Raw genomic sequence first — 144,179 nt, 5'->3', positions numbered from 1 at the left:
TTAACAGTGGCTGTATTTGGGTCAGAATTTTTGTTTTCTTCTTTTTGTCTCTTTATACTCTCTAAAGTTCCTACCATGAATGTGTATTTCTTTTGCTATAAGAAACCAAAAAAGAAAAACCCCTCTTACCCATGATTTCACATCCAGATCAAATGCTATTTCTTCCATTCATTAGGCTTTTCGTCGTCACTCCAGTCGAAGGAGACTTTACTCTTGTTGAAACACCTGTTTCTTTTATTTCGTATCATAGTTATATGTAACTTTCCTTTTCTCTTCAGGAAATTCTTCTTTTCCTCATTGGTTCCTTGGGGACAGGGCTGTATTTTATTGTTCTTTAGGGCATGTAGAACTTTTAGCATAGTACCAGCCACACCCCACACCGTGGCACTGTTGAACACATGTTCCACAAAGTTAATTTGTACAATCGGATGCTCACCTAGGTCGCTTCCAGTTGGCATCCAGTGCTTGGTCATCATCACCCAGGACTCCCCAGGACTCCCTGTGGGTAAGCTGAGAGATGGCTCAGCTCTCCTTATAAAGCAAGACACATTTCAAAGAGCATGCCTATTTTACTTGGAAATTAAATCTTTGTCTTCTAAAGAGGTGATTCTTTAAAACGTTCCTTCCGGTAGTCATCTGAAAATGGAAGTTAAATGGGGAAAGTGTTTGTTTTTCCATTTTCAGTTGATTCAATTTCTCACTCAGTGATTGTTGTCTTTACACCCTCCTTGGCATCTTTGACGAAGGAGAACTGGGGCCTTGCAGCACATCTGGGTTCCACTCACTTCTTCGTTTTGATCTCAAAACCTAGCTACCCATCATGTATATATTTTCCTTTAACAAAAGCAAATCTGGAAAGTCCACATATTATGAGAAGTGGATTTATGTTACTTTGCAGGTTAGAGACACCAAGTGCCTTTAAGAGTATAAATGGTTCGCTCTTGTATACATTGGTATTTTCGCCATGGTTTTGCTTAGGGTGATGTTCAGCCCTTTGGCCTTTTGTGCTTGGCTGGCTCAACTTACAGAGTTTAGGATGTCTGGAGACAGTTCTTCTTTAAAAAACTCTCCCACTGCCCTTAGTTAAACATTTCATTAAATGGCGATTTGAAGCATTTCAGTTGGTCCTCAGTCAAAATAAGAAAAATATTTTAGGAAGAGTTTTCAAAATACTTAAAATGGGCACTTAGTGGTGCGCACAGTTTTTCAAATACTTGGGTTACTTGGGGTTTCTTGTTAGTAAGATAACAATCTTCTAAAGCAAAAAGCTTATGTTGTGTAATAGGACCTTTTAAAAACTATTTATGTATTTTAGCTTCAGGCTTTTGTACAACCCTTGGGTGGGCATTTGAAGACACCAAAAGATACCCGCAGGGGGTTTGTGGATTAAGTAATAAGTGGTAAACCTCCAACTGAGGCTTTGCATTTATCATTATCATCTCAGTACAGAAAATGTTCAGACTGGTAATGATTCTGGGCTACCTGCTGCTAATTCTGGGGGATTTCAGCCTCAATGTAATATTTAATAAAATATTACCGCTAGACTTCAGCGAGACTGTACCAATAAGAACTGCCTTCAGAAGAGAGAGCTATTGAGTAAGAGAATGCACACCCTAGAAATGATAAAATAAAAACAGAAGTCATAAAGTAGAGATAAAATTTTACCCACACTAATAAAAAACACAGTACATGGGGAAAAAAAGAAAGAAAGAAAGAAAGAAAAGCAAGGAAAAAACATACAACCAATCTATTTAAAACCCAGAACTTAAATAGATAAAGGGAGTACATAAATGAAAGCACATTGCAAACACAGCAAGAAACGAACGGGAGAAGTATATTAAAAACATAGAGCAAACCAGAATTCAATAAACGGGGCTGAAACACTGGCTCAGCCACATAGCGGACTAGGTTCTTGGGTCCTAGAATGGTGTGACTTTTCACTGTCAAATTTCTCAGATGGGCTTCACTGACTGTACTCTCTTGTTCTGCTAACATCAGTTGTCTTTACATGATGTGTATTTTATGGCTTTTATTTGGATTCCATACATATGGGAAGTTCAGAGTAATTGTTACACCGAGGTCTTTGCCCTTATATTATCCCGGAGTCTGCTCCCCTTGCTGGTTAGTATAATTCAAAGTGCTGACCCTAGCTCATAAATCCCATTGTGAAGACTCATCACTGCCTGAGAAACTGCTCTTCTGGGCTGGATATTTCAGCAGGAAGTTTTTTTTGGTTTCAGTTGTGTGCTGGCATTGTTCATGTATCTTATGCTGACAATATTTAGTGCTTAATATTGTTTTTAAAGGAAAGTCTCCTTCTCCTAATTCCAATACACCCTCACTTAATTAACATTTAGTGCTTCAACTAAGACACATATCTTTAAAATTTTTATGCTCTGATAGCTGTACATTAGTAGGGCTGTTTCTACCACTAACAATGGTCTAAAGTGCTTACTTAGGAAATGCATTAACCCTTATAGGTCATCAAGATATCAATTAGAGCATCATTTTTGCTAGTGAACTAAAAGCTGTGCTCTTGACCTTTAAATCTCTGCAGAGTCCTAAACGGCTGATGATGTCTCAACAATGGACAATTATTAAATTAATGTATTATTTCTTTTCATTCCAAAGTTGATCAGTAAAATAAAAAACCCACAGGTCAGCCAATAACCATTTTGTCAGTAGTTTGAATTTGTAAGTCTTACATTTTGTGGAATAGAAGCAAATACCTCCCCTTACACTTTTAAGTACTAATTACAGTTTATAGTCTTAATAAAATAAAAAAACTAAACTTTTATAGTACCAGTGTGAACAGAAATAAGAAAAATCAATCATTCTTCCTGGGTGATAGATATTTAATAACTTTGGTCTGCATTTGACCTTCAGATACACAGCTATCTGATCTTTCTCAAAAAGAGAATATATTTTTCTGTCTCTCATGGGCTTCAGGAAAATGTAAGGTATTATTATTTTAAGAATATCTCTTAAAATAATTTTTTAGATAAGTATGAGCTGTTCCATAGAATGTATGACAATCTTTGGTGAGTTTCTTGTATAAATTTGAGGAGAAAATTTAACTCTCTGAGTGTAGATGGAATATATATCACACTTTTTTTCTTGTTTCTATAAAGAATAAATATTTTTTGAGACACTAGTTTGTGCATAGGCCTTTCCTAGATGTTTGAGGATGCAGAATGAGGAAGATGCTGATTTGGAGGTTAAGGTATAAGGTAAAATATTAACACCATACACTGAGTACAAATGAAAATTTAAGTAAAAGTAGAAAGGTATCATATTAAGTAGAAGATGTCAGCAAAGGCAAAGATTTTTCTTGATGGATAGACATCATTTCAACAGATTCTAGAGCAGGGCCGGGAGAGGTACACACCAGACAGAAGAGTTTAAGCAGTGAACAGGATGTATGGACAGAAGAATAGATGATAGAGGATAGCTAGCCACATATAGAGTTAACAATATTCTTATTGCGGTATATAGTTTTATATTTTTTATGATCACCAAGTTATCCATGAAAATATTTATAACTTATATAACTTATATATAAGTTATATATAACTTATATTTATATAACTTGCTCAAAGTAATAAAGTTATGATTTGAACCCAGTTCTGAAAGACTCAAGAAATAAAGCATGATTTTTTCCATTATGCTGCCTCTATTGGACTTCAATTTCTTTTTGGCAGTATTTTATCACACCAAATATTATTCTTCTAAACAAACAAAAAAATACAAATACAGTAAAAAAAAGAGGATCAAGTAATGTTGCTCTCTCTTTGTTGTCTTTTTAAGTTACAGCATTTGCTCCTTTTCTTTCTTTCTTTCCCTCTTCTTTCCCTCCCTCCCTCCCTTCCTTCCTTCCTTCCTTCCCTCCCTTTTCCTCTACCTTTTATTAAGCAGCTATTACATTCCAGGAACTGCATACATGTAGGAGGAGAAGGAGATGGTAAAGTAAATATTGGACTGATCTGTAGCTTATTTCCGAGCTTAGAAGCTTAGTAGGAAAAATTACCCCACCCCAAAAAAATTTAGTTTCCTTTATCACTCTTTTGTATATCTTAGATAATCTTAGGCTTAAACCTTTCTGTTTTAGTATTATGTCTGTTTATTGTGTGATCCTCTTGTCCTAATGCAACGTACATTCTATAAAACCAAGTTCATCACAGCTCTTTCCGAGGCTACTTTGTTTCTTTGTTTTCATTGAATATACCTTGTTCTTAATTGGGATCATTATTATTATGAAGTTTCAGAAGAAAGGGTACATTTGTTCTTTTCTCTGTATTCAAAAATCTCTATTTAAAATATCTGATGGAATATTATATTTTCTCATTTTCATGCCTTCTACTTCAGCAACCAGTTATCTTTTTTCAAAATTTATTCAGAAATAAACCAAGTTTAGCAGTTCCCTCATACTGTTTTATTCATCTCCTGAGAAATAAAAATTTCAGCCAAGTAGATAAAATATGGACCACAATACATACATGTTGTCACATTTAATAACTAAAGGTGAATTTCTAGTTTTTGTCACCATTAGCTTGTCAATATTAGTTGGGTGGGGGACCAGCTAAGGTCCTGAACTGGAAGCCAGAAGATGGACTTTAATTCCATCACTTATTGTTTTAAGTATTTGGTGGAAGGCACCTGACATTTTAAGGCACTTTTTAACCTTTAAAGTCTCTCATGGTTATTCTGAAGCTCAAATGACACATACTACTCTAAAAATGAAAAATCACTGTATCTGTGCTATGTGTTACTGTCTTAAGTTTTCACGCTAAGGATTATGAACAAATATCAACAAAACCACAAAATGGTTTTCTTAACAAATTTCATTGGCTGCAGTAAGATCACATGGCCATAGCCTTGCAATTATATGACAACACCTGGATTAGAAAAAAAAAGTGACTGGTCTCAGCCACATCAAACTACTCATGCCAGTGCACTGAGGCTATGGCTACATTACTCGCTCATCTTAAACATTCCTGGGAAAGGTGAGAGAGCAGGGGTCTCAATCCTTCTTTTAGGGAGAGGAAGACCACAGCAAGGGGCTGGTGACTCAGAGTCAGGCTGCAGGTGATAACCCAGTAACACGGTCCCCAGGCCCTGGTCCTGGTGCCAAGGAGATGAGATGGGGCGGTGGGCGGTGAGATGCGGGGAGCCGGATGTGGAGCCACAAAGGCCTGAACTCAGCCCAATACAATACAACAAAAATCAGTCCCATTTCTGTATAAGAGCAGTGAACAGTCAGAAATGGAAAGAAAAAGAAAAAAACAAAAACGGTATCTTTTACAATAGCAACAAAAAACAAAAAAAGTTAGGAGTAAAAAAATAACTCATTAAGAAGTGGGTTTCTAGCCCTTTGGTGGGAGGTGAGCCCTGCCAGGTAAGAGGAAGGTCACAGGAGGAAGGAGACAGGGGCACTGAGTAGGCCACCTACAGAGCCTGCTGCACTGGGAAAGGGCAGGTTCCAGGGAACAAAGAATAGGCAACTGGCATCACCCCCTCAAGGACGTTTCCCCTAAAAAGGTAGCCATCACTAGTTAGGGAAGGGCAGGGAGAAAAATGTGAGGGCAGCCTCATGGAGCCCTGGAGCTGAGCAAGCTGCGCTAGGGCAACAATGTGAGAGGATCCAGCATGGCCGGTGCACAGACTGGGGGTCAGGGTCCAGCTAACGTCTCCAGGAGCCTTCTAAGTCCTGTTGAGAAAGTTTGATTTAATCTAAGAGAAACGGAAAGTCATTTGAAGGAACTTAAGCAGCATGTGTGTATGTGTGTGTGTTTGCGTGTGCACACATGTGTATTCACGGCATGATTAGATTATTTTCTCTCTCTGGGAAGCAGTATTTGTTACTGCTGTCATTGTCATTTGGTTGTTTTGACAATGAGGAGAGGAAGGGAAAGAAGAGGACCTGTTGACAAGTGGTTCTAACATAGATCAGGGTTGACAAACTACAGCCCACAGACCATATCTAGCCCTCTGCCTGTTTTTGTATGGCCCCCAAGCTAAGAATAGTTTTTACAAAGAAGAATAATATTTCATAACATGTGAAATTCAAATTTCAGTGTCCAAAATAACAGTTTGTTGGAACACAGCCATGCTCATTTACTTACGTATTATCCATGACTGCTTTCGCCCTACAAGCCAAGCTGAGTGGTTGCAAAGAGGCCATATTACCTGCAAAGTCCCAAATATTTGCTCTCTAGCCCTTTACAGAACACATTTGCCATAAATGATGAATTTTCCAGGTGTTGCTAAGCTTCCCAACCTAAAAATCCCTGGACTAAGTAGGTAGGAGCACCTACTCCTGTACTTGTAAGATCTGCTTCTAAGCTGCGTTGTACATTTATTTATGTAGATACAGAGGTAAGTAAAATGTTCAGTGACTTTTCTTGCCCTCTGGTGGGAGAGACAGACATTCAACCACTATCTACACGCAAAAAATCTATTTTAAAGGAGTCATAATAGAAGGAGAGGGTGCTGTGATTTAGCGTAATTTCTTTTCTAGTCAAAGGGAAGACCTCTTTGAGGATGTACCATTTAAGTTAAAGGATGGCATATGAAAGTCTAGGCAACACTTTCAGGCCGAGGCAAGAACAGCTCAGGCAGGACTGAACTGGGCACTGGGTGTTCAAGGAGCTTTAAAGAAGGTCCACGTGGCTGAAGCATATAGTGGATGACAGAGTACATAGGGGCCAGATCAGGTAACACTTTGTAGATCAAATGTTGAAGATGTTGAGACTGCAATGGGAAGGCTTGTAAGGGTTTTGAAAGAGTAACGTGATTGGATGCACTTTTGAAAGAACTCTCTGATCTCCTCCTCTTGAGGAGTAGACAGATATGGCAATAGCTGGAGAGGCTGTGGGATATGGGGGATGGACAGTGAGAGAGTTTTGACTATTGAAGGGACGGAGCTGGTAGAGAGAGGGAGGTGGAATATTCAGGAAATAGGCAGCGCCTGGTGGAGTGAGAACTCTCAGAATGAGCAGAAAGGGCTTCCTAGGGATTGGATGCAGGTGGTTCCTCTTTGCCACTAGAGGGGAGAAGGATTGCAGAAGGACAGCTTTTTAGGTCTAAAATGCATTCCTTCCTCTCTATTCAAGCTGCTTAAAAAACTTTCTTTGGTTTCTTTCTAACTAGATCAAAGGTCTAAGAAGGTCAGTAAGCAGCCCATTTTTGTTTTTCTTTAAGACGTATCATAGGGTGTTTCAACCTTCATCATGGTACATTTTATTTCTCTCCCCCTTCTTACTCTGTTTCTTCTTTTTTGGACTCCGGCTTGTGCTTCAGCCATTCTGAACAATCCACTCCTCCAGTGGAGCTCTCTGGAAATATTCCCAACCATGTTATGTTACGACACTTCTGTCTTTCCCGTTTTCCTCTCTTGCATCTTTATTTCCCTCTTTTCCTTACTTCCTCTACGGGACTCCTCCTTATATTTTGCCTTTTCCTGCGCTTTCTCTGTCCTAATCCCCTCCCTGTTCACTCTCATATCCTCCATTTCTCTTTCTTCCCCTCTCACCTTAACCTCTGTCTTGTGACTCTACCTGTTGCATCCCCTTTTCTCATGCTACTGACAGTTCTAGTTATGAGGTGCCAGAAGAAAAACAAACACACGTTACAGATACATATGACATATTTATATTTGAAACTAGGAAATATAGATATATGTACTTCCTATCTTGGATACACACATTTCTTGAATTCTAAGTGGAATTTTCATAACTCCCATTTTAATAAAAACACCTTTAATATTTTCATATTTTGGGTTTTCCATCTCTCCTGTCTGTTCTCCTCCCAAGAAATTTAAAGGATTCTGGATTTCTCATTTTCATCTTAATAAAGTAGGAATCCATTGTTTTTCAATTGTATGTTTATACTGTTAGTGTTTTACACTTATGATTAACGATGATATAAATTTCCACAGGCGGAGGTTGGAGGGCGGCACTAAGTTTTCAAATCAACTTAAATTAGCCAAATGGTCGTTTTCTTTCAAGTGATGACAAGTTAATTACTTCCCTGTTGGGATTATTATATTATCCCTTGTTTGTCTCTGAAATTTCCACTAAGCACTCTCGATTTCCCTTTACATGAGGAACACCTGGGGTTAAGAATAAGCTGTGGTTAGAATTCCATAAGGGAACCAGGTGGACCAGGAAAGACAGGGTATATTTTTTTGCAGCCAAATCAGTTGGGAAAATGGAGATGTTTCCAGATGTAGCAAGGTTTCTGTGACCTTCAGGGACTAGCTTACTGGCCGTTGAGTGGCTTCTACCTTCTAACCTATTTACTTCTGAGTTTGATTTTATTAGATTACCATTCGCCTGTCATATATCCAGTTTCCTTTGTCTACGTCTCCTGAGATTCTGATTCTCTTTTCAATCCCACCCTAACAACCTGATTCTGATTGCTTGTCCATTGGCTCTGGTCTTCCAGACCTCAGACTGGGCCCTGGCTTAGTATCACCCTGTCACAGTGACCCAGCGACCTAGAACATTCCATGGACTCTTGGTATATAAATATGAATATGCAGCTGCTACATCAGTACATAAGATGTCAGTGGCTGGAAAGGACGACTGTAGTCCCAGTTACATCACTACTCAAATTCATATGGCTCCAGTTCCCCACAAAATTGACTCCAGAATGTCCAGCCTTTCATGGTTCCTACTCTATCAAGTGTTTCCTTGCTATCTCGGATATGCTAACATATGTTCATGAATCCATCATCATCGCTTGTCCCTGAAGCTGAGTCCTCCAATCTCATTGGCTGTGCAGAGGAGCCATGTCAAAGCAAAGCATTCCTGTTGCTGCTACTGCTGTTACCATCACTTCTGTCTGAAGTGGAGTCCAGTTAATGGCAGCAGAACTGGAGCCATGTGGCTCTACCTCTTGGCATTAATCTTGCAACATCAGAAGGAAAAATCCCTCCTAGAGATGCTCAATGAAGTAAGTGCAGGAGAGAGTCCCACAGCAAAGTTGCTTGAGTTCCAAAGCGCTTGTGCACTTGGTAACACAACTCTTGCATTTATATAACCACCAAGTTCTCCCCAGCAGAAGACACGCTTTCAGGGCTGATGGTTCTAGACAAGTTTTGGTATTAACTCTGCGACCGCTTTTAGATATGTCAACTTGGCTAGGCTGAACTCCAGTCCCCAGAACCCCATTTCTAGCATGTTTCTGGGTAGAGTGGGCTGCAGGTTGGAGGGAAACAGTGGTCGTGTTGCAGCATAAACCTCCATTTCTTGTCAATCAACTCTAATCTAGGTGCTGCTGGGAAGGGATTCTGCAGATGCAGTTACAGCCACGAATTAGTTATTTTAATGAATCAAAAGGGACGTTATTCTTGGTGGGCCTGACTGACCTAGTTGGAAGGCCCTTAGTTGGAAGGGCTTAGGTCTTCACTGAGTCCCGAGACTCCAAGTAGCGGTTGAACCTTCCTTCCCCTTGAATCTTTCTTCCTGGCTTACATGAGTGGATGACGAGCTTCAGCTTGTTTTCCTCGGGTTTCTCTCTGCTCAAGATCTTTCTTTTCTCATGGCCACCCTATGGATGTTAGTGTTTGATTAGCCAGTCCCCACAATGGCTCATTCCTTGTGTAAATTCATATGTGTCCTACTGATATTCTGCTTCTCTGGCTGAGCCAAGACTGACACAAGCACCTAGAAACCACCCCTCTTCCTTTCTTCTATCTGCGGTCCTGGGGCTGAGTACGGCTTCTAATGCCCAGATGCTTTTGTTACGGTGAATACTCGCTCAGGGGCCATCTCCCGTCCTGTGTGCTCTCCCTAGACTTTGTCTCCACTTGGGCCACCCAGCCTATCAAAAATCTAAATCCTGGGCTTCCCTGGTGGCGCAGTGGTTGAGAGTCCGCCTGCCGATGCAGGGGACACGGGTTCGTGCCCCGGTCCGGGAAGATCCCACATGCCGCGGAGCGGCTGGGCCCGCGAGCCATGGCCGCTGAGCCTGTGCGTCCGGAGCCTGTGCTCTGCAACGGGAGAGGCCACAACAGTGAGAGGCCCGCGTACCACAAAAAAAAAAAAAAAAAAAATCTAAATCCTGGTGCTGAATAGTGTTCAAATAACTTCCCCAAACACACCTGAGTCCAACAAAAATAAACATGGTGAGAGATGTTGCCTAACACTACCAGTAAGACACATTTTTTTCTTACTGGTTGGAACTTCATAACGGTTTGAAAATTCAGACATCAGGGAAATTTCTTTTTTATGATTTGATTATGAAGCACAGTGAGAAAGTGACTTTTCCTTTCCTTAGGTTTGGTATCCAAATGGATAGTAAATGTTAGTGCAGAAGATCCATGTATAGCTGCTTTGGAAGAAATCAAGAAATCTGGTTGAATGGTTAGAAGGTTAAATGCGTTTTTCATGTAGCCAAGTGGCATTTAAAGAAAATGAATGTAAGTAGAGTTTGCCACTTGAAAATAGACAACATTTGTCATATTCCTGAATTCCACTGATTCCCAACCAGATTGATTTGTGAGTCGTGACTGTTAACCCAAACTGTGCCAATGTCAATGCCAACAAGGCGTACTAAAATTATTCCCTTGTTTTTGTGTAACCCTGACTTAATCAAAATGGACCCCAATGAATCCCATTCAATTAATATGCTCATTACCATCCTCAAAATGAAGAGTTAAACTCGCTGGAGAGCAGTCATGGTAATATGTCCTGAGAGAGATTCATTTGGCCGCAGCTGTCCATTTTATTCTAAGTGCTAAGTGCGTTAATATACATAGACTATCATTTACATAGCAAGTGACGATGCAAGGTGAATTATTCATTGTGTGACAACTACCTGATACCCAGTGTACTATCAAATGCAAAGCCATTTCTTGTTTGACCTGTACGTAAATTTGCATTATAGAATTCATTACCTTTCTATAAGTCACATTGAAGTTATGTGCAGCTATCTCTCCCAGAAGCTTCTCAGAGAGATAGCTGCAGGTTACCTCTGCTTTGAGTTAATTGCCGCTCTCCCTGTCTGGCAAAGCAGCCTGCTTTTGGAATGGAAGAATTGCAGGGACCCCAGCCAGGCGGCATGTGCAAAGCTTCTCCTTTGATGCAGAGAGTAAGGTGAGAGAGAAAGACAAGCCCAAATTTAATTAAAATGTTATGAGAGCTGGAAACCAGCACATGAGACAAAGTAAAGGGGAGCAGAGTGTGCACCTCCTGAAGTGTATATGCTGCCAGGGATCACCAAGGTAATAAAATTCAAGCTGCTTTCCCCAAGCAGTGGGTGACCCCATCCTCAGCAGAGAGCTGTGTGTTTACATTCAGAGACAACTGGAAGTCTTCTTGAATAAGAAATCACCTCATTTCCAATTTATTCTTTAGTCTCCAGAATATAATTGAATTCATCTTGGCACTTTTCGTGTGGTTTTGCAGACTATTCATCTCTGCATTATCTTTGCAACCTTTAATAATATGGTTCATCAGGGAGGTGTGTGCCTCTGAACATAATAGTGTTAAGACTAGTTCCCTGACGGGGCAGATAGCAAGCTAATTACCTAACTTGTTGGGGAACCAGAGCCATAGGGACTGGAAATTTCCGGTATTGAAATGAATGATGGGGAGCCTTCAGGGGCCTGAAACTTTAGATATTCTCCCCATTAGATTCTTAGTCAGTCACTCGGGGCTCTGCCAGATTGGATGGCCTCAAGATTTGCTTTGCTTGTGAGATTTTTTTGTTACTTCCCAATTCCAGCCGGACTGAAACTACTGTAAGAAAATCCTTTCCTATTATTGGTATTTTGGTCTTTCTATTTCCCATCTCACCTGAAAACAGGCAGTGCAGAGGAGTGAGAAAATGAAAAGAACAATGGAAACGGTAATAGAATTGCACTCAACCCTTGAAGAGAGTTGCTTTGGATTCCACATGAAGGGGCAGGCACACACAAACCTCACCCAAGTCAATCCTGGTGGACCTATCCCTCTAAATGTAATTTCAGACCTGTTCTTTCTGGAGGAAAAGCTCTCTTGGATGGGAGATCTGTTGGAATATCCCTAAGATTCCACAGCTTCATTTGCCTCTCATTTGATACTCATGAGCCCGCCCCAGAAATATTTTTCTTTAGTAAAAGAAAAATTTGGACTTAAAGATTCACATCATAATCTAATCTCTTACTAGACAGAGCATAGTCTGGGGATGGGCAGTAGTAGCAACAGCTAGGAGCTTCTTAGAAATGCACCACCCCAGACATAGTGAATCAGAATCTGAATTTCAACCAGGTCCTCAGCTGCTTTGTAAGTACATTAAAGTTTGGAACTCTCTGATCTAGCCCGCTCACCCCCAAACCATTTACCATTTTTTCTACACTGGACCCTTTCTTCAAATGACTTAGCGAGGCTTAGACAAGGGAGGGGTGCTGAGCTGGAGTCCATGTGGAGGGCTCTCAAGCTGCCCTTGCCTCCCCTTCCTGCTGCAGGTCTGTGTTACCCCAGGGCACACGGTGCAGAAACACTGAGCCAGTCCTTCCATTTATTGTGCACTAAGAGACCGAGGCTGTGATAGGTTAGATAGCTTACTTTAGGTCGCAGAGCTTGGTAGCGCTAATGCTGGGTGTGTAAGCCAAGTGGTCAGACTCTCAGTCCCATTCTCTCTTCATGCGGCCTGATTCTGACGCCCAGGATTTGCAATAAGCCTTTGAACAAAAAATAAGCTGTGTCTGAGACTAAAGTTATTATCCAGGCTTTGCCACTCCCTGGACAGTGAAAGGCATTTAAACACCTGTCCCTGTTGAAGAGTGAATGAATGCATCATGTGTTTATAGCTCTGGTAATTGCACCCTATGCATACGATTGTATTTATGGAAAAAACCCTGAGGTTGAACGCACACTTTTAGTTTTGATTATAAATGTTTATTTAAAAGATGGCTCCGATTCAATACTGTGAAATCAATTACAGGCCACTAGAGAGCATATATCGCAGCTTTTTATCTTCTGGGCCTGAAAGATGAAAGGCTTTGGATGGTGTTAAGGACTGAGTGCTTGTGTCCCCCAACCCAGATTCATATGTGGAAGCCCTAACCTCAAGTGTGATGGCAGCTGGAGATGGGGCTTTTGGTAGGTGATTAGCGTTAGATCAGGTCATGAGGGTGGGGCCCACCTGATGGGATTAATGCCCTTAGCAAAAGAGAGAGTGGAGAGCTTTCTCTCTTTTTCTCCACAAGTACTTACAAGGAAGAAGCCATATGATCACACAGCAAGATGGCGGCTGCATACAAGCCAAGAAGAAAGTCCTCAGAGGGAAACCTACCAGAACCTTGACTATGGACTTCCCATCCTCCAGAGCTATAAGAAATAAAGTTTTGTTTTTTAAGCCATCCAGTTTATGGTATTTTGCTATGGCAGCCTGAGCAGACTAATACAAATAACATGTGCTCCCATACCCATTTATAAGTGAAATCTGGACATTCTTGTGAAAATTAAATAATAATGATCACTCTCATTTATTGAGTACCTACTATGTGCCCAGGTACTACCAAGCACTGTATTAGACATTTCATAGACATTACCTATGTCCTCCTCACACCAATACTTTAAGATAAATATTTCCCTGATTTTATAAACTGCCTTCTTTAGATGCGGGAGCCTGTGTCAGGCTCTCCTAATATCTCCAGACTTTAGCACAGTGTTTGGCACGTAATAGGCCCTCAGATGCTCTTACTGTACCAGGGTTTATGCAATTTGCCCAAGCTCACACATTTGCAAAATTTCGGATCCAGGACTGTCTTCCCGAAGCTCACGACGCTAGATTGCAAGAAACGGCCACAAATTCCTCCCATCACTCTCTGCACACCCCTTTGAAAACTGACTTTTCTATTCCTCCCATCCAGAGGTGGAATCTGTCTGGCCACTCTTGAATTCAGGCTGTCCTTGGGATTTGCTTTGACCAACGGAATGTAGCAGACATGACAACTGGGAGTTTTGAGCCTTGGCCTCAAGACGCAAGTCTCGTCCTGAGACTCCCGTGCCCAGAAACCTGGGCTAGTCTCCATGAGGCTGCAACACCTTGTGGGCATCACATCAACCACCACCCGTGGCAATAAGCTTGTCTGGGACCATGAAGCCCGCTGAGCTGAGTGCCGCCACCTGAGTGAGCTCAAGTGAGACCAGCAGAAGAAGCAAGCTGAGTAAAAATTGATAACCCAGATGATTATAAAATAACAAATGATTATTGTTTTAGGCCACTGTTTCTATTACTGTGTAGTAGAAAACTGTTATACCGTCTTCCTTCTAGCACCTAGATGTTGATGATGATTGGTGATGAAAAGGATGATAATAATATTATGTGACATTGTTGAAAGATTATTATGTGCAAAACAATACTCTAAGAACTTCACATGCATTATATCGTTTAATCAGTTCACCATCCTATGAAGTGGTACTATGTTATCTCTGCTTTATCAGTAAGAAAACTAAATTAGGTAACCTCTCGGGGTCACACAGCTAGTAAGTGTTGAAATGGACATACTCCAGAAGCAACGCTCTCAACCACTGAGCTATAGAATTTAAAGGCAAGAGCCATGGTACAATGCGTTATGTGGAAGAGGGTGGAGGGAGCTATAGGGATATATTTATGGAGCTGGTGGGTTAAAGGAGTGTAGTGGGCAGGATCATTGTCCCCCAAAGTTGTCCATGTCCTAACCCCCTAAACCTGGGATTATGGCAAAGGAGAATTAAGGTTGCAGATGGAATTACTCTTGCTGTAGTAGTTTCCTGCGGCTGCTATAACAAGTTGCCATAAATTGGGTGGCTTCGGAAAAGAGAAGTTAATTGTCTCACAGATCTGGAAACCCAGAAATTCTGAAATTAGTTTCACTGGAATGAAACCAAGGTACTGGCGGTCCTGTGCTTCCCTCAAACCTTCAGGGAAGAATCTGTTCCTTGCCCCTTTAGCTTCCGGTGGCTGACCGTGTTCCTTGTCTTGTGGCCACATCACTTGAATCTCTGCCTCTGTGGTCACATTGCCTTCTCCTCTTCTGTGCATGTCATCTCCTTCTGTCCCCCTTTTATAAAGGCACTTGTGATGACATTGAGAGGCTACCCTGACAATCCAGGGTAATCTCCCCATTTCAAGATCCTCAAGTTAATCAGGTCTGCACAGTCCTTTTTTTTTTTTTCATAGAGGGTAACATTTACACATTACAAGCATTAGGACATGGGTATCTTTTGGAAGGTAATTCTTCTAGCTGACACAGTTGCTAAGTGAGAGATGGGGATGAGTTGAGATGGGGAGAGTATTCTGGATCATCAAGGCAGGTCCAGTGTAATCACTAAGGTCCTTAAAAATGAAAGAGGAAGGTGCAAGAGTGTCAGAAGGAGATGCAACTACAGAAGAAAGACACAGAGATGGAACATTACTAGAGACGTAATGTTATTCAAAGATGGAGGTAAGGAAACGAATTCCCCTAAAATCTCCAGAAAGGCTTGCAGCCCTGCTGACACCTTGATTTTAACCCAGTGAGACAGACCTATTTAGACTTCTAACCTATCGAATCGTAAGACAGTAAATTTGTGTTAAGTCTCTAAGTTTGTGTAATTTGTTAGACAGAGGAAGCCAAAATGCTCTATTGTAAGGTTAACCTTTGTCGAATATTTGCTTTCCATCCATTACTATGTTAATTTATTTATACATATTCTTCCTTATAATTTTCAGGGAAACAATGAAACAACAAATCTTTTGAAGTATTGTCTCCAATTAATAGTTATGGATAATGAGACTTACCTGCCTAAAGACATATAGCTCCATAGTAATGGAGCCAGGATTGAACACACGCAGTCTGACCTCTCACCCCTCATTCTTCACACCCCCATCGGTTGCCAGGTGTGTATATAGATATACATATATATCTATATACACACACATATATATATACATATATATATACACACATATATATCTTCAGGTGTGATTTTGGAGTACTCTTAGTAACCAAGAATCAAAGGAAGCATGAATGAAGACATCCTGGTTCATGGATGAGGTTCTGTCATAGCAAGAAATAGGAGTGCTTGGTATGTAGTCTGTAAAATTTCTTATACTCTTTGAGTTAAAGATGATCTAACTTGGTTTTCTTTCCTCCAAATTTCCTTCTTTTTGCCAAAAGCACTGAAGAAAAAAAGAGTTCAATGGAAGAAAGAAACGAAAAGGCTAGATATGAAGGAAGGGAGATTTAGAGTTCAGCTTTTATTAATTCAAGTTAACTTGAGCTCCTTTTGAAATGTTGCAATGATTCTTCACAGACAAATTCAGGCATCCAGAGGTTTCTTGTTTTTCACCTCTGCTTTCTTATTAATGCATACTGATGTCCGTCAAATGCCAATATGCCTACAGAAATGAGCTATAGGAAATTAATTTTCAGTGAAGTGTCACTTATAAGTCATTTCAGTTCTAAACCTGCCCGCATTCTTCTGCACCATGACTGAATTTTGTCCCATCACTTTTGCGACGCCACGTGGCATGTGACATCCTAGTTCTCCCATCAGGGACCGAACCTGCGCCCCCTGCATTAGAAGCGTGGAGTCTTAACCACTGGACCACCAGGGAAGTCCCTCCAATCACTTTTAATTATGAGGCGATGCTTGGGTACTTGCTTCCTTTGGTATGTGCTTTTCAGACCCAGGCTTTGGGCCTCATTTTTCTGAGCTCTGGTTTCAATACCAGGAAACCCTGAGGCCTGATGTTGGCTGGACCCTGACCCCAATTATTTTCTGTGCAAATTGCTTGACTCTTCAGTTTTGATTCTCCTTTTCACAAACTGAGGATATAATCACTTCCTCTCTTATCTCACAAGGCTCCTGGGGGAAACATTAAAGAGCTTTGAATATGAAAAACACTCTATACCTATGGAGGAGTGCCATGTGCTTGCCAGTTTCCATTCAATTCCCAGATAATATCGTGGGCCACTTTCCCCGGGGAAGCTAGTTAAGACACAGCAATCCTTGGCCTGGTCTGTGGTTTCCTCTTCTGCTTCTGAGTTGCCCTGTAGCAAACAGCAAGCATCAACTCATTCCCTCCTACGTAATTTTTTTCTTCACGGCTGTTTGCAAGAGAGAGCCTGGCAGAACTGCTGAGCCTCTGCGTTAAACTTTCCCCTTCACTTAATCTTCTTGAAAAGAATCTTGCTGCCTACATTTGTCCACATTACCTCCCCAGAGGAGCACTGCGAAATTGCAGTCCTGTTCATCTGGTCTGCTGGAATCGGGGGGTGGCGGGTGAAAAAGGCCAGTCATTTTCAGCGCAGTCTGGGTTTAGATGGAGAAAGGATATTTTCAGGATTCAAGTAAACTGGTGTTACAATTATAGTACATAAGACACTCCCAAACTGAACATCATTTTTACTCTTCCGGCCATAGATAAAAACATCAGCAGGCTCCATGGGTCCTCTCCTAATGCAACTGTGGCCTCATCAATTCAAGGCAAAGTGACAGCAAAGCGTTTCATGGAAGTGAGCCTTTCCCTCTCTATCTGTAGCCCAGATGAGAGATACTGAGCATGAACGGGTGAGCATTTAGTTCTTTTTCTAGATTCCAAACCCCAGTGCATGTCAGGTGGCTGAGATTATCCACAAGAAGCTTCTGTCCCTTTGTTCTTGCCCTCATCCACTCTACCTACTTGGACACCCTTCCCATCATTTTCAGGAGACAAGAGTACTTCTGGGGCAATTCTTTTAAGTTTCTGAAAGGCTGAGATCATGCCCTGGACTCAGTAGGCCCTTGGAGTCAGAAGACCTCAGAGGAGAGAGGGGAGGCCCAGGGCTATTCTACCATGTTCTCCAGGCCACACGTCCAATTAGAGACATCTGCCACCAGAAGGTGGTGGTCCTGACTCCATCACACACCCAGGAGTAATTACTACACCTCGGACCAAATAAGACCCATAGATTTTATCTTAAGGGCTGTGCAGACCAAGACTTCCCTTCCCTTCTACCTCCTTGTAAGTACAAATCAGGAGCATTTCTACATTTCCCCTTTGGCTGTGGGTGGTCCTGGTGTCTCTAGAGAAAGACAGAAGGGGGTTAGCCCGAAGTTTCTTAGCAAAATGTGATGTTTAGTCAGAATCACTCGCTTTCCATTGTAACCCACATTTCCCATTCCGGGGCAGCCCTGGAGGTAGAACAGGGTCAAAATATCGGTTATAAAGCGGTATCTCTCTGACTCTGGCCTGAACTATATTTGGGAATTCCAGCTCCCTCAAATTCTTCCCAAGTAGTTTCAGGAGTTCTCAGAGGTTATTTCCCAGGAGCTCTGAGAACTAGTTTTTAGGTTTCATGGTTCTTAAGTCTCAACGATTATCATAATCTCCTGGGAAGTATCTAAAAGTCAGATTTTAAGGCATGACTCCCAAAAATTTTGAATTACCAGGTTTGCCACTGGCAAACATACATACATTTGCCATACGTCTTTAACATACATACGTCTGTTATGTATGGAATACACACGTCTTTAACTCCTTACATCAGTTGATGATCAAGCAGACCTGTGAACCACCACTCTATTTCCACAGATCATTCTTTCCATATATATTTACAGCCCACTATGTTCTAAGCGTTGCTGTTCTAGGCCCTGGAGATAAGCAGTGAAAAAAACGAAGTTCAGACCTCTTGGAGTTTTCATTCCACTGGGGGAAACAAACAATCCGCAATGAAACAAGTAAATGTGTATTTAGTAAGTCAGCCAGTGACAGAATGATGGAGAAAAAGAAGGTAAAGTCAGTGCGGGAGCAGGGCTGCTTTTTGGTGCACGGCGCTCAAGAGGCCACTTCCATCATGTGACACGTGAACAGAGATTGAGGAAGTTGGGGGAACAGAGTCATGTAAATATTTTTCAGAAGGGTGTTCTAAACAAAGGGAGCTGCTACGTCCCACCCCCTGGAGTCGGGAGTGAGCAGCTGTGTTTCAGGATCAGCAAGGGGTCAGTGTGCCTGGAGAGGACAGTGTGAGCGTGGGGCTACAGGCCGGACACAGTGAGTGTGCAGACTCGGGATTTCATCCTAATTGTATGGGGAGCCATTGGAGGAGTTTCATCCATGGAGAAGCAGCGTCTGATGCATGTTTTAGATGTATCACTCTGGCTGCTCTATCAAGAAGTACATTTAAGATGGCAGTGTTTGGGCTTCCCTGGTGGCGCAGTGGTTGAGAATCTGCCTGCCAATGCAGGGGACACGGGTTCGAGCCCTGGTCTGGGAAGATCCCACATGCCTCGGAGCAACTAGACCCGTGAGCCACAACTACTGAGCCTGAGCATCTGGAGCCTGTGCTCCGCAACAAGAGAGGCCGCGGTAGTGAGAGGCCCGCACATCGCGATGAAGAGTGGCCCCCGCTCGCCACAACTAGAGAAAGCCCTTGCACGGAAACGAAGACCCAACACAGCCAAAAATAAATAAATTAATTAATTAATTAAAAAAAAAAAAAGATGGCAGTGTTAGAAGTCAGAAGAGCAGTGAGGAAGCTAGAACAGTCCAGGGCAGACATCATGGAGTTTTGGACCAAGTGGTAGCAATGGACATGGAGTGGATATTGGATATATTTTGAAGATAAAAACGATGGGGATTTGCTGATGGATTGGATGTGGGATGGGACAAGAAGAAAAATCAGTGGTGACTCTAAAATATTTGGTGTGGAGAACTCAAAGGACAGAGTGCCATTTGTGGAGAGGAGGACAGAGTGGAGAGGAGTGTAGAAGGAGGAGATTTAGAGGGAAAAAGTCAAAATCTGATTTTGGATATGGTAAGTCTGAAATACCTATTAGATATCCAGATGAAAATACCAAAGAGCAGTTTGGATATACAAATCAGGAGGTCTAGGGAGAAGCGTAGGCCGGGTGTATACATTTGAGAATCATTGGGGTATGGCATGGCCGAGACCATAAACCAAATGTCATCATCTATGGAATGATCAGAGAAGTTGATCTGTACTTTAGCCCTCTGTACTTTAATATTTAGAGGTCAGAGAGAGAAGGACCAGTGTGTGGCCAGAGGGACAGCTCCATTTCCTTTCTCTCCAGCTCTTTCTCATTGAACAATGTGTTCTATCACTGCTGGTCCCCAAAAGTGTAACTTACTGCCAAAATCTCAAAGGCGTTAGTGTTGCTACAGGAAGTACTGTTGTTGCTGTCACTGTTCTCACCAGTTCTGTGCTGGCCCCAAGCTATCAAAGCTTCTGCTCTTTTTTTTTTTCTTTTTTTTTGCGGTACGCGGGCCTCTCACTGTTGTGGCCTCTCCCGTTGCGGAGCACAGGCTCCGGACGCGCAGGCTCAGCGGCCATGGCTCACGGGCCCAGCCGCTCCGCGGCATGTGGGATCTTCCCGGACCGGGACACGAACTCACGTCCCCTGCATCGGCAGGCGGACTCAACCACTGTGCCACCAGGGAAGCCCCGCTTCTGCTCTTTGATGCCCAGTGCACATTAGAGAAACCTTTCCTTTTGGTTTTAATGTCACTTATTGGAGAATCCTTAAGAAAGGATTTGGGTAGGTATCTGGAAGCCAGACAGAGTACGAGGTCTATTCTAGTCCACTGTCTTTGAACTGATTGCATGTATTTCAAACATATTTCAGTTCTGAACCCTAGGCTGAACACAACTTAGATTCAAACAGGAATACCATCCACATTAGAAAAAAAAAAAAAGGAATTCTAAAGCAAATGCACTGGGAGGCAGCTCTTGCAATCATGGAAAAATCTGAGCTATAGCACCATAGAAGTTAGGTTTTGGATCCCACCCTAGCAAGAAATAGAAAGCTCAGAGAGGGAGGAGGTTCAGTGTTCACACCATTCCCAGTTACTCTCTGCAAGTGTAAGGTAAGCCTCTGTTATGTACTTTTTGAAGTGTTGGAGAGAAGAAAGCAATTTAATTCAACAAAGGCCTATTGCATTGGTGTAACATATTATTGAAATACAGGTTATCATAATGGGCAGTGGACACACATATAACTTGTTGAAGAGGGACTGATTCTCTAATTTTTCTCATTCTGGATTTCAGAATTTTTATTTTAATAGTCCAACAGCATCCATATGGCTGAGGAATCTCTAATTAACGGTACCTGGAAAGGTTCTTTCTTTCTTTTTTTTTTAATTAATTTATTTTATTTTGTTTATTTTTGGCTGCATTGGGTCTTCATTGCTGCGCGTGGGCTTTCTCTAGTTGTGGCAAGCAGGGGCTACTCTTTCTTGCGGTGCCTGGGCTTCTCATTACCGTGGCTTCTCTTGTTGCGGAGCATGGGCTCTAGGCATGTGGGCTTCAGTAGCTGTGGCTCACGGGCTCAGTAGTCGTGGCACACAGGCTCTAGAGCACAGGCTCAGTAGTTGTGGCGCACGGGCTTAGTTGCTCCACGGCATGTGCAATCTTCCCGGACAGGGATCGAACCCGCGTCCCCTGCATTGGCAGGTGGATTCTTAACCACTGCGCCACCAGGGAAGCCCTGGAAAGGTTCTTTCATTGAGAACTTTCTAAAAAGGATTAAGGCAAGACTAAGACTTCATTCCATGATATCAAGGGTTCTGATGGACCCTGCAAGGTTTTTTTTTTTCCTGGCTTCAGTGTCTTTATCATTAATCCCTGAAAAATCTAAAGTGTTTCTTGTTAAGCCCAGGAGGGATATAACATCACAAATCTCTGTCTATTTAACTTGCATACTCCTTGTTTGAAGTCTCTCTGGTGGCCATATTCCCTCAGAGGAAGCAGATATCTTTTGAGTTATGGAGAAGCTCTGAGGAAAGGAGATATATACAGTTATTCTGATTAGAAAAGTCTTTTTTAACTTGAAAGTATTAAACATGGGTATATTAGGCTGTTTCATGGGTCAGAGTATTAAACATCTCTGAGGTAACAACTCTTGCTTTTCTGTTGATTCACTCCATTTCTTTCTTTCTTTTTTTTCTTTCTTGTAGTCTTGGCCAATTATTTACTAAATCATTGTATATTATGTTTGACAATAATTGATGATGTAGGAAGAGAAGCACATGGCCTGAAGCCTTCGTTCTTACTTCCCAGCTTTCACAATGAGATAGGGGAGCAACATCTTTAGAAATGGAATTGCAGAGTGTGTATTCAGGTGTCTTGAAAGTCTCTTGCCCGGGGGGGGGGGGCAGGTTGGTCTTATTTTATTTATTTATTTTTAATTTTTTATTTTATATTGCGGTATAGTTGATCAACAATGTTGTGTTAGTTTCATGTGTACAGCAACGTGATTCAGTGATACGTATACATGTATCTTCTTATTCTTTGTCAAATTCTTTTCCCATTTAGGTTATTACAGAGCATTGAGCAGAGTTCCCTGTGCTTTACAGTAAATTCTTAAATACAGCAGTATGTACATGTCAATCCCAAACCCTCAATCTACCCCCTCCCCCTCCCTTCCCCCCGGTAACAGTAAGTTTGCTCTCTAAGTCTAATCACTCCATTTCTAATATGCTAGCCAGAAAGGGCAGATGGGTTGAGAGAAACTGACAATATAGCCTGTTCAATTAGCACACTCATGTTCTGCATTGCAGCGGACAAACATTCACCTTCCACTTTCCCTTTAATATTTCTTATCTTGATGAATAACAGCACAATGGTCTGTCTACTAACTGCAGCCCAACTCCCATGTTTCTCTCCTGACTTCATTTTCCAGAGCACACTAGGTTCAGACAGTCCCCTCATGTCTTCTGAATGCACCCTCTCTTATCTCCAGCCAAAAGTACCCCACTTCAGGCTTTTATTATTTCTTACCTGAACAATTGCAGCAGCTTCATATTGGTTCTCCTTACTTCCAGATCTCACCCTGTGATATCTATGCTAAGTATTTCTACAGGAGAGATCTTTAAAAAAAAAAAGACTTGAATATTCTTTACCTGTTTCAAACCTTTCTTAGGTTTTGTGTATCTAAGCACTGTATATCTTAAATACAGCAGTATGTCTCTAAATGTGGGCTTTGGACCTCCTGCATCAGAATCACTGCTAAAAACGTATCTTCCAGAATTTGGAATTTGAACTTATAATCAGCTTCCCAGGTGATTCTTGTGCACTCAACACACTGAAAAATTACTGACCTAAATGGTAAAGACTCCATGTTTACAAAATTGTGAAGACCCTGCTTATGTCTGCCTCGTTATCCTGTACCATGTGGTGTCACCTGTGTTACTCTCTACTCATAATGAACCAGATTTAGTTCTGGAAACATGGTCATTGATCAAGAAAAATCTTCATTTAGGTCGAGTGAGGGGCTGGCATTTCTGGGTCACTCAAAGTTCTTAGTAGTTTATCAGCTTCAGCTGGTTAGAACTGGTTGTGGTGAAACACATCACTCAATTTTATTACATTCTAGGCAAGTGTTGAAGTAAATGTAAAACTTTCCTTTTATACAGTAGTAAATAATAGAGACCAAAATCCCTTCCCTCCAAAACTGCACAGTCCAATACAGTAGCCACTAATAACATGTGCACTTGAAATGTGGTTGATCTAAATTGAGATGCACTGTATATCTATTGGATATATTGAATTTTCAAAACTTAGAAAAAGTAATGTAAAGTATTTCATCAATACATTGAAATATTAACTCTGTGTGTCCAAAGGAGAATATTTTGGATATATATAGAGTTAAATAAAATATGTTACTCAAAGTAATTTTATCTGTGACTTTTTACTTTTTTAATGTAACTACTAAGAATTTAAAATTATATTTGTGACTTGCAGCACTGCCCTACTATATATTAAAGTTGAACAGAGGCATACTCTGTGCCCAGGAATCCCACTCCTAGGTATATACACAATAGGACCTGCATATGCTCAACTAAGGGCGTGTTCTAAAATATTCATAGCAGCACTGGACTTAATCATAAAAGAACAGAGCTGTGGTTTCTTGGTGTCATTATCACCTACGACAGAGTCACACAATGTACCTTTGGTGAGTGAATGAGTGATTGATTGAATAGCTGTTGGCAGCCTATCTCTGTGGATTGGGAGCGAGAGATGCACTTAAAAGTAGGGGGATTTCTGTGCTATGGGAAGATGCTCTAGTAGCTATCTCCTGGAAGGAGGGAATAAACACTTACTGAAGGCGTGAGCGGAGTACCTTCCTTCCACGGCAGACAACACATTAAACAGATTCCCTACTCAAATACCTTTTTCCGTTTTCTTCCCAAATTATTTCCTACTGTAAACAACATCTTTGCATATATCCTTTGACGGACTTGTGGAACGTCTCCTCACGGTAAATTCCTAGGACTGGAATAAAAGGGAAGGCACAGTGTATATTTTGGTACCTGTTTTCAGTCAGGGGTGTGCCTCTGCGGTAGAGCAGCCTCTGTAGAGGACAGGGGCCCTAGCATTCTGCCTCCAGGGAAGCCCACAATCTCTTCGCAGCTCAGCGCCTCATGGGCTCCCACCACCTTCTCAACACTCCTAGCTTATGGCTGAGGGGTGGAGAGCAGCCAGAAAACTCACAGTGGTTGTGTCTGGGAAAGTCCCAAATTTTGGAATTGCTAATAAAATGACCACACCTATTCATGAAGAAATTGCAGAACCAGGGCGTAAGAAAAAAAGTTACTTGAGATACTTTTTCACGAGTTGTATTAAACCTGCTCAGACTGAGACAAAAAAAGGGGGCTGGCCAGAGCAGCCCTTCCCCAGAGCTGGACGAGTCCTGTGGCTCCTGGTCTCCCGCCAACCCCCACTCGACAAGCTCCCTTCTGCAGCCCGAGGGCCAACCAAAACCACACATTTCCACACTTGCTTCCCAGGAGGAGCTTCCCTTTAGACTGTAGAGGAAATGTACTGCTTTCCTCTGGCACCCTCCTTCTTCTGGAAAACTCCTTCAAATCTTGTGATCCTGGATGAAGCTGTCATTCCCCCGAATACAGGGATAGATGTGTGGTGGTTTGGCAGTCAAGAACTTGAGATCCAAGCTGGGCCAAGTAGAATTCTCCTTGAAATATCCCTTTTAGAGCACAACAGACTGGAGGGAGAGAATGAAGGTCGGATGCAGAACAATGCTGACACAAGCTGTGGAGACAGAGACAGAGAGAGACAGAGAGAGAGGGGGAGAGCGACCTGATGGCACTACCCCTTGGGTTCCATTCTTGAGTCCCACTCCTTTTATGCTCTTTCTACAAAACGGCAGGCAGTGGTGACATCAGCAAGTTACTTAACCTCTCAAAGCCTCAGCGGCTTATAAAGTCTCATACGAACTGGGCCTCCCTATGACATCATTTTGTACATGCCACCTTCTTACCCGCTGCTCTGAAGCAAGAGGCTTCTCCCAGCTTCCTGAAATCACCAAACTCATGCCCAGTGCAGACCTCTCTGCACCAACTATTCTCACTACTTCTCTCTCCACTTCACCTGGCCTTGCAGGGCTGGCTTTTTTCTTTTTTTTTTTCAGAACTAAAGTCACTTCTACAAAGAGCACCTGATTTAAAATAGCCACCCCATCTCATTGCATCACATCACCTTTTAGAATCGATTGTATAGCATTTATCAAAATCTGACAGTACTTCTTGATTTGTTGGTTAGTTTTTATTTTCTCTTGTATTTTCCACTCGTCCATGAGCTTCCTGAATCTAGTTCCAGCACTCAGTGGATACTTGTGGGATGAAAGAACAATGATGATAACACCACTACCCAATATTTGCTTTGGCTTATTATGTGCCAGACACTGTTCTCGGCATTTTATGGGTTAATATGTCAAATCTCTGCAATGCTCCTGTAAGAGATGAATCCTTTGATCCTCTCCATTTTCCAGACAATGAAACTACAGTACAGAGGAGTTGAAACCCTCACAGAGCAATTCATTGAGCAATAAAAGCACTTTTGAATATTTTTTAATAGTTCACGTGTTAATTAATAGAGAAGAAGAAAAGTGAATAAACAGGAGGAAAAAAAGTGAGGGAGCCCCAGGGCATGCCTGCTGCTCTGAATATTCAAAAAACAAGGATGAGCTCTAATAAGAACGGAAAGAGGAGGAAACATGGAAACAGAGGGTATATGAGCTTTCTAGGGCTGCCATCACAAAATTGCACACACTGGGGGTGTTTAACCCACAGACATTTATTTTCTCACAGTTCTGCAGACTAGAAGCCCAAGATCAGGGCTTCGGTAAGTTTGGTCTCCTCTGAGGCCTTTCTCCTCGGCTTGTAGATGGCAGCCCTCTGGCCGTGTCCTCACTTGGTCCTCCTTCAGTCTGAATGGGCTGTGTCCTAATCTCCTTTTCTTACAGGACACCAGTCACATTGGACTACGGCCCACCCCTGTGACCTCATCTTACTTTAAAAGATCCTACCCCTAAATATAGCCACATTCTGAGTTACTTGGGGTTTAGCACTTCAATGTATGAATTTGGGGTACACAACAAATGAATTTTGGGGGCTCGTAACAGGGGAAAAAGGGATAATGAGTAAGGTGTAAAAATGAATAAAGGTAAATGGAATCAAGGAGAGAAAGAAAGTCGGAGTGTAAAGCATAAGGTATAAAAGAAACTCTTGCGTGGTTAGAAAATATTATATAGGAAACAAATGTGAAAAAAGAAGCCAACAAAAAATAAAATAAGATAAATCAATATGCTCAGTATGTAAAACAAAAGTTGAATAGTTGGGGGCTTCCCTGATGGCTCAGTGGTTGAGAGTCTGCCTGCCGATGCAGGGGACGCGGGTTCGTGCCCCGGTCCGGGAAGATCCCACATGCCATGGAGCGGCTGGGCCCGTGAGCCATGGCCGCTGAGCCTGTGTGTCCGGAGCCTGTGCTCCGCAACAGGAGAGGCCACAACAGTGAGAGGCCCGCGTACCGGAAAAAAAAAAAAAAGTTGAATAGTTGTACAAAGATATAAAATAGAATGCATGAAGGCTTAATGCAGAAAAAAAGAGGCAGATGAGCAACAATGATATAAAAATAAAGAGAAGGGAAAAAAAATAGGAATCCAGTTCTACAACACACTGGGTTTTTGCTGCATTTTGTTTTTGTCTTGTGTTGGAAAATGACCTATTGCTTTGTAAGGTTGAGCAAGGCAGCCTATGATTTCTATGACTAAAGACTTTACTGGTTTGAAATAAAATATTATAAGAAGGCAACGCTGTTATTTGAAATCTCATGGAGATAGAGTCAGGAATACTTTCCTATATGACAGTACCGATCCGTGTCATAAGAGAAAGTATATCAGTGGCATTTTATAAAGCTTTGAGGGGCTTTAAAAAGCAAAGAAATTGAGATTGAGTTAGCTGGAATCCGACAGCAAGTTTAACAGGAGATACTGTTCTGCTACAACTCTCACCAAGGGAGTTCAATTTCAACAGTGCTAATCTTTCCATAGTGATGTAAGTTTAAATTTTGTGCCCCTAAGGAAAAATTTCCAAATTCCCATTGAACTCTCCTCCCGAAAGTCCTTCCTTCCTGCACTAGCCAGGTAGAGCAAGTGCCTCTCCAGGAGCAGATGAATCTCTCTCTTCTTTCTAAAGACCTATCTGTTTGACATTTCAGGTACAGAGTTCCCTGTTCTCGCAAAGATAAATGAAGTTTCTGTTGTTTCATAAAACTTTTGGCATGGAATTTGAAATTATTATTCATTTTTCTTTCGATGTAATTTGGCCTTCCTTATTTTCTGGCTTCTGGTATTGCAGAAGTTAGGCTGAAGTTAGGCTCCTACCCTCCCTTATCCTCAACCCCCCAGAAACTGAGCGCTGGAGGTAGGGGCGCTGCCTCCCTGGATGTTCCTGAGTCCTCGAGAAAGGCATTCCTGGGTCTTAAAGATGCCAAAGCCTATCGTTTTCAAAAGGATGTACGTTTATAGATTTCAAAGATTGAAGAAAGTATTTACAATTTTAAGTTTTCTAAAGTAAATGCTCTAAGAAAAAAGGACAGGAGAGTAATCTCTTTGCCCACCCCCCCTTTTTTTTAACAGGGAGAATTATTATTTGTAATTTGTATTTATTGCAACAGTATCATTCTTAGGTATGAATCCTTAATTAATAATGATAAAATTGACACACTATCATATAAAGGTTTTTGGGGGGTTGCCTTTTCACATGTATCAATAATATTTCCAAATTTCCTCTTATTTTGCCTATGACCAAGGGTCTTTTTTTGCAGGACAAGTAGGTGAGGTTAACTTGAGAGTCATCAGTTTGTAGTACTTAAACCTGGCACTCAAGGGAACAATTCAATTTGTAAACTTGCTTCCTAATTCTATTGTATCACCATATAAATAGAAATGCATATTATTGAAATAATGCATATTATTAGGCTCAGCTATACATAAAAATGCACATTACTAATGTTCAATTAGTTCTTGACTTGAAGTCTAATTTGGAACTCTCAGCTGGACAAGGGAACTTTCACTTTAAGGATGAGATAGCCATAAATGTTTGCTAGGAGATTTGTTCTGAAAGGGGCACTTGCAGACTTACATTTTCCTTGAAGGGTGCTCATATGGACATACCGGAAACCATCTGGACCCTCTTTGTGGTGATGCTTGCATACTTCGTCTTCTAAGGAAGCAGAATTACTTATACAAGTGTTATTCCCAGTGTGTTCCCTTCACTCTCTGCAAAAACAGGCATCACATCACTTTCTCACTCAACTCCAATTTCTATCTCCTTGGAAAATGAGCAATCTGAGCTGATTGGGGCCGGAGGGGAAAGCTCCTGATTTAGCAAGTGTTAGTGGGGTAAGAAGGGGCCCCATTGGACTCGAGATGTTTACTCTTAAAGGGTTGGTTCCCAAGGAGTTGGAGAGATAGTTCTTGGGCTTCAGTCAAAGAAAAGAATAACACAGCTGCCCTCAGCAAGGGGGAATTCCAGCATAATGGATTGGCAATGGAAACATTTTAAACCAATATAAATATAATAGCCACCCACTGAGAGGCAATTTACATGCACCAGGCCAGCCTTGCAGTGGTGTGCTTGGCCAGTGTAATCCACCCAGGAGTATTTTATGAGGCTTGGTACAAGGAAGATGGGTGGGGAGAGAATGGAGAGTAGGGGGGAGTAGGCCAGTCCAAGTGGGAGACTCGAAGGAGAACACCTGTATAGGGGTCACTTCTGCTTTTTGGGCCGCATAAGCAATGCCATCTGTTCTGGCTCCTTCCTTTTTAAAATTTTACTTTATTGAAGAACAGTTGATTTACACTGTCGTGTTAGTTTCAGGTGTACAGCACAGTGATTCAGTTTTACACACACACACACACTCACACACACATTCTTTTTCAGATTCTTTTCCCTTATAGGTATTGCAAAATATTGAGTATCATTCCCTGTGCTATACACTAGGTCCTCGTTATTTATCTATTTTATGTATAGTAGTGTGTATCGGTTAATCCCAACCTCCTAATTTATCCCTCCCCCCCCCCCCCCCGCCCCCTTGGTAACCATAAGTTTGCTTTCTATGTCTGTGGATCTATTTCTGTTTTCCTTCTTCAAGAAGTATTATTTTTAAGTGCCAGGCTGGCCTTGGTTTTAATTCTGGTTGTGCCCCTAAGTGGCTGAATGGCTCTGGATATGTAATTTCCCCAGTCTGCTTCAATAAAAGTGTGACAGGGTCTGGACGCTGGAGCCAGTCTCTCTAGGATCCATCCAAGCACTTCTCATGGTGGCTGTGCTGTGTGGCCCCGGGCAAGTTTCTTAACCTTTCTAAGCCTTACTTTGATCATCCATAAAATAGGGACAGTAATAATATTTTCATCATATGCTTCTTATGAATATTAAAAGAGAAATCTATGTAAAAGCACTTTCCTCACACCCAGCCCATGGCAGGTGCTCATTAACTGTTAACCCTCATCATCAGAAACTTATTAGGTCTCTCCCTACTCCTAGCCTCTATGATTTCTATAATGTTTTGTCATTTCTAATTTATAGGCAAGTTTTACCACCTAAAGGAAATTTCTTTTCTGAGGAGTCTACTTGATAGTTATATTTTCTGGCTTTATATTTCTAGAAAGAAAATGGATGTTTATAGCTTTAATTCTAAACCATTAAACATTGATGCAGAAAGTCTCCCTTTTGCCCATCATACATTTTAGCAGATTTGCAGATGTGAAGAGTTCTCCAGATTTGTTTACGACTCTTCTCACTTTTCAGAAGCTTTTCAGAGCAGTGGTCATGTCTTGCTCATGCGTGAAGGCGTGAGTTTCCAAAAGTTAAGATGTGTTCATCAGGCAGTTCTGTGGGTGGATCTCCATAAACTAGGAGCTGGAAAAGAAATCTATCTCATTAAATTTAAGAATTATCTTACCTAAACTACTACTCAGTCAGCTAACAACTAAAGAGGAGTGAGTATAATGTATTTTTATAACTGTCCTCAGTATCACAGTGTATGGGGGGAAATGAGAAGATGGACACTGGAAACTTGATCTCACACAGCCTAGAGCAACAGGTACATGATTTATGTTTTGCTTCCCAGAACGAAATGAGACAGAGATGCATTACTGTGTGTAGTGCAGGACATGCTGTAAAACTGAAAAGAGTATATGTTTTTTTTAAAGATGGAAGCTCTGCATAGATTCCGGTAGTTCATTTTATAAGTTTTAATAAACGGCAGAAGTTTATTTCATTCCATTTGCATTATAAAATAGGAAAAGTTTATTTTAAAAATGAACTTTGTAAAATGTTTTTTACTATTATATGCATAATAAAATATTACCAATATGAAATCCCCAGGGCATGTATTTCTTTTTTTTATAAATTTATTTATTTATTTTTGGCTGCATTGGGTCTTTGCTGCTGCGCACGGGCTTTCTCTAGCTGCGGTGAGCAGGGGCTACTCTTCGTTGCAATGTGAGGGTTTCTCATTGCCGGGCCTTCTCTTGCTGCAGAGCACAGGCTCTAGGCGCACGGCCTTCAGTAGATGTGGCACGTGGGCTTCAGAAGTTGTGGCTCGCGGGCTCTAGAGCGCAGGCTCAGTAGTTGTGGCGCATGGGCTTAGTTGCTCCGCGGCATGTGGGATCTTCTTGGGCCAGGACTCGAACCCGTGTCCCCTGAATTGACAGGCAGATTCTTAACCACTGCGCCACCAGGGAAGTCCCGTACGGCATGTATTTCTAATGTCCCTTAATACAGATTTTCATTTTTGTAAACAAAGTGATGCTAGATTAAGATTAGTGCAGCCTAGTCTCTTAAAAAGCCATTTTGGGTGTGGTATTTGCCGTTTAGCATCCAGGGCATAAATAATGCTCTTCATTTACTGTGTTAATCACACATTTTGGTGGCGTCTAATGAGCACCTCAGAACCCTGGTCATCTTCAGCATCTTTTGGGAGAGCGTGACCAGTTATTTTTAAATGATCTTCCTCCATGGCGTTTATTCTTCATGTTTGCGTGGAAGTGGCATGTAACTAGGAAGGAAATTATAATGTATGTTAAATACCACCTTTACTGATGTGAATTAATTTCCAGTTAATGAAAATTTGCTACTAAATAAGCTTCTTCCTTCTGTGAGTAGTAATAACTGTCTGTTTTGAAGGGACAGCCCCTTATCCATTTGTACACAAGATCTGATATTTCTGGAGATGAGAAGAAAACATTGAAGGGACTCCAAGCCGACACGATGCTCATGGATATATTTTATTTAAAATGTGAAACCCAAATCCCCACTATGTAACATGCGCACGTGTGTGGTGTATATTTATTTCAGGGCTGTTTATGAAAAGTATTACTTTGTAAAACTCCATTAAGCAATTGGAAGTATCAGGCAAACACTTTAGTGTTTTCTCACAAAGAATCTCAGAAGCCCTGTAAAGTTCTCTGTCTATAAATCGTAGTCGGAGTCCCTACAGTGCTTACATCCGTATCTGTGGGAGAGACGCTTGACCAAATTTTCATTTCAGCACCGTGATCAGAGGAGGGAATCACACTCTGAAAGTGTGTCTGTGGAGGTGAAGGGAAGCAGTCACATACCCTGAAAACTAGAGCTCTTACTCCTGTAAAGACAATGAGTTGGTGAAGGTGAAAACCTTTCCATAAAGGTGCTTGTACTTTCCTTTGACTTTACAGTCTGAAAACAAGAAAAGCAACCCTTTATTATGTGTAATTCAGGCAAATTATACGAAAATGTTTATAGGACATAAGTGAACAGTAAAGTACTTTCAAGTGACCCAGTTGAGAAGATTGTAACCTTTCTAAACATGTGTAATATTTTAGGGAACTGACCAATTAAAATGAAGGCTTGGTTACAAGGGAAATTCCTGACTAAGCCGCTAAATTATTCATTACAATACTAGTGTCACAAATTTGGAGAGAATATGAATAGATTCACTTCTAGTTTTAGCTTTACAGATACATTTCAGTGTAATTTTTCACATTTTTGGGTCTCTGCTTTATCCACTAAATGCCATGTTGTCTTACTCATTAAAAGAGATGTTTGTTTAGGTTAACAATCTGTAAAGCAGTACTAGTCCCATATCAATACCTATGAACTTATGAAAGTCTAGGTTGGGACACTATTCGTGCATTGTTACCTCAGTACCTTATAGAAATTTAAAGAGAAGTGTAATCCTTATTTTAAAGTCAGAGTGATCTGGGCTACAGAAATGAAGAGGTTAAAAGTGGTCCAGATGTGACATGACTACACTATTTACCATCATCTTGGTAACTGACAGATGATTGACAGCAACACTTGACAATGACATGATTTCCCTAATGTGTTGATAAGAGGTGAAAGGAGTAATTTCGAATAAAAAAAGGCTTTCTGGGTTTCTAATACCTGCATGCTAGAACTAATCAGAAAATGCTGTTACTGCAACTTTTATTGAAAGAAAATTAACAAAATGCTAGGGTGAAGAATCATTGTCTTGGGAGATGTTTTAAATTATTTTATCTCTATTTATCTTATTCTACTCTGCATTCTTTATAATTTACTCTTTAAACCAAAAATAATTGTAACCAAAAAGTAATACAAATAAAAATGCAAGATGACAAGAAACTTTCTAAAGGAGGAAGAAAACCAAGTACATGTCAGCAGGCTCTTGGTATAAGTGAATTACTACAGTTGGGCAGCAAAATGGCTCTAAGGTTTTTAGCAGGCAAAGCAAGAAGATAAACACATTGGTTTACACATTTTCTTTTTTTCTTGTCTGACAGAAGAAAACAAACACATTCATGTCTAGAAACAAACCTTTCCCTGGGACCAAATTTTAGGAGAAATTTATCATGAGGTTCCTTGTGTAAGAGGTGCTGAATAAGGAAGCGGACAACATCTGAAAGAAACAAAAAGACTGTTGAAATGGACCGTTCTGATATTGATTCACTTTACAGGCTGAGAACATAACATTCAATTGTGCTCAGAGAAGGCCTTTCTGCAGGGGATAAAAGGAAATAGCCAAGGTTTTCCACTTCCTGATGATTAAGCTTGATAGTGAGGCAAACGCCTGGAGGCCGGGAGAAGGGAGAGTTAATATGCCCATTATCCTGCCTCCAATGTCATAAGTCTTAGGAGAGCCTTTGGTCTGTGTTGGGTGTCAGTTAACTCATGACTGAATCCTCACAGGTTCCTGCAGTGCAGATCATCTACCTTGTGTGCTAAAGTGAAAAACTTATAGTTAAGAAGGAAAAGTGGTTCCCAAATTGAGAAGGTTTAAGAGAGAAACTCATATTCTTACCCAGACAGAAGGTCAACTTGATTCATCTTCAGTTGTGGGAACAGGGTTACCTAAAAGAGGTGCCAATCTTTTTCAGAAAGAGGGGTGTTTTATCTCGTAAACCATTACAAAGAGTACTTGGGCAAACCTCTATGTTCAGTGCTGCATTGTGGAGACAAGATGACTTTGGGATGAAACATATTTATGGCAAGTGTTATCAAAGACTCTAGACTGCTGGGAGTGAACATCCTTTTCATGATCCTTGTAGGATTTTAGGTAAATTATTCACATAGTGATGGAGGACATGCCATCAACTTTAGATTTTATTCCATCTGTGCTGATCATTGAAGGCTAGTGGACAAACAGGTGACGTCTTTGAAGTTAGAGAAACTTTGGAATCCTGGCCCCTACCTCTCCCAAGTTTTCTGATGGAATGCAATTTCATCTCCCTAAACTTCAGCTTTTTTTATGTAAAATGCAGAATTATTTTGAAGTTTGAGATGAAGAAATATGTATAGAGATTGACCATATTTAACAATTTCTATTTCCCACATCGCACATCTTATTTGGCAAGTACCAGTTAATTTGCTTCTAAAGACCACGGCAGTCAGGCTGAGAAAATAAAATATCAGCACAGTGGGTCACTTTCCCTCCCTCCACTCCATCCCTTCAAAGTGCTGGTTGTGTATTGAAAAGACTCATACAAGTGGATTATCTTTATCATATGGTATGTGCTGAAACCATAGAAGAAGCTAATGTTTCTCAAAATGTAGATCCTGAATCAACCACCTCAGAATCACTGAAGGTGTGTGTCACATACCTTGTCACTAGGTCAGACCTACAAATTTTATATCTCTGGTTACCAGAAATCTGCATCCTTAAACAGGTACCCTAGAACTTGTTAATATCTATAGTTAGCTATGAGATGTCTTTTTTGTTTAGATGTCTTAATTTCAACTCCAGAGAGTAAACTCTGCTCTACAGGGCAATAGATTTGATAATCTTAGTCTCCTCCTCACTGTTATCATAGCAACCCACATCCCATAATATGCACTGGGAACATTATCAAGAGACAGGAGGATTATGCCTGTATATGTCATCTTCAATCTTAATATGGAAGATTGTGTTTTCCAAACATTACACACCAGTATCTCCCATCCACATACTTTCATAATAGTATGATGTTGGCATTGCTCCACAAAAAGCTGGGTCCTTTGTGCCTTCCCCTTTGAACCTGAGAGGCCTGTTACTACAGCTGAAATGGGGCGGAGTTCTGAAGTGATCATAAAAGGCATTATTGCTTCTACGTCTTCCTCTTAGTATGCCTGCCCTTAGAACCCAGCCTCCATGCTGTGAGGAAGTCACTTGGAAAGGCCATCTAAAGGTGCTCTGACCACAGCCTCAGGTAAAATTCCAGTTGACCAGCCATGTAAATGAGTAGGCCTTCATTTATTTCCAGCCCCCGGTCTTCAAGCCACACACTGGACGCTAAGTAAAGTAGAGTGTGTAAAAAAAAATAAATTTCAGATTCCAGCAAAATAAATATTGTCATTGTGTTAAGCCTCTGCTAAGATTTGGAGTAGTTTGCTATGCAGCACTACTTAAAGGGAATACCCAACTTGTCGATGACTGCTTTAGGACTTTATTGTGGATATCTGGTATATTCGAAGCTGTGGTCAGTTCACTCAGTCAGTGTATGAAATTTCTACTGTAAGTTCAGGTTTTCACAAAGACCAGATTGGGCAAGTAACATTACGTGGCTTCTCTGTAACCAGTATGGGAAGATGACTATATACTTCACTCATGAAAGGAAACTGTTAAACTGTGTAAAATAAAAGGGAGTATAGGGCTGAATGTCACTAGTCAAGGGTTAGGGAACTACGTTAAATAGTTGAAAAAGGTATTATAATATCTGAATAAATGAGAGAGAAATGCAAGATAAATTGGTGAGAACAGTTTGCCTAAGTGAAGCTGAACCCAGTTCCATTTGAGAGACTCTGCTTTTCTTGAAAGAAAAGCAAAGTGTTATTCTAAGGCCTAGGGAAGTCCATAACTGGGTCTGAGATTTCCTGCCCTTCAGGATCTCACATTCCAGTGGACGAGATATATAGGCACATGCATGCATATTTCTAAGAGAGCTCATATTTATGGAGGTCATAACATAGGTATGAGAATAGGGAAGAAAGATTCATGCCAACGATACAGATCAGTTTTGCGAAGTTTGGATGAGATTTGACAAGATGATACTTTGTGAAGAGAGAAGGATGTGTCATTGAAGGTAGTTCCAACTTGAGAAATAGGGGGAAAGCAAAAGAATGCAGGTCATGCTTAAGGAACATTTATTATCATTATGACCTGGAATGGATTGGCCAGTTAGAAGAAGACAGAATTGTAGGAAGAGGTCAAGGTCTTTACTGAGTTAAACAAATGGGCTTTGTTTTGCATGGGGAAGTCAAAGGTTTTAGAAAGTAGAAGAAGGAAATAAATTTGTTTAATGATAATAACCAAGCTAGTGTTGCAAAATATGCATTAGAAAATGCTGAGGAAGGAAAACTTGTTGAGAAACTCTTGAAATACCTGCATTACTATGAGCCTAAGTTAGGACAGTGGCCAGTAGAGGAACACAAAGAATGGAATAGTGGCCAGCAGGAGAATGCAAAGAATAAAATAGATGCAAAATATTTCCAGGGAGTAGATCTGATGGGGTCTGATGATTGATGGCCAGTCAGGGTTCAGTTTGTGGGAAAAGAGGGAATGGAAGGGCAAAAATGACACCATTAACACAAAGAGCTGCTAGTTGTGTGTCCTTGTTTGTTTGTGTATGTAGGATATGGGCTGCGTGGGTATCTCCCTCACTAGCATTTAAGCTGCTTAAGGGCAGCATCCTTAGCACCTTCTGTATTATCATACAAAGTCTTGTCTTTTTTTTTTTTTTTTTGCTGTACGCGGGACTCTCACTGTTGTGGCCTCTCCCGTTGCGGAGCACAGGCTCCAGACGTGCAGGCTCAGTGGCCATGGCTCACGGGCCCAGCCGCTCTGCGGCATGTGGGATCCTCCCGGAGCGGGGCACGAACCCGTGTCCCCTGCATTGGCAGGCGGACTCTCAACCACTGTGCCACCAGGGAAGCCCCATACAATGTCTTAGTAACTAATTGCTGAAATTAATTTAAATGATGTAGAAAGGGAAGGAAGACTGAATAACAGGAACATTATGGAAAGATAATGATGTACCAGGAGTTTTATGTGCCAGGAGCCTTACACATATATGAAATTTAATCTTTCCAACAATGCTATGAAGTAGGAATGATTATCCCTACTTTATAGGTGAGGAAACTAACAGTAACATGTCTAATAAGTAGGTAGTACTTAGCAGGACTGGCAATGGCATCCCAGTTTATCTGACTGCATAGATTAGGTCTTTTCACCCCTAACATGAAGACTTCTCTGCAAAACGATCCGTCTCTGGTCATTTCCCAACATCCATTTCCTGCAGGCTCACACATACACACAAACTGAATGTTCAAGATTAAGAGTAACTTGGATTTAACATCATTACTATCTCTCCAGTCATGAAGTTACCTATCGTGTTGCCTCGTGGTGGGTGACACTAGGGCAGAGAGATTTCATAGATTACAATTACTTCCATGTGCGTTTGATTTTCAACCAATCCTATAAAAGATTTCACTATCACTCTGAGAATTGATGCACAGCGGAAGGCATACCAAATATTACAACATATATTAACCTAGTATTTGAGAAAGTCTGAGACTCTCCAAGAGAATGTGCACCCCAAAACAGGTACTTAATAAATTAAATGAACTTTTCGACAACAAAGGGGACACAACTGTACCTGCCTGGATTTGTGAAAATAACAGAAAAATATTGAACAGATATTATTTTATAAATGCCCAAAGGAAAAATAAAACACTAAAGAATGTGGCTTGGGTGTTTAGAATTATAAATATCTCTGTTTTTCATAAATTGTCATGCCTCAAAATATGCTAGGTGTGTATTTTGTGGACAGACAACTGGAAGGTATATTTATAGTTTTCTCAGGTCAGAAAAATCACAGGGAGCATTGCAGACTGTTTACTAATTTAGTTAAAGACATAAGTGTGCCTTGTAGGTGTAAACTTCAGCATATTCTAAATAGAATCCCAGATTTGTAACACCCTTTGGGTAAAATCAGACAAGTTGCGTGCCTGGAAATGGGGCGTAACAATTCAATATTGCTTTCTAATATCCGTCTTTAAAATTCTTTATTGAAACTTTGATACTATTTTTTCTAGTCAGGTCAGTAATGAGTATACATCAAAAATGCGTTTCCCTGGGGAACGTGATATATATGTATATACAACCTTATTATTGCCGTAGAAGTCCAAAATTTTTCACACTAGCCCGTAAAAGATATCTTATTTATGGATGGATTTATATAGGTCTATGAAAAAGATAACCATTTTTTCTACAATGAACAGCTTTACCACGTTTTAGAACATACCAGCACAGATATCACTCTGAAAACATTTATTAGGCACATGAATATTTAGAGATGCTTCAATGTAATGTAGTACACCGTTATGTTCATAGTATTTCACATCTATCATATTTTCGAAGTTTGATTCTTCAGATATAAGCAATAACAGTGTTGTTTTTACTTTTATTATTTTTAAGGAGTGACTTCATTATAATACAACAAATAGAGCTAATGTACAAGCTTAGGACAAAGGGGAGACTATAAATGTGTTAATGCTTTTTTATGGAAAAGGTTGTTTTTGGCTTGAATAATCAGGCTATTGATAACTCCTTATTATCTGGGGGAAAATATGAGCTTTTATTAGCATTTGTTTGGAAATATATGAATACACTGTTACATCCTCACTAACATAACTATGATTTGTTGAGCTCTTTGTATGTTGCAGGAAGTTTTGTGTCGGTTACCTCACATGACCCTTTGGGGTGGGCAGACGGAAGGAAACTGACACCAGGAGAGGTCCACTTTCGGAGGTCACACAAGTAGTATGTGTCAGAGTTAAAATGGGAGTCCAGTGTGTCATACTCTACTCTTCTCGTTGGCTTTACACTGTGGAGAAATGTTTTTTTGTTTTGTGTTTTTTTTTTTTTAATGTTGGGTCTTTCTGCAGGATAATGCAAATCTGTTAGCTTTAAGTCTATAATGATTCTTGGGAGGCTGATGTTTCACAAACTTTTTATGATGTCTTTTCTTGTTTCAGGCATTTTAATTACAGATCACGTTACCTTTAAATCCAAAGTGGATTTACATAAAAGGAAATATAAACTAAGTCACTCTATCTTTTCTCGAGGATATTAAGCTTGCCATTATTCAAGTACTATATTTTAATTGCTTTAGGAAACATTAAAATTCTTAAGGGGATATTTTCATTGACTTGGAGTGCATAAGAAAATTAGTGATTCGTGCAAAACCTAAAAATTATAAGTGAAATTTAATTATTATTTATTAAAAAATAGAAGTTGATAGCTTCTCCAATTTTACTAGATTTAGTCATTTTGGGGATTCCAGGACTTTTCTTTTTTAAACAAAATTATATACATAAAGACATTTAATACTCGAGGAAGATAAATTGATATAATGAGAAAGTACTAGTAGTTTTTCTATCAATTTTTTTTCTGTGATCTAAAGCTAAATTGTGATTTAAGACACCCATAGTAAACTATGAGGAACAGTTATTTTCCTTTGTTGTTTTGTTTTGTTTTTTTTTGTGGTACGCGGCCCTCTCACTGCTGCGGCCTCTCCCGTTGCGGAGCACAGGCTCCGGACGCGCAGGCTCAGCGGCCATGGCTCACGGGCCCAGCCGCTCCGCGGCATGTGGGATCTTCCCGGACCGGGGCACGAACCCGTGTCCCCTGCATCGGCAGGCGGACTCTCAACCACTTGCGCCACCAGGGAAGCCCTATTTTCCTTTGTTTTTGGTCTATGAATTTAGTTATGATACATACCTTAAAGTTTTATATGTTGATTAAATAAAATGTTGAAGATACAGAAAAACTAAGAAAAAATAGTGTATGTGTGTACATATATATTCACAATATATAACGTAGAGAGTAGTATATTTTAGATAAAAATAAATATATTAATCTATAATGTATAATATATAAATAATATATATTAATATGTAATATATAGTCCATATATATCTGTGAATGTTAAAAACTATATTATTATGTGTGTACAGATAAATATACAGAGGAAAAATGACAAGGGGCTTTCGGGGACAAATCATATGACTAGTGTTAGAATATTTTAATTCATTTATCTTGTATATAAAAGATATACTAAGAAATTTTGATGTAAGGCTATTTGTTAGGTAACGATGTGAAATTTAAAGCCACACTGACCTAGATGAATCCCAAATCTACATTTTCATAGCTATATGACCTTGGGATATATGCTTGATTCCTAAACTCAGATTCCTTATTTGTAGAAAAGCGTTAAGACTGATACCTCACAGGATTGTTGTGAAAATTAAAAGTAAGCTAGTGAATATAAAATGTTTGGCAGAATAGCTATCACATAATAAGTAGCCAGTTAACAGTAGCTGTTTTAGTTATATAAAATGTCTTAATTTTAATAAAACATTTCTCGATTAAGACATCATTTTAGGTCAATTTTACTGATCAAGTGTGGAAAGAACCTTAGGAATAAGCCAGTGCAGACGTTGACATTATAGAAAGATAAAACTTGGCGAAGTTGGGGCAGCCCTTTCCTGAGGTGCTAGAATAGGTTAGCGGTAAAATCAGCCTTGGAACCCAGCTTTCCTGATGCTGAATCCAGTGGGGCGCCCTCTACTGTTGCGACTCTGTGGGGCAAGTAAGTAACATTTCTGTCAGTTCAGAACCAATTGAAACACAAGAGGACAGAGAAAGAATTGATTGGAGGATTTGGCTATTATTTCATCCCTGAGTGAGATTGGTTCACCCACCCAGTCACAGGCAGCGCTGGAAAACAAGCAACCTCCCAAAACAAGGCATTGCCTTCTCTGTGATCCTAGGGTACAGAGGAGAGGAAAGGGTCAGCTTCACAAGGAAGGGCTGCCAAAAAGAAAAGAAATAAAAAAGGAAAAAAACCAAGAAAACAACCCTGATGGGCCAGAACTGAGCAGGCCCAAAGTCTTCTCCCCAGATTTACCACTCACATAAATAAATGAGAAGTGGTGATAAAGACTGACTCCTGGAAATCTCTCCTCAAGGAAACAGAAGGGAAAGAAAAAGGGACAATCTCTATGACATACTAAACATCCAGGAATTAAATCTTATTCTATGTTCATGTACAGTAATGATCAATAAGAGCCTATTTTATAGTATCTTTAAGACAAAGAGATTTTCCTAGTTCTCTTGCAATTTCTCCTTCCGTTCCATTTTATATCTAACAGCCATGTCCAGCCATAATCCAAATTTGTGAATAATAAAACTGTGCACTCTTTTACTCCAAACTTCATTGCATTTGAGAAGACTTGGCTTGCTCCAGCCTTTTGTTCCTCATTGTCAAACTGTCTTAATCTTTTAGCTTGCTCTGTGAAGGCCCCATTTTAAAACCTGATCTTAGTGGCTTTTCTCCAACTTTTTCTCTTATGAGGTTTATCAAAACTTTCTTGAAATATAACTTGATACCTCAAGAACTCAATAAAGTCCCGAGGGCAGGATTTATGGCAGAAAAACTGTGTGCTCTACGTAGTTATTTTGATTAATTAAAATTATATTTAAAATAAATTTAAAATAGTGACATGGAAAGCAAAATATATCAGTTTAGAACGAATGCCATTCATTTTTAATGAATGGTTTAATAAGTCACATGATCTGAATGTACTAATGGTAAGGAAATGAAATATAATGTTATAGAAGCTTGCTAATTTGCAATAACAATGAGAGATACACTATAGGTTATTGTATTTTGTGAATTAGCAAGAATGTGAAAACACAGGATGTGCAATTAGAGATATCAAATATTCTGCATTTAACTTGAAGGACTGTTTTACTAATACTTCATAATGTACTGGTAAATGCATTATGCACTTGATAAAATTTAGGATATTTTCTCAATAGAATTTTCTGTTGGGTATTACATTTTTGCTGACAGTTAGGGTAGACTGCCGAGATCTTTCTGTGAAAGTTATGAAGATTTTACCAGATTATTAAAAAGAGATATTGACATTCCATGGCAGTTGTTATTTCTTCTTGATAAGTTTCACATTAGAGGCTGGTATTTTTTATGTAATATTTACTATTATAAACAAATCAGCAACTTTTCCCAGACTTTTCTATTTAGCACTCCAGAATGAAAGCAATGGGTACATTAAAATTCAAAATGAAAAAAATCCCTTTTTTTCCCACATATGAGACCTCAATTTGAGTGAATATTATTGACCTGAATTGAATATTCCTGGAGGGCTTGCTATATTTGAGCTTAATAATCAATTGATAGACTTTGTACTTTAAAAAGTAATTGACCCTCACCCAGACACTGATACTCATCACTTCCTTTGTTTATTTTCTTCCATGTTTATTTCTATCTCCCCTTCTCTGCTTCAAGGGCCACAAGGGCACATGCCTTCCAGGTTTGAGCTCCATTGGATCCCCTAGATCTTGCATGGTACCTGAGATGTGCAAGTTCTTAACGATCATTTGCCAAATGAAAGGACAGATTCAGACCAGCTGGACTTCGTGTACACACACACACACACACACATACACAGAGTTCACTATAAAACCAGCCCTTTCATTTGCATGTATTGTTAGAACTGAGCATTTATACTACTGAGGGTTTGCTCTCTGAGCGATTGGGTTGGGGGAGCCCTGAGCCCCTATGCTACACATAGCAGGCCCTGCAATTGTCTATACTTGTGAATGTGCAAGTCTTAGGGCACGTAACTATAAAGGGGAAAAAAACCCAACTGAATTGGAAAAGTTTTATTTTTCTCACCTCTTAGCAAACATTTGCTTCTCCATTCAACCAAGTTAAGAATATCAGCAAAAGGTTTAGAGCTTTGTCATGTTGGGACAAAGCTAGAACAGGTGGGCAGGAGTTGGCAAACTGTAGGCCACTGGCCAGATGCTGTCCATGAACTAAGGATGTTTTAAAAGATATTCTTTAAAAAAAGGAAAAGAAGAATATAACACAGAGAACATATGTGGCCCACCAAGCCTAAGATATTTACTATCTGACTCTTTATAGAAAAAGTTTTTGGCCCCTGAGCTAGGGGATAGCAACATTTATAGTACCTATCAATTCACTAAATGATGCCATTTGACAACCAAAGTAAAATGAGTATCAGTAATAACATATTTTAGGATTTATAAATAGTTAAATTGTTTACTGTGAAATTAATTATAACCCTAAGTATGCTTTATACGTATTCTTCATTAAGTTTTACTTGTTTAGTTTGAATTGGCCTTGGTTTCTTAATTCTGGCAATAAGAATGAGTCATGGACCAATACAAGAACTATAACATTTTTCATCCCCATTTAAATCAATATCAGCAAAAATGTATCTCTCTGACTTAACATTATAAACGAGAAAAATGTTATTGCGTATATCATTTATTTAACTTATTTTTCTTTCTTTAAAAATCAATGTTTATCATAGAAAGATGTATTATACAAATATCCTGGATGCCATTAAAAACAAGAGGATATTAATAAAACAAATAAATGAGAGAACAAGAGAAAGGGAGATGACAACATGTGATTGGTATTTTGGGTTTAATTTGTAACTTATTTTATAATATGAGACTTGCAGAGAGAATAAATTTAACTGGTTTCCTATAGATTTCCAGAAGTGCTGACCAAATGTCTTTGAGCCCTGGAAAACTTCCATTTCAAGAAAATATACTTTTCATCTTGTTCAACTTGAAGGGTTGTTTCTACCACACCAGTATATTTGCTTTATGTATTTCCAGTAAAAAGAAATGACAGGTCTGTATCCTCAAGACCTAGTCCTGATGAGGTTTAAAATGGCCATTTCGATGCCCTAATAGCGACATGTAGTGATCGGAGTACATGAAAAGTGGGAGAGTTTGAATATACAGTACACAGTGTTTTCTCATTACAGAATTTTTGTCACAAGCTATAGATATTTAGCTCTTTAGGGGCTGGCAGGCTGGCCATTTATACGAAAATGGAGAGCAGCCCAGCCAGAAAGAGTTCTGGAAGCAGGCTTGCCTCATGAGACCAGTTGTTTGGTTAAGCAAGCTTTTCACAATCCTGGGGACCGCATATTTGCATTACTAATAGCCCTATTTTTAAGGGCACTGGCATTTTAGGTGGATCGAATGACAATTAATGTTTTTCTCTATTTCAGCTGTACAAATTGACTCATACTAAGTAAAGACCACACCTGTTTTTCCACATATCAGTTTCAAAGTGTTTATTTGTGAATGATATTTAAAAGGCAAATGTGTGACTGAAATAGGAAATCTTATACGAGTGTCCTTAGCCTTGGAATCCTGACTTTGGCACTACTATTAGCTACATACTCTTAGCAAGTTACTCAGCCTTTTTTAGCATCAGTTTCCTAATCTTTGAAATTGTTATCATAATACTTATTTCCTGCTGCATTCATCAATTAGGATAAACATTTACTGAGGGCGTACTGTGAGCCAGGAACTCTTCCAGGCACTGGGATGTGATGGCGAAGAGGACAAATCCCTGACCTTGTGCAGGAGTTGAGGCTGTAGTACTCAGCTGTCAATAAATGAATGTGAAATTGGAGCAACAGAGTAAGCCCTCATTAATCATTAGAATTATAATGCTCTAATTCTTCTGCTGTCTGCCTCCTCTGCTAGACTGATACCTCCTGATGGCAGGGTTTCGCACTTCATTTGTCCCACCCTGCTCTTTAATAAGTAACTATTCAATTAAATAGATAGGTTTTGCCTTTTAGATCTATATGGCAGCTTGATTGTGGTGAATCATCATTCTTGATTTCAGTCAGTTGTTCTACTACAGACACACACACACACACACAGACACACACACACACACACGCACACGCACACGCACACACACACACACACCCCACAGAGATAGATACCATCTCTGGGATGGATCTGTAACTGGACCAGTTCCCGAGTCCTAAGGTGTAGAGGACAATGTGACAGCTTGTAGACCTCAAGTTAATTTTCAATGACATGAATATTCACTGCTTTTTCTCATCTTTCCTGAAATGACTGTCGATTGCTCTAACAATCCCAGTGGAAGGTAATTCCCTCCCCTCTCAAGAAGTCATCAAAGCCCAGCTTCTCCCTGCTTTGACACCCTCTTACCCCTGGCTATTGTCCAAGGACTTTCTAATCATCCTGAATTCTATTATGAGAAATCCACATTTTGTGAGTTATTTATTTCTTTGCACTGAAATGCTGAACAATCCCTTGACTCTTAAATCTCTCACATTTCTAAAAGAATTGTAGATATATTCTCAAATATAATTTGCCTATAATTTTGGAGAAATCATGGAAAATCATAGGAAGAAGAGAATGCCCAAAAAATGAAAAATGATCAAAAATTATCTCATTAAAAAACATATAGAGATATGAATTCCAGAGAACACACTCCATAAAGGTTAATATTGATGTTTGTTAACGTTCTAGAGCAGAGGATGAAGTTGTAGGACTGTGAGACCTTAGAATAACATATATGGTTGATAGAAATAGTCATGAATACACTAAGAACAAGTGATCTCCTCCTAACCTCATTCTTTTTTTTGGTTGTATATTATTGACATTCGTATTCAGAAACTGTTGATTTATAGAATGATGCTGATTTGGAGAGGACTTACTGATGGGTCAGATGGCCTTGGTTATTCTGTTCCATATTTGAAAAAAATATGTAGAGGAACATTTTTTAAAAAGTCTTGAAATGTCCAAGAATTATTCGAAGAGTTTCAAGTGGAGATAAATAAAATTCAGGGCTTTGAAAACATTGGATGAGAATATAGTGTGTTTTTCATATTTTTAGGTGACACAAAAGCGGGAACTATGACCAATACAATAGATGATAACATTAAGATGTAAAATCATCCCAAAGGACTAAAGTAAGACTGTACAGATAATTGTAAAGTTATGCATTTAGGTTAAAAAAAAATCAATCCCACAAGTCTCTAATGAGAGAAATTTGACAAGACATCAGTTAAGGTGAAAATGACTTGTGTTTTTCATTGACCCCAACAAAATGATGCAGCTGCTAGAACTTTTTAATATGATATTATGGTGAAGAATGGGATCAAGGTCAAATGAGGGAGTGGGTTGGTTAAACTCTTGCAGACGCAGTGAAATTCCAAAATAATCATGTTCAGTTGTGGTAACAATATTTCAGAAGGGGCATTATCATTTTGGAGTTTGTGGAGGAGCGAGAAAGAAATAATTTTCTGGTATAGAATAAGTTTTAAAATAAATAATTATGAGTATTTTTAAACAATAGAATTCTATAGTTATTTAAAAAACACTGCAGTGTTATTACAGGAAAAAAATCCAAATATTAATTTTTAAGTAACTTTAAGATAAACATTTACCTTGATGTGTGAAATATAGAATTACAATTTGAACAGTTTAGGTAAGCTGCAACAGTTTTGTTTTAAAAGGAGTTTTTCAAAATCTACAAATTCCATTGTTAAGGCTTTTGCTTGGGTAAAGGGAGAACCCAAACTGACGTATAGGCTTTTTCCTATTTGTCTATTTGCTTGTTTGCTTGCTTGCTTTTCTTCACTTACCTTTTGGTTTTAGCTTTTGATTTTAATGTGGACATTTTTTCCCCTCAAGCATTTCTAACCTAACTCTACCAGAAAATAGAGGTTTGCAACATTATTCCTATTCCTAGCAAACAAACATTTGCTTCTACAACTGCTACAAATTAATCAAGCAATACAAAGTCAAATAAACCTTTTATCGTCCTTATTATTTTGTCGCCACAGGCTTTGAATGCTATCATGTAACAGTATTGAATGCTATCATGTAACCGTCGCAATTATATAAGTAATAAAAAGATGGTTCCCTTTGAATGTTATGTATATAAAAATGTCAAGGTAATTCTGCTTACCTTTAGATACATATATAAAAAGTTTATGGATATATATATATATACACACATGAATAATTCAAATCATATAATAACACTATTGAGCTGATGTTAAGTATATTAAACTTTCAGGAAAAAATAAAATTTTCAAGCAGTGATTAAAGTATAAGATAGATATGAACTAACCAATGGAGTAAAAGACAGATACTATACAGACACGGTATCTCAGGTTGAAAGGTGGAATTTTTACAAATGAAATTTCCATGATTTAAGACAACAGACTTGAGGAATTTTAAGCTTTTTCGATTATGAAAGACTTTAGAAAACAGTTCCAAACTATACAAATGTAAATAATCTTAATATTAACAAAATTTATGTCATTTTCCATTGAAATAGCAACATTTTTAAGCAAAGAAGGGGGGGGAAACAATCTGTTCAGAACTAAAAGAAACAATCAGATAAATTTATGAGACATTAAATCAAGATTTTGTTAGACCTGCGCGGTCTCCTAGGAGTTTCGACTCGCCCAGGAAACAACAAGAGTCGGAAGTCGATGCAAAACGCAAGGGGTTTATTGAAGGCCGGTGCACCGGGGTTCCTTGGTCCTCACGCAGGAGGTCGAAGAAGGAACGTTTTTGGGCGCGAATATGTCAGTTTTATAGGTTCCCACTTCCCTGTATGTAAATTATAGATTTGGTTGTTTTCTCCTGCTGATTGGTCCCGGCTTAGGCTCGGACCAGAGAGGGAACTTATCCCCAGCTGTCTGATTGGTCTTTGACAGACACCTATTTTGTTTATCTCCCTCCTTCTCCCCAGCTGCCTGATTGGTCTTTGACAGACACCTATTTTGTTTATCTCCCTCCTTCTCGGGAGGGGGCCGGACATCCTGGAAATTCACCCATTGTCTAAGAAGCCCCTATTGTCTGGAGAGTTCTTAATCATTAGCTGGAACAATGTCCCTCGAGTCCCACAATCTCTTGAGAGGTTCTTTTGTCCTCCTGACACCAGCCAATTCTGACACCAACTGAGTGTTCTACAATTCAATTCTAATGCTAACTACTCATAATTAGCGTCAGACTCCACAGTTTTAAGGGCTCAGTCCCACAAGACCACACTCACTTCAGACACCAGTTGTTAAGTATGAAGTCCCAGGTTACCTGTAATTCTGTCCAGCTTGGCCACAATGTCAGGGGTTCCTATATCACCTTTCAGTTTTGGTAATTTGCTAGGACGGCTTGAAAAACTCAGGGAAACACTTAACTTACATGTATCAGTTTATTATAAAGGATACAGATGAACAGCCAGATGAAGAGGTACATAGGTGAAGTCTGAAGGGTACTAAGCACAGGAACCTCTGTCCCCTGGAGTAGTGGTTCACCACCCTCCCAGTGCATCGATGTTTTCACCAAACCAGGAGCTCCCTGAATCCAGTAGTTTAGGGTTTTTTTTAATGGAGGTTTCATTATGTAGGCGTGATTGGTGAAATCTTTGGCCATCGATGATTGTCTTAGTGTGGGCTGCTATAACAAATTACTGTAGATGAGGTGGCTTAAATAACATGTATTTCTTACAGTTCTGAAAGCTGGGAAATCCAAGATCACAGTGCCAGCAGAAGATGTGGTGTCTGGTGAAAGCCTGCTTCCTGGTTTGCAGGTGGCTGCCGTCTTGCTGTGTCCTCCCATGGTGGAGGGCAAGAGAGAGGAAGCAAGGGCTCTAGTGTCTCTTCTTAGAAGGGCACCAGTTCATTTCTGAGGGCTCCACCCTCATGACCTGATTACCTCCCAAATGCCCCACCTCCTAATATCATCACATTCAAGATTTCAACATTTGAATTCTGGGGGGGACACAAGCATTGGGTCTGTAATATGATTAACTCAATCTCCTGTCCCTTTCCCTGACCTCAGGGTCAGGGGTAGGGCTGAAAGTTCCAAGTTCTAATCAAGGATGGTGTTTCTGACCACTAGCTTCCATCCTGAAATTATCTAGGGACCCGCCAAGAGTCCCCTCATTAGAACAAAAGACGTTCCTATCACCCTATTGCTTAAGAATTTCCAAGGATTTGGGAAACTCTATGCCAGGAACCAGGGAAAAAGACCAGATGTTTTTCTATGACAACAGAGCTTAGTTTCTTTTTTTTTTTTTTTCTTTTTGCGGTACGCGGGCCTCTCACTGTTGTGGCCTCTCCCGTTGTGGAGCACAAGCTCCGGACGCGCAGGCTCGGCGGCCATGGCTCATGGGCCCAGCCGCTCCGTGGCACGTGGGATCTTCCCGGACCGGGGCACGAACCCGTGTCCCCTGCATCGGCAGGCGGACTCTCAACCACTGCGCCACCAGGGAAGCCCCTTAGTTTCTTTTTAAAAAGACATTTCTAAATTAAATATCTGGTGCATTATTTAAGGATGTAAAATGTCTCAGCATTGTTTGTTCAGTAAGACAATATGTTTTATACCTCAACTTCTAGAAGATTCTAAAATGATTAGTGAAAATTAAGAGATTTAGTTGTTCTTTATCATCGTTTAGGTAAAAAATGAAATCTAACTAACATTTTCACTGAAGCCAACATCATCAGATGTGTGAAGGCAAAACCTTAAAATTACTTATCTAGAAGCCTAATAATTTAAATTACCTTTCTTAGAAATAAAAGATACCCTAAATTAATGGCAATATATCAATGAAAACAAAATAAATTATATTTTTATAGTTGCAAAAATTCAACCGTTATTTCTGTTTCTTTAATAGCAGTTTCCCTGAAGTCTGCAAGATGGCAGTGTTCTTTTTTGAAAAACTATTATTTTGAAGATGAATTCTAATAATAAGTACAATATGAGATCTTAGTATATGTTAATTACTGTGTTAACTGCTTTACATAGATTATCTCACTTAATTGTGACACTCCTATGAGATTCTTACTGGGTACATTGATATTTAGAGTCCAGTTAATTTGCCCATGGTCATAGATAGTAAGTGGTGAAACCATAAGTAAGAGTCCAGGCAAATAACTGTAGTGCCTCACTCTTAAAAATGCACTTCACTGCCCATTAAAGTGACACATTGTTCTTTCATTAATTTCCAGTGGGTGCTAATAGTATTACAGCTAACAACAAAATTATAGAGAATGTATTATTGGTAAGTTGATAGAATTTGTTAAATGAGGACATTACTATGATTGAAGAAAAATATCTTACCTTACTAGTATGCTGCTTCAACTTTTTACATAATAACATATTTTACAGAGCTGTAATACATTCCCAGAAAGTTATATGTATTCTCATTTCATCTGAATAACAACTCTAACCATACTATATCCTGGTTAATGTAACCAGAAAGTAATTTCTAAGAAATACCAAGGGCCCAGTATTGATTTAGCCAAATGTACAACGCCACATACAGAGGAATGAATTCTTATCTTTTTCTTTAGCAGAAATTTATAATATAAATTTTAAAATATATTATGAGAGATTAAAACTTCTGGAAAAAATGTGGTGCATATCCACTAAATTTACATATTATAGAGAGTTCCTGAGGTTCTTCTGGTTGGGTGGCCCATAGCGAATGGGTGTTTGTGGCCAATATGTTTACCTTTTAGGGAAGAGGTGAGCGAGACTCTGAAGAAATCCAACTGAGAAGAGACCTATATAAACAGACTGGCACATAAATCTTGTCTGTCCTGGTCCTACTCTTATGCACTATTTCTGTTACTAATGATGATTCCTTTCTAGAAATATTATGAGGAGAGTAGGAATTCATTTTCCCTTTGATGTTCTTGACAAGCATGATGAACATTCATTTGTGTAGGTGTGGAGGAGGAATTTTGTATTATCAATGCTTTTCCTGCTATTTCTGGCACCCAGGTTCAGAAGATATATAGCTACTTTATAAAAGTGTCGTCCTGAATCTAGAATGTTTTATTGTCTTTTGTTGGGAGCAGCCTCCCTGAAATTTCACTTTGGAGTGAAATAATTTCCAAGTGATAGATTCAGGAGACACTAAGTGTTGCTTTAAAAACTTTTTTCATGATTCCTATGAAAGCTATAGATGTGTTGTTTAAAAGTATGAAACACAGTAGGTGCTTCTGGGACTCTAGTGTTCGCAAACCTAAGTATCATCCTTGTATTTTAATCATGTAATTTCCACATATTAAAATTTTATCAGTGATGAGAGAAAATTTGGAATTTTTGGAACAATCTTCAATGTTTCAAGAAGCAACAGCATCCTTTATTCTACCAAAAAATGTTAATAGCTTTTTTCTTTTTCTAATCGTAAAACTAGTACAAACATTGTAAAAACTCAAGAAAGAGAGTTTATTAAAAAATCATCGATAATCCTATCACATAGGGAAAGTTGGTACAGTCAGTTCTGCTAAAACATGACATGTGCTCTTAAAACTCACAATGTTATAATAAATAAGCTAATTAAGAGTGAATATATATATATTTATAGGAAAAGGTCTCAAATCAACTTACCCTTGCCACTCTCACACAAGCCTGTTGCTCAAGGATGACATTCTATTAAAATAAGAATTACTCCCAATGACTTGTTTTCTATCACTGTCCTTTGTTCATTGACCTCATGCTATTTTTTTCACAATTTCCATGTATGTATTTGTATCTTTGCTTGTGATATGCTGTTGAGGGTTACAGACCGATGTAGGATCCACACGATATACCATCTTAGTGTGTCAATTTTATCTCAAAGATTTGGGGAAAAGTTTACTTATGTCTAAAACAAAGCATATAATAGAGAGTAAAATATAATATTGATACTTGCTTTAATTTAAAAGTTAGAATCTTACTCTTCAGAAATATTTTCCCCTTCATGAATGTTGCTCTGCCCTACCAGATTTTTTGGTGAAAAAAATTTGAGAATGCAAGGATACAGGCTTAGGAATGCTAAATTCCTAGAAGGGGAATTTTATAAGTATTTTAAAGTTATTATGGATTGCTGACCTAAGACTTTGAAACAATATACCATTCCCCCAGCATTATCTAAGTCTACTCATTTTTCCCAGTCAAGCTGTAATCATGTGAAGACCTTCAACTGTAGAATTATATAATGGGAGAGCCCAGATCCTGTTGGTTTTATACTGGAAGCTCACTAGAATTACTAATTCAATTGGATTTTTAAACCATATATTCATAGACTTCTTGTGTGTGCGCTATGTCAGCAGGCAGATGCTTATGCTACTTTTGTGCATGTGTTTTTATTTAAAGCAGGCACTATGGAGTCCTATGTGTTTATAAATATCAAGTAACTCAAATAAGCTTAGTAAAGTCCGATTCTTTCTCAGCATCCTGTTTTTCCTCTTAGTAAAGACAATAACGAATTCTTGTGTTACTTTTAAACATGTGCGTTTTCATCTGATTCGAAGAACCTTTCCCAATGACTTAAGAGTTCTTCAGAATCTTTTCAGTGACATCGTCAGAAGTCTTCTAGTTCAATTTTGTAAGCCTACATAGATATCCCACGGCGCTGAACCCTATTGGCATTTTTCTTTGCTTTTATTCAGCTTGGCTCTGTAACATTTACTTTGTCAATTACAGTCATCTTAGTATTCACAGTCAATTCTATCACTGTGTGACTTTAATTGTATTTCGCTAAATTAAAGAGGCATTATAAAGTTGTTACCCTTTGATTTTTCAGTTTAATTTCATTTTTCTTTAATCTTTGGAACACACTAGATTATCAGTTAGCATAATAAAACAGTCACTGTGGAATTTAGTAACTATATTGAGTATTCTATAAAGTCGGCTAGTTTGTACAACACAGATGTATGCAGGAAGCAGTAAAATGCTTAGCATTCTATGACACCACCTTCACAGTATCCCCAAATGTGTCTTAAACTGCTAGTATATTGGACCATTACACAGAAAAACATTGTTAATGGGTGAATAATATTAATGCCGTGCACTTTAGTAATACATTTTATCCAAAGACCTGAAAATGCTCCATGCATGACAATTAATCACATCTTACCACACTACTCCAAGCAAGGTATTATTATCTGCTATTATAATTTAGATAAACTATCGTTACAGTTAAAAAAGATGAAAGATTAAGTGACTTGTCAAAGATCACATATTAGTTCAGTCCCGGAGCAATATAACTCAGATTTCTGACTGCTGCTATTAACATTAAGCCCAGCCAGTGTACGTATTATCCAGCGAGCATGGCACTGTTCTTCTGAAATCATTTGCTACGTACTAATCTATTATGGAGTTTAAGTGAACATGAATATAAAGGCATCAGACTGTGTATTCACACCCAGCGCTGTATTCGGAGGCAAGTGTATGCGTAATTTTCTGAAAAATGGGGAAATGTTAAACACGTAAGTTAGCATCTTTTTTTTTTATTAGAAAACCTTGCATTGCCTTTAAAATAGTATTGAGCACTCTCATTGTTCCTAGTAACTGCAGATGTGAGAACAAGTGGAAACTGAAAGTGGTTTCCACTGATAATGTAAGCTGGGCTGTTGCCAAAGTCGAGGTCCTATAGAATGAAGTCTTTTCACAAGGCTGTCTCTCGGACTTCATGATTGTGCCTAAGTGTTTGCCACAAAGGATGCTGTTGATTTCTTTCATGATCTTCATAATTTTGGAGAATGGAAGGAATCCCAATCTCTCTTTTTTTTTTTTTTTTTTTTTTTTTTTGCAGGTACGCGGGCCTCTCACTGTTGTGGCCTCTCCTGTTGCGGAGCACAGGCTCCAGACGCGCAGGCTCAGCGGCCATGGCTCACGGGCCCAGCCGCTCCACAGCATGTGGAATTCTCTCGGACCGGGGCACAAACCCGTGTCCCCTGCATCGGCAGGCGGACCCCTCAACCACTGCGCCACCAGGGAAGCCCTAGGAATCCCTATCTCTTGTTTGCCTCTTCTTTCTTTTTATTTCCCTATATCCACCATAAATAATTCCTTTCCTTGGCAAAAGTAGTTTTGGGTTTTTTTTTAAACATCCTTATTGGAGTATAATTGCTTTACAATGTTGTGTTAGTTTCTGCAGTATAACAAAGTGAATCAGCTATATGTATACCTATATCCCCATATCCCCTCCCTGTTGCGTCTCCCTCCCACCCTCCCTATCTCACCCATCTAGGTGGTCACAAAGAACAGAGCTGACCTCCCTGTGCAATGCAGCTGCTTCCCACTAGCTATCTATTTTACATTCGATAGTGTATATAGTGTATATATATATATAGTATATATATGCCACTCTCTCACTTCGTCCCAGCTTACCCTTCCCCCTCCCCGTGCCCTCAAGTCCATTCTCTACGTCTGTGTCTTTATTCCTGTCCTGCCTCTAGGTTCATCAGAACCATTTTTTTTTTTTTAATTCCACATATATGTGTTAGCATACGGTATTCGTTTCTCTCTTTCTGACTTACTTCACTCTGTATGACAGACTCCAGGTCCATCCACCTCACTGCAAATAACTCAATTTAGTTTTTTTCTATGGCTGAGTAATATTCCATTGTATATATGTGCCACATCTTCTTCATCCATTCATCTCTCGATGGACACTTAGGTTGCTTCCATGTCCTGGCTGTTGTAAATGTGTCGCAATGAACATTGTGGTACATGACTCTTTTTTAGTTATGGTTTTCTCAGGGTATATGCCCAGTAGTGGGATTGCTGGGTCATATGGTAACTCTATTTTTAGTTTTTTAAGGAACCTCCATACTGTTCTCCATAGTGGCTGTATCAATTTACATTCCCACTAACAGTGCAAGAGGGTTCCATTTTCTACACACCCTCTCCAGCATTTTTTGTTTGTAGATTTTTTGATGATGGCCACTCTGACCGGTGTGAGGTGATACCTCCTTGTAGTTTTGATTTGTATTTTTCTAATAATTAGTGATGTTGAGCAGCTTTTCATGTGCCTCTTGGCCATCTGTTTGTCTTCTTTGGAGAAATGTCTATTTAGGTCTTCCGCCCGTTTTTGGATTGGGTTGTTTGTTTTTTTGTTATTGAGCCATATGAGCTGCTTGTATATTTTGGAGATTAATCCTTTGTCAGTTGTTTCGTTTGCAAATATATTCTCCCATTCTGAGGGTTGTCTTTTCACCTTGTTTATGGTTTCCTTTGTTGTGCAAAATCTTTTAAGTTTCATTAGGTCCAATTTGTTTATTTTTGTTTTTATTTCCGTTTCTCTAGGAGTTAGGTCAAAAAGGATCTTGCTGTGGTTTATGCCATAGAGTGTTCTACCTATGTTTTCCTCTAAGAGTTTTAGAGTGTCTGGCCTTACATTTAGGTCTTTAATGCATTTTGCGTTTATTTTTGTGTCTGGTGTTAGGAAGTGTTCTAATTTCATTCTTTTACATGTTGCTGTCCAGTTTTCTCAGCACCACTTATTGAAAGGTTGTCTTTTCTCCATTGTATATTCTTACCTCCTTTATCAGAGGTAAGGTGACCATATGTACATGGGTTTATCTCTGTGCTTTCTATCCTGTTCCATTGATCTATATTTCTGTTTCTGTGCCAGTACCGTACTGTCTTGATTACTGTAGCTTGGTAGTATAGTCTGAAGTCCAGTAGCCTGATTCCTCCAGCTCCGTTTTTCCCTCTCAAGACTGCTTTGGCTATTTGGGATCTTTTGTGTTTCCATACAAATTGTGAAATTTTTTGTTCTAGTTCTGTGGAAAATGCCACTGGTAGTTTGATAGGGATTGCATGGAATCTGTAGTTTGCTTTGGGTAGTATAGTCCTTTTCACAATGTTGATTCTTCCAATCCAAGAACATGGTATATCTCTCCATCTGTTTGCATCATCTTTAATTTCTTTCATCAGTGTCTTATAGTTTTCTGCATACAGGTCTTTTGTCTCCTTAGGTAGGTTTCTTCCTAAGTATTTTATTCTTTTTGTTGTAATGGTAAATGGGATTGTTTCCTTAATTTCTCTTTCAGATTTTTCATCAGTAGTGTATAGGAATGCAAGAGATTTCTGTGTATTAATTTTGTATCCTGCTACTTTACCAAATACATTGATTATCTCTAGTAGTTTTCTGGTAGCATCTTTAGGACTCTCTATGTATAACATCATGTCATATGCAAACAGTGACCGTTTTACTTCTTTTCCCATTTGGATTCCATTTATTTCTTTTTCTTCTCTGATTGCTGTGGCTAAAACTTCCAAAATTATGTTGAATAATAGTGCTGAGAGTGGGCAACCTTGTCTTGCTCCTGATCTTAGTGGAAATGGTTTCAGTTTTTCACCATTGAGAATGATGTTGGATGTGGGTTTGTCATATGTGACCTGTATTCTGTTGAGGTAAGTTCCGTCTATGCCTACTTTCAGGAGGGTTTTTATCATAAATGGGTGTTGAATTTTGTAGAAAGCTTTTTCTACCTCTATTGAGATTATCATATGATTTTTCTCCTTCAATTTGTTAACATGGTGCACCACGTTGATTGATTTGAGTATATTGAAGAATCCTTGCATTCCTGGGATACACCCCACTTGATCGTGGTTTATGATCCTTTTAATGTGCTGTTGGATTGTTTTTGCTAGTATTTTCTTGAGTATTTTTGCATCAAAGTTCATCAGTATTATTGATCTGTAGTTTTCTTTTTTTGTGACATCTTTTTCTGGTTTTGCTATCAGGGTGATGGTGGCCTCATAGAATGAGTTTGCGAGTGTTCCTCCCTCTGCTATATTTTGGAAGAGTTTGAGAAGGATAGGTGTTAGCTCTTCTCTAAATGTTTGATAGAATTCTCCTGTGAAGCCATCTGGTCCTGGGCTTTTGTTTGTTGGAAGATTTTTAATCACAGTTTCAATTTCAGTGCTTGTGATTGGTCTGTTCATATTTTCTATATCTTCCTGGTTCAGTCTCGACAGGTTGTGCATTTCTAAGAATTTGTCCATTTCTTCCAGGTTGTCCATTTTATTGGCATAGTGTTGCTTGTAGTAATCTCTCATGATCCTTTGTATTTCTGCAGTGTCAGTTGTTACTTCTCCTTTTCATTTCTAATTCTACTGATTTGAGTCTTCTCCCTTTTTTTCTTGATGAGTCTGGCTAATGGTTTATCAATTTTGTTTATCTTCTCAAAGAACCAGCCTTTTGTTTTATTGATCTTTGCTATCGTTTCCTTCATTTCTTTTTCATTTGTTTCTGATATTATCTTTATGATTTCTTTCCTTCTGCTAACTTTGGGGTCTTTTTGTTCTTCTTTCTCTAATTGCTTTAGGTGCAAAATTAGGTTGTTCATTTGAGATTTTTCTTGTTTCTTGAGGTAGGACTGTATTGCTATAAACTTCCTTCTTAGAACTGCTTTTGCTTCATCCTGTAGTTTTTAGGTTGTCATGTTTTCATTGTCATTTGTTGCTAGGTATTTTTTTATTTCTGCTTTGATTTCTTCAGTGATCTCTTGGTTATTTAGTAGCTTATTGTTTAGCCTCCATATATTTGTATTTTTTACAGTTTTTTCCCTGTAATTTATATCTAATCTCATAGTGTTGTGGTCGGAAAAGATACTTGATACAATTTCAGTTTTCTCTAAATTTACCAAGGCTTGATTTGTGACCCAAGAAATGATCTATCCTGGAGAATGTTCCATGAGCACTTGAGAAGAAAGTGTAATCTGTTGTTTTTGGATTGAATGTCCTATAAATATCAATTAAGTCCATCTTGTTTAATGTGTCATTTAAAACTTGTGTTTCCTTATTTATTTTCATTTTGGATGATCTGTCCATTGGTTAAAGTGGGGCGTTAAATTCCCCTACTATGATTGTGTTACTGTCAATTTCCCCTTTTGTGGCTGTTAGCATTTTCCTTATGTATTGAGGTGCTCCTATGTTGGGTGCATAAATATTTACAATTGTTTTATCTTCTTCTTGGATTGATCCCTTGATCATTATGTGGTGTCCCGCATTGTCTCTTGTAATAGTCTTTATATAAAAGTCTATTTTATCTCATATGAGAATTGCTACTCCAGCTTTCTTTTGATTTCCCTTTGCATGGAATATCTTTTTCCATCCCCTCACTTTCAGTCTGTATGTGTCCCTAGGTCTGAACTGGGTCTCTTGTTGATAGCACATATATGGGTCTTGTTTTTGTATCCATTCAACCAGTCTATGTGTTTTGGTTGGAGCATTTAATCCATTTACATTTAAAGTAGTTATCAATATGTATTTTCCTGTTACCATTTTCTTAATTCTTTTGGGTTTGTTTTTGTAGGTCTTTTCCTTCTCTTGTGTTTCTTGCCTAGAGAAGTTCCTTTAGCATTTGTTGTAAAGCTGCTTTAGTGGTGCTGAATTCTCTTAGCTTTTGCTTTTCTGTAAAGGTTTGAATTTCTGTGTCGAATCTGAATGAGATCCTTGCTGGGTAGAGTAATCTTGGTTGTAGGTTTTTCCCTTTCATCACTTTAAATATGTCCTGCCACTCCCTTCTGACTTGCAGAGTTTCAGCTGAAAGATCAGCGGTTAAACTTATGGGGATTCCCTTGTATGTTATTTGTTGCTTTTCCCTTGCTGCTTTTAATATTTTTTCTTTGTACTTAATTTTTGATAGTTTGATTAATATGTGTTTTGGCATGTTTCTCCTTGGATTTATCCTGTATAGGACTCTCTGTGCTTCCTGGACTTGATTGACTATTTCCTTTCCCATGTTATGTAAGTTTTCACCTATAATCTCTTCAAATATTTTCTCAGACCCTTTCTTTTTCTCTTCTTCTTCTGGGACCCCTATAATTTGAATGTTGGTGTGTTTAATGCTCTCCCAGAAGTCTCTGAGAGTGTCCTCAATTCTTTTTCATTCTTTTTTCTTTATTCTCCTCTGCGGTAGTTATTTCCACTATTTTACCTTCCAGGTCACTTATCCATTCTTCTGCCTCAATTATTCTGCTACTGAGCCCTTCCAGAGAAATTTTTATTTCATTTATTGTTGTTCATCATTGTTTGTTTGCTCTTTAGTTCTTCTAGGTACTTGTTAAACATTTCTTGTATTTTCTCCATTCTATTTCCAAGATTTTGGATCATCTTTACTATTATTACTCTGAATTCTTTTTCAGGTAGACTGCCTATTCCCTCTTCATTTGTTAGGTCTGGTGGGTTTTTACCTTGCTCCTTCATCTGCTGCATATTTCTCTGTCTTCTCATTTTGTTTGACTTACTGTGTTTGGGGTCTCCTTTTCTCAGGCTGCAGGTTCATAGTTCCCATTGTTATTGGTGTCTGCCCCCAGTGGATGAGGTTGGTTCAGTGGCCTGTGTAGGCTTCTCGGGGGAGGGGAATGGTCCTGTGTTCTGGTGGGTGGGGCTGGATCTTGTCTTTCTGGTGGGCAGGGCCACGTGCAGTGGTGTATTTTGTGGTGTTTGTGAACTCATTATAGTTTTAGGCAGCCTCTCTGTTTATGGTTGGGGTTGTGTTCCTGTCTTGCTAGTTGTTTGGCGTGGCTTGTCCAGCACTGTAGTTTGCTGGCCGTTGGATGGAGCTAGATCTTAGTGTTGAGATGGAGATCTCTGGGAGAGCTCTTGCTGATTGGTATGTGGAGCTGGGAAGTCTCTGTTGCTCCAATGTCCTGAACTCAGATCTCCCACCTCAGGGGCTCAGGCCTGACACCAGACCGGAGCACCGAGACCCTGTCAGCCACAAGGCTGGATCCACATCAGAAGAGCAAGGAATAGACAGTACTTCCTCAGAACTAAAATCCTCACTGTTGTCCTCCTGGCTGGGTCTCTGCAACACTTAATCCCTTACGTCATAAGCTGATGGCAGGTCCAAAGCATTGCTGTCCTGTGACTGGGTTCCTGGACTGCTTCCTGAGTTGGCATAGTCTGCCCCCGCAACAGCTGCCACCTCAAACCGGAAGTGGTGGTGCCATGATTGTTATGGGAAAAGTGGAGTTTGAAAAGAAGTCGCCAGAACCATTTTCAGCAAAAGTCGTTTTAATTAGTTGAGGTCTTCTGATACCAACTCTTTATTCAACACCATAGATCTGTTCCAATGTCCATTTAGTGAGGATCACTGAGAACGATTTGTACAATTGATTGGTGATACTGAGCACAGAATTGATGCTTCCTCCTTTTGGGAGCCCTTCCTAGAGGAAACAGAATTGTCAAAAAAAATGCAGGATAATATTTCATCTGGGTAACACTGGATATCACAGTTGCTAGAACTCTGCTTATGTAAATCCTGCATATTTTCTCTTTGCTTTTTGACACCATGCAGGGACTAACTCCCCTGAATACTAGAGTGTTTTATATTTGTATTCATGGTAGCTGTTCACTAAAACTACCGCAGATAATTTAGGTAATTGGCAAACCACAGGGGCACTTAGTCTGCTCACCTAACAATTTTAGGTTGCCTCATCATCACTCTAATTGGCAGTGGGTGGTTACTGGTCCATTTGCCATGTATTATGACAAAAGATGCTGATGGAGCCCAGCAGTGGGTGTGTTGTACCTTTGCCCTGCTTCTGGCATGCAGAAAGCAATCCCACTGTTTTTGCATAGCAAGTAGCATGGCTGGACATTTTTCCTACGTCAAAAGAGTTTTTACTCTTGTAAAATGACAACTTTCCCCAGCAAAGGCCTGATCTCAGAACTGACACATATCCTTTCTGTCAACTGCTGCATAGGACATTGTCCCTATAAACAAGGGTGCCTCAGTCAAGGTAATTGTCATCATTTTCACCACATTTTTATTATCAGAACTCCTCTGAAGCTTGAAATTGAAATCTGTTTCTTTCTTGACATTTTTCTCTATATTGGACATGTAATTATGGGCCCAAACCAAGTTCAAGAGGAATGGATCAACAAAGCCCACAGCTAAGTACACTAAACTTTTATATTGAAGGAAAATATGAATTCCAAGGTAGATTTGGACAGCTGTGCTATGGATGCTACGGTGAGCAATTGTGGAATCAGAAGAAATATCCCATGGTTAACTGACTTTGTTTTACATAAATGCAAGGAACATAAAAACAAAAATCCAGCTCTCCTAGCATAAGACAGTGCTTCTTAGTATTTTGAAGATAAGACCTCATTTTAAAAATAATAAAAAGGTGTCCAGTTGATAATAATTGTAATTCTACCATTTATTGATTGAGAATACATTAGTCTTAATTACGTAATTCAAAGAAAATATTTATTTTATTAACTACATCAGCAACCTCATATAGAGGAAAAAAGTGTAAAGAACATAAATTATTCTAAAGACTGTGTTTTGTGTTAATAGATAGATTGACAGGTACATTACAGTAGCCCTGTGGCCTATGGTCTGAAAATCTCTGATGTAGGGCCTGCAGAGAAAGACCTAGTTTAGTTTAGGTTTGTAGTCAAATTGTGTTGATAAACATTCATCAGGCTAAGAAAATGGGTTAATGATGTTATGACATTGTGTGGGAAGTAATCGTAGGTACGTTTACATTAATTAACTAAAAATTAACCTAGAACTAAGGAAAAATAATTAGTGTTTACTGATTAGAACGCTGTTAAATTATCTTTTATTTCCAACTCTTTGCCAGTTTGAAGTTACCTGTAATCTTTAACACGAGTTGGTATGCTAAATTTTTAATCGTGTGCTCAAATTTTAGACAACATTATGGAATTCATTCAGAACAAAGACTGCAGGCTCTGGCCACATTTTCATGTCATGGCATGAATAATAAGGTAGAGGATTTTTAAAAGCTTTTACTTTCGGAACGGCTGCAGTATGCTCCTGCCTACAATTCTATTCTCATCAGTTTCGTCCTGCCCTGGACGTTGCTTTCTGCCTGATTTTTAGCTGGGATAGACCCAAGCACACTTGTATTTGCTATTCACGTTTGAAGATGCTGCTGATGAAGAGTGTAGTCCGTTGAATGAGAGCAAAGTTACCGACGTGGCCCACAGCTTTGTTTTCTCTGGTGGTGGTATAGGACCAAAGCTTCAGGAAGCTTTAACACTCCAGTTGGGATCTCTGTCACAGAGCCCTGGAAATAGTCATGTTTTGAGGCTTGTCCGCCATCTGACTTTCCCATCATCTATATGGATACCACTTTATCAGCTATGCTACTACTCCTTGGGGCCTTACATATTTTGTCAGAGCACTTTGCTAATGGTTTTCTCACCTCAGCCCATCTATGGAGGTCTTACCAGCCGTCTTATCTCTGTTTAAGTCACAAATGGTACACCTGTGCTAACTTAACTCTATTCTGGGACTTCAGGATAAGTGTTCCCTGGACCAAGGTTTCTCAACCTTGGCCGTATTGTATTTCGGAACAGATAAAATTTTGTTGTGGAGGACTGTCTGTGCCTGGTAAGGTGTGTGGTCTCTGCCCACTAGATGTCAGTAGCACCCCCTCCCTGGTGGTGACAACCAAAATGTCTCAAGACTTTGCCAATGTTCTCTTGGAGCTAAAATCATCTCTAGCTGAGAACCACTGCCCTAGTCTGTCAAGTGATACTCAATATGGCCCATATATAAGAATGAAGAAGATGTAAGAAGGTGGATATGATATTTATTATAGGCCTAAAACATTTAATCAGAGGTAAAATGGGACAGTATTGTGACCATTGCTGAAATCACTTTCTAGGTTCAAGATGGAGCCGCTCCTGCCAAGGGTGCCACATTAGCAAACTCGAACTTAGATCATGTTCACGTCCCTGTAGGTGCCCCACTTGATCAGAAACGCAATGTATTCAGTCAGCCAGTCCCCAGACACTGAGCCAACTCTGGGCCTTCTCACCCCAGACAAGTTTGGCTCCAGCCAATCAGAAATTTTCTATTTTTCTCTTCCTTGTTCTTTATTCTTTAACCTAACAAAGCTTTCTGCCTCCTGCCCCATTTGGCAGTTCTCCAAAAAGAGACTGTTTGCTTCATGAAGTGTTCAAGTTTGTTTGCATCACCTAAATCGTCTTCTTCAATCATTTTAAAACACCATTTTATAGATCTTCAGGTCAGGGAGGATTACAGGGTCACATTGTCTCTGCACAATATCATTCTAGCTTCTAAAGGAATAATGAGTGGATACATAAATCGTAACGGGGTGTGTGTGTGTGTGTGTGTGTGTGTGTGTGTGTGTGTGTGTGTGTGTGGACTTTTTCAGTATGGTTCCTCTGGAGGTAAATGTGCTAAAGTCAGGTATGGGAATGTTTGGTGCTAACATGCAAAGTCATAGAGAAGCAAACTGCCTGTTCCATGGACTTGAACTCGAAAATAAACTATATTTCTTTTTTTTTTTTCTGGTCTTTTGGGGAAAAAAAAAACTTGATCCAGTTTAAATAAAAAGCCTATGTATGAATAAAATGGGTTCCTCGTAGACCTTAGGAAAATATTGGAACCAGGGACTGGAGAGCTGTTTGGAGTCTTTTCATATTTGTTCATGCGTTCTTTTAACAAATATTTATTGAGCACTTCTTCTGTGCCAGGGCTATGCCGGCCTCTGGGTACATATTAATTATCAAGGCACGCATGGTCACTCACAGAGCTTGGACTTTCTCTGTCTCTCTCTCTTTCTCACTCAACTCCCTGCATTCCTGCTTCAGTCTCTCTCTGTATCTCTGAAGACCAGTTTTCTGTGTTTCCCAGTATCTATGCAAAACATAAGTTCCCCTCATAGCCTATAAATGTTAGAAACCACTCCCCACTGAAAATATAATCTCTTCCTGCCAACCACAGATCTCAGAGGAAGGGACTGTCATTGGCCAAGTTGGGTCAGCTGCCCACCCTGGACCTATCAGATGTGCCCACGGGATGGTATCCCAGAGGACAAACACGTCTGCTGGGAGCTTTCTCCCATATGAATGGGGAGGCAAGGTTCCCAGGGAAGGGAAGTTGTGTAGATCATCCTCAAAATATCTTGTACCGCAACTTGGAGTGAACTGCTTAGTGATAAAAAGCAAATGTGCAGCATAATAAATGAAGAAAATAAGAGGAAAAGTGTTCCAGGCCATAGATGGACCGGTGTGTGCTCTGTGATACAAGTCCTCATCTTCAGAGACACAGAAAGTTAAAGAGAGCAGACAGAATTGGAATCAGTGGGACTAGATATGGTACAAGGCACAAAAGTGGCTTAGTTCCTTTCTCTCTAGTCCTTTAGAAAGTCAGGGGACATCATCTGAGGATAACTCAAGAGTAAGTATAAATAGTCACAGTTATGAGAAGGAAGTAAAAGACCCTGGGAAAACCACAGAAGCCTTTATTATAAGGTTCACACAGACCAATCAGCTCTATGGCTGGGGAGTGTCAACCTATAGATATCAGAGGTTGTTCGGGAGGCCACGAGCTGGAGGATAATGAGAGAGGGAGAGACGGGAGGCAGCTCCTTTATAGCCATGCAGGCTCCACTCCAGCCCTTCAGTAATCTTGCCTTTTATCACCACTGGGTGCAGCTGTACAGCCCTGGGGTCCTCTGCCATGTGTGGCCTCTACAGTTAATCTTGGGATCAGTTGACTCTTCCCAGACCTCTCATCTCTGTAATCCTTACACACTACCAAAATTTAGAGAGGAGGGTTATTGTCATCTTTGAAAAGCTAACTCATAGTTGAAAGAGGCACACTGACCTTGTAGTTTTGTATTTGATAGGACCCTGAGCCTCCTACTTCCATCATGATTCATGAGCACTTCCGTTTGGGAGGAATTGTGCTGTGGTCTAGCTAGTAATGAAGCTCCTCATTTCCCAGTTTTTCTTCGGTATCTTCTGCAGGAACCCACGAGGAAAAGAGTGCTTTGTATGTCATGGCTTCGATAGTCCAAAATCCTGTAGTACAATAATACCAAAGGCTCTCAAACGTCCATCCAATTCCCAACGCCGCCTCATGTATGTATGTATTTAATTATGCGATACAGACACAAAAGATAACCATGATCTTAGTTTCTCAGGGAAAGAGTAAAAATGCTTTCAGAAAAAGACCAGCAACTCACTTGCTGTGAATGGCTATAAGCAATATGTAATATATGTTCTTTATTCATGGTATAATGGTACTCCTGGGTTTACTGCACATCCAAACATGATTAGTGTTTTCATCTTTAAAATCACCATGTAGAATATATTTTATTAAAAAGCAAGTGATAAAATGTAAGCTAATTTAAATCTCAACTGTAATGGTTAGCAACTGTTCAGGCTTAGACTTTTTTTAAACAAAAAAAAAACTTTTTCTGGGAAGGATATTTAATCACTATCAGTGCATGTCCATAATATAAAGCAGACTGGCTTTTAGTTGTTTTTATTATTGTTCTCAAATTCTCTATATGCAATGCAGCCTCTCATTATCTGTCAATCTATCTCTATCTATCTATCTATCTATCTCTATATACATTGTCCCTCATTTTACACATGTATAAATATATCTAATATATACATCCTTATCCATATATAAACTTCATTAAATTGTGTATATTGTATATTGAACTGAGGCAGACAGCTTCCCCACATCTCCCATGTCCCCCACTGATACGTCACTGCCTCTGTTTTGAATCATTTCCTCCTCTTGTGTACTCCTCAGTATTTCCCACATAAGGATAATAATATAACCTACTCTCATATATTTATTTTATATGTTGTGAAGGTTCAATAATATATATATCTGGTATATACTGAGAACTCAATTATTGTTACTGATTCAAACAGGAAATTGGGATATGTTTAGTACCTCACTTTTTGCATCACTAGGCAAGCTGTAGACTTCAACTGGATTGATTAAAACCTTGCTAAAAAATCCGAAGACGGGCTTCCCTGGTGGCGCAGTGGTTGAGAGTCCGCCTGCCGATGCAGGGGACACGGGTTCGTGCCCCGGTCCGGGAAGATCCCACATGCCGCAGAGCGGCTGGGCCCGTGAGCCATGGCCACTGAGCCTGCGCGTCTGGAGCCTGTGCTCCGCAACGGGAGAAGCCACAACAGCGAGAGGCCCGCATACTGCAAAAAAAAAAAAAAAAAAAAAAAAAAAAAAAATTGCGAAGAGTTCCAACATTTTTTGAAATGTAGTGTAGTGAATCAGATGACATTTTAATTTTCCTGGCAGAAATGCAGGGAAGCCCTTATTACAAAAATGTTTGGCAGTGTCAATAGAGTTTGGATCTACCCATAACTAAACACATTTTGTTGATCTGAGAAGTTTGCCATGGTGCTAAGTCTCTTCACTATGGTAGAAATAATCATATTGTTGTTGCATTCTTTGTTGTCTTGTTACACTAGAGGGTAAATAGCATTTTATTGACTCTAGTTTCCTTTAGTTTGTATGACTGTATCCAAAAAACTATGATGCAGTTTGGAAGCTGACATCTAAATACATTTCTAATTCTCTTGAAAATGTACTGCTTTCTACAATCATGGTCACACAGACACACACACACACACACACACACACACACAAGTAAGGAAGAAAATATTACTTCCAAATAAGGTTGAAAAAAGAAAAGTTTTCCTAAGGAAAGCAATTCTGAATCGTTTGGAATTGAGGTGGTTTTGTTGAAATTTCTTTTTTAAGGGCTATTGAGATAGGATTGGTTTAACATGGAAAAGTTAATAAATGTGGAGCTGGTGAAGGAGGGTTGTACTTGCTAAAAAGAACATGGGTATGAAGATATTGGTATCTACTGTGTAAGTGTATATGTATGTATATATTACAGTATATAAAGTGTATAGTATAGTATAGTGTAAAATGATCTTGCTGTTGGTTGACAGAAAGGAGGATTTTATAATCAGAGTTGCTGTCTTGTAATGCAAGCCACTACTGGGGTCATTTGGCCCCATTATCTTCACCCCATGAGAGCTGGAGCTCAGGGAACTGACACTAAAAATGCTGATATTCTGGCCACTATTATTGTTGTGAGTAATAAACAGTTTTTCATCAATGAGCTCAGAATCTTGTCTTCTACCCTCCACATAACTGTGTCAAGCAAACTTGGAAGAAAATTCAAATTTCAGACCTGTCAGAGTTTCTGGCAGGAGACACTATATTGAGCTCTTTGAAAACTCATTCTTATTTAACTCTCTAAATGTCCATAAATTTTAGAGGTGCAGAAAAGTTATATTTCCAGAACTCAACTTTGCTTTTCTTTTAAACCCCCATACCAATTATCCCTCAGGAAAGGAAGATTAGTATATTCCAGTTTCTCAGGTATTAGAGTTTCTCAGTAATATATTAGTGTGTTTCAGGTTTAAACTCATTCATCTTGAGATTGTTTTCCTTCTTCTTTTGCTCTAGTATACCACCTAAGTTTCTGGATATTCAATGTCCTATGATGGCATAGGGAGTGCTGGGAACGGAGGTTGAGAAACAGGGGGCTACAGAGTCTGGTCCTCAATTATTTTTGTTTGTCCTCATTGATACCTCTTGAGCGTCTACATTAACATTTAATTCGTCTCTGGTTTATACCATATTCCTCTGTGGCATCCCCTTGTCAATTCCCCAAGACACCTTCAGATCTGTTGACACACAAACTCTCACTCTCAACTAGTGTTCCCTTCTGAAGGGCACATAAAACTTCAGCTGCTTTCCAAAGTCATTTTGTGCAGTAGGAGACCCTGAAAGTGCTGCCTCAGGCTCTCTCTACACCTGGCATGTCATGCAGTGCCTTGTTGCTACTCTAATTTTCTGACTATGGTGACATGGAGAACTTCTAAGGAAGTGTTACCTTTACCTTCCAATGTTGCTGATGGGAAGCAGGTCCAAATCAACTCTTTTATATTAAGATTCTCCATACTTAGATGGTTGGTAATATCACCTTCCATAAACTCCTGTTAACAAAGAATAGCCCTTTGTTGGTATGTTAGAGGGTGATCATAGCTCCTTTTACAGACATCCCAGTCGGTTACAACTCTTTTGCTTTCTTTAGAATATTCACTTCACTTTTCAGGCCATGGAAGTTTCACCAAGTATAGGATAACAAACAAACAAACAAACAAAAAACTAGTGAGCTAAAAGAAACCTGACTCTTATATCACCATTGTTTCCAAGTTCATTATTTATGACATGAGTTTGGCTTTTGGGGATCCTTGATTAAGATTTATTTGACTCTAAACCCTTTCCTTGCCACCTCCATTCTCTGGGGCTATGGGAAAGGAGAGCCCTACCTGCTGCCATGTGGTGATAGAGGGGTGGGGAAAGGGTTACCAGGCAGAAGGGAATTACAAAATTTGAAAAGAAAGCATTGGTTGTTACCAGTGAATCACCCTGCTACACATATGAATGTATGCATACCACTCAGGGTCATACCTTGAACTCTACTAGAGTGTGAGCTTCTTGTGGACAAGGAGACAAAATGCAACTTTTTGTTAGCTGGCATATGGTAGGTACTCAATTTTTTGATAAGGGAATAGTAGTTATTGATCAATAATTTTCCATTGACGGATTGATCTTTATTAAACTGAGCTTACACGTTTATGGTTTGTAGGTCTTCAAAATTCTAGCAAGAAGAGACTCATGGAAAGTAACAGTAATTCAGTTCCATAAGATGATTGAAATCTCAGGTATCTAATATGCTTATTCTTGAAAGTCCATTTGATAATTAAATTTGATCTTATTTTTTAGAAAATAATATTTGATATTTATGATTTATCCATGTTCCAAGATTATAAAGTTATCTGAAGTATTCTGTACAGGAGAAGTGAAGACATAGAAACCAACTATTTGATTACAGTAGGTTTAACTTAAATCTATCATACTTGGTTAATTCATAGTCTGATTAAGAAAAGAATGTTTTATTCTTTAAAGTCTCCAAATAAATATGCCATGAAATATTAAAGTGGAAAAATGTATATATTTTCTCATTTGTCTTTATATAACAAAGCACACATGAAATAAATATCAGAAACTTTTTTTTTTTTTTTTTTACTAAAAATGTGTGAAGTAAAAAGTAGTCTTCCTAGATTAGAGAAATTCTTTTTTTTTCTTTCATTTAATCCTAAACTGCATCAGGAGAAATAGTTTTTGTATGCTTTGATTTTTCTGAGAATTGGAGAGAGAAGCTAGTATACTGCAAATTGCCACTATTGTTCGAAGCCATCAGACCAAGCCTATATAAACCTCGATAAGAGCACTTGTAAGATTCTTTTATAGGGATAACTACAGTGGAGGAAGATATAGCACTTAGAAATGAATATAAGGTGTTACAAAGGAGGGTTGTGGACTGTTTGAAACCCTGTGTGATAGTTACAGAATTGGATTTAACTCTTGAATTACTTTCAAAATCCATCTCTCTGTCATGTTCCATATATGTATTGATTAGCTTGGGAGGTGATACCACCCCAATATTATAATGATTTACATAATCAGTGACACTGATTACATTAAAAAGAAAAGTACAAAGAACAATTTTTAAAAACTACTAAAAGCTACATATTATGGTCCTTAACTTCCTGGGAAAGATAGTCTTTCTTCAGTATATTTCCCATCCTAAAATGAATAGACTTCTCCATTCTGAAAAGGAACAATAGTTTAAAGAAATAAAATGATCATGAACCTAAATATACTAACAATATATCCTTTGATATAGAATATATCAAATATATACATAATAGATAAAAGTAGGTAAAGAAACAAGGCCAGGACTGTAAGAAGAGGTAGATAAATAAAAAATTGTATTTGGAGGTTTTCAACATAACTGTATCAATATTTGAAAGATCTAGCAGACAAAAGAAACAAGATTTGATTAATATGCTTAAGTTTATACTTCTATATGTATCTGTACCAATATACATATTAATAGAAATAACTTTATACCTAACAGAGAATATATTTATTTTTATTAATTAATTAATTAATTTATTTTTGCTGTGCCACGTCTTCGTTTCTGTGTGAGGGCTTTCTCTAGTTGTGGCAAGTGGGGGCCACTCTTCATTGCGGTGCACGGGCCTCTCACTGTCGCGGCCTCTCTTGTTGCGGAGCACTGGCTCCAGACGTGCAGGCTCAGTAGTTGTGGCTCATGGGCCTAGTTTTGCCGTGGCATGTGGGATCCTCCCAGACCAGGGCTCGAACCTGTGTCCCCTGCATTAGCAGGCAGATTCTCAACCACTGCGCCACCAGGGAAGCCCCAGAGAATATATTTATTTTTAAGGTGATGTTGAATCAACCATTTCTTAGGCCGCAAAGGAAGTTTCAGTAAGAAAGAACAACCATCTTCTAGTCTATGTTTTTGGGCCATAATTTAATGACAATAAAAAATAAATAACAGCATAAGAGTGTCAAAATAAAAAAACCTCTTTATGTCAAGAAACTAAAACTGTCAGCATTTCGGTAAAAGAGAAAATCATAAAGGAAACAATGAAATATTTATGCTTGAACACCAATGATGGCATTATTTTTCAGAATTTGTGAGGCCCAACTAATACAGTACTTAGAGATAAATTTATAGCTTTAAATACACAATGGAGAATAAATAAAAACAAATGAGCTAAGTATTCAATATGACATGAGAAAAAGAGCAACAGGATAAGCCCAAAGAAACAAGAAGTAAGAAAATAAAAAATAAGAGCAGAACTCAGTGGAATAGAACATAAAAATAACAACCCCTAAATTATGCAAATTGCAAAAGAAAGAAAAAGACTATGACACGAGACATTAAAAAATATTATGCTCAAATCCATAAATTCTAACCTTAGACAAAGTAGTACAGTTTTACAGGGAGAAAGATAAAAGATGAATTTACCAATAACCATTAAAGAATATTAAAATAGTAATCAGAGCACCTCAGTAACAAAAGACAAAGTAAGCAAACAAAATCCCAACAAACCAAGGTCCCATAAAACACGCACTCTTCACACTCACACCCATATAGTTGTACAGATATGCTCTACCTAACTTTACAGAGATAGGTAGGTTGTTGCACAAAATAGGAAAATGAGAGAATATGGCCCAACTCATTTTTAAGGCTAGTATAACCTTAGTTTTTAGGGCAAATAGTCCTTGAAAAGAAAATTATAGTCCCACTTCATTTTAAACATAGATACCAGAATTTAAGTTAAATATTAGTTGAGTGAATCCAGGCATACATATAAAAATATATTGTCATGAAGCACTATTTATCCTACAAACATGAGAATATTCACATACCTATAATTTATCATATTAATGGCCTAAAAAAGAAAATCACTTGGTTATCTCAATAGATAAAACAATAGCACTTAAAAATATTCAATATCTCTTGGGCTTCCCTGGTGGCGCAGTGGTTGAGAGTCCGTCTGCCGATGCAGGGGACACGGGTTTGTGCCCCAGTCTGGGAAGATCCCACATGCCGCGGAGCGGCTGGGCTTGTGATCCACGGCCGCTGAGCCTGTGCGTCGGGAGCCTGTGCTCCGCAACGGGAGAGGCCACAACAGTGAGAGGCCCGCGTACCACAAAAAAAAAAAAAAAAAAAAAAAAAAAATTCAATATCTCTATGATAAATCTCTTGGAAAGAAATAGGAGGAAATATCCTGAAATTACAGATTCTATCTAACAAAAATCTTAAGTTAACATCATACTTAGCAGAAAATGTCACTGTATATCATTCCATTGGAGGTCGACAATAACACAGTGCTAGAAAACCCAAAACTGGAAGGCCCTGACCATGTTTTCACTTGGGCTATTTGCAGGATTGTTGTAGCCTGAAATTCTAAAAAGTGAGATAATGCCTTGCCATAGTAGGTCACATAATCCTGCAATAGATCTGGTCTCCCTTCAAACAAAGTGCAGTCTTCCTAACTGCTTGTTATAAAAGCACAGGACTCCTCCCCTTTGCAGCACCCTATTGTGTATGGAGACTCCACCCAGCACTTATGACACCCTATAGGATTTAGGGCTTGGGGAAGTACTGATTATGTTACTACTCTGGCTACTGCTATTGTTATGGATAATAAAGTCCTTTGTGTCTGACCCTGGTGTTTTATATCTTCTGCCAGCATCCATGAAACTCTGGCAAACCAGCTTATTATATTTTAGAGCTATTTTGGTGGGAGTTCTCTTACTTCAAGCTCTCCCCTGCACTGTCATACCTATTTGAGTCTGGTAAAATCTTGATATACAAGAAAGCTCTCCACGAGAACAGCTGTTATTGAATTTAATACTAGAGGTATTGGTCAAAGATGAGAAAAGGAAAAGAAATAATAGCTATAAAAGTTGAAAGAGGGCTTTCTTGTTGGTGCAGTGGTTAAGAATCCGCCTGCCAATGCAGGGGACACAGGTTCGAGCCCTGGTCCGGGAAGAGCCCACATGCCGCGGAGCAACTAAGCCCGTGCACCACAGCTGCTGAGCCTGAGCTCTAGAGCCTTTGAGCCACAGCTACTGAAGCCCACACGCATAGAGCCCGTGCTCCGCAACAAGAGAAGCCACTGCAATGAGAAGCCCACACACAGCAATGAAGACCTAATGCAGCCATAAATAAATAAATTAATTAATTTAAAAAAAAATAAAAAGGGAAATCTCTTTAAAAAAAAAAGTTGAAAGAGACAAATGGTTATTATTTACAGCTGCAAATTATCTACATATAAGATTCATCAGAATGAACAGTCCCTCAACAATTAGAACTAATAAATGAATACAACAATATTGTTAAATTCAAGGTAAATTTACAAGTTAAGACTGCTTCTCTAAACCAAGAACAGAAAGCAGGAAAATATGATAGGAAATGAAATACATTCATGAAAGAATTAAAACTATAAAGCATTTCAGAAATAACCTAATAAAATAATGCATTAAAACTAAAATGCTTTAAAGGAAATAAAAAACTAAATACTCAAGGAGATAAGTAAATAGGGAATAACTAAATAGTAAAGAAAATAAATTAAGTAATGGAACAACTAAAGTAAATAAAAACTGTGTAAACATTTTAAGCATGACTCCAAAAGCACATATCGTAAGAACAACTAAATTTGACTATTAAAATTAATTATTTTATTTGTTTAACAAAGGACACATACAAAGAACTCACAGGTAAGTGACACAGTATTGAAGCAATTCTTCAACAGAAAAACGGGCAATGGTTATAAGTTCACAGGACATAAAACTTTAATGGTTAACAATGGTATGATAAAGATGTTTAATCTCACTAATTATCAGAGGTATTCAAATTAATACAAAAAGTGAGATACCATTTTAAATTCATTGGCATGACTAATTGAAAAGTCATGCAATTGCAGGCATGTCTGTTCCTGTTTTCTGTTAGTTTATGAGTAACAGAATATCCATCTAACATTGGTCTAAGTAACGAAGACATCAAAATACCTTACACAGTGATGAGTGTAGAGATGGGTGGCTCTCGATTGGACAGAAATTCAGCCATGCCATCAAGGCCACCTTCTTTCCTTTGGCTTCCTCATTTGTTTGGCTTTTCATCTTAAAGTGGTCACTTTGAGGAGATAAGGTGGTTGCTGATATGCTATGCATTATATGGCCACAAGACAACATTCAGAGAAAGAGATGAGGATGTTCAAAGAGGGTCTCCTTGCATGCTTGCTTCTTTCTACGGGAAAATGAAATAATTCCTAGAAGAGTTCCTCTTGCATCTCACTGCTCAGAAGTATGTCACATGACCAGTCCGTAGCTGCACGGATGCTGGAAAATCATGTATCTAGCAAAGAGGAATCAGCTTAGAACAATTGCCCCTGGAACTCATTGTCAATCCAAACAAAATTCGTAAGGCAAAAGGATGGATGGAGGACTTTGGAGAAGACAACTAATAGCTTCTCCCACATTGACTGTTGTGAGGATGTGGAATGATGGAGACACTCGTGCACTAATAGTGAGGGGCATGCAAACTGCTGCAGACGTATCAGGACTTAGTGAAACTAACTCAGTGTATAAATTTTGAGCCAACAATGGACACAAAATTAAGAAAAACTCTCACAAGATTCCACATTGAGTAAGTCCTGACACAGGGGAAAAGAAAGCCAGGAAGCTGGACTGGCAGCTGACTAGCTTTGCTAATAATAAGATGTCATTAAATAGGTTGTTCACCACTCTGGGGTTTGCTCACTTCATTTATAAAATGTGGCAAAAAGATTAGATTTATGGTTGTCAAACTATACTCTTAAGGAACTCTAAAACTTTATGAATTTGGTCCAGCTTTTCTCTCGATAAAATGAAATATTGGAGGTTTTTACCTGACACTTAAATACTGAATTTGAAGTTTTCCTCCAATCATTTTTTTCTTTAACTTTTGGTGACTGCTACTATTTTCCTGCTACTGTATGTTAGCAGATGACAAAACAAATAAATTATACAAATAATGAAAACATTCTGATATAACCAAAAATAGCTTATTATTCTAATGCAAACGTACGGCCTTGGTTGTGATGCCATATTTTGGCATCTGACATAGACTTATTTTTTGCTAATAAAGTTATCCCACATTTGTTTGAGGCCATTAAACAACAAAGTTGGCATTTCACAAAGAGCATCCGAGGGTCAGGTGTCTCCTTTTTTTTTTTTTTTTTTTGCGGTACGCGGGCCTCTCCCGTTGCAGAGCACAGGCTCCGGACGCGCAGGCTCAGCGGCCATGGCTCACGGGCCCAGCCGCTCCGCGGCATGCAGGATCCTCCCGGACCGGGGCACGAACCCGCGTCCCCTGCACCGGCAGGCGGACCCCCAACCACTGTGCCACCAGGGAAGCCCAGGTGTCTCCTTTTGAACAAGCTGGAGGTCACACTGGGACCCTTACAGTTATTTTTGCCTTCATTAGTCTATCCTTTAAATACTATCTTATGACAATAACAATTACATGTTTATAGCACTTCTGACAAGGCTTGATAATTAATGAGCACTTATTTTTTGGGGTGGAGATATTCTAAAACTAAATTATTAATATAGAACCTCATCTATACTCCTAGGAAGAACTTTAATTGTGGGAAACTGCCTTCTGCAAATCATTACAAGCCTTTCTAAAGAAAAGCAAACTTTTCAGAACCTAATTGTATGTAGCTCTTACAGTACATACATAGTATAGACTTTATAGTACATGCATAGCTTAACTTTTACATACTCACCCTAAACAAGGCAGTGAGTACAACTAAGAAAACAGTGCAGACAAATAACATATTTCTGGCTCCCCCTGTAAAAAATAGTATGACCTCCTTAAATTCTAACACAATAATATTAAGATTTCAACATTGGGATCTCTTTTTCTCCTCTCACCAGGGACAATAATATATTACACTGGCAATTTTGGCAACTATCCGAGTCCAAAACTCAATGTAGAAGAGCTAATATGTTTGTTTTATCAGCTGGGGAGTACTTTGTTCAAATAAGATAGTTTATAAAACACATGCACACAAGTGCATGCTGGAACTCCCTGGGGAGGTGGGAGGGGTGTCCTATGGATGAGTGTGGACAAAGCCTCCCCCACCCACTTCCCCTTGCAAAGCTTTTCCCCTGGATCCTCCCGCCGGAAGTGAAGAAATCAAATAGAAGCAATCCAAGAATTGAGAAAATAAAATCTCTTCCCAAAGAAAGGTTCCCCCAAATGGTTTTAGGGCAGAGACTATGAGAAAGGCCCCTCCTCTCAGGGTGAAGGCTGATATTCTAGAGGCTGCTGAGTAAGTGTATACAGGCACGTTGCCCTCCCCAGAAAGCCCAGTGCTTTGATTCAGAAAGGCATCCTGAGATGTTTCCCCAACACACATAGTAACAACCACAGACTGGTTCTGCTTATGCCAAATTATTTGGAAAGCTAAGAAACTCTGATTTCTCTCATTTTTAATGTGAATGATAAACAAGGGAAGATGGTAAGACGTTGAAGTGACTCTTTAATTCACGTGCAAAAAAATGTACATCTTTTTTCTCATAGAGCTAAATAACTCTTAGAGGATTTATCACCTCCTAGCTGGAATATTGCAAGGGGGCTTACAGAGTCTTTTTATTGACTTGGAGTTTATGTTCAAACTTATTCATGAGATGTGATAAGAGTCGTTAAAATGCCCCTGGATATTTGGACTTAAATGTTACAGCTATAACATTGTTTATTTTTAATAAAGCGAGAATCATAAAAGTATGCCAATAAATTGCCACATGTAGTCTTAGTAGAGAGAGAGGGGAAACTTTCATAATGAGGAACAGATTAGTCCTCCCTAATTGTAGACTGAATAATTCTACTCGTCTATCACTTTAATGAATTGGTACGTTGATAGCAACTTACACTAGAAACTTAATTTCATTGAGCAAGTTTCATAGTTATTAAGGACCATAGATGATGCTACTATGTCTTCACTCCCCTGAATCTCAGACTTGAAGGTATTTGAGACGACCCTAAATCATCTTCCATCACACTTGACCCATATTCCCCTTTAAACCATAAGTAAATTCTCCACTATCCAAAAATTAGATTTACTTTCAGGGCAACTGATCCCCTCAAACAAGGGAAGAGCAAAGGTGTGGCTCTATAATGCCTCCACGATATCTGTTTATTTAAAATTACGATTGCCTCATGATTATCTAGAAAAGAACAATGCTTCTCTATTGGACTCATCTTGTTTTGCTTGCGTGATTACTGGGAAATACCTCCCTGCTCCTTTCGCTGGACTGCATGATCAGGACTAGAAGTCTGTAATGTGTTCAAGACCAGGACAGAAGCTCATAGCAGGTTGGTCAGCGTGGGGCCCCATGGAGGTCTGACTTCGGCTTGGCTGGGAGGTGGGGAGCCTGGCCTCCTCCTACTTCCAGAGCCCACAGTCCTGTGGAACTGCAGATGGAAGGGCTCTCTGCAGAGCATCACAGAATTGATATGAATTTCTGTTGGAGCCTCAGCTTTGTTTTCTGATTCATTTTCCATCTCACAAAGGCAGCTATCTTAATTTGACAAGTGATAAAATCTCAATATTAAATTCTTCCCTCTTCACCATCTCAGGAGGATTGAAGTAGAAATAAATTGTTTACCTAATCTGAAGATGCTGTACCAGGGACAAAACCCTTCTTCTCTCCGATAATACCCTGACAATGTGTTGTTATGTGACAAATCATGTGCCCAACTAGACGTTTCTAGCTAGCAAGCTGAATTTAAAGATTCTCCCTTTGTTGCTGTTGGCAAATTAGTGTAATGCATTTCTTTTGCTAGTGTTATGTTGAAGATGAGCGCTTCCAACAAAGAGACAGCCACAGAAGACAATTATTGGCTTTAAAATATTTTTTGACAAATTTCAAATTACACAGTTACCTGTAACACACAGACGTAACTCCTACGTTGAGTAGAGATCACTTGATATGTTGTTGAACTTTAGTTCTTTAAATTATGAAAATGTACTTCTTGGAGAGGTGGGAATGACCTTTTCTGAACACTTCTAATTTATCCTCTGCTTGGAGGAGAGAAAAATACTTTAGATAAACCATCTGGAAAACTTATAATTTGTTCTATGAAAAAATAAACATTCTGCTCAGTAGAAATAACCCAACTGGCACGTCTTCTTTCCATTTGGATTATTTCTCATCTAGCCTTTATTATCGTTGTAAATTGAGTGCTTACATCTGAACTCGGCACTACATAAAATACAGAGGACAGCTTCCATCCTGCCCTTCTAGAAAATGTTTTAGAGTAGTGTAAAGATAAATAGATATCTGTATGTAGCTGGTCAAAGCAAAGTGAAGACTAAGGAGAAATATGTAAATTATGTGGTTGTTTGTCCTTTCATACCCACAGATTTTAACATGAGGGTCACCTTGTTTAATATATTAGCACCAGACAGATTTTGGTGAGGAAACTTCTTGGTGCTATGTGCAACTTAAAAATTTAAACACATTTAAGGAACGTCAAATTTGCCACACTATCAGTTGTTAGCATCATTGTGTGTTTTCTTTGTTCCTGACCCTGTACTAAATGCCTTAAATGGGCTAATGAAATGGACAGTAGTATCATCCCATTTTACAGATTTTAAGAGGTCCAGACAGATAAACCAACTTCCTAGATCATGAGCCTAATACGTTTTAGAACTTGGACTTGAATCTAGGAATTCCGTTCCCAGAGACTGTTAACTCAAATGCGATTCTGCTGGAAGCTTTTATGAAAGAGCAAGTGAATTTTAAGGATAGAAGGATACACTCAGCCAAACAATACTGTTTTAAATTTTATAGTTTTAATTTGAAAGACTTTATACATGGACTTTTGCTATGGTGTATAGTCAGTGGACATAATGTAAGTATACGTAAAATTGTGTGAGTGTACATAGATGGTAACTTATTACCTTTTAAGAAGTAGAAGTGAAATAAAACAAAATGTGATAGCAAATAGGCATGAATTCAGGAGCTGCTGAGACAGTACAGGAGCAGCACACTGGTTGAAATGGAGGTGGTTTACAGGTGGCATTGTGGTCAGAATCTTGCCCCAATGACCCAATTGCTGAGGTTGAATGGGCAGAGCTGGGCGGAGACACGTGCCATGTTAAACACTCCCAAATGAATCCTCTCCTTTCCATCTCCACTGTTATGGTTTATTCCTTTTATTTCTGTCCATGTTTAGGTCAAAAGGCTCATTGCTGTGTTCCTTCCTCTGGTTTTCCATCTCTCTGACCCCTAATTCACCAGTCCATTCTCCACACTGCTGCCTGAATGAATTCTATACAATTCAATTCTTCTTCTCACATTTTTCTATTTAAAATTCTTCAATTGCTTCCCATTGCCTTCAGGACAAAACCCAAACTCCTCAGTCTGACATCCAAGGCCTTTCATGTGCAGTAGCTATAAATATCCAAGTTACAAACTCTGATGTGCAAAAATGTAACTGTCTTTATTTCAATAACTCAATTTGATTTTTTCACTCTTGGAATTCCGTATAATGACAGACAACTTAATCTAGACCCTTTCCAGGTTGCTCTGTCCAAATCACACATTTTTCAGTCAATTCCTGTTTGAAATACAGTCATAATCAGGGTGACTTCTATATGTCTTCTCCCCTGACCACATCCCTCAGGGGGTTATTCAAAGAGCACCAGGGTGAGTGTGATACAGGGTGCATTGTGTGTGAAATCTGATCTGAATGGGTTCCAAACTGGTTTCCCTAGGGATACTGATGTCACGCCCATCTTGGGTCCCTGGAACTGGTGGTCCAACTTCCTTAGATTATTACTGGAAATGGTTCATCCCCAGTACGCTGTGCAGTGCCCATGGCAAGTCCCAGAGAGTTTTTCTCTCCACTCACTTTATCATCCTGAGGGGCCATTGGAAGGTTCAATATCCTTGTTTATTTCCACAAAGAGGCGTTAGAGACTCAGCAGGGCTCTCTGGAATTCTTTCTACCTGGACCCATCCCACCTCCCTGTATATACCCCCTCACCATGCCCTTGTGTCAAGGGGTGCATTGGTGAGGTAGAGTTCCAGAAGTAAAGAGATACTACTCCCGAATTCTGAATTCAGATTCTGCTAAATCAACAAATGTGAAGAGCTGGTAAATAAATTATCATGTTCCTAGGTTATCTGAGGGTGGGGCAAAGTGGATCCTACAGTACATCTAACTCCCGTCTCCTCTCCAAACATGCTCTCCTCCCAGGTTGAAGGACATTCCTGCTCTTGGTGTGCGAGCCAGGAAAGGATTCTTTCAATTTGATGGTGTCTTCTTTCAAACTTATTCTGTTTTATACTCTTCTCACAGTTACTTCAGGCTGGAAGTGGAAACTTGGTGCATTTCTTCAGCCTAATAATTCCTATCTGGGTGAGCCAGTCTTCATGTTTTGAGTGGGAGATGCTGCTGGGACAGTGCTAGGAGAAGAATTGTTGATAATCCACAGTGAATATTCCAGATTATTATTGCATCACACACATTGACTTCCAGTTTACAGTTTCTAGTTGCATCTGTTTCAATTGTCCAGCTTGCAACACACATATGTGTACATGTACTTCATCTGGGTAACTTTTAATTATCTTATAATATTCAGCAAAGGGATCGCCATACAACCTGTGAAATCTGATTGTCTTCTTGGACTGCCCACCCCACATCAGCCTGAATTTGGTGTCCTTCCTATTGTTTCCATAGCAGCTTTCATTTATCTTCATTATGACACTAAAATGTATTAACATTTTACTTGTTATTTTTCTCAGTAGACTGTGAACTCTTTCAGAACTCTTATTTTATCTCTTGGTAACCCCATACTCCCAATCCCTCACACTTTTCCCAATTACTGACATTTACTAGTTCTTTGTATATGTTGGATTGGATGAACGAACAAATGATGAGCAAATTGGAGCATCAATAATTCAGAATAATGTAGGGAAGTGGTCCTCAAATAATTTTTTTCTTTGCATACTCCATAAAAGAATGTTGAACATTATTTATCTTCTTGCATCTTTTTAAGGTTGATATTTTAATATCTTCAATATAAGTTTAGATAATTTTAAAGGGTATAATGGTCAGAATGCACTAAATATTGAGATTTTTAAATAAAACTGTTGTATTGTTTTAAGCGCATCAAATGGGGTACAAATAACACAGTGATTTGCTATCTTCCACTGTTCATTTAAACAATACATGAACAAGTGCTTCTTAAATAGGTGGAATTTTTATATCTTTCCTTTGTCTCCTGAACTTATGTTTCAATTCCAAGTTCCTTCACAGACTTTTATTCTAAAGTAATATCCTCTAATGTTTGAAAGATTTTATGGACCATCTATCATTTCCTTATAATCCAAAAAAAAAGTGTGGATTGAAAATTTAATTGTTTCTATTAACTTCCTGTGGCCATTTTTTTAAATGGTCTTGCTTGCATTATTACAACCATTATTAGTAATATATACTTGATCAAAGCTTATTAAGTAAGAAGTTTTGATAATAAAAGTAAGATTTATTGAGACTGCATCTCCTAATAAAAACGATTGGAGCATATGCTTCTATTAAAGGAGCTGAAAAATTATTCCTTTGTCTGGCACTCTAGAGGTTTTCACATGATCGTAAAATACCAGCTGAGTGAGGGGTACATCTTTTATTTCCAAGTGGGAGAAATGTGATTCTGAAAGGAGATGTGGGAAAGGAGAACTTGAGGTCTGACCCTTTCTTGGCAGATCACTTTTGCAAAGAGAACATATGAAATTTGAGGATCTGGAAGCTGGACTTCTTAAATCAGTTTTTAGACACTCAACAGAAAACCTTTGTAGCTGTATGTGGACCTGACTTAAAGTCAGAACCCGGATCTAGAAGATGCTGGTATTGTTGAATAAGTAGAAACCGTAGAAGTTTTAGCTGATAAAATGTATTTACTTTTAAATAATGCTAAACAAATAAGTGGGGTCACATTTCTCTGACGATATTTTGAACAATGGAGTTAATGAATCGAAAAGGATTTTTTGATATCAATACATTCATGGATTCCATGCAAGTAGAGAACCTTGCACTACATAATAATACTTTGGGGCTTTCCTGGTGGCACAGTGGTTAAGAATCCACCTGCCAATGCAGCGGACACGGGTTCGATCCCTGGTCGGGAAACGAAGATCCCACATGCCACGGGGCAACTAATCCTGTGTGCCACAACTACTGAGCCTGAGCACCACAACTACTGAAGCCCACGTGCCTAGAGCCCATGCTCTGCAACAAGAGAAGCCACTGCAATGAGAAGCCCGTGCACCACAACGAAGAGTAGCCCCCGCTCTCCTCACCTAGAGAAAGCCTGCGTGCAGCAATGAAGACCCAACACAGCCAAAAACAAATAAATTAAAATAAAATAAAATTTTAAAAATGCTTTATTCTTCTGAGTAAGGATATTTTCAGATAACCTATAGTTATTTCTTGCTTGGCAATTTCCTTTGAAAAGATTATGCTAAGAAGCACTTAAACCTAATTAAAGAGTAAAAACCTTAGAACTAGTAGTTTAATAAGATGCCTAAGTTTTGGTTCAAGTTATACATAAATGTATATATCGCTTGTTAAAGAGTTTTTTCATCAGAACCTTTTAAATAAACTGAGAATAGTTTCTTCTATTTTCAACATTTTTTTCCCACCCGCAGTAATATGATTTTGTATGTGTGTTTGCTGTTTCCACACGGCTACCACAGATACATGGACATGTCAATGCAATACTGGGTGACTCTTAAGTGTGCGAATGTAAAAATTCAGCAAAATATACTCAAGTGTGTTATGCATATACTTTATTTGTAAAACTTTCACATATTCCTATAACTGTAATTTAAAAAAAATTTCAGTCTTAGTTGAATGCCTTCTTACATTTTATTGTGGCCTCTGCATTCCCTTCCCCTACCATGTCCCACTTAACTCATTTCAGCCGTTTTTTTGTTTGTTTGGTTGGGTTTTTTTTTTGCGGTACGCGGGCCTCTCACTGTTGTGGCCTCTCCCGTTGAGGAGCACAGGCTCCCGACGCGCAGGCTCAGCGGCCATGGCTCACGGGCCCAGCCGCTCCGCGGCATGTGGTCTCTTGCCGGACCGGGGCACGAATCCGCGTCCCCTGCATCGGCAGGCGGACTCTCCACCACTGCGCCGCCAGACCCCACCAAAATAACACTGCGCCTGGGCTTTACCCTTACAGTGTAAATGAGAAAGTGAAGGGCATGAGGCGTAAGAACATCTCACCTCTTACTGATCCACTACTGTCAGCCTCTAAAGGGTCATGCCTTATAAGTATAATGGTGGTTGAATGTGTTCACCTACAGGATAGACCAAACCAAAACTCTAGCTGTAAACAGTATGTGGGTCGAACTTAAAAATGATACAAACGGGCTAATCTCTGGGGATCTCAGAAGGAGAGATGAAGTGTGAATGAGAAGGCCCTGAAGACCGGAAACTTTCTCTATGATATTATCTTACCAGGAAATCCTGACCCATAGGGCCTAATTGGAGCTCCCTAGAGAACAATCTTGACTCCCAGCCCTTCTAACACTTACGGTCCAGGTAGACCCCTGGCCAAAGCCAGGGGCACCCCAGCAGCTTAGGGTTGGTCCTCGTTCTCCGTGGTTGACAGGTATGAGCTTAGTAAGAGCAATGAGCGTTCCCCAGTTCACATTATGGTGGGCAGGGGGTGGTGGGAGGGGAGGAAGGGGAAGGTTTATAAATTCCCTGTGGAAGTTCATGAAAAACATATTTAGTTAGGGTATTTCATCTTATTCCCTTCACAAATATTAGTAGTATAGCCTTATATTAATTTATTAGACATTAGGATGCCTTTGTATCATAGACTAGGACTTTCCCCCTCATTTATAATCATTTTTCTCCTAAGCAGAAATATTTTATAAATTTTAAGGAGTGGATTTTAAGAGTAATTGTACAGAGAAAACTCAATTTATATATTGGTTAATGCCTATATGTATAAGTGTGTGTTTGTGTTTGTGTGTATACTTATACATGTACACATGTACACAAATATATATACACACATGTGTGTACACACATATAAATTTAAATTGAAGATGAGTTGTCAACAGAAGAAGAGACACTTGGATTCTCTAAGCACTGGTACTCTGGCTTCTAATTTGACACCTATTTTTTTCCGTACATTGCAGACAGATCTTTTGGATCTAAATATTGAGACCTCTGCCCCTGCCACACGATGAATCATGGAAAGAAGATTCATAAATAACTAAGCTATAACAAATTATTGATTAAGATATTGTCATGCCGCAATTTGCAAAGAGAAGATAGTATACAATGTGAATGGCTGGGAGAGGGGATTCTGGAAAGGACAGCTGTGGGAAGGGACAGTATTGACAGCTCATTGTTCAGTCAAGTCTTTCTCCTTCCTGGGCACATGGCTGACCAGACTCCCCTGAGGCAAAGTGTGAACAGTTGAATGTGAGGGAAAGTGAATAGCAAATTTTGGGTCACTTGCCTAAAAGGAAGTTCCTCTCCCTGGACTTCCTCTATTTTCCTTTCTCTTGCTTCGGAACAAGGAGATGCCCACATCCAGCTTCAACCATGCAGATGAGGACAGGACCGTGGAGATGGTGAGGACACAAGATAGAAGGAACTTGAGTTCCTGAATGACTTTAACGCCATTGCATTTTTAAGTAAGGTCACTTTATTTTTGGATCTCTTTGGTGCCACTACCTTTACAACTCTAAAAAGGTTCAGGATGAGTCTGTAGTGAAGAAGAAAGTCTCTGGGTAATGTGATTCCATGTGGTAGATATACCAAAAAAACTTGGATCTTTCGGAAAGACTATGGATACAGGAAAAGATAGACAAAACAAGCCCATAGAAGAGATGAACATTTTTAAAGAAATGCTGAGAGAAGAGCTTGTGGAGGAAGTTAGGAGAACTGGTAAGCAACTTCATGCCCAAAGATGGGAGAAAATAATTTGGGGCCCTAGAGCCATGCTTCTCATACATGAATGTGTATCAGAATCACAGGGATGGTTTGTTAAAACACAGATTGCTGGACCACACCCCAGAGTTTCTGATTCCATAGGTCTAGAGTAGAACCTGAGATTTGCATTAGTAAAATGATCTCTGGTGATACTGATGCTGTTGGTTGGTTGGGGTGACCTTTTGAGAACCACGGCTAGAGAGTCTAGGGAGACTTGGAACATTTTCCAGCTGGTCTGTAGGTTTTTTTCAGAGAAGCATCTTGACCCACCACTCATCAAGGGGGTTGGCAGCCAGACTGAAAAGACCACTCTAATCACAGATTGTGCTGCCCAGGGGGTTGAAAGAAGACCCCTGCGTCTGTGAAAGCCAAGCCTTCACAAACCTCTGCCAAAATGAACTGAGATAGTGAGATTATGCACCTGTTATCTATTAATTCTGTTTAGAATTTGACCTTAAACATCCTTTGCATTTATAATAAAAGAATGTTGTTTTCACATAATACTGAGTGAGCTTTCTGTCTTCGAGGAAAATCTGTAAAGAAAAGGGGAAATGGCTGTGGATATTGGTCTTTGGAGGAGAAACCATTCTGCAAAATTAACTCAAGAACAAAGGGCGTGGAGAAATTGAAGCAGGAAGTCTTTTTATTGTGGTGACTTTCATGAACTTTATTGTCTTTCTATTAAATATAAATGATTGAGGATTTGCCCACAAGTAAAAACTAGAAATTATTGTTTATGCAGATTCTGAGCTGACAACTTGTTTCACGGGCTGTTTCTGCCAAGTCTGAAATCCATATTCAGTATTCAGGAGACGAGCTTTTGACTGCATTCTTGGTCTGACAATCACACTGCGGATGCTGGTCCCTAGAATGTGACACTGCTGTTCATTGCCCCTGTAACAGTAACATTTCTTTAAAAGGCTATAGTAATAATAATAATAGTAGTAGTAGTAACTTTTAATGATCCCCCAAATACATACATGTGGAATATTAGATGTAGATATTTATAAAATGCTTTACTATTAATTCAAATTCATTTGTACTATAAACCAATATAGAGATTTTAAAGTTATAATACTCTCACAGGGAAAACTTGATGCCCCCAGCTAATCACTGTTTTCCTTGATGTAGCTTATATAGAATATGCACTTGGACCCAGAATGTCAGAACTTGCTTTAGCTGACTCAGAGATTGCTTCCGTAAATGCCTTCTTTTGCAACCATGAAAACCCTCATTTTGTGGGGCACTTATTATTCTTTATTTTAACCACCTAAACATTTCTTGTATCTTTTTGTTTATGTGACTATTGTCCATCTTTCCTAACGGACTGCTAGGAACCATAAGTGAAGGATCATGTATGTTGCATTCATCAAGGTATCCTGAATGCCTTACACAGCATCTGGCTCCTCGGAGGACAAACATTTGCTGAATAAGTAAGGACTAACTGAAAACAGGAGCTATGGGTTGACTAATTTTATGCTAGTTAATTAAGTACATACATATCTGTGTGTGTGACTTACGTGTATGTACACACACACACCACCTCGCATAGCACTTCCTTACTATAAATTTTGCTGTGTTTTAACTGAAATCAGCTATTTCCCTTCATTATTAACATACATACAAGAATAATGATAGTCTTTAACAGTTCATATTTCCTGCACCCAACTGTTATTGCTGAGTGGTTCTGTGTCTCTATATTCAGTGAGTTATATGAAAAAGTTTACATAACCTTTAGCTCTTTGAGACACACAGGCTTGGGACATGTCTTTTATTTGCAGTGTTTTGCCCCTGCTGAAAGGTTTTTCTGTTGGTTTTTGTCCTTGGATGGAACTATTTGGAAAATGTCCTTTTGCCTTTTAGTTTTGGTTAAGCAAGAATCTCTTCCTTTGTAGTTATTTTTCCTTTTTTTTTTTTTTTTTTTTTTGGTTATAACAATGTTTCAGAATCTTCTGTTCTTTTTCAAAAACCATTTGATCGTGAGGGAACTGGAATGTTACATTACAAAAATTGAACACCTCATCCTGAGAAATGAAAAGCTTTGAAATGGACGTATCCAATATCCTTGCATTTAGACTGGAGCTCAGAGTCTGGACTGACTTGAAAGCTGAGACATCAAAAGTATACAATTTAGCTGAGTTTTCTCAAACTAATCTTTAAGACAGCTAAAATGCAAGCTTTGCTCATTGGCCTCTCTTGAGTTCCAGTATCTTGTTCAACTTTTGAATCATAAGAATAAAGGTTTTATTGGAAATTATCAGTTAATTGAACCATGGCTTTTGTATTAATAAAAACGAAGGGACAGACAAATAACAACAAAATTTAGGATAATTTTAACATTTTCAAAGTAATTTCATCACTTGTTAATTTAAATAACTTAAATTCAATAATCTTTTCTTTGAATTATCACATAATCCATACATTTAATATTTTTTAATTTTTAAATTTTTATTTTTTAACATCTTTATTTTTTAACATCTTTATTGGAGTATAATTTCTTTACAATGGTGTGTTAGTTTCTGCTTTATAACGAAGTGAATCAGCTATACGTATACATATATCCCCTCCCTCTTGTGTCTCCCTCCCACCCCTCTAGGTGGTCACAAAGCACCGACCTGATCTCCCTGTGCGATGCAGCTGCTTCCCACTAGCTATCTATTTTACATTTGGTAGTATATATATGTCCATGCCACTCTCTCACTTTGTCACAGCTTACCCTTCCCCCTCCCCGTGTCCTCAAGTCCATTCTCTACGTCTCCTTCTTTATTCCTGTCCTGCCCCTATGTTCTTCAGCACTATTTTTTTTAGATTCCATATATATGTGTTAGCATACGGTATTGGTTTTTCTCTTTGTGACTTACTTCACTCTGTATGACAGACTCCACGTCCATCCACCTCACTACAAATAACTCAATTTCGTTTCTTTTATGGCTGAGTAACATTCCATTGTATATATGTGCCACATCTCCTTTATCCATTCATCTGTTGATGGACACTTAGGTTGCTTCCATGACCTGGCTATTGTAAGTAGAGCTGCAATGAACATTGTGGTACATGACTCATTTTGAATTATGGTTTTCTCAGGGTATATGCCCAGCAGTGGGATTGCTGGGTTGTATGGTAGTTCTATTTTTAGAACTATGGTAAGGAACCTCCATGCTGATCTCCATAGTGGCTGTATCAATTTACATTCCTCTTGCACTGTTGGTGGGAATATATTTTTTAACTCAACATATACCAGAGAGTTTGATGATGTATTATAGTGTCTAAATAGCTATTTGAATTATCACATAATCAATATATTTAATATTTTTAAAATTTTTATTTATTTATTTTTTAACATCTTTATTGGAGTATAATTTCTTTACAATGGTGTGTTAGTTTCTGCTTTATAACAAAGTGAATCTAACCATTGTTATTACTTTAACTGACAGCAGAAAGTTTATAAAATTTTGTTCAAAGAATCTAATACACTATGTTTTTACATCTTAGCTATTGTTCTTTTGTTTTTATTATAAAAATTTTCTAGTGTCAATATATGGCTGCATGCCCTTTTTTAGAAAAAAAAACATATTCATTATGTGATATACATTCATTGTAAAAACGTGTCTGATAGACAATATTAATATATTTCTTTAACAGGACATGTTCATATAAAGTTATATTCTGTCTCTTTTCCAGGATGGCTACTTTCATGTTTGTTTGTTTTTTTTAAATCAACTTTTAATATTTTACTTATGGACTTCTCTTTATTCTTTTCTGAATATCAGAAATGCCTCTTTCTTTTCCCATTACACTCAAGTTAAATCATGCCTGGAAATGCCACTAAACTCCCTGCTTTTATGAGAAACATCTTTAACAAACCACTTTCTTGTGATTTCCAATTGAACATATTGTTTATATCGTGCTTTTGCCACATTTTACACAACAGATATTTTAAAGCAACTACTGTTTTCTCCTGAAGTTATAAACAATCTCAGGTGATTTTTGTAACTTGCTAGCAAAATAGATGCACATAAAATTGTGAAAACACAGACTGTATAAAAAATAAAGCATTAGAATCTCACAAGTGAATTACTTTTAGTGATGTGGAAGTAAGGAATAACGTAGACTGACATGCTTCAGTGATATTCAGAGTATTTGGTGAGTACTTTTGGTGCAATGAGGTGGAGTCCAAGCAGAGTGACAATTTTATTGAGATGTAAGTGGCACATATTATAATTCAAAGTTGCTGAAGGAACTTACAGGGCAGGGCACAAGGGAAGTGAAAGTTTTGTGTGGGGCATCGGGGTGGAGGAAGACAGCTCTGTGGATGTTCACCAGTTCACTACAGGTTTTCACTCCAGCACTGGGCTCCACATGAAGAGGAGAAACTTCCTAGACTTTGCAGAGAGAGGGTCCTGCAGGGATAGGGGCTGAACAGAGCTGCCACTGGATGTGAAGTACTGAGAGATGGTGGGGTTCTAGCACAGCTGGGGTGGAGAGACTTCACTGAGTACTCTGGTAAGAAAGCCGAAGTTTCCAGGTAAGAACCATTCCTAGGGTAAGGGTCATACTCTAAGAGCTAAAACTCTTAGAACCAAACCGAGCTACGACTACCCTAATGAAGAATAAAGGCGAGTCATTCAGGGGCCCAGGGTTATTCCATCTTGTAATCTCTTTCATCTTCAGCACTGGGCTCTCAAGGTCATCATGCTGTTTGTATCAAGCAGCTGGAAGGAGAAAAAGATGAAGATCACATGTGGGAGATTGGTCAGAGCCAGGCATGGAAGAAGTCCATGTTATTGGTGTTTAGATCCCATTATTTAAGAACACAAGCTCATGTCCATGCCAAACTCCACGCAAAACTGGGAAATATGGTCTGGCTTTAAGCCAGTAAGGAATGGAATTAACTCTCATGTGTAATTAGGCAATCTCTATGCGTAAGAGGTGTGGAGGGCCTGCTGGTAGCTGGGGAAGGGAGAGAGGCTGGAGGGTTTCCCTGCCTGTGGAAACATGATCCACTCTGGATCATCCATCTGGTCTTGGACCCAGGAGCAAGCATGTTCTGCTCAAGAGTACCTGCCCGACCCTTTCCCTTCCATCCTCAGAGAGAAAAATTTCCAAAATTGTATGAACTTATGTTAAGAGATCTCACTGTGGACAAATACTCTGCTGGCTCCAGAAAGTTCATTTTCCACGAGCCAGCATATCAGCTGCTTTGACTTACGTTTGCCATAGGTCCAGATAGATGGAACTACAAATGCCTTCTGTAGGGCTTCTGCTGTCAGCAAAAAGAAGCCAAGCATCTGAACCCTGGCCTTTTCTGACTCCAAGTATGTGCCTAAATTCCTTGCCCATCCAAACACACAATAAATCGTACACAGGTAATTTAGACACTTAACAATTTGATATTTATGGTCATTTGAGAGTTTAGTCTGTGAGTATATAGAAATGAGTCAAAATACATAACACACGTATTTCTAGAAGATGAATGTAAGGAAAAAAATATTTCAGAAGGCATCTGGCACAGTGGATTCTTTTAACGTTATCAATCAAGTTTATTACCAAGGAATCTGACGCACGTTCTCTGTTTTGCGTCTACTGGCACAGGAGAAAGGTGGGGGGATGGGAAGGGAGGGGAAGAGTGAAAGAATATCAAGCAGATGGAAGTCAAACCTCCAGCGCAGGCAGCGTATGGGGCACAAATGGCCATTCCCGGTAAACTCGGGAAGAGCCTCCTTTCGTCTTTGTTGATGGCAATGATCCCATTCGTGTGGAACACTGGAGCCCGTTTAGATTAAGTGTCTCTCCAGCCTGGTTCCTAAGCTCTTGAAGATCCTAAGAGCAGAGAACAGAATGATGGCAGGGAGCTTATCCTGAGCTTTGAAGAGATTATCCCCCAGGCTGGCTGGCAGGCCTGCCAAAGGTGACCTGCCTGTTTATCTCAGGGCACTCCACACCAGTGGAGATCATCAACACCATTATGGCCCATAGCCCCCGTAAATGCCCTTTAAGCAGCTTTAGATAGAAGGTCTATGGCTTGGGCTTGGAGCAGAAAATTTCATCACCACGATTTCTCTGCTGGGCCCTTGTTTAGAAACATTGCTCACGTCTTTTGGTTTGACGGGAAAACAGCAGCTGTTTTCTGATCATGCGGCCATCTGTTCTTTATGGCTTATATTATTAACGTTTACAAGGGATAATTGGTATTTTGAAGTGACTAAGGTGATTGATCAAGAAATACCCAACTATGTTCCTCATAATGTCTGCCTTAAAAATGCCAAAGGTAACAGGAATTACTTAATATTATCTCCACTCCGACTATGATGTGGTTCTCCTGACCAAATTTTCTCAGTTTTAATAATCAGAAAGCAAGATGAAAATAATTACTTTTCTTGTTTTAAGTTAAATCTGCTTAGCCAAATTCCTTCCTGGTCAGTCCACATGAAGCCTCCGTGACTGGGGCAGTCTGTAACAATCTCTTTTTCACTTAATAAGTATTTCAAATAGGCCTGGCATTTAAAAATCTATTATTATTATTTATGTGTATATTTATTTATATATTATTTTTATGTTTGCCATTATGTCCTTTGTGCTAGGTTAGTGTCTAAGTAATATGCTTTCTTGAAGGGTAGGACTGTATTTTATAATTCTATCTTTTCACATCACCATATAACATATTGAACAATGGCCGGCCCTTAGTGAATACATCCTAAATGTTTAAGAACAGACAGCTGTGGTGTGAGCCAATTCTAAATGATAAGATAATAGTAGAGATTCTGTTTTTGGATTTGAAGAGTGTAAACTGTTAAAATTGCTGGTTTATACAACTAACATTTATTGAAAACCTCCCAGGTACAGTCATTTTGCCTGAATTACTATAATACCCCTTGCTTCCTTGTGTGCCTTTAGCCTTTTCTTCCCGAGTTCATTCTCCGTATCACAACTAGAGTGCGTGATCCTTCAGTGATGCAAATCCCTTCACTTTATTAACCTGATTAAAATCGTTCAATAGTTCCTTATGTATTTCAAGACGAAGTGCAAACTGCTTGGCATGACACTGAGAATTCATCCTGATCTGGCTCCTGTAGGCCTCCCTGCCCTTGTCATATTTTCTAGTTCTATCCAATTACATGTAAGTCTTTATCTATGTTATGGTCCCTCATGTCTGCTTCCTCTGCACAGGCTCCTCTCTCTGCCTAGAAGGTATTTCTCTCTTTTTTCATCTGGAGAAAACTCTCTCAGACCATAAAGAGTTGACAAAAGTGTCTTTCTCCAACCTCCACCCCTCCACTGGCACTGGATTATATCCCATCCCTGTGTTCTCATAATACTCGGTACATCAATACCCATTTCTCTGCACCATGTTGATCGCATACTACTTTGCCTTCCTGTTATGCTTTAAGCTCTAGAGTTTAAGAGACATCCTTATTTCTCTCTTTCCAGAGTAATCACAGAATCTGGCATCTGTAGTTTTTCAATAAATGTTGGGTGAAGATTTATAAATAAAAAATTAGAGCGACAGCATTATTAACTGCTAATCCTTTTTTTAGCACTTAAAATATAAGTATAAAGTGTTTATCATATTCATTATCTCATTTAATCTTTATAATAACCCTTGGAGGAAAGCACAACTATTTTTTTCTCCACTGTATACCCTAGTCTATGCTTGGACCAAAGAAGTGTCTCAATAAATATGTACTGAATAAACCCTCATAAGAATTCTCTAATACAGGTACTACAAACATAACCATTTGATTGGGATCACACTTAGTTTTAAAGAAGTTAAATAATTTGCTCAATATCTGATGCTGCTAAATATGAGATTCAGGATTTGAACCAAGATGATTTCCACAACCCATGTTCTTGACCACTTTTAGGTAGTACATCTCACGTATAAATAAATTCTAGATTCTGAGAGAAAGAAGAATATGAATATTAAGACAAAAGTATAATTATGCTAAGGCATTTCTAATCTATATTACGAGACAGAGTGATAAAGTTCATACTCAAAAAGTAAATGAGATGAGATCAGTTGGCAGTGAAGTGCACCAGAATTCTGCTCTTGGATATAAGGAAAAACTAATGGATAAGAAGTATTAAACTGAACCTTGAATAGTATCAAAGACATATAGCTAAGGAAAGCCATACTCAACTTTGGGATCATGTACAAAATGCATAGATTTTCTCGGTATGATCAGGGTAGAGAGAGTGTGACAGGAGTGGACATGATGGGAGAATAAAGAAAGTGCTATCAGTTGAAATCACAGAGCTGAGGAAATGCCTTGAATTATATGCTTAAAAACTTTTGAACTTCATTTTATAAATACTGATTAAGGGATTTGGGGAAACAAAAATGGACTAAAAGACACCTGATCTCTGATTTACTAAAGTATACGAGGGCTACCTTGGAAGATAAAGAGATGAAAAGCTGTCCATTAGGAGACTACTGCAAAGTCTAGGTAAGAAATGACAACGGTTCAAATAAATCAAGGGCAGTGAGGAAGGAAATAAAGGCGTAGTTATAAGCTGCATTGCAGATTGAGTCCACTGGATTTTAGTGGCAAGATGACTATGGAGTATAAAGGAGAGGAAAAACATCATAATGAATTTTGCAGCTTGTGTTATCATAAAGCCTTGAGCTGCTTCATTAGAATTGATTTAGGATATTGTCTCTCATCAGAGAACCATATTGTAGCCATAGTAACATTATTTATTACTGAAATGCATTTATATTACACCTGATTCCAAAGGTTATATGACAACCCATACTAACAATAATAGGCTTTGTGTTTTCAAAAAGTAAGACAATTATTCTTTTCTTGCCAGAAAGAGCAGGCTCAATTTTTATGTATCAGTTTCTTCTTAAGGAAATGGCATTTTCTTTCTGCTTCTTTTCTAATATCAGGTGCCTGATAGTTAGCAAATCAAAATCTGGCATTCAGTAATTTGGAAACTACCAAAATCCAATGAATAGTGTGGGCAACAAAGACGTTGGAAAGGAGACTGATGTCAGGTGTTTCCGGTCAGAAAACAGAGAAGAGAATCAAAGAAGAGATACAGGCATGCTCCAGTTTGACATTTATGAAAGTCAGGGTTATGGAAGCTTCATAAGTTTTTTTTTTTTTTTAACATTTTTATTATAGTATAATTGCTTTACAATGGTGTGTTAGTTTCTGCTTCATAACAAAGTGAATAAGTTATACATATATATCTCCATATCTCTTCCCTTTTGCTTTTCCCTCCCTCCTACCCTCCCTATCCCACCCTTCTAGCTGGTCACAAAGCACCGAGCTGATCTCCCTGGGCTATGCGACTGCTTCCCACTAGCTATCTAGTTTACATTTGGTAGTGTATCATGTTCATATATACACTACCACTCTCTCACTTTGTTCCAGCTTACCCTTCCCCCTCCCAATGTCCTCAAGTCCATTCTCTAATAGGTCTGCGTCTTTATTCCCATCTTGCCCCTAGGTTCTTCATGACTTTTTTTTTTTTTTTTAGATTCCATATATATGTGTTAGCATACGGTATTTGTTTCTCTGACTTACTTCAATCTGTATGACAGGCTCTAGGTCCATCCACCTCACTACAAATAACTCAATTTCATTTCTTTTTATGGCTGAGTAATATTCCATTGTATATATGTGCCACATCTTCTTTATCCATTCATCTGTCGATGGAAACTTAGGTTGCTACCATGTCCTGGCTATTGTAAATAGAGCTGCAATGAACATTGTGGTACATGACTCTTTTTGAATTATGGTTTTCTCAAGGTATATGCCCAGTAGTGGGATTGCTGGGTCGTATGGTAGTTCTATTTTTAGTTTTTTAAACTAAAACATACTGTTCTCCATAGTGGCTGTTTCAATTTACATTCCCACCAACAGTGTATGAGGGTTCCCTTTTCTCCACACCCTTTCCAGCATTTATTGTTTGTAGATTTTTTGATGATGACCGTACTGACTGGTGTGAGATGATATCGGATTGTAGTTTTGATTTGCATTTCTCTAATGATTAATGACGAGCATTCTTTCATGTGTTTTTTGGCAATCTGTATATCTTCTTTGGAGAAATTTCTATTTAGGTCTTCTGCCCATTTTTGGATTCAGTTATTTTGTTTTTTTGATATTGAGCTGCATGAGCTGCTTGTAAATTTTATGATTAATCCTTTGTCAGTTGCTTCATTTGCAAATATTTTCTCCCATTGAGGGTTGTCTGTTCGTCTTGTTTATGGTTTCCTTTGCTGTGCAAAAGCTTTTAAGTTTCATTAGGTCCCATTTGTTTATTTTTGTTTTTATTTCTATTTCTCTAGGAGGTGGGTCAAAAAGGATCTTGCGGCGATTTATGTCATAGAGTGTTCTGCCTATGTTTTCCTCTAAGACTTTGATACTCTCTGGACTTACATTTAAGTCATTAATCCATTTTGAGTTTATTTTTGTGTATGGTGTTAGGGAGTGTTCTAACTTCATCCTTTTACATGTACCTGTCCAGTTTTCCCAGTACCACTTATTGAAGAGGCTGTCTTTTCTCCATTGTATATTCTTGCCTCCTTTATCAAATATAATGTCTTGGTTACTGTAGCTTTGTAGTATAGTCTGAAGTCAGGGAGCCTGATTACTACAGTTCCGTTTTTCTTTCTCAAGATTACTTTGGCTATTCGGGGTCTTTTGTGTTTCCACACAAATTGTGAATTTTTTTTTCTAGTTCTGTGAAAAATGCCATTGGTAGTTTGATAGAGATTGCATTGAATCTGTAGATTGCTTTGGGTAGTAGAGTCATTTTCATAATTTTGATTCTTCCAATCCAAGAACATGGTATATCTCTCCACCTTTTTGTATCATCTTTAATTTCCTTCGTCAGTGTCTTATAATTTTCTGCATACAGGTCTTTTGTTTGCTTAGGTAGGTTTATTCCTAGGTATTTTATTATTTTGTTGCAATGATAAATGGCAGTGTTTTCTTAATTTCACTTTCAGAATTTTCATCATTAGTGTATAGAAATGCCAGAGATTTCTGTGCATTAATTTTGTATCCTGCTACTTTACCAAATTCATTGATTAGCTCTAGTAGTTTTCTGGGGGCATCTTTAGGATTCTCTAGGTATAGTATCATGTCATCTGCAAACAATGACAGCTTTACTTCTTCTTTTCCAATTTGGATTCCTTTTATTTCTTTTTCTTCTCTGATTGCTGTGGCTAAAACTTCCAAAACTATGTTGAATAATACTGGTGAGAGTGAGCAACCTTGTCTTGCTCCTGATCTTAGTGGAAATGGTTTCAGTTTTTCAGCATTGAAGACAATGTTGGCTGTGGGTTTGTCATATATGGCCTGTATTATGTTGAGGTAAGTTCCCTCTATGCCTAGTTTCTGCAGGGTTTTTATCATAAATGGGTGTTGAATTTTGTCAAAAACTTTCTCTGCATCTATTGAGATGATCATATGGTTTTCTCCTTCAATTTGTTAATATGGTGTATCACGTTGATTGATTTGTGTATATTGAAGAATCCTTGCATTCCTGGGATAAACCCCACTGGACCTTGGCATATGATTCTTTTAATGTGCTGCTGGATTCTGTTTGCTAGTATTTTGTTTAGGATTTTTGCATGTATGTTCATCAGTGATATTGGTGTGTAATTTTCTTTATTTGTGACATCATTGGTTTTAGTATCAGGGTGATGGTGGCCTTGTAGAATGAGTTTGCGAGTGCTCCTCCCTCTGCTATATTTTGGAAGAGTTTGAGAAGGATAGTTGTTAGCTCTTCTCTAAATGTTTGATAGAATTCTCCTGTGAAGCCATCTGGTCCTGGGCTTTTGTTTGTTGGATGATATTTAATCACAGTTTCAATTTCAGTGCTTGTGATTGGTCTGTTCATATTTTCTATTTCTTCCTGGTTCAGTCCCAGAAGGTTGTGCATTTCTAAGAATTTGTCCATTTCTTCCAGGTTGTCCATTTTATTAGCATATGGTTGCTTGTAATAATCTCTCATGATCCTTTGTATTTCTGCAGTGTCAGTTGTTACTTCTCCTTTTCATTTCTAATTCTATTGATTTGAGTCTTCTCCCCTTTTTTCTTGATGAGTCTGGCTAATGATTTATCAATTTTGTTTATCTTCTCAAAGAACCAGCTTTTAGTTTTATTGATCTTTGCTATAGTTTCCTTCATTTCTTTTTCATTTATTTCTGATCTGATATTTATGATTTCTTTCATTCTGCTAACTTTGGGTTTTTTTAATTCTTCTTTCTCTAATTGCTTTAGGTGTAAGTTTAGGTTGTTTATTTGAGATGCTTCTTGTTTCTTAAGGTAGGATTGTATTGCTATAAAATTCCTTCTTAGAACTGCTTTTGCTGCATCCCATAGGTTTTGGGTCATCGTGTTTTCATTGTCATTTGTTTCTAGGTATTTTTTGATTTCCTCTTTGATTCTTCAGTGATCTCCTGGTTATTAAGTAGTGTATTGTTTAGCCTCCATATGTTTGTATTTTTTACAGACTTTTTCCTGTAATTGATATCTAGTCTCATAGCATTGTGGTCAGAAAAGTAAGTGATACGATTTCAATTTTCTTAAATTTACCACGGCTTGATTTGTGACCCAAGATATGGTCTATCCTGAAGAATGTTCCATGAGCACTTGAGAAGAAAGTGTAATCTGTTGTTTTTGGATGGAATGTCCAAGAAATATCAATTAAGTCCATCTTGTTTAATGTGTCATTTAAAGCTTGTGTTTCCTTATTTATTTTCATTTTGGATGATCTGTCCATTGGTGAAAGTGGGGTGTTAAAGTCCCCTACTATGAATGTGTTACTGTTGATTTCCCCTTTTATGGCAGTTAGTATTTGCCTTATGTATTGAGGTGCGCCTATGTTGGGTGCATAAATATTTAAAATTGTTATACCTTCTTCTTGGATTGACCCCTTGATCATTATGTAGTGTCCTTCTTTGTCTCTTATAATAGTCTTTATTTTAAAGTCTATTTTGTCTGATATGCGAATTGCTACTCCAGCTTTCTTTTGATTTCCATTTGCATGGAATATCTTTTTCCATCCCCTCACTTTCAATCCGTATGTGTCCCTAGGTCTGAAGTGGTCTCTTGTAGACAGCATATATATGGGTCTTGTTTTTGTATCCATTCAGCCAGTCTATGTCTTTTGGTTGGAGCATTTAATCCATTTATATTTAAGGTAGTATTGATATGTATGTTCCTATTACCATTTTCTTAATTGTTTTGGGTTTGTTTTTGTAGGTCTTTTCCTTCTCTTGTGTTTCCTGCCTAGAGAAGTTCCTTTAGCAGTTGCTGTAAAGCTTGTTTTGTTGTGCTGAATTCTCTTAGCTTTTGCTTATCTGTAAAGGTTTTAATTTCTGCATCAAATCTGAATGAGATCCTTGCTGGATAGAGTAATCTTGGTTTAAGGTTTTTCCCTTTCATCACTTTACATATGTCCTGCCACTGCCTTCTGGCTTGCAGAGTTTCTGCTGAAAGATCAGCTTTTAACCTTATGGGGATTCCCTTGTATGTTATTTGTTGCTTTTCCCTTGCTGCTCTTAATATTTTTTCTTTGTACTTAATTTTTGATAATTTGATTAATATGTGTCTTGGGGTGTTTCTCCTTGGATTTATCCTGTATGGGACTCTTTGTCCTTCCTGGACTTGATTAACTATATCATTTCCCATATTAGGGAAGTTTTCAACTATAGTCTGTTCAAATACTTTCTCAGTCCCTTTCTTTTTCTCTTCTTCTTCTGGGACCCCTATAATTTGGATGTTGGTGTGTTTAATATTGTCCGAGGTCTCTGAGACTGTCCTCAATTCTTTTCATTCTTTTTTTCTTTGTTCTGCTCTGTAGTAGTTATTTCCACTATTTTATATTCCAGGTCATTTATCTGTTCTTCTGCCTCAATTATTCTGCTATTGATCCCTTCTAGAGTATTTTTAATTTCATTTATTGTATTGTTCATGATTGTTTGCTTGCTCTTTAGTTTCTCTAGGTCCTTTTAAACGTTTCCTGTATTTTCTCCATTCTATTTCCAAGATTTTGGATTATCTTTACTATCATTATCCTGAATTCTTTTTCAGGTAGATGGCCTACTTCCTCTTCATTTTTTAGGTCTGGTGGGTTTTTTAACCTTGCTCCTTCATCTGCTGTGTGTTTCTTTGTCTTCTCATTTTGCTTAACTTACTGTGTTTGGCGTCTCCTTTCACAGGCTGCAGGTTCGTAGTTCCCATTGTTTTTTGTGTCTTCCCCCAGTCTCTAAGATTGGTTCAGTGGGTTGTGTAGGCTTCCTGGTGGAGGGGACTAGTGTCTGTGTTCTTGTGGATGAGGCTGGATCTTGCCTTTCTGGTGGACTGGTCCACATCTGGTGGTGTGTTTTGTGGTATCTGTGACCTTATTATGATTTTAAACAGCCTCTCTGCTAATGGGTGGGGTTGTGTTCCTGTCTTGTTAGTTGTTTGGCATAGGGTGTCCAGCACTGTAGCTTGCTTGTCATTGAGTGGAGCTCAGTCTTGGTGTTGAGACAGAGATCTCTGGGAGATTTTCACCGTTTGGTATTACGTGGAGCCTGGAGGTCTCTGGTGGACCAAAGTCCTGAACTTGGCTCTTCCACCTCAGAGGAACAGTCCTGATGCCTGGCTGGAGCACTAAGAGCTTGTCATCTACACAGCTGAGAATAAAAGGGAGAAAAAAGAAAGAAAGAAAGAAAAAGATAAAATGACATAAAATAAAGTTAAAAAGTTATTAAAATAAAAAATAATTATTAAAAAAATTTTTTAAGTAATTAAAAAAGAAAGAAAGAAGAGAACAACCAAACCAAAAAACAAATCCAACAATGATAACATGCACTGAAAACTATACTAAAAAAAAAAAAAAAAAAAAAGTCAGACAGAACCCTAGCACAAATGGTAAAGCAAAGCTATACAGACAAAATCACACACAGAAGCATAAGTGTACACACTGACAAAAAGAGAAAAAGGGAAAAGAAAATATATACCATTGCTCCCAAAGTCCACCTCCTAAATTTGGGATGATTCCTTGTCTATTCAGGTATTCCACCGATGCAGGGTACATCAAGTTGATTGTAGAGATTTAATCCACTGCTTCTGAGGCTGCTGGGAGAGCTTTCCCTTTCTTTTCTTTGTTCGCACAGCTCCTGGGTTTCAGCTTTGGATTTGGCCCCGCCTCTCCATGTAGGTCGCCTGAGGGCGTCTGTTCTTCGCTCAGACAGGATGGGGTTAAAGGAGCAGCTGATTCACTAGCTCTGGCTCATTCAGGGCGGGGGTGGGGGGTGGGGTGGGGTGGAGATGGAGGGAGGGGTCCCGGAGTGCGGGGCGAGCCTGCGGCAGCAGACGTTACTGGGACGTTGCACCAGCCTGAGGCGCGCCGTGCGTTCTCCCGGGGAAGTTGTCCCTGGATCCCTGGACCCTGGCAGTGGCGGGCTGGACAGGCTCCTGGGAGGGGCGGTGTGGATAGTGACCTTGCTCGCACACAGGCTTCTTGGTGGCGGCAGCAGCAGCCTTAGCATCTCATGCCTGTCTCTGGGGTCCGCGCTGATAGCCGCGGCTCGCGCCCGTCTCTGGAGCTCCTTTAAGCGGCACCCTTAATCCCCTCTCCTCGTGCACCAGGAAACAAAGAGGGAAGAAAAAGTTTCTTGCCTCTTCGGCAGCTCCAGACTCCTTCCCAGACTCCCTCCCGGCTAGCCGTGGCGCGCTAACCCCTTCAGGCTGTGTTCACACCAACAGTCCTCTCCCTGGGATCCGACTGAAGCCCGAGCCTCAGCTTCCAGCCCCCGCCCGCCCCGGTGGGTGAGCAGACAAGCCTCTCGGGCTGGTGAGTGCAGGTCAGCAGTGATCCTCTGTGCGGGAATCTCTCCACTTTGCCCTTTGCACCCCTGTGGCTGCGCTCTCCTCCGCAGCTCGGAAGCTTCCCATCTCTGCCACCTGCAGTCTCCGCCCTCAAAGGGGCTTCCTAGTGTGTGGAAACCTTGCAGGTCCCATCCCTATTCTTTTTTTATTGTTTTTGCGGTACGCGGGCCTCTCACTGTTGTGGCCTCACCCATTGCGGAGCACAGGCTCTGGACACGCAGGCCCAGCGGCCATGGCTCACAGCCCCAGCCGCTCCGCATCATGTGGGATCTTCCCGGACTGGGGCACGAACCCATGTCCCCTGCATCGGCAGGCGGACTCTCAACCACTGCGCCACCAGGGAAGCCCAATCCTCTTTTGACATTGCATCTCCATCCACCCTTTCTTCTACTCAGTCCTCACTCCCTCACAAGGTTTGTGACCAAGAACACTCCCAGATAAAAATCTCTCATGCAAATCTCCATCTCAGATTTGGTCTATGACAATAACCTTTTTTACTTTAAAGAAAAACATTTTATCTTCCAATTATTTTTTCTGTTCTTCCAAATGTGGTTGAAACAAACTATGAGGAGGAAACTATCCCGTGAAGAGTGAAAAATGCAAAGGTTACGTTATTTTGAAAACAGGTATTTTGACTGTGTGCCTGAGATTACTATGTGACTGGGAGAATTATTTACAAATTACATGTACCTGGACTTACAGCAAACTCAATGCGAGTCATTACTAGAATACTCCATTCCAGACACTTGACCTGTTACTTAGTTGGTTCAATGACAGTTTCGTCCCAGATCTCAAGGCAATTAAGTGAATCTGGGGGAAGAATAGTGCAAAGTCTATGCTTTTAATAATTTTATCTGGGTGGAGCCAGTACTCATAGATTCCTGTTTCTGAATGTGTATATCTTTAAAATAATACATTTATGTGAAGAGTAGAAAAGAATCTCCACAAATTAAAAAAAAATTATGAAATATATCTCCTTCAATCTTGACTTGGCGCTTGTTTTGTGTGTTTGTTAAAATTTTGTCAACCTAGTATATTAACTCCTTTTCTGTTGGTGTCAAAGAATTATTATACTTAACTACAGTGCCTATAAACCTTTGACCCCAGAACTTAGACTGGTATGAAAACTTCACCAGAATTAGGACACAAAGTCAATATAGGAGTTTTCAAAAGCCATATATGGAATGCTAACTCATAACAAAGATACAAGGCCCTTGCTTATTGTTTCTGTGAAACATCTTTGACTGTTTCTAGGACTGTAACTCAAAGCCAATATACACATGTGCACACACAAAAACACACTTTTCTTCATCTTCACCAAATAAAGAAAAACAGTTAATTAGGAGTTAACTATTCATAGGATAAGAATGTTTGTGAAAGTTTTGAGCATTTTATTTACAAGAATTTATATAAATATATATACACAGTTCTAAAGTTTGGAGTACTGTTTTTACTGTACTTTGCAAAAACTCATAAAATACGTATAAAAATAACTCAACGGTAAGGATAATAATGTGTATGTGCACTTTTTAGCATCCAAATTATAATAGTAACCATTAAGTTGCCTTAGATCATCTCACATAGGGGTGAGGGAGTGAGAAAGGAAAAGTACATAGGTAATATTTCAGTCCTTAGACCCATTTGAAAAGCACTCTTAAGATCCCATATTTTTCTTTTAATCATTTACCCAGGGTGATACATTTTTTATTTGTTGAAAGTATATGTTCCAAGAGGAGCATTTAAGTGCAGACAACATGAAAACAGAAAATATCTCAGTGACTCTAAATTGAGGATGCTTTATGATGTAAAATGTAGAGATGAGATAGCTCATGTTCAGTTGAGCAAAGACAATGGGTGTGATCAGCCACATGTGCTGTGCCGAGCTGCCTCTCAAAATAAACTAGTAGCATTTTTTCCATGTGTAATTACTGCTGATAATTAAGTTACATTCAAAGAGTCTTCCTGGATCTTATGTGGTTTTCAGTAAATAGTAGCCATTCTAAAATGTAAATAAAATTAAACATAATTGAATCTCAGATATTAGAGCAAAAGTTGTTGAATTTTCATATCCATAAAAGTTGAGGATTGGATGTAGACTAGATCTGAAGTGCCTGTTCACTCAGTATTTATGACTAATTTTAACAGTTGATATGAAAGACAAAATGGAACACGAAGCCATTGTTGATATAAATCAACATATTACCAAGAAACAGAAAAGAAACAAAAACCCCACATAGTACGGGAAGAAAAAAGTTAAGTGTCTGCCCCAGCAAGACTTGCTTCTTTGCTCTACTGCACTTTCTAATTTTTATGTGGAAAGTGGTTGAGAGTCCACCTGCCGATGCAGGGGACACGGGTTCGTGCCCCGGTCCGGGAGGATCCCACGTGCCGCGGAGTGGCTGGGCCCGTGAGCCATGGCCGCTGAGCCTGCGCGTCCAGAGCCTGTGCTGTGCAATGGGAGAGGCCGCATCAGTGAGAGGCCCGCGTACCGCAAAAAAAAACAAAAACAAAAACATAGGCAGTATGCTCTTTGACATTGGTCTTGGCAATATATTTTTGGATATATCTCCTCTGGCAAGGGCTACAAAAGCAAAAATAAATAAGACTACATCAAACTAGAAAGCTTTGCACAGTGAAGGACACTATCAACAAAATGTGATTTCGCTTATATGTAGAATCTAAAAAACAAAACACATGAACAAATGTAACAAAACAAACAGAGTCATAGATACAGAGAACAAACTGGTGGTGATTGCCAGAGGGGATGAGTGAAATGAGCAAAGGAGATTAGGAGGTACAAACTTCCAGTTATAAAATAAAGATGTCAGGGATATGTAATGTACAGCATGGAAAATATTGTCAATAATATTATAATAAATTTATATGTGACCGATCGTAACTAGAATTACTGTGCTGATCATTTTGTAATGTATAAAAATATCAAATCACTATGTTGCACACCTGAATCTAAGATAATATTTTAAGTCAATAATACTTCAATAGAATATGCACTGGAAAAAGTGCAATGTAGATTGCATTTTCTATATTGTTATCTGACTGAGAATAACAAATAATATTATCTCTCACTTAAAGATTTATATTTAAAAAGTTTTATATTTAAAATATGCTTGTTTGTTTGAAGTTAATACTCAACTGTGAAACTCTAGGGCAATTGTCTTTTTTTTTTTTTGGCTGCACTGCAAAGCATGCAGTTTCGCTGACAAGGGATCAAACCCGTGCGCCCACCCAGCAGTGGGAGCACAGAGTCTTAATGGCTAGACTGCCAGGGAAGTCCCACAATTGTCTTTTTTAATTAGGAATTTACCAACTTACATTTATTATAACAAGTGATGTACTTGATTTAATCTATCTCTCTATTTAACCTATATCTCTTTATTTAATCTATGTCTCTTTAAATTATATGTTTTACTTTGTTTTTTCCTTTTCTTAATTCTTTTTAATCCTGCTGGTTTGAATTAAGTTATCATTTCTTCTTTTCTTATATATATTTTTTAATTTTTGAAAGCTCTAACTTTTATTCCATTAGTGCTTACCTGTGTATAGCTAATATTCATAATCCAACACATCATTTTCTCATTTTAAGGATATAAATAACCAATTCTATCCCCACACCCAACTAATACACTCTAATCCTCAAATTCCCTTCACAATAAAATGAGATATTTAGATATTTAACATGTTAAATTTCTCTGCCCACCCCTGAATCTCACCATAAGGCTTTAAAATGTTTACTCCCATTTTTAGGCTTCTATGGTTACCTAAATAAAAATAGTTTTGTACTTTAAGTCCCAGATTTGGAGAAGTGGAGAGTGCTTGGGTTGAAATTGGGAAAAGAGAGAAATATGTATAACCTTTTAGTCTGTCATCTTCCCAGAAACCCTTACGTCAAGGCTTCCTTGTTAAGTATTCCATGTCTCACAAATTATATGACGTGGTTTTTAAACATAGCATCAATGCAATTTGCAATTTTTTTTTTTGGTTTGTTTCTTTACACTTGTTTCAAGATCCTGATAAATCTTGGAATTGTTCCACGAGTGATTCACCTATAAAAATAATTGTACCCTCAGGTATCTTTCATCCATAAAGTCAATAAAAATAAAATAAAAATGCTAGGAAATGTGACCTGACCCAAGAGATACTTTTTATATTCTGGAAAGCTTCCATCTCCAAGAATGTGCCTTTCCAAGCTGTGGACGTGTCGATAAGAGGGAGAAGGAAGACCGCTACGCACATTGCTCTGCAGCACCTGTTGATGCTCTTGTGCAGAGCGTATCTAAAGGTACTTGGGTAGCAAACCAAGTGAATCATAAACTGGAGGCAGCAGCATTTCCTAACCAGTGTATAGAGACTATCTAGAGGTTCTTAAAGGTGCCCCCTGGGGGATTGCCTTGTTAAAAATTCTGCTTTTGAAACTAGTTTTAAAAGAGAAACAAACAAAAGGATGTTTCCCCCCAAATTTCTCCTTTGAATTGGAGCCATGTGAGAAGTCTCTGAGTGAATAACAAATCGTTAGACGCATAATTCATAACTCAGTCAGTTTATCAATCACCCAAGGACTTTAAACCAGTACGATGATTTTGGCCATTGTATATTAGTTTTAAATCCGTTTTATTGTTAGTCCTAAATTAAATAATTAATACCAATAGTGGAACACTGTTAAGGACTGCTGTTGAAGTATAAGTTAATCGGGAGTGTATGAATGGCACTAATTCTGGTAATTCCTTTTATGATTCTCTTTACTATATCAACATATTGTACATTTCATCAGAATTCTTTTATAGCACATTAGGATGTCTTTAGTATTCAAAAGAACAGAAAAATGTTAAAATAAGAAAATATAGTTATGGTTTATACAAATTGGGAATAAGATTATTCACCAATCCCTCAATTCATTATTTGAGGAGAAGTACTTTGATTGATCATGTTGACTCTTCCTTAAGTTATAATTTAGAAACAACACATCAAAATTATAAAAAGAAGGTAGGTGACTTTTAAACCATGAAATGAAAAAACTTTGGACACCGTATTTTAAATAATGTATATGTATATATATTATATATGCTTATCAACTTTTCATATTATTACATAACCTACATTTTCATATATATTTGTTTAAAAACCCTAAGAGTACATATTGTCATTTTATAGGTGCTTCTTGACAAGTCAAGCTATTTATTAAATACATAATATAAGCACTTACAACATTCATCATTTTGTATTTGAAAAACTCATAATTTGTCTAAATCTTAGCTGCCCATAAGTGTCTATTTAAAATCAAAGTTAAGTGAATTAAAATTAAATAAATCTGAAGATTAAATTTCTCAATTGTATTAGCCACATATCACATGTGAGACATACTGGAAGCCCATAAAGTGGTAGTCTTACAAAGTTACTAAGGTTCAATGTGGTAGCCACATAGCTCCATGTCCAGTGGCTATTTTATTAGTTCATACAGAATGGAATATTTTCATTATTCTCATCATTGTAGAAAGTTCCATTGGCTATTGCTGGTTTTAATATTATGAAATTTAGTAATAAGTGGTCTAAAATATTATATTACAATGTAATATCATGTTGTATATACTATATATTTTATTTAAAATCATGTATATATGTTTAAATTTATTTTATTGTCTGGTAAGCAAACACTACATGATGACAATTTAAAACTTTCTAAGAACTAGACCAGTTATTTAGCTTTCTAATCAACTATTTTGTTATCAGGGGAGACCTTATAATCTAAATAAATGAGTAGTTAGTGAGTTAGAATCCAGGTAATGTAAAAATCAGTATGTTAGCACTGCTCTTGTCAGGACTTGTACAGCAGTTTAGCAAATCATCTGGAGTGGGTTTGCCTGAAGTGTCATGATCATGTTTTTAGATAACAGGTGTGTACATGTGTTATGAAGGATAAGGAACTGGACATGTATTCTCTATGGAGGGCTACAGAATGTTTGCATGAATGGAGAATGTAAAACAGCCTAAAGACAAAACTGACAGTATTTATATAGCACGCTGCTAATTTTGTGCTCTATTGTGCAAAGAATTTACTAGCAGGACCCAGAGTTCTAGAGAAGTTGGAGCAAGACCACAATCAATTGCTCATCACTGCCATGCAAACTTTAACTTGACTCCAGACAAATCTAATACCTTTGAGGATGGTTCCATTCTGATTGGTCTCCTAGGTTAAATATTCTTCAAAATGTACTGCCAGGGCTTCCCTGGTGGCGCAGTGGTTGAGAGTCTGCCTGCCGATGCAGGGGACGCGGGTTCATGCCCCGGTCCGGGAGGATCCCACATGCCGCGGAGCGGCTGGTCTCGTGAGCCATGGCCGCTGAGCCTGCGCGTCCGGAGCCTGTGCTCCGCAACGGGAGAGGCCACAGCAGTGAGAGGCCCGCGTACCGCAAAAAAACAACAACAACAAAAAAAACGTACTGCCAGATCAATAAATGAGCTAAGCTGATCAGCTGAGATTTTGTAAGGAGAGATGATGATTTTGATGGTTTTGACAAATGTCGTATAGAGCTATTGTTTATGGTAATATTTGGTCAGAAGGTCAGCAGAATAGAGGAGAATGTTAATCTTCTTGCTTGTTAAGGCAGTGTCTGGAGAAACTAAATAAGAATAATTATAGAGTGATTAGAGCATAGCGTGGTGTTATGTCTCTTTAAATTAAAATATTATTTGTCACAATTCCACTCTGCCTATTCAGTGACTTCTGGTGACAATGCTTAAAAGGTCTAAATGCATGAAAGCTCTAGGATCTATTTAAAGGCCATACATCTTATGTGGAGATCACAGATGTTCAGTGTCCTGTGGAGCTTTTAAAACTGCTGTTTCCCAGGTCTTACCCACACATATTAAATCAGAAGCTCTAGGGATGAAGCCCATAAAGTGGTACTTTTACAAAGCTCCTCAGGCGATACTCATGGTCAGCTAGATTTGAGAACTTCTGACTTAGATCAAAGGGTTTAAAATTCTCTTTTTAGTTTTTCAATTTTTTATTAGATGCCACACCTCATTTACCAAAACAGAGATTTTAATTTTTTTAAAGTAACTAATGTTGCACTTATTTCGTGGTCCATGCCCTTTAGAACAATGTAATATTTGTATACATTATTTGCAAAACAATATAGAATATAAACTAACATTTACATCCCATGAAAAGCATTTTCTTCTAGATTCGATTTTGACTTTTCTTAGTAATTAATAATAGCTTATGAGCTTCAGCACATCAGGCATTGCAGACAGCCACTGTATTCTGGATTTCACACCACTACTTGCAGAGCTTCACCTTGTCCGGAATCACAGCTTAAATTTGTCACCGAACTAATTGGCACTTAAGCCGTTTGAATGGAGTTGTCTTTATTCAATTATAATTCAGGTAATGAGACTGTCGACTCTGCAATCCTCTTTTTCTTTGCACTCCTCTTTTTCCCAGCACCCCATCTAACTTGGAAGACTATAAGAAATAACTGTCTTTAGCTTCCTGTTACTTCTAGGGCTATTGAATGGCAAGTCTTAGGTAGAAATATGTGATCTAGCTACACACCCAATCCGCTGTTGTTCTCAAGTCATGGCTGGGACTTAATTTCAGTCAAGGTTTTCTCCTATTTATCTGTTTAATGAATGCTTGGTTAAAAGGGCCATACTTACCTGAAATTTACATGGCATAATGTTAAGTGGTTTACACATTGCTTTCTATGTGGATTTTCATTTAATTATAATGACAACCCTACGAGTTAGGTACTGTTCCTCTCACTTTTTTAGATAAAGACTAAAAAGTTTAGAGAGATTAAATTTCTTGCCTGAATTCTCACAGTTAATAAATGGTAGTGTTGGGACTTGGATATAGTATTCTGAACACAAGCCCAGTGATTTTCTTATTATATCATGCAGTGATTTTTTTGTTGACATTGACAGATATATTTTAGATTTTTCTGACTTTTCATGATCATAAAATGAAGTCATTTACTATATATTTAATTACATAATGGCACAATTTTCCCCATAGTAAAGGAACATACTTTTTCTTCTTTATGTCTCAATAGTAAGTATTCTATTATATCTTCTGTATTTAAGACACAGGGAAGTAACTACTATATTCAGAATACCCATATATGTAAGGCACAGTACAGAGAACAAATTAGGATTTGAATTTGGAATCTAAGTACCCATGAAATTCACTTTGGAGATTAACAGAATTAAAGCAGGTCGAGAATTTTCAAGTTTAAAGGCTATTTGCTAGTTCCATTATTGCTAATTTCAAAAGAATATCAACTGACTGGATCTTCTATTTCATGGAGGGAGTTTTCCTTACAGCTTTAGATGGAGGTGATTCTTCAGAGAAATCTTATCTTAGGATGACAGAACTATGTATGACAGAACCTTTTGATTTGTGTCTGGAAGATTTTGCAGATCGACGATTAGGTGTTGAATTTATTCACATAAATCCTAACGATCTCAAATCTTTTTGGTACTACTTTCATCATTATTACTGAGTTTGAAATCTTTGTCTATGAAGCTTCAGGTTTGTATTTCCAATTATACACTGACTACTGGGTATCTTGTAATTTCCTTTATTCTGGAAGTTTACTGTAAAGAAGACTCTTACCCTGTATTTTGGCCCAGAGGTACCTGGAATCTCAGAGAAAATTCAACCTACTTTATTTTATTTATTGGAGTAAAATTGCTTTACAATGTTGTGTTAGTTTCTGCTGTACAATGAAGTGAATCAGCTATATGTATACATATATGTCCTCCCTCCCACCCCAGCCCATCCCCCGATCTAGGTCATCACAGAGCACCGAGCTGAGCTTCCTGTGCTTTATAGCAGGTTCCCACTACCTATCTATTTTACACATGGCAGTGTATATATGTCAATCCCAATCTCCCAGTTCGTCCCATCCCCTCCTTCCCTCTGTGTCCACATGTCCGTTCCCTATGTCTGTGTCTCTATTCCTGCCCTGGAAATAGGTTCATCTGTACCGTTTTTCTAGCTACTTTAGAAGACTGCAGATAAAATGTGCCCTCAGGAGATAGTTCTTTAGTTGCAATACTCTTCCTTAAAAAAATACATGATTTTTAAGGTGATTTTGAACAATGAAGTCATTACTTTCTGTTATTAAAATCTATTAGCCCTAATTTCTTCATTTTATTAAAATAATTTCCCATTCAGTGTTATTTTAATGGAAAATTAATGTCAATTTGTGCCAATTTTGCAAATAAATTGCCTATAAATCATATTTTAGTGTTACAAATAAAACACTCAAAATCTACAGAATATTTTATTGGTCCAATTTTTCTAGCAAAAACAAACATGTTTTTCGTACTGCTGTAACATTTTATAATCAAAGGAATACTAGATTGGAGTCAAAGGACTTGTAGCAAATCTTTACTGTTACTAACTGTTTAATCTTGCGCAGGTAACCGCCAAACCACAATTTCCGCCCCTGTAAGAATAGAGTGATATTTGCTCTATCTAATTGCATGAGCTTGTGATGCTGTGTTGGAATATAGTGATCCTTGTGAGATCAGCTTCTGGTGAGTTGCACATGAAATATGTTATTACATAAATGAGTTACTTGGTTTCCTCATGTATCCAAAATATACAATAACACAGCACGTATGCTTCATTAGACTCACATGCTGTGGTTGAAAGGCACGTATTAAGGGTAGTGTCTGGAAATTCGACATTCCGTGGAATGGGCTTTTATCTGCATTCCTATGTGAAAAGGCCAATGGCCTATCATTCATTCAGTAATGATGAAGCCACGTTGCTGCCCTTAGTAGCATTTCTTTATGGGATTTTAAAGTCCCCTATTCAAGACACACAGCTTCCTCAGGGAACAGTGCTGAAATCACAATGGTCTCTATTTCAGTGATGCTGATGTGTTTTGGGTTGTTGCCATGTTTGGATTTTATCTTGTTATTTCACATGTTATACTGTGCTTGCTGTGCGTAGGAAAATGACCATGTGTCCTAATAGGATAGCCATATATGGCCATTGCTTCCAAGTCATGCATCAAGATGTTGAATACCAAGGCACAGCTATTACTGTGTTGGCAGCGACATGCACTTGACATTCCATGAATGTTTTGTTAAACACTGAAGGGTAGTATGCTAGCTTTCTCTAAATTGCACTTTCTTCTCTTAATATTATGTGCATTAACAAAACCTGTGAGTTTCTGTGGCAACTATGTCATTCCAATAGAGTCCATATATTTTCCAAAGAACATTTGTATTTTTGGCACTAAAAATCTGACCAAAATGAAGTAAAACATTAGTGAAATGGTTCTTGACCTCATGCATTTGGGAAATTATAACTACATAGGTGATTTATATCTTTAGCTATTCTTCCCTTGTACTCCTTTCTTCCTTGAATTATTCAGATCAATTTGGTGGCTTACATCTGTCCTAAATGAGACCTTTTCTATCCCATCATTAAACACCCTACATATTGTCGACAACAGTTCTGATTCTAGGCAATTGTTCCAGACCCTCAGTTTACTTCCTTGATCTGTAGAAAAATTACTGTCTCTGTTCCCTACAATTTAGTAACTTCCTGGTTCAGACTCCCCCATTTCGTTTTTTAGACTTCTTGGACTTGTTTTTCTTCTTTCTCCCTCCATTCTGCCCTCTACTCTGGTGTGTCCCGTGGTTCTCAGAAGATCACCCCATTTCAACCCTGGTCTTACAGAAACTGCCTGACTGCTACAAGAGGGTAGAAGCAGAATTTGGATGTTTTCCCAGAGCCCCAAGTTACCCTGTTCTCCTGCCACCCTCCTTAGAAAGTGGATGAGGTTTCATAGTCATGTTAACGCTGTATCATAATTCAAAGGTATTCTGACACGAGAGCTGCTAACTCTGCATTTGTTTGCAGGCAACACCAGTCTACGCCAGGAACTGCCCCATGCTCCACTTTTTTTTTTTTTTTTGGTACGCGGGCCTCTCACTGCTGGGGCCTCTCCCGTTGCGGAGCACAGGCTCCGGACGCTCAGGCTCAGCGGCCATGGCTCACGGGCCCAGCCGCTCCGCGGCATGTGGGATCCTCCCGGACCGGGGCACAAACCCGTGTCCCCTGCATCGGCAGGCGGACTCTCAACCACTGCGCCACCAGGGAAGCCCTATGCTCCACTCTTCCTCCGTATGCATCTCACCTTCCAGCCTCACAAAACCATTTATAGCTTGATAATAATCATGTCACAGTGATGTTAACATACCTTTGGGTCTTTGACTATGCAGTGCCCTCTTCTTGGATCACCTTCTTGTCTGTTTGCCAAACAACTCCTGATCCGTTAAGATTCAGTTTGTATTCACCTCTCCCTGATCATGAAATATGCATTCTTTCTATAACCGCAACACTGGATGGTTATGCCTAACAAACACATGTCATAAATCTACGGCAATTTCTAGTTTATCTGTCCTCCTCTTCAATTAGCCAGAAAGATTCTTGAGAACAGGGACTGGATCATTTTAATCTTTTGGTCCATATCACCTGGTTCAGTGTCTAGCATGTAATAAGTATTCTACAGTGACTATAAAAAGCTACTACTATAAAAGTACTGTACAGTTGAGAAATCTGAGAAACAGGAGATGTGGTATAATTTGTCCGAGATTGGAGAGCCTGGTGTGGCCACCATTTATATATTATGACTCTTGAAATCAAGCTGCTAACTGCCACTGAAGGTCAATTAAGACATTTCTTCCAGAACTACATTGGCTCATCATGCAAATCATTAATTTAACAAATATGTATCAAGTCTACTCTATATACTCAGTGCCTTGCTAGACTCAGAGAATCAAAGATAGATCATAGGCATAGTACCTGCCTTCAAAGAGCTTATATTCTCAGGCTTGAATCACTTTCTCTGTTACTTCATTGGTGTCCTGGGTTTCTTGCATTCAGCTTCATTTCATTTCTGATATGCCCCACAGCGAGCTCACGGGCTTCTAGTTAAACCCAGTCATGATCTAGGACCTGTGTGTATTTATGGGTCTTCTACTAACAATCCCTTCATGACTCTAGTTCTTATTTTCCTTCATTCTGCTTCCATCTAGAGAGTAAAAGTAATATATTGTGGGAAGGAATTTTTCCAGTTGGAGGCCCCAACTGACCACAATGGGTGGTGAGTACCTCTGTATTCTGTAGAGAACAATCAGGGACTTCCACATACTCACCTCAAGGATGGATAAAAGGAAACCATATGGGTCCTTCTACACTTTCCCCTGTAATTCTCCACTCAATACCTATTAGCAGAAGACTAGATTGCATTAGGAAAGTCAAAGAGGAAAAAGAATTGTTTGTTGGAAGAGGAGTGCTTGGTGTTTTGCCTCTGTCCTCTTGCCAGAGAGGTTGGCTTTTAAGCATCTGACTTTAATCTAAATGAGAAGGTTGCAAGGAAACAGAGAGAGAAAGAGTAGGTGGCTTGTCTTACTCTGTCTGGAAGCTTGCTGAGCTCACAGGCCCACTGAATACCCTTTGACCAGAATAGGGTAATAGAATGGGGAACGTCAACCGTATCTCTCAAAGTCTGAGGTGGAACAGGAAAAAAATGATCGGTGTCTGACTTTTGTCTGAAGATTTGCAGGCAAGTATCTGACTGGAACAGTCCATGATGACAGGAAAGAAAAAGAATAGCCAATTGTTGACTTACTTCAGGGGTTTCAAAGAAAATTGTAAGTTTTCTGAGGCCAGTGGATGCCGCAGAGGTAGCTGAGCTTGAGATGCCATGATGTTATCCCTGATTAACGGAGGGTAGGACAGGACAGAGCAGGTGCTAATGGTACATCCCAAATGGTCAGTTGGAGAGAGCATCCTTCACTCCAGAAGCTGTCCAGTGCAGGGATCCCTATGCGTGTAGGGGGCAGGGAGGCAAGAAGGAGGGTCCTGAAATATAAAAAGCTGTCATCTAGAAGTCCACCATGACAGATGGCATCAGTAGCAAGAGAGAAGAAACAACAGCAGCATCTAAGTAAATTACATTTTGATTATTTTCCTTTAATTTACCACCCCTCTTCTGACCTTGAAGGTCCTAACAGGAAGATGTAAGAAAGAAAAGCAGAAAACTATCCTTTTCAGAGTCAATGGTTAGACCTTAACTGGAGAGAGGGGAAATTTGGGAGTCTGTCATTTCTATGGTCAAGGGATGGGGAAGGATGACTCATATTTGAATTAGAATGTGGAGAAAAATAAAAATTCCCCATTTGCATGATTGCAAGTTCACTCTGTTGCATGAACAAGAAAAAGAAATAAAGCTCTAAGATAAATGCAAGTAGTCTCAGCAATTATATTTGTTTTGCTGTTACTATATACAAACCTCACCAACATTTTCCTGGGTACATAACTTCTGCAGGGAAACAATCATTATGTAATTCTAAATTACCTGAAAAAATTATGTCCTTATTATCATTATCCCATTAATATTTTTTAATCTTTATTGAAATACAGTTGATTTACAATGTTGTATTAGTTTCAGGTGTACAACAAAGTGATTCAGTTATACATATAAATATATATATATATTCTTTTTTAATAGTCTCTTTCATTATAGGTTATTACAAGATATTGAGTATAGTTTCCTATGCTATACAGTAGGCCCTTGTTGGTTATCCGATTAATAATTAATAGCCAATCAATAGTAATTCTAACACATATGGTATAAAATACCATCTATGTTTATTCAATCCACTCAGTTTATTCATCCATGAATTCAACAAATATTTGAGAGTTTATACCACATTAGGTACTATGTTATAAGGAATCTGGAGATCAGAGATGTTAGGTAAATTACTTAAGAGTCAAAAGTTGGTAAGTGGTGTAGCAGAGACATGAAACCAGATCTTCTGACTCAGGATCCTATGTGCCTAACCATTAGGCTAGACCACCTGCATTAGGTCCATGATATCCTACTGATTGGGGCAAGAGGAAAATACTATGATCCCTTGCTATGTATTGCTTAGGACCCTGCCTTTTTATGACAGTCATCAAACTTGAAACTACCTGTTTATTGCTACTCTTCCTGGCTGGACTCAAAGCACCATGAAGCCAGGATCTGTGATTATCCTGTACAAGGGAGTCTCCTCTGGGCAGCTAGCACAACACTTGACATGGGGTAGACACCTGATGAATCTTAGCTGAATTTGAGCAGTGGAATAAATCCTGTAAATTGCAAGGCTTCCTTTGAAAATAAGGTCATGCAGAAGAGCATGAAAATGTTCATGGGGATCATAAGAGTTTCTACATTTCAAGAGTAAATTAAGATTTGGCAATAGATAACATAAGGGCATCCAGGATTTTTTACTTTTAATTCATGAATGACATACTGGTTGTTCCATGTCTCCGTGTCACAGCAGTTATCAGAACTGAACTTGAAAGCATTTAAGTTAGGGAGTCTGTGATCATATATTTTCCAAGGAATAAAGAAAAGCACATGTTGGAATGATGATAATACAAAAGGAGTGACTCCTTTTTATTAAATAATAATTTTATCATGAAATATTCCACACTTAGAAAAGATGTGAATAATATAATAATGTGAATATTATAAATGTGAACAGTATAAATTATATAAAGAATAATAAAACATGCTAGCATACCCACTACAGAGGGTGAGAAAGAGAATATTGTCAATACTGTTGAATTTTCCTCTTTTCCCCAAATATATCATTTTCTGTTCCTGTTCTCCCCCACCTAGTCCCCCATTATTTAGCATGAAATTGTGTTTATCACAATTTTCTTTAGAGTTGTACTGATAATACATGATTTGTAAGCAATATGCTTTTATTTTGAATGTTTAAAATTGCTTATACATGATAGTATGCTTGTATCTTTTTGTAAGTTGATTTTTTTCAGTTGATTTTTTTATGCACTTCATTCAGGTTGATGCCTGTAGTCACAGCTCATTCATTTTGTTGCTGCATTACATGTATCCGCTCTTCTGTCCATGAGCAGTTGAGGGGTTTCCAGTTTCTCTTACTTCAATCAGTACAGCTACCACCTTTTTCTTTATCATCATTATCACCACCATAACCATCATAATCATCATTTATTTCAAAGTTACTTAGCAAGCATTCACTCATATAATACTCAGAGCAAACCTATGAGGAAAACACCATGTACCAGTATTATCCCTACTGCAAATGTAAGGAAACTGAAGCACAGTGTGTTTTAGTAATGAGCCCATGGTTTAGACCTAGAAATGTTAGAAACAGATTTGGAAACCAGAATGATCTAGCCTCAAAAGTCACACTCGTAATTCCTAGGTGAACTGTCTTCTAATCAACCTCATAGAAAGGAATGCAAAAGATTCTCTCGGGTATATAAAAGGGAAATTACTGGGGATCAAAATACGTACCTGTTTAATTTTACAGTGTTTGTATCAATTTATACTTCCACAGGAAATGAATTAGTCTTTGTATTTTCTATATCCCCACCAAGGCTTGGGATTATTGGACTTTTCAGTTTTGCCTATCTCACAAAATGGTACCTGATTGTAAGTTGAATTTGCGTTTTCCTAAAAACTGATGAAGGGCCGCATATTCTCATGCCTATCTGCTATGTAAAACATGTTCTTGGCTTTTGGTCATTTTTCTGTTTCTGTGTTATTGTTGTTATGTATATAGGCTACTCATATTTTGTTGGTTATACATGCTGTTAAGATGTTATAGTTCGTAACTTATCTTTTCCTTTGTTTATAGGTGTTATTTTGAAATAAAAATTTTAATTATAGTCTGATGTACATAGCATCATCGTCAGAAAGGCTTCCCCACCCCCAAGTTATAACAGTTCCCCATATTTCTATAGCACTTTTATGGCTGCTTGTTGGATTTCTTGTTTGTTTTTCTATTTGTTTTTGGGTTTTGGCTTTTACATTTAGATAGCTACTCCTGTTGGAATTTATTTTGATGGATGGTGTGAGTAGTTCCCAGCTGGGTATCCAGTTGCCACCCAAACATGGTTTTTTCCCTGAATCTTTCCTTTCCTGAGTGATTTGAAATAGTATCTTTGTCATACATTTCCATATGTACCTGCATCTATTTCTGGCATTTCTCTTCTGTTTCATTGATCATGAGTCTACCTGTGCACGGGGTTCGCACTATTTTAATTATACAGACTTTGTTAGTATGTTTTAATATCTGGCAGGGCTATTTTTCCCCTTATTGCTCTTCTGTGTAAGATTTTCCCAATCTATCTTTTCTTTTCTCTTCTTTTCTTTCCTTGTTTTTTTATTTTTCAATTAAACTTTTTTGGGAGATAACTGTAGATTCATATACAACTTTGTGAAATAATGAAGAGAACTCCCATGTATCATTTACTCATTTCCTCCAATGGTCATATCTTTCAACATTGTAGTGCCATATCACAAGCAGGATATTGACATTGATATAGGAAGATATAGAAGAGTCCCATCACCACAAGGATTCCTAGTGTTGCCTTTTTATAGCAATGATTTCCTCCCTCTCCTTAACCCTTAACTCAGTCCTTAACCCTTTGCAACCAACGTAACATTCTCCATCTCTATACTTTTATAATTGCAAGAAATTTATAGAGATGGCATCACACAGCATGTAATCTTTTGGGGCTAGCTTTCTTAACTCAACCTAATTACCTGGAGATTCATCTAAGTTGCTGCATGCATCAGTACTCTGCTTCTTTTAGTTGCTGAGTAATATTTCGTGGTATAGATATACTTCAGTTTGTTTAACCATCCAACTGTTGAAGGACAGATGATTTATCGCCAATTTTTGGCTATTATGAATAAAGTTGGTAAGAGCATTCATGTACAGGTTTTTGTTGCAAACATAAATTTTCATTTAACTGGGATAAGTGCCAAAGATTTCAGTTGCTGGAGTGTATGGTAGCTGAATATTTAGTTTTTCAAAAACTGCTGAACTGTTTTTTAGACTGTCTGCACTATTCTACATTCCCATAAACAGTATATGAGTGACCAGTTTCTCTCCATCCTTGCCAGCTTGGTGTTGTCACTTTGTTTTTTTCTTAATTTTATATATTCTCATAGCTATGTAGCGATATCTTATTGTGGTTTTACTTGGCATTACCTTTTTCCATCTGCATATCCCTTTCATGAAATGCCTATTCATGTCTTTCATTCATTGTGATGGGTCATTTTATGTGTCAACTTGACTGGGCCAAGGGATGCCCAGATATCTGGTAAAACATTATTTCTGAGTGTTTTTGGGAGGGTGTTTCCAGAAGAAATTAGCATTTGAATTGGTTTAAAAAAAAGAAGATTGTTCTCACCTACGTGGCTGAGCATCACCCAATCTGTTGAAGGCCTGAATAGAAAAATCGGTGGAGAAAAGGGTGATTTTCTCTCTCTCCTAGAGCTGGGACATCCATAACATCCTGCTCTTTGACGTCAGAGCTCCTGATTTTCAGGCCTTCAAACTCGAACTGAATTATACCACTGGGTTTCTTGGCTGTCCAACTTGCAGAAGGCAGATAATGGTACTTCTCAGCCTCCACAATTGTGTAAGCCAATTCTTATGATAAATTAATCAATCAAACAATCCTATTAGTTATATTTCTCTGGAGAACCTTGACGAATATATCCATATTCCATCTGGACTGTTTGTTCTATTAACGTTGAATTTTGTGAGTCCTTTATATATTCTAGAGACTACCTTTGACAGATATGTGGTTTGCAAAATTTTTTTCCCAAATCTGGTTTGTCTTTTTGTCCTTTAACAGGGTATTTCACAAAACAAAAAGTCTTTAAATTTGATGATGTCCAGCTTATCATTTTTCCCTTTAATGTATTGAGCTCTTGATGTCAAGTCTAAGAACTCTTTGTCTAGCCCTAGATCTCAAAGATTTTCTTCTATTTTTTTCTATAAATTGCATAGTTTTATATTTTACCCTTAGGTCCATGATCCATTCTGAGTTAATTTTTTTCCTTTTTTAACAGTAATTTATGTATGTCCACTTATTCTTTTCATAATGTTCTACTGCCGGTCAAGGGCTATGTTTTGCTCACACGTATCATAGTCATTGACATAGAAATTTGCACAGAGTTGATAATCAATAGATATTTAAACTGTAATTTTTGTATAACATGAGAAGTTTAGGTTTAGGTTCATTTTTTCCTATGGATATCCAATTGTTCCAGCACAATTTGTTGAAAAGACTATCCTTTTTCACTGAATTGGTTTTGTAACTTTGTCAAAATTCATTTGGACATATTTGTGTGGGACTATTTCTGGGCTCTGTATTCTGTTTCTTTGATTTATTTGTCTATCTCTCTGCCAATACCACATTGTCTTGATTATTGTAGCAATATAGCTGGCCTTAATAATGGGTAGAATGATTTCTACCATTTTATTCTTCTTTTTAAAGATTGTTTTAGCTATTCTAGCACCTAAACCTTATTGTATAAATTTTAGTATTAGCTTGTCTCTGCTGCCCAAAAACCTTGCTGTGATATTGATTGGAGTTGATTTAAATGTATAGATCAATGTGGGTAAGATTAAAACTTTTAAATCAACTTTTATAGTGCTAGAAATTAAAAGTCTTATTTGGATTGTGATCATTTACATATTAACTTGTGAAGAATTGACATCTTTATGATGTTGAGTCATCTTATTAAAGCACAGATGACTTTCAATTGTTTACTTTCCTGTTCTTTAAGAATTTAAAAAATTAGTATGATTTTTAGAATAATTACTGTTAATTGTATTAAATATTCTTCGCTGTGTTTACGAATGAGTTAACAGTTCTATCATCTCTTCCTAACTGTTATTGCTTCTATATATGAGTTTTTTGGGTATTTTAGTTGTATATTATTAACCTGCTAACTTACTGAATTATTGTATTGTTTTGATCATTTTTATCAATATTCTTGGGTTTTCTATGTATACATTTATACATCTATAATTTTTATGCCTCTAATTGTTATTGTTTGTCTAATTATAATAGTCTGTACTTTCAAAACAATGTTAAATAGTAGTGGATCTATAAGAATATTTGCTTTTTTAAAAAACCTTAATGAGAATGTCAATAAAGATTATTTATTAAGTAAAATGTAGAAAAAATAGATATTATTATATACACTGAAAAATAGATATCTTATGGTGTTAAAGAAATATACACAATTTCCTATTTTGATAAAATGTTTATTTTATGTTAAGGAAGTACCTAATTTCTTATTTTATTGAGAGTGTTTTTTAAATCAAGAATGTGTGTTGAATTTTGTTAAAGATCTTTTCAGCATCTATGGAAATAATTATAGCATTTTCTCTTCATATTTATTAATATTGTAAATTATATTCATAGATTTTCTAATATTGAATCATTCAAATATTCAACCATTCATACCTAGAGTAAATCCCACATAACAATGAAGCATTTTTTAAAAGTGCTACTGGATTCTGATTGTTATTATTTTATTTAAGATTAATGATATCCACTAATGAAATTGGTCTGTGATTATGTATTTTTTGCAGTATCTTTATCAGATTAGCTATAAATGCTACAATGGATTCTTTCTTATATTTTGAAGCACTTTAACAAGCATTCGTATTATCTAGTGTTTAAAAGCTTAGCAGAATTCCCTTGTGAAACCATCTGGACCTGGTCTTTCTTCATAATCAAGTTATTTTATAGCTTTTTCTATTTATAGGAAATTAATCTTTTAAATACTATCTTTTCTGTGTTCAATTTTGGTAGATTGCATTTTCTTTGTAATTCTCTATATCCTGTAAGTTCTTGTATTTATTATTATAGAGGTGGGCATAGCATTGTCTTATTTTTTTAAGTTCCCTTTATTTTGATTTTTATTATTCACTTATTTTGTGTATTCATGTTTGGGGTTGACATTCTGGGTCAGTTTTCTAAGTACAAAGTGAACCTTTTAAATAAATAGGTTCAGGTTTTCTTTTATTTCTGGAAAGATTTATTAGATCATAGTTTTAATTATTACTCATATCCATTTGTTGTGGTTTTGGTTTTCTTCAAGGACTTCAATTATACATTTGTTGGATCTTCTTTGCTTACCATCCATATTTATCACATTCTTCCTGATAAGTTTTATTAACCTTCACAATGCCTATTACAGTATATTCAATCAATTCTATTTTCCTTTAGACATCATGTAGTTTAATCTTATTTATACTTTTCCCCTTTGTTTTTCATCTTTTTTTTTCTGAATTTGGTGAACACTTTTCCATTTTTCAGCTTTTTGTCTATTTCTTTTTGAGTTATTAAACTTCTGATTTGATACGTTTTCATATCTGTCATTGCTTCTTTAAAAAATTTAATTGAGTGAAGTGTTGTTTTAGAATGTTCCTATGTTTTCTTTTTCTTTTATGTGAGAGTGTGTGTTAAGGAGAAGGGGCAGGAGGTGGGGGTTATGAGCAAAAAGAGCATGGTTTCATCATCCAAAATGTTTTTATTCCAGTTTTCTGTTTTCTTCGTATACTAGCTTTATACAGATATTCTTCTTTTTTCTGTAATTTGTATTTTTTTAAAAAGCTTTCCTAAGAAGCAGTAAGAGGTGAATTTATGTTAGTAGGTGATTAGGATTCTGGTGGCTTACTGAGTTCTCACTTCAGAAACAATCTTTTTACGTGGTGCATTGAATTGCAGTATTTTTTACTGATGGTATTTTTGTCCCTTTTGTTGTTTGTTTTTTGGTTCCAAACCAAGAGGTTGGTGGTGTGTCTCCTGGTTTTGTAATCCTATTTTATTTCTCTAGAACACATAGTTTTCATCACTTGTTATCTTCTTTTTATTATTATTCAAATTTCCAAGGTATCTTCCCTTATTTTCCATCATCTCCCTCTCCCTCAGAAGTTGTGCCTTGCCCTTGTCCCATACACTTTTAGGCTTCTTCCTTTTGATTTACCTGTTGTCAGTGTTATGTCTGCCAGGTCTCAGACTTCTATTTCTCTCTTAGATTGGGACTCTCTTTCTAGGATGTTTTCATCTTCATGGCTTCCACTGACCGATTTCATCTTCATGGCTTCCAACTGACCTCATCTATTTTCTGCACAATTTAACCTGATTCTTTTCTCTGCCTTGAGTACCATATTTCACTCTGCTTATCTTAGATATTTATTTCATTAATTATAAAGAAATTAAAGTTTGTTATGTCCTTTGTCATTTATTTGATAGAGTGGTTTATAAGTGGTTTTGTTTGTTTGCCTTGATAATCTGCATGCTTTAGGGAGATATGTGGAGAAACTAGATTTAAATGACTTCCATTATTTTGCAAGAACTTTTCTCATGTGATTTAAAAACTCACGTCAGATTAATATGCTTTCTAGACACTTAAAGTTCTGTTTTTATTCTTGGCTTTCAGTAAAAAAAAATATCTTTTTGAATGTCTGATTATTTCTGACTTCATTAGAAAAAAATAGTATATACAGTCTGAGAGTATGGATATATTTCCCCAGAAGGATTTACTTTTGCCTTTGGTTATTAGCTAGGCTAAGTGTAATAATAGTTCTTGACCACCTTAGTCCAATATGATATTGGCTTCAGTCCCTGTGAGGGGTTATTTCAGTGTTTTGGAGTCCTCACAAAAGTCTTGGTGTGTACCAGGTTCCTCTTCTTTGTCCATCATTGAATTTCAATTTTTGTCTTCTTACTCTATATATCTGCAAAACAACTTTGTTCAGTTTCTTAGCTTTCAGTTCAGCACTTTTGGAATCTACAATTACCTTGTGTGGAAAGGTTCTCCAAAAGCCATATTTAGCCAAATTTACCTTTCTAGAACTATTTTTGTCCTGGATTATGGACCTGCAGATCTTTTCTTCCTTAGACACTCTCCAATTAATTTAAACAGATTTTTGTTGTTATTGTTTTGTGTTCTTCCAATATATGAATTATCATATATTCTGAATAGGAGGGTTGGTCTGAAAACCACAGTTCACACTTACCAGAAAATCTAAAGTGCTTTATTTCATTTTTGTTGTTGTCAAAAGTTGTTGATTATTATTTCAGCTCTATTTTGATGTGTTTAAAACCACAAATTTGATATTATTATTAGTTACTTATATAACCAATGCTTGTATAGATTATCTCATATATGTTCCATTTTTTTAACTTGGCTTTCCCACTTACTTTTCAGAGCTATTTCTAGGATAATTTTTCATCTCTTAGAATAATAACCTCTGTATTTTCCTCTGCTGAATTTCTGCTCTTGTTGTGCACTTTGTTTTTTTTTGTCTGGACATGCCTTTATTTCACCCTCATTCTTGAATGATAGTTTTCTTTGGTGCTCTGCATTTTTACCAGTAAGTGTTTATGTGTGGGTTTCTTTTTTTGTTTTTCTTTCTTCTATTTTTTCTTTTTTCTTTTTTCTTTTTGGTCCTTTTTAGAATTGATTGTGATTTCTGCATAGATGGAGATGGACTCATCTCTTTTATCCATTTGAGGAACTTCTCAAAAATTGTCTATTCGAATATTATTTTTCCTGCATTTTCTCTAGCCTCTCCTTATGGAAATCCAATTAGATATATGTTAAACCATTTTACTATCTTTTCTGTTTCTCATCTCTCTTTCATATTTTCCTTCTCTTTGTTTCTACAATTTGGTTAATTAATTCTGGATTGTTTGCCAGTTCTGGAATTATATCTTCAGCTGTGGCTAATCAAGTTGGCAAAATATTTTAGTGGAAAGTGTCCTTTGCAGACATACTGCTGAGGTTTTAACCTTAGTTCTGCTACTCAGTAGTTATACAAGTTAAGCAAATGTCTTAATCTGTTGTCCTTATGATTTTTTATCTGTAAAATTAAATAAATAAAAATACTTACTTCATGGATTGTTATAAATGTTAAATTAGTCAATTGATGTAAATGCTCAAAAGAGTACCTGGCACATAGTAAACCTCACTAAGAATTAGCTATTGTTATTCTCTATTAATCTGCTATCTAATCTATCCATTTGCTTTTAAATTTCAAGTATTATATTTTTATTTCTAAAATTTCTATGAAATTTTAAAAAATTCTCTATAATTTTTGATAGTTTCTTTTCTTTCTCCTCATGACTTTGATTCCCATTTTTATTTCTTTAGCTAGACATATTTATTTTATTCTGGATCTAGAAATTCTAGTTGAATGAAGCCCATAAAACTGAGTAGTGCTCAAAATACCTATCATGAAAAATACAGCTTTGTGTTATTACAAAGTAATAAAATAATTGGGGTGAGCCATTATAACTAGCCAGTTATGTTTTGGGGTCCTGGGACCCAGTCATTAATATTTTTAGGTCTGAATTATGGGAACATTTTTGATGGGTTTTACTGTATTGAAGTTTTTGTGGATCTAATTTTGATATTTGCTTTTTCTATATATTTTTGTTTATCATGTTGTTTCTTTGTGCTTTTTTTTTTTTATTTCCTGAGAGCTTATTTTCGTTCAGATATTTTTGTCTCCTGTATAAGGGTGTATTCCCTTAAAGAGGATTTGCATTTATTTATATCAAGTATCTAAATGTGCTACCTTGTGACAATCTTAAATTAAGTATTGGCTTGGATATTTTTCAGATCCACAAATCAGACAAAGATCAGCTCGAAACTGTGAATTTTTAGGAGATACATTTTGTTTTTCTATGGTAGGCTGAAAATGGTCCCCCCAAAATATTCACATCCTAATCCCTGGAACCTGTGAATGTTACTTTATTGGAGAAAAGAGTCTTTGCAGATGTGATTAAGTTAAGGACCTTGGGCTGGGGAGATTATCATGGATTATGTGGGCTGGTCCTGAATGCAATTACATGCATCCTCATAATTCAGAGGTACAGTGGGGTTTAAACATGGAGGAGAAGGCAATGTGACTACAGAGGCATGAATTGGGGTGACACAGCCACAAGCTGATGGAGGCCAGCCATTACCAGAAGTTGAAGGAGGCAAAGAATGGATTCTTCCCTAGAACCTCTGGAGGGAGAACAGTCCTGCTGACACCTTGATTTTGACCCAGTATTATTGATTTCATACTTCTGGCCTCCAGAACTGTGAGAGGATAAATGCATGTGGCTTTAAGCTACCTAATTTGTGGTAATTTTTACAGCCACCACAGGAAACTAAGACAGCCTCCATTAAAAGCCAGAGCTAGAACAAATTCTTCTGCCATTTTTCTTTGTGGAATGATAACAAAAACTAAATATTTCTTGATTAAATTCATGTTGATCACTCTATTTGTAAAACATAGTCCATGGAATTAGAAGAGTGTCCCAAAGCTCCTAGACCTTCATTTAGAGTTTCCTCCCATTCCAGCAACTTGACTGACATCACAGTTGGTCCTTAGTTGTCCAGAAGAATTACGGATTTCCAAAAGTATATCTTCAAGATGCCATGTGATGAGAGCATCCTTATGTTGATCTTTAAACAGACCATCACACTGTATTGCAGTAAATCACTAGGTTTTGAAAGCTAGTTGAAAATTTGTGTTATTTATATTCTTAGACTTTGCTTTTATCCCATAAGTTTAGTCCCAAGTAACATCCAATTATTTGACTAGAGAAAAGTTTCCACAACTAGGCCAGTAGTGGGCTCTGCTGCCTGTGAATTGAAAGGGTTCTTCTCAGAATCACTGAAAAAGAAAAGTTTATTTCTAATTCATACATTAGTCTTCTAAAGTCCTTTGATCTCTTGAAAGGTATTCATGGTCTAAATAACCACCACATTCTTATAGAAATAAGTAAAATCTGGGTTTAAAATAATTGACACCTAAGGGAAAACTTATTAAATGTAGTAATCTTTATCTACCATGTAAAAGTTTTTGTAGATCAAACATTGAAGGTGAATAAATTCTTTTTTTCCCTTCTTTAAAATTAGTTATTTAAATATAAGTAAGGGTATCTATTCATTTCACTATTAAATAGAAAATCATCCTAAAAAACAAAGATAACTTAAGTGGAGGCATTCTGTCAAATTTAGCCACATTCAAAATATACTCCCCTCAATTAAAAATTAAAAAAAAACAAAAAAGAAGCACACACAAAAAACAGATGGTATATACAAAACAGTGACATATGATGACAAATTTAACAAGCATTTGCATCTTTTAACATAGCACCATTTTTCACTTAGATGTAGATAGATGGGGTAATTCTTTGAAAACCAGTAATTCTTATTTGGAGTTGGGATTCCTATGGGATTTTATTTTATAGGGAATTTCTCACTATTTGAAAAAAATTCATTTTCTCACAATTGCATTTACTTTCATCAGTTGAAGTTCAAATCTTATTATACCTAAAGTTTGAGAAGGAAATTCATCTTGAATATAAGGAATTTCACTCCTGAGATCTCATTTCAGATACTAAAAGCCATATGGCTAAGGAATTACTATGTTCCATGGTTTAGAAGTACAATAGATTGTGCTTTGGAGTGACACCTAAGGGAAACATAGGTTCTTTGGAGGAGTTAGAATTAAAAGAGCAAATATATAATAGTGAAATCGAGAGATTAGTCCTACAAAAGAAACAGGGAAAAGTCATTTCTGTGGCTGTTGAAAGGAATACCAGCACACATTTCACATTTAAAACTGTGACTTTTGAGTATGGGGCATATTTGCTTCACTCTAAACTGAAATAACTTTGTAAATCTCTTGTTGATCTTACATAAAATGGTTTCAGTTTTTGATTTACGCTGCATTTGTTCTATGATTGTGAATGGTTCATACAAAGATGGGTAAGCTATTATTTCATGGATTTGGCACTCTTCCCAATTGTAACCATGAATTTCATATTTTATATGTATAAATGCTTTTCATGACAGACCACTTAGATTCCATGTGTACTCCTTTCCTAAGGTAAGTATGGCATCACTGTATGTCAATTCAAACCACTGGCACACACATTTTTTTCCCAGAAATCTGATCCCTGAGAGTTGGTGTTTTAATGATTGTAACTTTCTAAGTGACACCAAATAAAGGTGCAATTGAATTGACATGATGAAGAGAATTATTTTAGCCAACAGTACTTATATTGGAAGAAGAATACAATGCAGGCTTATTAGGCTGAACTTTTTGACCATGTTTGTTCTAGACAACTATTCACGAAAAAGAAAATTTTTCCTCAGAGTATTTTCAAGAGTAAGAATGCAGGTTTTAATATTCACAGTGATCACAGGAAAGAGGAAAGGATCTTTGAATAATGGTTTAAAAGTTAGGGGAAATAATTTTGTGTGTGTGTGTGTGAAGGGGAGATTTTTTAAAAGAAAATAACTGAGTGGTGCTCTTCAAGTCTATGGAGCCTCATTACGAGTAATTAACTGATTGTTTCTTATCTCAAAAGGAATACCTGGAATAAATAAGAAGAAAGTTAAATCAGACATTTAAATAAACTTCGGAAGGTCAGGTTGGAGAAGTCATAGACTAGATTTTCAAAGGCTGATTTGAAAAAGTCAGAGGACAGTGTTACGGAGAACATCCATATGTGACATCCATATGCGGCTTGTTGTCTTAGGACTTTAGTATTGTCTGCAAAACAAAATGGTGTGGTTTTATTGCAAACGGCTGCCTGCCTTTGTCTGAAAACCTAAGTATCTTTGGAAATTAGTCATTTAAAATAAAGATTATTTTCTGTAACATAAACCATATTTTGATCAGCGGAATTTCTAGCAGTTGCTTGAGGATATCATGGGATTTTTTCTTTGTTTCCATATTTTCTCCTTGAATTATACACATTTCCTGACCCTTTGCCAAGCCCCTGGTAGTGAAACATTATTTAGAAGATCAAACACAGATCATATGAAAGAAACATCTGTTGTGGCTATTGTTTTTCAGAAGTTCAGGGTGCCCAAGAGGTCTACCAGGCAATATTTTCCAATCCTCATTTCTATACAACTGAGGGATCTTGGTGGCAGCAAAGGAGAGAAGGCTGTTAATTTAATGTTTGAGATGTGTGTGTCATGAAGTTATTTGTACTGAAAATATTTTGGAAGAAAAAATATCCATAGTGACTCTTTTAGTTTGTTCTGCTCTGTAACCAACTAGGGCTACAAAACTCATCATTGAGGGTGGATAAGAAAAAACCAAAGAGTGGAAGGGATGCAAAGCAGCTGTTGTTTTAATTGTTTCTCCATTTCCTAGCTCCATCCCCATCTATTGCTTTAATCCCCAACATTTTGCTAACCCAAGCCTCAAAGCAGAGCTCATTTTTAGGGGAGGAGAAGCTTCTTTCCAGGACAACATTGTTCTCTACTCGATTTCTTCTATCCCCTGCTTCCCAGTCAGCTGTCAGGCCTGCAATTCTCTTTTAAGATAGATCAAAAAGGGAAAGGTAATTTATATTTTAATGACAAGGCTTGGTTATGTGTTGGACATAGAGGGTTTATAACCCTGAGAGGTAATTACTCAGGTTGAAAGGTGCTTCATCTGTTCAGATCGCAGTTTCCAACAGGGTGATGTTCTCAGTGAAACTGGTGATGACAAAACCTTCTGAGACATCATGCAAAGAAATTTCATCGAAGGAATATTTCCCTGTTCTTCAATTTTACTAAATTTAAAATTAATTATGAATTTTATTACTTTCATTTAAACAATCCAACTGAAACCTTTAACATGCTGTGTAAAATTTACTATGTGGGATGCAACCAAGGATTGTCAAAAAAGCCTTGGACTGGGGGTGCTCAGTAAACCCACTACTTCTGTGACCTTGCACCTGACCTCTAAATTTCATTCTAGCTTGTGCCACATGTGACCCTATAGAATATAAGAACAATCGTATTTTCCTCCCACAGTTGGTGTGGTCTTTTACATAGAATCTATTCTATCAGAAAGATGGGGGAATCAGAGAGAAGTAGGTAAATTATTTTCTTACCTTTGCTTTAGAAGATATTCACCTCAGTGTCATATTAAGCTTAAAGAAGAAATGAACTGATTAATTCTTTCACATAGAATTATCATCGTCATCACACTACCTATGACAACAACTTTCAAAATATTGTACTATCCCAAGGGCTAGAAAAATATCATACTATTCTGAGGATCAAGAAAGGAGTCTGAGAACTAGTGTTATATGCAATAAGAGTATGATGCCAATATTATAAGTGGAATTTACTATGTAACTTTTAAAACTTTTATTTTGAAATAATTTTAGGCTTTGAGCAGGATTACAAAATTAGAGAGTTTTCATATATACTTCACCCAGCTTCCCAACACCTTGCATAATATTTGTATAATTTTCAAAATTATTAACTTTGATGCAATACTCTTAACTGAGCTATGTATTTTATTTGGATTTCACCAATTTACTGCTAATCTATTTCTTCTATTCAGGATCCAATCTGAGATATCACATTGCATTTAATTTCATGTCTTCTTTGTCTTTTCCAATCTGTGAAAGTTCTGTAATTTTTCCAGTCTTTCATGATTGTGATGCTTTTGAATAGTACTGGTTAGTTGCTTTGTAGAACACTTTATAGTTTTCATTTGCCTAATATTTTCTCATAATTATATTAAGGTATGCATTTTTGGCAAGAATGTCACAGAAATGATGTGTTCTTGTACATACACTTACAAAGTGTACATGACGGGTACATGAAGTTTATATTTCTTGTTTGACCTTTGTCATCTGGTTAAAGTGGTGTCTGCTGTGCTTCTCCATTGTAAGGCTGCTATTTTCTCCTTTTGAACTAATAAATATCCTGGGAAGATAATTTGAGGCTAAAAAATATCCTGTTCTCCAATTTTTGCCTGTTAGTTTTAGCATCCTTCTTTTGATCTTGTTTGCAACAATTTTTACTGTGTTTTTCCAATGGTGGTTTTCCATTTCCCTTATTCTTTCTATATTTATTAATTTAAAAATATTCTGTAAGGAAGAGCTGCTACTTCTCCCTCCTTTATTCATCTGTGCCAGTTTTTATTTATATCGGTATGGAATGCTTAGTATTATTTTATCTGTGGGTTATAATCTAATGCTATCTTGGTTAATTTTATTTCTCAGAATTTTCCAGCTTTAGTCAACAGGGGCTTTTTCAGGTTGGCTTTTATGAACTTTCAATTTGACTACTTCCTTACTTTATGCCAACACAAGATGCTCCAGTCTCATCTTGCTTTTTCTTTCTCCAGCCCTGGAATCAACCATTTTGTCAAAGATGTCTGGTTCCTTTAATTAGACGATGGTATTTAGACATCAAAACCTGGATGGAAGGAGTGCTCATTGCTACCAAAACCTCATTGTATCTAGACCCTCTCAGTGGATAAAACTTGGAAATGCACGTATATATATAGTAACCCAGCCACACACACACACATGTGCACACACACACCCCTTAAATTATTTCTGTAAATATCAGCATGTCAGGTATAAAACCATGAGTTCATACTAGACCTGTGATTCCAGTCCAATACCATACGTTTACTCTAGCCCTCCTGTATTCTTAATTGTAACTTCTTTCTCCTATAGTAAGAAACTTGACTCTCATTATCTGCAATATACTCACTTATGTTTTTCAAGACTAGTATTCACAAAAATTAGTTTCAGAATTGCTGACCCATACACACCCCTGGGAGAAACAAATCTGCTAAATATAGTAAAAAAATTTTCGTACAGTTCTTTCTGCTGTTGACTTACAGTCTGCAGTCAAAGTATTGATTCCCATGTAACTCAGGTTAGTTCTTATCTTCCCTACTCACTTCAGGGTGGATATTTTATTCACTTGTAATACAGTAGTGTTCATTTGTTGCTGTTTGTATTCTATTGATATTTTGCTTTCCCTTCTCATTCTGGTAGAGTATCTTCTATCTAAACACTCGATAAATTATATAAAAACTCTTTGCCTAACCTGTGATCACAAGGATTTTCTCCTATATTTTCTGCCAGAAGTTTTATGGTTTTGTGTTTTATGTTTTGGTCTATGATCCATTTTGAGTTAATAGAATGTGGGTCAAAGTTCATTATTTACCCTGGTTACACAGATGTACAGTTTTTCTAGCACCATTGTTGAAAAGACTGTGCTTTCTTCACTGAATTGCCTTTAAACTTTTTTCAAAAATCAGTTGATTATGATGCTGTGGGTATATTTCTGGACTCTGTTCCATTGACTTATGTGTCTTATCACCACTATCTTGATTACTGGAACGTCTTATTAAATCTTGAATCGGGTAGTGTTAATCTTCCTTTTTTTTCTTCATTTTCAAAATTAATTGGATTCTTTCAGTTTTCTTGCTGTTCCATATGCATTTTAGATTCAGATTATCAATATCTACAATACAATTCTCCTGGGAATTTAATTTGGATTGAGTTGAATGTGTAAATCAATTTGGAAACAATTTATATCTTAATAGTATTTGGGCTTCAGTATTCATGCACATTGTATATCTCTCCATTTATTAAATATTATTTGATTTCTTTCATCCCTGTTTTATAGGTTTCAGCGTGTTTATCCTTAACATATTTTGTTAGATTTATATCTAAGTATATCATTTTTCTGTGCTGTTGTAAATTTTACTGTAATTTTAAATTTCAATTTCCAATTATTCATCACTAATATATTAAAATGCAAGTGATTTTTGTATATTGACTTTGTATCTTGTGAACTTTTCATATTGACTCATGAGATTTAGAAGTTTTTTAAAGATGCTTTAGGATTTTCTACATAGATGTGTTGTTTGTGAATACAGACATATTTCTTTCTCTCTTTCCAATCTGTGTGCCTTTTATTCTTTCCATGTCTTATCGCTCTATCTAGGACTTTCAGTATAATGTTGAATAGAAGTTGTGAGAAAGGACATCCTTGCATTATTCCCGGTCTAATGGGGAATGCATGCAATCTTTCATCGTTAAGTACTATAATGACAACTATCAATTTTAAGTAACATCCATCTATCAGATCGAGGAAGCATTCAGAGATTTTTAGTTTCCTGAGGTTTTTTTTTTTTTTAATCATGAATCAATGTTGAATTTTGTCAAAAGCTATTTACCATATCTAGGGATGATTATTTGAGTTTCTTCATTATTCTGTTAATCTAGTGAATTATTTTAATTGATTTTCTAATGCTGGACCAGGCCTACATTCTTCAAATGAATGCTACTTGGTCGTAATCTATTATTCTTTTTATATATTGCTGGATATGATTTGCTAATATTTTGTTGAGGAGTTTTGCCTTTATGTTCATAAGGGATATTGGTCTGTAGTTTTCTTGTTGTGTCTTTCTCTGGTTTTGTTATTAGAGTACTGCTGAACTTATAAGAGAAGTTAGGAAGTATTCCCTCCTTTTCAATTTCTAGAAAAGTTTGTATTGTTGTGGCTGCATTTCTTCCCCGAATATTTGGTAGAAGTTGCCTGTGATGGCATTTGGGTTGAGAGTTTTCTTAGGAAAAATATTTTTAATTATTAATTTAAATTCTTTTATAGATATAGGGATATTCTGTTTCTTCTTTCTTGAGTGAATTTTGGTAGTTTGTATCTTTTAAGACATTGGTTGATTCATTTACATTGTTGAGTATATGGGGATATATATATATATATATATTTATAGAATCAGTTTTGTTTTCATTGCTTTATTTTTATGTTTTTAAAAAATTGTATTCATGTTTGCTCTTACAATTATTATATCATTTCTTCTTTTAGCTTTGGGTTTAATTTTTTCATCTCTTTCTAGTTTCTGAAGCTAAGATTACTGATAGGTAACTTTACTTATTTTCCAAAATAAGCATTTAATTATATACGTTTTCCTCTAAGCATGGTTTTAGCTGTATCCTAGAAATTTTGGTAGGTTGTATTTTCATTTTAATTCAGTTCAAAATACATTTTAAATTTCTCTTGAGTATTCCTCTTTGACCTAGAATTATTTCAGTGTATATTATTTAATTTCTAAATATTTGGAGATTTTCTAGATATCCTTTTGTGTTGATTCCTAATTTAATGCATTTATGAACTTTTACTTTATCTTATTTCTAGTCTTTATAATTTGTTAAGATTTGGTTTATGGCCCAGAATGTAGTCCATTTTGGTGTTTCACATGTACTTGAAAAAATGTGTGTTCTACTATATTCTGCCAAAAGGTCAATTTGATTGAAGGTGTTAAGTTTTTCATATGCTTGCTGGTTTACTTGTTCTATCAATTCCTGAGAAAGAGAGGTGTTTAAATCTCCAACTATAATTATAGATGCATCTATTTCTCCTTTCAGTTCTGTTGGTTTTTGATTAATATATTTGGAATATTGAATATTGAAGAGTACATATCTACTCATAGATATGTAGACAGCATATATATGGTAACATTTGATATGATACTAATTAAATATTAATTAGATATAATTAGATATAGACTGACACACATGAATTTCTCTCAAGATGATTAGATGCAATAAATTTTCATAAAAAGTTACAGTAGACTATGATTTTATGTTTATATATTGTAATACCTGAATCAACTACTAAGAAAATTCAATCCTCAAGGATAGTATTAATACATCACGATGGAATCCTAAAGAAGTGTTAAAATAACCCATGAGAGACATTCACAAAAAGGTAGACAAGATGAAAAGGCAGAGGGCTATGTACCAGATGAAGGAACAAGATAAAACCCCAGAAAAACAACTAAATGAAGTGGAGATAGGAAACCTTCCAGAAAAAGAGTTCAGAATAATGATAGTGAAGATGATCCAGGACCTCGGAAAAGAATGGAGGCAAAGATCGAGAAGATGCAAGAAATGTTTAACACAGACCTAGAAGAATTAAAGAACAAACAAGCAGAGATGAACAACACAATAACTGAAATGAAAAATACACTAGAAGGAATCAATAGCAGAATGAGGCAGAACAGATAAGTGACGTGGAAGAGAGAATGGTGGAATTCACAGCTGTGGAACAGAATAAAGGAAAAAGAATGAAAAGAAATGAAGACAGCCTAAGAGACCTCTGGGACAACATTAAACACAACAACATTCGCATTATAAGGGTCCCAGAAGGAGAAGAGAGAGAGAAAGGACCCGAGAAAATATTTAAAGAGATTATAGTCGAAAACTTCCCTAAAATGGGAAAGGAAATAGCCACCCAAGTCCAGGAAGTGCAGAGAGTCCCATACAAGATAAACCCAAGGAGAAACACACCAAGACATATAGTAATCAAACTGGCAAAAATTAAAGATAAAGAAAAATTATTGAAAGAAGCAAGGGAAAAACGACGAATAACATACAAGGGAACTCCCATAAGGTTAACAACTGATTTCTCAGCAGAAACTCTACAAGCCAGAAGGGAGTGGCATGATATACTTAAAGTAATGAAAGGGAAGAACCTACAACCAAGATTACTCTACCCAGCAAGGATCTCATTCAGATTCGATGGAGAAATTAAAAGCTTTACAGCCAAGAAAAGGCTAAGAGAATTCAGCACCACCAAACCAGCTCTACAACAAATGCTAAAGGAACTTCTTTAAGTGGGAAACACAGAGAAGAAAAGGACCTACAAAAACAAACCCAAAACAATTAAGAAAATGGTAATAGGAACATACATATTGATAATTACCTTAAAAGTGAATGGATTAAATGCTCCCACCAAAAGACACAGGCTCACTGAATGGATACAAAAACAAGACCCATATATATGCTGTCTACAAGAGACCCACTTCAGACCCAGGGACACATACAGACTGAAAGTGAGGGGATGAAAAAAGATATTCCATGCAAATGGAAATCAAAAGAAAGCTGGAGTAGCAATACTCATATCAGATAAAATAGACTTTAAAATAAAGAATGTTACAAGAGACAAACACATAATGATCAAGGGATCAGTCCAAGAAAAAGGTATAACAATTATAAATATATATGCATCTAACTTAGGAGCACCTCAATACATAAGGCAACTGCTAACAGCTATAAAAGAGGAAATCGACAGTAACACAATAATAGTGGGGGACTTTAACACCTCACTTACACCAATGGACAGATCATCTAAACAGAAAATTCATAAGGAAACACAAGCTTTAAATGACACAATAGACCAGGTAGATTTAATTGATATGTATAGGACATTCCATCCAAAAACAGCAGATTACACTTTCTTCTCAAGTGCGCATGGAACATTCTCCAGGATAGATCGTATCTTGGGTCAAAAATCAAGCCTCAGTAAAGTTAAGAGAATTGAAATCATTTCAAGCATCTTTTCTGACCTCAGCACTATGAGATTAGAAATCAATTACAGGGAAAAAAACGTAAAAAAACACAAACACATGGAGGCTAAACACTACATTACTCAATAACCAAGAGATCACTGAAGAAATCAAAGAGGAAATAAAAAAATACCTAGACACAATTGATAATGAAAACACGACAATCCAAAACCTATGATATGCAGCAAAAGCAGTCCTAAGAGGGAAGTTTATAGCTATACAAGCCTACCTCAAGAAACAAGAAAAATCTCAAATAAACAATCTAAAGTTACACCTAAAGGAACTAGAGAAAGAAGAACAAACAAAACCCAAGGTTAGCAGGAGGAATGAAATCATAAAGATCAGATCAGAAATAAATGACATAGAAACAAAAACAAAACAATAGCAAAGATCAATAAAACTAAAAGCTGGTTCTTTGAGAAGATAAACAGAATTGATAAACCATTAGCCAGACTCATCAAGAAAAAGAGGGAGAGAACTCAAATCAATAAAATTAGAAATGAAAAAGGGGAAGTTACAACAGACACCCCAGAAATACAAAGCATCCTAGGAGACTACTACAGCAACTCTATGCCAATAAAATGGACAACATAGAAGAAATGGACAAATTCTTAGAAATGCACAACCTTCCGAGACTGAACCAGGAAGAAATAGAAAATATGAACAGACCAATCACAAGCACTGAAATTGAAACTGTGATTAAATATCATCCAACAAACAAAAGCTCAGGACCAGATGGCTTCACAGGTGAATTCTATCAAACATTTAGAGAAGAGCTAACACCCAACCTTCTCAAACTCTTCCAAAAAATTGCAGAGGAAGGAACACTCCCAAACACATTCTATGTGGCTGTCATCACCTTGATACCAAAACCAGACAAAGATACTACAAAAAAAGAAAATTACAGACCAATATCACTGATGAATGTAGATGCAAAAATCCTCAACAAAATACTAGCAAACAGAATCCAACAACACATTAAAAGGATCATACACCATGATTAAGTGGGATTTATCCCAGGCATACAAGGATTCTTCAATATACTCAAATCAATCAATGTGATACACCATATTAACAAATTGCAGAATAAAAACCATATGATCATCTCAATAGATGCAGAGACAGCTTTTGACAAAATTCAACACCAATTTATGATAAAAACTCTCCAGAAAGTGGGCATAGAGGGAACCTACCTCAACATAATAAAGGCCATATACAACAAACACACAGCAAACATCATTCTCAATGGTGAAAAACTGAAAGCATTTCCTCTAAGATCAGGAACAAGACAAGGATGTCCACTCTCACCACTATTATTCAACAAAGTTTTGGAAGTGCTAGCCACAGCAATCAGAGAAGAAAAATAAATAAAAGGAATACAAATTGGAAAAGAAGTAAAACTGTCACTGTTTGCAGATGACATGATACTATATATAAAGAATCCTAAAGATGCTACTGGAAAACTACTAGAGCTAATCAATGAATTTGGTAAAGTTGCAGGATACAAAAGTAATGCACAGAAATTTCTTGCATTCCTATACACTAATGATGAAAAATATGAAAGAGAAATTAAGGAAACACTCCCATTTACCATTGCAACAAAAAGAATAAATACCAAGGAATAAACCTACCTAGGGAGAGAAAAGTCCTGTATGCAGAAAACTATAAGACACTGTTGAAAGAAATTAAAGAGGATACTAACAGATGGAGAGATATACCATGTTCTTGGATTGGAAGAATCAATATTGTGAAAATGACTATACCACCCAAAGCAATCTACAGATTCAATGCAATCCTTATCAAATTATCAATGGCATTTTTTACAGAACTAAAACAAAAAATCTTAAAATTTGTATGGAGACACAAAAGAACCCGAATAGCCAAAGCAGTCTTGTGGGAATAAAATGGAGCTGGAGGAATCAGACTCCCTGACATCAGACTATACTACAAAGCTACAGTAATGAAGACAACATGGTACTGGCACAAAAACAGAAATATAGATCAATGGAACAGGATAGAAAGCCCAGAGATAAACCCACACACCTATCGTCAACTAATCTATAACAAAGGAGGCAAGGATATACAATGGAGAAAGGATAGTCTCTTCATAAGTGGTGCTGGGAAAACTGGACAGATACATGTAAAAGAATGAAATTAGAACACTCCCTAACACCATACACAAAAATAAACTCAAAATGGATTAGAGACCTAAATGTAAGACTGGACACTATAAAACTCTTAGAGGAAAACATAGGGAGAGCTCTCTTTGACATAATCACAGCAAGATCTTTTTTGATCCATGTCTTAGAGTAATAGGAATAAAAACAAAAATAAAAAAATAGGACCTATTGAAACGTAAAAGCTTTTGCAAAGCAAAGGAAACTACAAACAGGATGAAAAGACAACCCTCAGAATGGGAAAAAATATTTGCAAACGAATCAACGGACAAAGGATTAATCTGCAAAATATATAAACAGCTCATGCAGCTCAGTATTAAAAAAACAATCAACCCAAGCAAAAAATAGGCAGAAGACCTAAATAGACATTTCTCTAAAGAGGACATACAGATTGCCAACAAGCACATGGAAAGCTGCTCAACGTTACTAACTATTAGAGAAATGCAACTCAAAACTACAATGAGGTATCACCTAACACCAGTTAGAATGGGCATCATCAGAAAATCTACAAACTATAAATGCTGGAGAGCATGTGGAGAAAAGGGAACTCCCTTGCATTCTTGGTGGGGATGTAAATTGTTACAGCCACTATGGAGAATAGTATGGAGGTTCCCTAAAAAACTAAAAATAGAATTACCATATGACCCAGCAACCCCACTACTGGGCATATACCCAGAGAAAACCGTAATTCAAAAAGACACATGCACCCCATTATTCATTGCAGCAGTATTTACAATAACCAGGACGTGGAATCAACATAAATGCCCATTGACAGATGAATGGATAAAGAAGATGTGGTACATATATACAGTGGAATATTACTCAGCCATAAAAAGGAACGAAATTGGGTCATTTGTAGAGACGTGGGTGAATCTAGAGTCTGTCATACAGAGTGAAGTAAGTCAGAAAGAGAAAAACAAATGTCGCATAGTAACGTATATATGTGGAACATAGAAAATTGGTACAGATGAACCTGTTTGCAGGGCAGAAATTGAGACACAGATGTAGAGAACAAACCTATGGACACCAAGTGGGGAAAGTGGCGGGGGGGTGGTGGGATGAATTGGGAGATTGCGATTGACATGTATACACTGATGTGTATAAAATGGGTGACTAATAGGAACCTGCTGTCTAAAAAAATAAATAAAAGAAAATTCAAAAAAAAAATAACCCATGAGAAATGAAGAAAGAAGAACAGAGAAATGAGAAACAGAGGCAATATTCATGAAACTGATAATAAAATGCCAGACTTAAGCTGTAATATGTCAACAATTACCTTAAATGTACATGATATAAATACATAATTAAAAGCTGAAGTTGGCAGAGTGGGGGAAAAATCAGCTACATGTTATCAACAAAACACTCTCTTCAAATACTATAATATAGGTACTTTGAAAGTAAAAGGATGAAAAACATCTTTGGATTCTAGGGCGAGATAAGGAATTCTTAGACCTGGTACAAAAAGCATGATTCATTATATGAAAAACTGATAAACTGGATGTCATCAAATTTAAAAACTTTTGCTCTGTGAAATACCCTGTTAAAAAGATGGAGAGAGAAGCTAAAGATTGAAGAAAATATTTGCAAACTATTTGTTGGACAAAGAACTAGTATCTAGAATATATAAGGAATTTCCAAAACTCAATAGAAGAGAAACAATCCAATTAGAAAATGGGCAAAAACCATGACTAGACATTTCACCAAAGAGGACATACAGATGGCAAATAACACATGTAAAGAGATTGAGCATCATTAATCGTTAGAGAAAGCAAATTAAAGCCATAAAATATTACTATACACCTGCCAGAATGACGAAAATTAAAAAAAAAAAACAAAACTGATGAGGATACAGAAAAGTTGTATCACTCATATATTGGTGGTGGTGTAAAATGGGATGGCCAGTCTGGAAAACAGTTTGGCAGTGTCTTATAAAACTTAATATGCAATTGTCATATTGCTCAGAACTTTCGCTCTTGGATATTTACTTCAGAGAAAGAAAAATGTACGTTCACACAAAGACCTATACACAGGTGTTCACAGAAGCATTATTAGTGATAGCTTAAAAAGGGAAACAATTCGTATATCTTTCCAATGTTGAATGGTTAGACGATTAATGCATACTATGGAATACTACTCAGAAATAAAAAGGAACAAATATTGATATATACAATAACATGGATGAATTTTCAGAGAATTATGCTGTATGAAAAGAAAGCCAGCCCTCAAGGATTACAATCTGTATAATTCTATCCTTATAACATTAAAACGGTGACTGTAAAAATGGAGAGCAGATTAATGGTTGCTTGGACCAAGGACAGGAGAGCGGGAGTGTGGAGGATGTGGTTATAAAGGGATGAGGGATCCTTTTGCTAATGAAAATGTTCTGTACCTTGACTGTGCCAATGTCAATATCTTGTGTTTGATACTTTACTACAGTTTTGCAAGATGTTAACCATTGAGGAAAACCAGGTACAGGGTGCAGGAATCTCTGCGTCATTTCTTACAGGTGCATGTGATTCAACAATTATCTCAAAATCAAAGTTTAATTAAAAAAATTCAGAAGCATTTAAAATAATATGAACACAAAAAGTGCTATTCATTACCATGCAACTCTATACCAGTATCCTTCAAAAAAATTAAAAGAAACCCAGATTTAGTGGAAAAAAAAAATCCCAGGAAAACAATATCTTGTGCTCTGAGAAGATCCAGTGTTTTGCTTCCAGACCCAGCATGGTTTATCTTTCGGTTCTTGAGGCTATTGACGTGCACGTGCTAATGCATTTTATACTCCTCAGGTCACAACATTGCAGTTATTTACCCTCTTCCCACCAAAGCAGTTGCTTAAGTGTCCTCAGCCTTCCTCCAGTGGCCATATTCTTATAGATGACCAGTCAGCTATGGAGGTCATTGTGTCTCTTGCTGATACTATGCAATCGAGACTACTTTGGGGGGATCACTGCCAAGAGAATCAACATGACTAACACAAACTTTCCTCGTTTCACAAGAGTGGTCTTCCAGGGTGAAGTTTGCTAAGGGATTATACTCCCTTTGTAGCAAGTTTATAAGTACACGGTGCATTTCTCTTTGCTCTCTCTGCACTCGTTCTGTATTTGCCAAATCCTCTGTAATTATCTCCACCTACTCCACTATCCTAGTCTCAGACCAGGTAGACTATGCTACTGAAACATACTTTCCTCTAGGTTTGAGCCTCTGGATCTTTCCCAACACTTGATATTTATTCTGGGATGAGGGCACAGAAGGAATACTCCATTCTCTTTTTCTTAAGGAAAACATCTTCTTGTGTACGTAAAGATACAATGAACACACTCTGATGACTCAGATAGATCACCCTACTCCTCTTACTTGCTGCCACCTTTTACCTCATGAGGTTGGATTATGAAAGAATTTACCTAAACCACCTTGGAGGAGATATGACAATGGAATTAGTGTTTTCTCAAAATTCATTTTCTTTCCCATATGAGGACTCTGATAGACCTTCCAGATTTGTATTTTCCTATATCCAGAGAATCTTAATGATTTTAGTACCTCCTTTTTTGCAAATGAAGTGCCTCATCTAAGATCAGCTGCTTTTTTTCCGCCTTATCTGAATATTTTCATTCTCTGTAGTGAATCACCAGATGTTAACAGTTGTTAGTGACACTTTGATTTTGTTGCAAATGACAGACAAGGATTCTGCCACTGAATCATCAATGCCTGAGAATTTTGTTGCAAATGGTTCACTACCATATACAGGCCTTTATCACCTTCTTATGATTCCAGTAATTAGGTCATTGCTGCGGTGATGGACCTGCTTATCAGGCATTAAGTTTACTTCCACTAAATCTTGGGTAAATGGCTTTACAAAAATAGTCAGATATACGCTTTTTTGGCAATATCCAAAGGGGTTATGAAGGTATGCTTTACAACCCTCCCAGTGAATGTGAACTGGCTGGTATCCATGACTGGGGAAAGAGAAAATAGTATTTATGAAATCGCTTATCACAAAAATTCACCTGGAATCTGAGCAACATGCTAATTCTGTGGTTATATAACCACTGCTGTCATGGGCACCATTATTTTAATTTGCAATGAACCACTCTAATGCCCTATCCTGTTATATAAAAAAATAACAGATATTAAAAGGGAAATTGGAAATTACCAAATCCCTTCTCTTTCATGATATTGGTGGGCCTGTGGTTACTTATACTCTGCTGGTAAGAAATATCAATGAGGTTGAACCACCAAGAACAGTGAGAGTTATTCTTGCATTTCCAGGGACCCATACGATCAAATTTCCTAGATGGAGCTGCTCATAATACACAATGGCTGGGCTACTATTAATATTGACAACTGGCCCTGCCGTGTACTTTGATTTTCATATGGATTCAAGATGAGTTACAGTCTAAAACCCATCTTTTTAAGTAAGGAACTAATTTCAGAGGGTTCAGAATCAGCTAGAATGACAGTTGCCTGACTTTCCTTCCCCCAAATGCCATAGACCCTATTGCCTAAACCCTGACCCACTTTGATAATATTCTAACTTTGCTATCCTCTGGTGGCACTGGGACACTGACCCAGACCCAGACTTAGGGCATGTACCAGTAATTCTATCACATATCCTCTTTAATTCTTGTGTTTTGCTGAAACATTGTAAGTTGATTTATGGAGATATTTGTGGCTTGCTTTCTGCTTCTCTCTTTTTCCTTTTTTTAAAAATTCCTTCAGTATTTTTCCACTCTCTCTCATTAGATTTTAAGTGCTTTTGTAATCCCCCTCAGTTCTCTGTATAGTCAACTCTTGATTATCTGAGCTAATGGAGGGGAGCATTAGCGTGGATGATATCAGAGGACAAATAAATTTCCCAGGGGTTTGCATCAATTCTATGAAAGCATCTGAATCCCGGAGGCAGGCAAGTGAAAATCTAAGAGAAGCGGAGAGCAGAGAAGGGTTCTGAATGAAAGAGTGAATTGTCACGTTCTCACAGGGCCGTGAACTACGGCTGCAGCTCCTGCTGAAATTTTGTTCTAACCCAGCCAGGCTGCCGAGAGAGGGGCTCCAAGGATCTTTGGGCGTGAATCCTCCTCCACTGGCCTCAGTGCTTGGGTTAGCACAGTATCAGGCCAGGACAATGGAAATGCAATCAGTGGGAGAAAGAGGAGTAACAGGGCATTATTGGCAGAGAAGTCAACACAATAGGGCTTTATGAGGCAGGGAAGCGCAGGGAAACACTTAGCGGAAGTGTCTAACCTTGAGGGGAGTGCATGTTCATTGGATAAAGGTTTTCCCTTCCCTTGGACTCCAGCTTCTAGGTCATGCCTTAAGCATAGCAGATGCTTTATGAAAGCTGGAGGGAGGGGAACAAACCAACCGGCAGAAAGAGAAAAGAATGATTTGTAAGTGACAGAAATTTCCTGAGGAGTCTGGAAGCTCCTATTCACAAAAGGAATAGGACTTTTTGTGTAATTGAACATTCTGAGAGCATACCATGGCTATTTTAGGAGTAATCATAAGAAGGCTCTCTGGATATCTGGTTAGAAATGCTTTCCATTTTTTATTGTTGAAGAACAAACCTATGCAAAAGTAGATCTATTTGGTCGCCTGGCAGGGGACCAAGGGAATTCACATTCTTTGAGCAGTTACTCTATCCCAGGTCAGCACTTCCCTTACCTCATCTTGTTTATTACTTAGAGCAAGCCTATGAAATTATTATTATTATGCCCATTTGACATGTGAGGCAACAGAGTGTCATAGATGTTAAGAATTTTTCCCAAACTTATCCAGCTGATAAATGTCAAACTGGACTTCAAATCAGTTCCTTCCTTTTGAAATCCCCTACTCTTTGTTCTATGTGCTGTTTCTTAGTAGTAAGAGTTGCTACAATTTATTGAATGCCTGCTGTGTGAAGCCACTACACTTACATAAGTTTTCATCTTGCCATTAACCTATACAGGTGGGTATTAATTTCTTCATTTCGGAGATGAAGACAAAGCAAGAGAATTTAATTTAGCCAAGCTCACTGGTAGGGTTCAGATTTGAACTGCATCTGTTTTTGAGCTATACCCATCTTTCATTTTCTAAATATCATATTTTGTTCACTTAGGCCACACACTCTTCACTGTAATCAACCCCAAAATTTTGTGGGAGGTGGCTCACTGCAATATCATCCTTGCGTTATTATTAAGTAACAGTATATTGCACTTCCAGAATGACAACCTGTACGTCCACATACACTTCAATGTGCACCCATACACAGGAAGGTACCACATTCCTATCACAGAAAGAAATCCAGTGTCAGATGATGCTCATAGACCACTTGTATAAGGAAAGCATAAGATACCACCAGCACTAACAAATCATAACTTTCTACCACATAGGGCTACCTAGAAACTTGTTCTAAAAATGTGCTCGTGGTTCTTCCCACAGTGTGACAACGAGGCTCAGCCTCAAGGTGAAACAGCACAATCCCTACTCTTAATGTTTGCAAATGTAACGTGGTGCTCTGACCCGCTGATCTTTGAATTTGCAGAAGAAGGGGAGAAGCTGATGATGTGAGAGGGCTGAAAGTCTATTTTGCATTTATTTCTGGACACTGTTGCCTTTCTTTCTCCTTGGTGTCTTCACCTGCTGAGAAAGGGTATATGGCATGCCTCCTGGGAAAGCTGAACCACATAGTAAGACAGCTGTCCAGAACTCCCTGGACACAGGAAGGAAGGTGGCCACCTCTTCCAGGAAGAAGGTGACCCTAAGACTTGGGCTCACATGGAGGCACGTGGGACAGGGCACATCTCCTTGCCCATGGTAAGCAGCTGCTTTGGACATCTCATCCGGCATCCTCCACCTCCTCTTCCTTGCCGACTGTTTTTGGGATAAGAATGCCCTGACCATGACTCTTCAGTGTTTCCAGTAAGACGCTGAGGAGAGTGAGTAAGAGAGTAAGTTGGATGGACATTTTCTAACAGCAGGAGGAGAAAAGACTTCCAGTGGAACCCCTTGCCCTCCTAGATTCTCTTGTCATAGCCTGTGCTCCATCCTCCTTCAAGGTCTAAGTTGTGACCCACAGAACTGGCCAAGGTGGCATCTCTCTATTACTCTTTAGGGAATGAGATACAGCCCATGAGATGCATATCCTGTAGGGCCAAGGGTTTCCCATAAGAGACACCTGAGAACAACTTCAGCAGAAGCCCAGATCCTGCATGATGTAGGACCTCTGTAGTGGTCCATCCACAGGCCCTTCCTTCCATAAAAGAAAAGATGGAAAAAGAAGACTAGACTTCAGGGTGACTATTGCTTAAATCAATGTAATTATTCCATGATTTGTTAACTGCTTCACCCTCTCCAGCTGTTCAGGGTTAGCACTGCAATGTGTCAGAAACGTATGGATCTCATATTTTAGTACTGATTATACCTGCCAGTGCCCCCTCAGTTTCCAGGTTTGAATCCTCTTGACCGTCTCTGAATATAGAGGCTGGTTCTCTGACCTTCTTTCAAGATCATCCGGTTCTCTTTGTACTTTTATATCCTTTCAAAATTTTCTGCTTTCTTTTGGATTTTACTCCTTTTCAATTTATTTATGCGTGACAGCCTCAATCATCCAGTTATCAATTCAGTAAAATCTGTCTTGCAGAATGTCCATTTTATCATTCAAGCCTGAAATCTGTTCTGCAATCCTTTTATTTCCCTCCTGAATTGCTTTCAAAGCCCTCTGGGGAGCTGGCCCGCAAAAATAGAGAATTCTCACATTGTTTCCATGAAAGGTGATATATAACCACACAGCAGGATTACTGTTCCCTTTTCCCTTTCATTTTGGTTGCCCTGACGGATCTGCTCTGCATTGCAAGCGCAGTGGCCTTTTTTCATTTTCATTTTATTCACTACTGCGGTTACTTTCTTTCGGGCACATCAGATAGGTGTTAAGTAAAAGACAGGCATGGGTGTCACAGGGAAAGTCCAGGCACCTCCCCTCCCTGGTCAAATTGATTTCTAACACTTTGTCTGACTATTCAGCTGAGCAGGGCTGGTGCTGCCATGATCGTGTCTCTGACGAGGCTCAATTTCCCTGGGAGTTTTCTCTTGCTATGTGCCTAGGACTAGCCTAACCCAATCAAGGCAAACTGCAAAATTAAATTAATTTAACTTGCTCACCTAGGTGTTTAATGTAATATTTTGACAGGTCTGCATGAACTGAACTTCCTCAATTTGGCAGAAGGGAATAAAACTGATGGATTCAAATTCATTTCTGTTGGTGAAAGGCAGAGATTTGTAATCCATCAGCTGTTCTCCCTAACGCACCATCTCCACGGCTCAGGCTGCCTTCATTGGGCTGTAAGAGCAAACACCTCTGCTTAAATAG

The sequence above is a fragment of the Delphinus delphis genome, chromosome 14 (assembly GCF_949987515.2).
Source record: "Delphinus delphis chromosome 14, mDelDel1.2, whole genome shotgun sequence".
Taxonomy (NCBI): domain Eukaryota; kingdom Metazoa; phylum Chordata; class Mammalia; order Artiodactyla; family Delphinidae; genus Delphinus; species Delphinus delphis.
This window is presented reverse-complemented; position numbering follows the sequence as displayed.